The 126,075-nt window shown below is 42.5% G+C and overlaps 4 protein-coding genes across 4 annotated transcripts in view; 3 read left to right on the top strand and 1 right to left on the bottom strand.

Moving 5' to 3' along the window:
• Positions 1-277: 277 nt before the first annotated feature.
• LOC132782141 (serine--tRNA ligase, mitochondrial) lies at positions 278-26,919 on the bottom strand. The gene is made up of 16 exons (XM_067462142.1): positions 26,635-26,919; positions 23,175-23,270; positions 22,831-22,860; positions 20,767-20,907; positions 18,888-18,942; positions 16,268-16,331; positions 12,675-12,780; positions 11,085-11,132; positions 7,803-7,911; positions 6,899-6,944; positions 5,161-5,248; positions 4,146-4,258; positions 3,859-3,952; positions 2,424-2,516; positions 2,257-2,322; positions 278-716 (listed from the first exon to the last, which is right to left on the bottom strand). Exons 1-16 carry the CDS (start codon positions 26,899-26,901, stop codon positions 600-602), a joined length of 1,533 nt encoding a protein of 510 aa, XP_067318243.1. The 5' UTR covers positions 26,902-26,919; the 3' UTR covers positions 278-599.
• Positions 26,920-47,284: 20,365 nt separating this feature from the next.
• Positions 47,285-66,239, top strand: LOC137095384 (gastric inhibitory polypeptide receptor-like; the record flags this gene model as incomplete). Its single annotated transcript, XM_067461990.1, has 13 exons — positions 47,285-47,386; positions 47,874-47,973; positions 49,402-49,509; positions 50,109-50,230; positions 50,472-50,575; positions 55,888-56,044; positions 57,044-57,203; positions 59,630-59,690; positions 60,800-60,869; positions 60,973-61,061; positions 64,393-64,531; positions 64,705-64,746; positions 65,902-66,239. Coding segments are annotated over 13 exons (1,560 nt in total), but the record flags the coding sequence as incomplete, so codon positions are not given.
• Positions 66,240-88,550: 22,311 nt separating this feature from the next.
• Positions 88,551-107,619, top strand: LOC137094737 (F-box only protein 46-like). The gene is given in 4 exon segments (XM_067462143.1): positions 88,551-88,845; positions 104,917-106,116; positions 106,178-106,232; positions 106,235-107,619. Coding segments are annotated over 3 exon segments (1,959 nt in total). The 5' UTR covers positions 88,551-88,845; positions 104,917-105,012; the 3' UTR covers positions 107,035-107,619.
• Positions 107,620-121,178: 13,559 nt separating this feature from the next.
• The window catches only part of LOC132780553 (glutaminyl-peptide cyclotransferase-like protein), a 14,391-nt gene continuing 9,494 nt past the window's right edge, over positions 121,179-126,075 (top strand). The window contains exons 1-3 of the mRNA XM_067462078.1: positions 121,179-121,417; positions 121,571-121,720; positions 126,003-126,075. The exon at positions 126,003-126,075 is cut by the window's right edge and continues 215 nt beyond it. Coding sequence (XP_067318179.1) covers positions 121,211-121,417; positions 121,571-121,720; positions 126,003-126,075 — 430 coding nt within the window. The 5' untranslated portion in view covers positions 121,179-121,210. The remainder of the gene's footprint in view (positions 121,418-121,570; positions 121,721-126,002) is intronic.

The raw sequence follows: 126,075 nt of genomic DNA on the forward strand, positions 1-126,075 counted from the left end.
AGAAAATACTGTGTTTCCTGATGGTGACCCTTCTGATACCCCTTCGCGACCCCTCCAGGGGTCCTGACCCCCAGGTTGAGAAAGGTGCTGTAGTTGAAAGTATGTTTTATGTTTCCTTTGGAGAAGATTAAAGGGAAAGAAGCAGTACAGGTTCAGTGACTGGACCCAGAAATCGACTGAAGCACATTTTAAGGCACACTGCTTTGAATTTTGATTGTCTAACCTTATCTCTCCATTCAGCCAGAGAAGAAGAGTGCCTAAATCAATAAAATGAATGTGATTTTCCACCTGCGGTCTTTATTATGTCAACAACCTGCTTTCCCCACTTCATTAAGGGTCGGTTTATGGGCAGAGGTCAATCGGTGAAAGGTGAATAGGTCAAAGTGTGACCAGAGGTCAACAATGGATGGACAGGAGGCAGAACCCAACTGATAGGGGATCACGAGAGATCTCACATTTAGTCCCATCTCAGATTTGATCCCATCCTCCCCACCGTGTTGTATTTCCACACAAAACAATATGACACAGCCCTTTCGAAACCCTCCTGGAATTGACTTGAGAAACGCCTCACTTTCTAGAGCGATCCTACAGCTTGTGGGTCAATGTTTTTTAGGCTGGTTTGGGCCAATGTATTTCAACGGAGCGTAACTGGGCTTGCTGATCACCTCCATGCCCATCAGCGGCTGTAGGGCCTTTGGCACTCGAACACTTCCATCCTGGGATGGGGAGGAGAGAAAAACAGAGCAGGGTCAGGATATTATGGAGGCTCAGTATCTGTTTATCTGTGTGCATAATAAAAGGCAAAATATCTATCTATTTATGTTTACATGTATTTTTTAAGACGGCTCCCAGATACAGAGAGCCCTGTGAACTGACAATGGATCAGTTGGCACACAAACCCATGATGACCAACTTTAATGAATGGCAGAGTTTGGGGAACACTGACAGAGGATGATGGGAACTGTAGTTCACCCATATCAAGAGAGCCCTGTGAGCTCCACTGAAAATGGATCAGGACCACACTCAGCACACAAACCCATCATGGCCAACTTTAATGAATGGAAGGGTTTCGGGGACACTGACAGAGGATGATGGGAATTGTAGTTCACCCACATCAAGAGAGTCTTGTAACTTCCACTGACAATGGATCAGGACCACACTCAGCACACAAACCCATCATGGCCAACTTTAATAAATCGCAGGATTTCAGGGACAATGACAGAGGATGATGGGAGTTGTAGTTCACCCACATCATGAGAGCCGTGTCAGCTCCACTGACAATGGATCAAGACCATACTCAGCACAGAAACCCATCATGGCCAATTTTAATAAATGGCAGGGTGTCAGGGACAATGACAGAGGATGATGGGAGTTGTAGTTCACCCACATCATGAGAGCCGTGTCAGCTCCACTGACAATGGATCAAGACCACACTCAGCACAGAAACCCATCATGGCCAACTTTAATAAATGGCAGGGTTTCAGGGACAATGACAGAGGATGATGAGAGTTGTAGTTCACCCACATCAAGAGAGCCTTGTGACCTCCACTGACAATGGATCAGGACCACATTCAGCACACGAACCCATCATGGCCAACTTTAATGAATGGCAGGGTTTCGGGGACACTGACAGAGGATGATGAGAGTTGTAGTTCACCCGCATCATGAGAGCCGTGTCAGCTCCACTGACAATGGATCAGGACCACATTCAGCACACGAACCCATCATGGCCAACTTTAATGAATGGCAGGGTTTCAGGGACACTGACAGGGGATGATGGGAGTTGTAGTTCACCCACGTTGAGAGAATACTGAGAACCTCACCGGTGATGGATCAGGACCAGACTTGGCACACAGACCCATCTTGACCAGCTTTAAATACCGACAAGAATTCAGGGGGTATTGACTCAGGATAGTGGGAGTTGTAGTCCATCCATGACCGAAGGCTCATGTGTATCTTACATCCAGACAACCATATTGCATTTTCTAATGGGATCAATAGTGGGAGTTGTAGTCCACCCATGGCCGAAAGCCCATGTGTATCTTACATCCAGACAATCATATTGCATTTTGTAATGGGATCATTAATTAAGCCCTAAACCAAACAATGACTGTTTGAAATAAATAGCATTACAAGATATCTAACTCTGGCATCGCTGGGTACCTAAGTTTGTGCAATAAAACACATAATCAATAACATCTCTCTTGTCTGAATTCCACAATATCATGTTAGCCAAAATGAAATACCGACACAAACCTGGCATTGGTTGGACTCTATGATGGCAATGAGCATCCTGGGAATGGCACAGGCTGTGCCATTGACCTGCCGAGGAAGAAAAGGTAGTGGGAGAGGTCAGAGATGGCCAAGACACTCACGCACCCCTGTCCAACCTTCCCCTTCCCCCTATTTCTGGCTGAGCTTACCGTATGCGCATAGCTCATCCGCCCTTCCTGGTTGTAGTACATGATGTTCAAGCGACGGCTCTGGTAGTCTGTGCAGTTGGAAGTGCTGGAGATCTGGCAAAGTTTGGGATAGAGGAAATAAGAATAAAAGAAAATCTCTGAATGCTGACCAAACCCACGAGCATTGCTCTGCCCAGGGTCTTCCAATTCTGTCTTCTGGCCTTTGTCCCAAAGTGTCCTCCTTTCCCATGTCTGACGGAGAGCGGAAGAGCCAGGCCCAGCTCCATCATGCCTCAGGAGGGAAGAGAAGGCAAATTCGCAGGACTTCATGCACTCCCACTGCGAGTCCTCTTTCCTTATGTTTTGCTCCTTATTTGGACGGTGAGCGCAAGGGCAGGGAACTGTGAACTAGAAGGAGAGGTAAAAAGGAAGGAAGGAAGGAAGGAAGGAAAAAGGGAGGGAGAGAGGGAAGGAAAGAAGGAAAGAGAAGGAAATAGGGAGGGAGGGAGGGAGGGAGGGAGGGAGGGAGGGAGGGAGGGAGGGAGGGAGGGAGGAAGAAAGAAAGAAAGAAAAGAAAGAAGGAAAGAGGAAGGAGAGTGAAAGAAAGAGAGGGAAGGACGGAGGGAGGGAAGGAAAGAAGGAAAAGGGGATGAAGAAGAAAGAAAGAAAGAAAGAAAGAAAGACAGAAAGAAGGCAGGAGGGAGGGAGGGAGGGAGGGAGGGAGGGAGGGAGGGAGGGAGGGAGGGAATGAAGGAAGGAAGGAAGGAAGGAAGGAAGGAAGGAAGGAAGGAAAAAGAGATGAAGGGAAAGAAAGAAAGAAAGACAGACAGACAGACAGACAGCCAACCAGCAGGAAGGAAGGAAGAAAAGAAAGAAAAAGAAAAAGGGATGAAGGGAAAGAAAGAAAGAAAGAAAGAAAGAAAGAAAGAAAGAAAGAAAGAAATACAGCAGGCAGGCAGGCAGGCAGGCAGGCAGGCAGGCAGGCAGGCAGGCAGGCAGGCAGGCAGGCAGGCAGGAAGGAAGGAAGGAAGGAAGGAAGGAAGGAAGGAAGAGGGAGGGAGGGAAGGAAGGAAGGAAGGAAGGAAGGAAGGAAGGAAGGAAGGAAGGAAGGAAGGAAAGGAGAGAAAAAGAGAGGGAGGGAGGGAGGGAGGGAAGGAAGGAAGGAAAGAAAAAGGGATGACGGGAAAGAAAGAAAGACAGCAGGAAGGAAGGAAGGAAGGAAGGAAGGAAGGAAGGAAGGAAGGAAGGAAAGAAAGAAAGAAAGCAGGCAGGCAGGCAGGCAGGCAAGAGAGAAAGAAAGAAAGAAAGAGAGAATGAAAGAAGGGGGAGGGAAGGAAGGAAGGAAAGAAAGAAGGAAGGAGAGAGAAAGAAAAGAGAGGGAGGGAGAGATGGAAGGAAAGAACTTCCACAAGGAAATGCATGTTCTGCTCTAAGCCTGGTAGACTGGCCCCCTCACCTCTCCATACTTTCCCCGTCCAGGCATCCAGGCCTCAATGTCGAATTTCCTGTAGGCAGGAAGGCCCAGTTCCTGGGTGGGCATGTCAAGGACCCTGGCAATAAAGAGAACACGGATCAGGCATGGGTGGGGTGGCCATGTTGGCTTGGGATTCTGGGAGTTGGGCATTCCATGTGTTTTGGAATTTCTAACCCATGCCTTAGGGTCACCATAAGTTGGGGAAAAAAATTGAAAAATGGCCAGCATGGATCCTATAAGTAACACTGGGAAAAAGCATGGAGCCTCACTTGAAGTGTAGCCCCAGTTCAGAGAAGATCTCTTTCTGCAGTGTAAGGAATTCCTCCAGCAAGGCTGCGCTCTCCAAGCCTGTCTCGTTGGCCGTTACCCCGAACATTTCCACCTGGATGGCAAGAGAGAAAGGGGTCCATTAGTCACAATGATAGGGGTGCATGCACCTGTGGAGCAAAAGCCTTAATCCCTCTTCAATGCACAAAATCACAGGTCCAATACGCCAAATTTGAATACTGGTGGGATTGGAGGGAGGATTGATTTTGTCATTTGGGAGTTGTAGTTGCTGGGATTTATAGTTCACCTACAATCTAAGAGCATTCTGAACTCCACCAACGATGGGATTGAACCCAGCTTAGAACACAAAACTCCCACAACCAAGAGAAAATATTGGAAGGGTTTGGTGGGCATTGACCTTGAATTTTGGAGTTGTAGTTCACCTACATCCAGAGAGCACTGTGGACTCAAACAATGATGGATCTGGAGCAAACTTGGCACAAATATTCCATATGCCCAAATGTGAACACTGGTGGACTATGGGGAAGATAGTCTTGACATTTGGGTGTTGTTGTTGCTGGGATTTATAGATAGAATTGGCCCAATCTTCCCACACAGAACCCCAATGACCAACAGAAAATACTGTGTTTTCTGATTATTTTTGGCGACCCCTTTGACACCCCCTCGTGACCTCCCCCAGGGGTCCCGATCCTCAGGTTGAGAAGCACTGCATTAAGTGAAGCCCCTACAGAACTATGGAAAAACCATTTAGGAGAATTATAATTGAGATTGCACCAAACACGGCTTGCAAACTAAACATTCATTTGGAAGTGAGGGGAGGAAGCTTCATACCATAATAATAATAATAATAATAATAATAATAATAATAATAATAATATCCTTGTGCTGTGCTTTCAGCCATAGGATCTAAATGTCCTTTTCTTCCTCTCCATCTTGAAATGCATCCATATTCCCTTCCCTCACACCCACAACTCCTTCCATTTCACGGTGCTTTACCTTTGCAAACTGATGAACTCTGTACAGACCCCATGGATCCTTGCCTGTGTCTGTTTCGGCTCTGTAACATGTGCTGGAACACACTGTTCTGTCCAAGGGAAAAGGAGGTGTTTGTTAGCTGACAGTCAAGAGAGAGAAGGACTCTATAATTCCCATATAGGGCTTTCTTAGGGTCTTTCCACACAGCCCTATATCCCAGGATATTAAGACAGAAAATCCCACATTATCTGAGTGTGGACTCAGATTTTCTGCCTTGATATTCTGAGATACAGGGCTGTGTGGAAGAGCCCTGAGTGTGGACTCAGATAACCCAGTTCAATTCAAATATTGTGGGATTTTCTGCCTATTCTGGGATATAGGGTTGTGTGGAAGGGCCCTTGAACAAGAAGTGGTTTTGACAGTTTCTTCCTCTAAAATATAGCTAACAGCACCTAGTATTCATTGGCAATTTCCCATCAAAAGGCTAGTATAATAACACACAGCTCACCAAAATATAATAACGTGGCGAGAGTAGTAAGATTTTTAATTAACATTATTTACGGGGAAATAAATATATAAAATAAATCCCAAACGCTCGCTGCTCAGCCAAAATTATAACGCCATCAAAAGGAAGAGGGAGTATGGTTGCTGAATCAACCGTATATTTAAAAGTTAGGAACTGGGAACCCCTTGAACTGAGAGACTTAAAATGATTCTTCAAACGAATTCTGCTGCCACCATTTCCAATATTAATCAGGCTGAGGTAATAATGAGAGTTGTGTTCTGTAACACACACTGTGCCACTGTAGAGGCTACTGTGAAGCTGACTTTAATAATTCTTTGACCACAAAGGTATTCACACTGAGGCTGGTATAAGTTGATTAAAATAACAAGAATGTTTATTGAACAGGCTTGAATAATTCAGGTACAAATGCTTAATGGTTTCAGTAAAATACTGGCATAAAAAGCTTGTGGTTGTGTTAGAGTCAAAATATTAAAATCCTTAGGAATCGAACAGTCCACTAATGGGGTGCTGCTCCACAAAACAGTATTCTAACTATCTACTCAATAGCTATTCTGAATACTACACAAAAGACTGACCCAAACTTCTTCAAACCCAAACTCGCTCTGACTAACACCCACACTTCTTCTCTCTAACAGTTCCAAACTCCAACTGATTAAAACTGGGACTTCAAGCCCCAGTTTAAAAGACACTTTCCCCCCCTCTAGACCACTTAGGCTCCACCCCCATCTTTCTAACCAATCCTAGCCTTCTTATTTTCCCTCCAAGACTTGAAAACGCGCCCCGTCAAGGTAAACCTACATAAGATGGCTTCTCCCTGTCTCCCTTTTCTAAAATGGATGCTGTGGCATCACCAGGTCCACTCCCTTAGGCCTCAGGCAGCCAGCTAAGGTAAGGGATTCATTACAGCTAGCCAGGAGTGATCCTGTACTCTTTCAAAAATAGTATTTTTTCCTCTCCAAAAAAATATCGATTAGTACAACCTAAAGACTTTAAGAACTATCTTCCTCCCCATTGCCTTTCCTTTTTCATGTCTCATTTTAGGTTGGAAGCCTGTCATGATTTGACAGTCATACTCTTCCCTGGGCTTTGGGCTGGAGAGCAAGGCACTCTTCTTCTAATCTAAATAGATAAATAAGAACTATATCCCAATGAGGAGTGGTCATGAGCCGCTACAATGAGGAAGTGTGGACTAGCTCGTGATTCTATTGTTCTATCCACAAAGAGAATTCTTACCTGACTGGCATGTCTTTGAGATCCACCGCATGATCCATGAAGTACCCTGATGGGAACGAAAAAGGAGAAAGGAATTTGGCTAAGGAATAAGGGTTTATCTTTGACTGGATCCTCTCTGTTTCCATACAGACACTCAAACCACCCTTCCTCACCCTGCTACCCTTCCAATATGCTGGATTGCAACACTTATCATGTATTTTTGCCTAGAACAAGCATGGCAAAACCTCAGCCATCCAGATGTTTTGGATTTCAACTCCCACAATTCCTAGCAGCTGGTAGGAACACCTGGAGGACCGAAGTTTGCCCATGCTTGCTCTAGAACAATGTTTCTCATCCCTGGGGTTGGGACCCCTGGGATGGGGTCGCAAGGGGGTATTGGTAGGGTTGACAAAGACCATCAGAAAACACAGTATTTTTGTTGGTCATGGGGGTTCTGTGTGGGAACTTTGGCCCAATTCTATCATTGGTGGGGTTCAGAATGCTCTTTGATTGTAGGTGAACTATAAATTCCATCAACTACAACTCTCAAATGTCATGGTCTATTTTCCCCGAAACTCCATCGGTGTTCACATTTGGGCATATTGAGTATTTGTGCCGAGTTTGGTCCAGATTGATCACTGCTTGAGTCCACAGTGCACTCTGGATGTAAGTGAACTACAACTCCCAAACTCAAGGTCAATTCCCAGCAAAATAATGTTAATGGTATCCGCCCTGAGTCCCTTCGGGGAGATAGAGAGGAATATAAATAAAGTTTTATATTATTATTATTATTATTATTATTGGGGGTCATCACAACATGAGGAACTGTATTAAGGGCTCACGGCATTAGGAAGGTTGAGAAACCCTGACCTAGAGGTTCTCTTCCATGCACAAGCTACGACTTTCCCGTGAGGTAGGGCTGTACCTGCAATGCCAACCTCGGATGTCCCAGCCAGGCTCAGGTCTTCAAAACGGGATGGGTCTATGTTGTACAGCTGAGAGGAGCTGGCATCAGGAAGCATGCCACAGCCTTCCTGGTAAGAAGAGAAAGGACTTCATCCCTTGCAGTAAAACCAGCATTTTTACACATTTAAGAAATGGCAACACAATGTGCCCTTCACACGACACAAGCTTTAACTATGTGGTTGACATATTTTGCTGTTTCTAAAGTGTCAGATTCCCCAACAATTCCTAAGACAGCAGGAAATTGACTTAGAATCATAGAATCATAGAGTCAAAGAGTTGGAAGAGACCTTATGGGCCATCCAGTCCAATCCACTGCCAAGAAGCAGGAATATTGTATTCAAATCACTCCTGACTTATTTTTAAATTCTCTGTGTGGTGATGGGTAAAATGTTTATCTTAAATTTATTTATTTATTTATTTACCACACTTTTATCAGGAATATTTTATCAGGAATATGCCCTTTTCATCCCGAAGGCGACTCAGGGCGGCATACAGACTGGCAACAATTAGATGCTGAACACACATAAATACAGTGTTTAAAACAGGTTAAATCACAGGTTAAAATAAAATTCATATAAAAACAATTTAAAGCTATTAAAATCAATGACTTCTGGGTTCAAATCCATGTCCATTTGCATCGTTAAGCCGTTCCATATTTGTTCACAATACTGAGTTTATCTGGTTACAATGAGGTTCCAAAAGCTTGCTTGTAGAGACTCTTTTCCTAAAGGTCAGGGGGGAGAGGGCCAATCTAATATCCCCAGGAAGGGAGTTCCACAGCCGAGGGGCCACAACTGAGAAGGCCCTGTCCCTCGTCCCTGCCAAGCGCACCTGTGAGGCAGGCGGGATCGAGAGCAGGACTTCCCCAGATGATCTTAAATTCCTGGAAGGTTTGTAAAGGGAGACATGTTCGGATAGGTAAGTTGGGCCAGGTATTTTTGGGGCCAGGTTTGTAAGGGGAGACACGTTCGGATAGGTAAGTTTAGGGCAGTGATTCTCAACCTGGGGTCCCCAGATGTTTTAGTAAACTAGCTGGGATTTCTGAGAGTTGTAGGCCAAAAACATCTGGGGACCCCAGGTTGAGAACCACTGGTATAGGGCTTTATAGGCTAAAGCCAGCACTTTGAATTATTGGGTTGTTGTAGGTTTTTTCGGGCTCTATGGCCATCAGAAGAGCTGCAAGAGGCATTCTCTCCTGACGTTTCACCTGCATCTATGGCAAGCATCCTCAGAGGTAGTGAGGTCTGTTGGAATTAGGAAAAAGGGTTTATATATCTGTGGAATGACCAGGGTGGAACAAAGGACTCTTGTCTGCTGGAGCTAGGTGTGAATGGTTCAACTGACCAGCTTGATTAGCATATGATGGCCTGACATTGACTAGAGCAAACTTTTGTTGAGAGGTGATTAGATGTCCTTGTTTGTTTCCCCTCTGTTGTTTTGCTGTTGTGATTTTTAGAGTTTTTTAATACTGGTAGCCAGATTTTGTTCATTTTCATGGTCTCTTCCTTTCTTTTGAAATTGTCCACATGCTTGTGTATTTCAATGGCTTCTCTGTGTAGCCTGACATGGTGGTTGTGAGAATGGTCCAACATTTCTGTGTTCTCAAATAATATGCTGTGTCCAGGTTGGTTCATCAGGTGCTCTGCTATGGCTGATTTCTCTGGTTGGAGTAGTCTGCAGTACCTTTCATGTTCCTTGATTTGTGTCTGGGCAATGCTGCTGCGTTTGGTGGTCCCTATGTAGACTTGTCCACAGCTGCATGTTATATGGTAGACTCCTGCAGAGGTGAGAGGATCCCTCTTGTCCTTTGCTGAACGTAGCATTTGTTGGATTTTCTTTGTGGGTCTATAGATAATTTGTATGTTATGTTTCCTCATCAGCTTCCCTATGCGGTCAGTGGTTCCCTTGATGTATGGCACCATTAAAGCACCATTAAAGCCTTGGCAGACTGTGCAAAAAGAATCTGTGAACCCCACCTCCTCCAAGATGAACTGAACCACCTCAACTGGGCTCTCCAGGCCAATGGATACTCCACCTCAGACATCAGAAGAGCTGCAAGATTTCATGCCCTATAGAGAAGTTGGCTTTACACCAAGAAAGACTTTTGCTACAGTTGTATAATCACTGTGTAAACCAAGTTTGTAATTCATTATATACTGCTGTATGCCACACTATATAAAATTGTAAATTTGTTATTTGTTCAATATTGTATTATATTAGCTAAAAGAATATATTTACCTTTGTGTTTTGTGTACCACAACTTGTAGTGGATTTGTGCTTTTTAAGACTGAGAAAAAGCCACGAGAGTCAAGACAAAGACCCACCCAGAGGAAAAGTGTTCTTGCCATACATCAAAGGAACCACTGACCGCAGAGGGAAGCTCTTAGCAATATGTCCTCAAAATGCACTTTAATATTGATTTAGGATTGCCTGCGTGCCCTCATCTTTCTTTGAAAACCCTATCTTAGTTATATCCTACCTTGTTCATGCCCAGCATTATTTTTTAAATTTTAAATTATTACATTTGGCCCGGACATAGGTTTTTAAATACTTGTATGTTATTGTTTATTTCTTGTTTATGAGATTTATTTTAATTGTTTTGTATTGATTATTTTGTTACCCAATTTCCTCATGCGATGTTAATCCCTGTTGCCCGCTTGTAAACAAAAACTATGGCGCCGTGCGTGGGAGGAACCAAAATGCCAATTTCTCCAACGAGAGGCTTGGGGAAAGACCTGGGTTAATATTACACCACTTCCTGGAATGCCTTTTTAAAAAAAAGATAAATAATTAAAATTCTGAGGGGACAATGGGAGGAAACAAATCTCTGCAGGATGTCCCACAAAAACAAAGTTTTATAAATAATAATATTTTATAAATAATAAACCTTTTCAGTGTGTTTGATGATAGAATTAGAAAATGACACTGATAACCCAGGAACAAAAATTGTGTTACATAGTGTGTAATCAGTCCATAGGCTTTGTAAATGCCAAGAAAGTGCTAAGACGTAAGGCCACATAGCTCATGTCTTTCCCATTTGGGCTGCAAGGTTCATAGTTAGCAGGGATGCCCAAAAAGCTTGTACTTGTGCCTCTTGGGAAGTTTCTATCCACTGTCTATTGTGTGCACACTTTTGTGTGCACACAATAGACAGTGGATAGAAACTTCCCAAGAGGCACCCGTGTTATGCCCCAGAAGACTCCAGATTGCAAAGAGGGAGAAAAAGTGAAAGAGTACTCACAAACACAGCTCCTTTAAGCAGGTCTGGAACAGCCATTGGGATGAAGCCCTATAGGAAGAGTTTGACATCAGTACATTTATTTATTACTTATTTATGACATTTATATGCCGCCTTTTTCGCCACGAAGGGGACTCAGAGCGGCTTACAAGATATTATATATATATACACACACACACACACATACACACACACAAAATATATATTATGTTATTAGCATAATACAATATCAGTATTATATATTACTAGCCGTCCCTGCCATGCGCTGCTGTGGCCCACATGGGGGTTCTGTGTGAGAGGTTTGGCCCAATTCTATCGTTGGTGGGATTCAGAATGCTCTGTGATTGTAGGTGAACTATAAATCCCAGCAACTACAACTCCCGAATGTCAAGATTCTATTTTCCCCAAACTCTACCAGTGTTCACATTTAGGCATATTGAGTATTTGTACAACGTTTCGTCCAGATCCATAATTGTTTGACTCCATAGTGCTCTCTGAATGTAGGTGAACTACAATTCCAAAACTCAAGGTCAATACCCACCAAACCCTCCCAGTATTTTCTGTTGGTCGTGGGAGTTTCGTGTGCCAAGTTTGGTTCAATTCCATCGTTGGTGGAGTTCAGAATGCTCTTTGATTGTAGGTGAACTATAAATCCCAGCAACTACAACTCCCAAATGTCAAGATTCTATTTTCCCAAAACTCTACCAATGTTCACATTTGGGTATATTGAGTATTCGTGTAGAGTTTGGTCCAGATCCATCATTGTTTTAGTCCACAGTGATCTCTGGACGTAAGTGAACTACAACTACCAAACTCAAGGTCAATACCCACCAAACCCTTCCAGTATTTTCTGTTGGTCATGGGAGAACTGTGTGCCAAGTTTAGTTCAATTCCATCGTTGGTGGGGTTCAGAATGCTCTTTGATTGTAGGTGAACTATAATCCCAGCAACTACAACTCCCAAATGACAAAATCAAATTTTTTGAGTAAAGGACATACATGGGGTTACTAGGTGTCTTGTGTCCAAATTTGGTGTCAATTCCCCCAGTGGTTTTTGAGTTCTGTTAATCCCACAAACGAACATTACATTTTTATTTATATAGATTAGGAGCTGTTGATTATTGGGAAATGTAGCTCCAAATGCCCCTTGGACAGTCCTATCTTTTCATTTTAGACATGGTATTGTGCAAGATTTGTGTGCTCAGTATTACTAGGAGCCTTCAGTTAAACTGCTGAGCTGCTAAACTTGCTAACCTAAAGGTTGCAGGTTCGAATCCGGGGGTGGCATGAGCTCCCATTGTTAGCCCCAGCTTCTGCCAACCTAGCAGTTCGAAGACATGCAAATGTGAGCAGATCAATAGGTACCACTCTGGCGGGGAGGTAACAGCGCTCCATGCAGTCATGCTGGCCAAATGACCTTGGAGGTGTCTACGGACAACGCTGGCTCTTTGGCTTAGAAATGGAGTTGAGCACACAACTGGAAAACCTTTACATTTACAGTACTACTAAATCTAAAGGAACTGCCCCTTAATACGTAAGAGATTTCTAGTAGGAAAAGATGCTTTGTATAGTTGTTGTGCATCGTTGTCTGTACCTTTTTCATCAGCTTGTTGAGTGCAAATTGTACCAGGGCCTGTTGGAGAACGGCTCCGGCTCCACGGAGGTAGTACGACCGGTGACCTGAGACGTGTGACAAACGCCTGGAGAAGCAGAAGAAGGGGAGATATTCAGATGTTCTTGTGAGGTCTTCTGGAAGAGAACCTCAAGGGCAGGCTTGGGCAAACTTGGGCCCTCCAAGTGTTTTGGATTTCAACTCCCGCCATTCCGAACAGCCTCAGGCCCCTTCCTTTTCCTCCTCAGCCGCTTAAGCTGAGCCGCTATGTGTTTTGTGTGTGTTTATATTTGTGTATGTGTGTGTTTTTGCTTTTTAAGTTTTTTCCACTGTGTTTTTCAGTGTTTTTATGAGTGACTGTAGCCAAACCTTCCCTCCCTCTTTCTTTTCTTTCTTTCTCTTCTTCCTTCCCTCCCTCTTTCCTTCCTTCCCTCTTTTTCTTTTCCTTCCTCTTTCCCTTTTTCTTTCTTCCTTCTCTACCTGTTTCTTTCCTCCCTTCCTTTGCTCTTTGGTTCCATCCTTCCTTCTCTCTTTCCTTCCTTCCCTCCCTCCCTCTTTCTCTTTTTTGTTCCTTCTCTCCTTCCTTCCTTCTCTTTCCTTCCTTCTTTCACTTTTTTAAATTTCTTTCTCTTCTTCCTTCCTTCCTTCCTTCCCTCCCTCTCTCTTTCTCTCTTTTGTTCCTTCTCTCCTTCCTTCCCTCTCTTTCCTTCCTTTTTTCACTTTATTTCTTTCTCTCCTTCCTTCCCTCCCTCCCTCTTTTGTTCCTTCTCTCCTTCCTTCCCTCTCTTTCCTTCTTTCTTTCACTTTTTATTTTTCTCTCCTTCCTTCCCTCTTTCTCTCTTTTGTTCCTTCTCTCCTTCCTTCTTTCACTTTTTTATTTCTTTCTCTCCTTCCTTCCCTCCCTCTCTTTTTCCTTCCTTTTTTCACTTTTTTTATTTCTTTACTTCCTTCCTTCCCTCTTTCTCTTTTGTTCCTTCCCTCCCTCCTTCCTTCCCTCTCTTTCTTTCCTTTTTTCACTTTTTATTTCTTTCTCTCCTTCCTTCCTTCCCTCCCTCTTTATCTCTTTTGTTTCTTCTCTCCTTCCTTCCCTCTCTCTTTCCTTCCTTTTTACACTTTTTTATTTCTTTTTCTCCTTCCATCCTTCCTTCCTTCCCTTTCTCTCTTTTGTTCCTTCTCTCCTTCCTTTTCTCTCTTTCCTTCATTTTTTCACTTTTTTATTTCTTTTTCTCCTCCCTTTCCCCCTCCCTCTTTCTCTCTTTTGTTCCTTCCCTCCTTCCTTCCCTCTCTTTCCTTCCTTTTTTCACTTTTTATTTTTTTCTCCCCTTCCTTCCTTCCTTCCTTCCTTCCTTCCTTCCCTCCTTCCCTCCCTCTCTCTTTTGTTTCTTCTCTCCTTCCTTTCCTCTCTTTCCTTCCTTCTTTCACTTTTTTATTTCTTTCTCTCCTCCCTTCCTTCCCTCCCTCTTTCTCTCTTTTGTTCCTTCTCTCCTTCTCTCCATCTCTCTTTCCTTCCTTCTTTCATTTTTATTTCTTTCTCTCCTTCCTTCCTTCCTTCCCTCCCTCTTTCTTTCTTTTGTTCCTTCTCTCCTTCCTTCCCTCTCTTTCTTTCCTTCTTTCATTTTTTATTTCTTTCTCTCCTTCCTTCCTTCACTACATTTCTTTCCTTCTTTCCCTCTTTCTATCCCTCCTTCTCTCCTTCCTTCCTTCCTTCCTTCCTTCCTTCCTTCCTTCCTTCCCCCTCTCTGTGTATATGTGTTTTCTGTGTGTTTATATTTGTGTATGTGTGTTTGTGTACATATGTGGTTTTGCGCATGCATTGTAATGGGTTTTTATTTGCTTTTTTGGCTTTTTAAGTCCCTTCTGCTGTGTTTTTCAATGTTTTTATGAGTGACGGTCCCTCGTTCGCCTGATTGGTGTCTTGTGTCCACATTTGGTGTCAATTCGTTCAGTGGTTTTTGCGTTACGTTAATCCCACAAATGGACATTACATTTTTATTTATATAGATTTGCCAAATGCGAAAGAGTTGAATTGTTCTGGGAAACATCCAATGCCCAGGGCAAGAGGAAACTTTTTCTATGAGCGGTGACTCCTGTGTGCTTTGTCCTAGGCATTTTGTGAAATTAGGGAAGGAGGATAAAAAAGCTTTCGCAATGGGAAATGCCCAGGGGGTAAATTAATCATTTCAAAAACAAAATATAAAATATTTATTCCTGCTCTGGAAGGGAAAGAGACTCACAATCAGCTAATGGGTACGTGCAGAATCTGGAATTACCAGGCAGTGATATCGGTGGATTGTTTTGCCAATGTACACTTTCACTTATGATGGAGTATGGTGGAGGCTCTTTCTTTGGAAGCTTTCAAAGAGCCTGGATGGCCATCTGTCAGGGGTGCTTTGAATGCAATTTTCCTGCTTCTTGGCAGGGGATTGGACTGGATGGCCCATGAGGTCTCTTCCAACTCTATGATTCGATGACCCAATGTAGTTACTAATTTATGATGATCACAGGATTTTCTTGGCAAGTGAATATTCAAATATATTTTTATGCCAGTAGATGGTGCTCCTGCTTCGTATTTTCTCTCTCTGCAATGTATCATGGGCCCTACAGTTCCTTTTCAGAATACTGGACAAAATACTAGAGTGGGATAAGAGACGTAAAGAGCTTTGTTTTTGGGTTGCTGCAAGTTTTTCAGGCTGTATAGCCATGTTCCGGAAGCATTCTCTCCTGACGTTTCACCCACATCTATGGCAGGCATCCTCAGAGATTGTGAGGTTTCTTGGAGACAAGGAAAATGGGGTGTATATATTTATTTATTTCGTGTATTTCTACCCCGCCCTTCTCAACCCCCAAGGGGGGACTCAGGGCGGCTTACAAGGCACAATTCGATGCCAGCATAAACATAACAATGGATAAAACATGTAAACAGCAATTATAACAATTAAGACAGTCAGTATATCAGGGTGCGAGAAAGAACTCTTGTCTGTTGGAGGTAGGTGTGAATGTTTCAATTGGCCACCTTGATTAGCATGTAATGGTGTGACTTTCAAGGTGTGACTTCGTATTGCCTGTGGGCATCCCGTGTTGAGAAGTGATTAGCTGTTCTTCACTGTTTCTTGTCTGGAGCTCCCCTGTCTTTATTTACTGTTATGATTTTAGATTTTTTAATACTGGTAGCCTAATTTTGTTCATTGTCATGGTTTCTTCCTTTCTGTTGAAAGGAATTTGTCCAGTAAGAAGTCACACCTTGAAAACTGCTGGACCATTAAATGCTAATCAAGGTGACCAATTAAAACATTCACACCCACCGCCAACAGACAAGAGTTCTTTTTCCCACCCTGGACAATCATTCCACAGATATATAAACCTCACTTGGCTAGTTTCCAACAGACCTCACAACCTCTGAAGATGCCTGTTATAGATGCAGGTGAAATGTCAGGAGAGAATGCTTCTGGAATATGGCCATATAGCTAAAAAAAACTTACAGTAACCCAGAGATTCCAACCATGAAAGCCTTCAACAACAGTTTTGTTTTTCATTAGCAATCCTCCATTATCATGACAATAGCCTCTACTACCAACCTTTGCCTTATGATTCCCAGCTCTTCTCCAAGTTCCAGGTGGCCTTTCACCTCAAAGTCAAATACTGTTTTAAAAAACAGAATAGAGATACGAGAAACAATGAAACGAAGAAAGAAGAAAAGAAAACCTATCCACTGGGTTGTTGTAGGTTTTTCCGGGCTATATGGCCATGTTCTAGAAGCATTCTCTCCTGACGTTTCACCTGCATCTATGGCAAGCATCCTCAGAGGTAGTGAGGTCTGTTGGAACTAGGAAAATGGGTTTATATATCTATGGAAAGACCAGGGTGGGACAAAGGACTCTTGTCTGCTGGAGCTAGGTGTGAATGTTTCAAGAGTCTGTTAGAACAGACCTCACTACCTCTGAGGATGCTTGCCATAGATGCAGGCGAAACACCACGAGAAAATGCCTCTAGAACATGGCCATATAGCCCGGAAAAACCTACAACAACCCAATGATTCCAGCCATGAAAGCCTTCAACAATACATAAAACCTATCCAGCTGTTAAAGGAGAGGTAAGTGGATCTAGCAGACCAAAATATTCTGTTTCCTGTGCAAGGAGGCTTCATGTGAGCCTGGGGGCTGCAAAATGTAGCATCAGGTGTCAGACTCTGAATGATCTTGGAGTTTCAATCAAGCTCACAACAATAAAACGCTGGAGACAATTGTTTTCGTACTTCTTTCCACAATCCTACAAAGACAGTTCTAAAGTTTCCTTGCTCAAACTTCCTGTATATATCAGTCCCAACTCCCATCCGCCCCCTAGTGGTCAAACTCTGTGCCCACAGTCCGTAAACTTCCATTTCAATTTCCCTCACAAAATTATTATTATTATTATTATTATTATTATTATTAAACTTTATTTATACCCCACCACCATCTCCCCAAGCGGACTCAGGGCAGTTTACAAAAGGCCACGCCCATCACTACAGAACACATTATTAAACAAAATCACAACAGTGGGTTGTTGTAGGTTTTTCCGGGCTATATGGCCATGTTCCAGAGGCATTTTCTCCTGACGTTTCGCCTGCATCTATGGCAAGCATCCTCAGAGGTAGTGAGGTCTGTTGGAAGTAGGAAAATGGGTTTATATATCTGTGGAATGACCAGGTTGGGACAAAGGACTCTTGTCTGCTGGAGCTAGGTGTGAATGTTTCAGCTGCGTTTGGTGGTCCCTATGTAGACTTGTCCACCTCTGCAGGAGTCTACCGTATACCATGCAGCTGTGGACAAGTCTACATAGGGACCATCAAACGCAGCATTGCCCAAACATGAACCAAGGAAGATGAAAGGCACTGCAGACTAACTCAACCAGAGAAATCAGCCATAGCAGAGCACCTGATGAACCAGCCTGGACACAGCATATTATCTGAGAACACAGAAATGCTGGACCACTCTCACAACCACCATGTCAGACTACACAGAGAAGCCAGTGAAATCCACAAGCGTGTGGACAATTTCAACAGAAAGGAGGAGACCATGAAAATGAACAAAATCTGGCTACCAGTATTAAAAAAACTCTAAAATCACAACAACAAAACAACAGAGAGTAAACAATCAGGCACATCTAATCACCTCAACAAAAGATTCCCACAGGCACTGCCAAGCCATCAAATGCTAATTAAGGTGGTCAGTTCAAACATTCACACCTAGCTCCAGCAGACAAGAGTCCTTTGTCGCACCCTGGTCATTCCACAGATATATAAACCCATTTTCCTAGTTCCAACAGACCTCACTACCTCTGAGGATGCTTGCCATAGATTCAGGCGAAACGTCAGGAGAAAATGCCTCTAGAATATGGCCATATAGCCCGGAAAAACCTACAACAACCCAGTGATTCCAGCCATGAAAGCCTTCGACAATACACAAAAACACAACAAAATTAAAAATACAATAACATAAACTACAGAACCAATATAAATAAACGGTGCAACAATATAAACTCAGAACATTAAACACTAAAATGATCTCAATGGGCAGGGCCAGTTTCAAAGATTAAAAATTTAAAACCACTGGGTGATAGGCCAATGTAATATATCTGGACAGGGGATCCGGGGATAAGGCAAAATTTAATTACACATACCAGAAAATAACGTGCTTCTGAGGGCATTTTATGCAGTGTTTGGTCAGGAGTTAACATACATTCAGTCACTGAAGGCACATTGGAACAGCCAAGTTTTTAGGCTCCTCCTAAAGACTGCCAGGGTGGGGGCTTTCCTACGATATCTGGGGAGCGAATTCCAGAGTTGAGGGGCCACTACAGAGAAGGCCCTCTCCCTCGTGTCCACAAGTTGTGCTTGCGATGGGGGTGGGAGCGAGAGAAGGGCCTCTCCAGAAGATCGAAGAGGTTGTGTGGGTTCATGGACGGAAATGCGGTTGCGCAGACAAAATACTACCTTCCCCAACTGTACCCAGTCTCCCTCACTCCCCTTCTTTATGGCAGAGAACCAAAGCAGCCAGTCCCAGGCTGATACAACGATCCTGACATCAAGCCTGCTTGCAATCCACAGGCTCCCCACTGCATTAAAATCAAGGCAAACTCCACAGCAACCAGGGAAGAAAGTCTGGCAGCCTTGTCCTCACCCTCTGCAAAGCCAGCATCCTCTTTTGTATTTCTCACCTGGTTTTGATCCAACTGTCTCCACCACCTTTGCTTGGGACTCATCTCCAATTGGCTGCAGGTAAAGAACACAAAAAGAGGGCAAATTATTCCTATTAATAATAATACTATTAATAATAATATATTATTTTATATTATATGTAATATTACTAATAATATTGCAATATAAGGGTATAGTACAATATAGTAATTTATAATACTGATGTTATGCTATGCTAATAATATAATATATTGTATATACATATGATATATTGTATATACATATGATATTTATAATATTAAAATGTAATACGATATAATAATATGATATTATAATTATATATTTTATGTTACATGTAATATTACTAATAATATTACAATACAATGGTATAGTACAATATAGTAATATATAATACTGATATTGTGCTATACTAATAATATAATATATTGTATGCATATATATCTTGTAAGCTGCTCTGAGTCCCCTTCAGGGTGAGAAGGGCGGCATATAAATGTCATAAATAAATAAATAGGTTGGAAGAAGCTGGGGCTGACTGTGGGAGCTCATTCCACTCCTCGGATTCGAACCTGCGATCTTTCGGTCAACAAGTTCAGCAGCTCAGCGCTTTAACTCACTGGGCCACTGGTTGCTAATAATACTATATTATCTCTTAACATATTATAATGTATTATTGTTTAATATATTATTATTAATATTTGAACCTGCGACCTTTCAGTTGCTAATACTATATTATCTCATATTATAATATATTATTGTTTAATATATTATTGTTAATATTTGAACCTGCGACCTTTCAGTTGCTAATAATACTGTATTATCTCGTAATATATTGTAGTATATTATTGTTTAATATATTATTATTAATATTTGAACCTGCAACCTTTCGGTTGCTAATAATACTATATTATCTCATATATTATTAATAATATACTACTTTATGAGAAGGAAGGCATATAAATGTTGTAAATAAATAAATTCTGGGTTTGGAAAGTACAACTCACAGATTTATTTTACAACTGTAAGACACACATAAAATTACACAAGCCAACAAGTATTTCTCATCAGATATAATTTTAGGTCATTCTTATAGTTTTTTTGTGCTGAATTCAGATATGTGTTTATTTTTTTCTCTATCACGTGTAATTTTTGCAATGAGGCTAATCAAATAATTAATGCATTTACACACTGATATCAACAGAATCTAATTGATATCAGTGCATAAATGTAGTAATTATTCAATTAGCCTCATTGCAAAAACTACATATGATAGAGAAAAAATAAACACATCTGAATTCAATGCAAAAAAACTCTATAAGAATGACCTAAAATTATACCGGATGAAAAATATTTTTTAGCTTGTGTTGCACTATGATGTGAAATGTGCAGATTTTATAGTAGTCAGCTGTAATGTACCATTCATCATATTTTAAAAAGTTGACATGATGGAAAAAAAATAAAGACATATTTAAAATAAGCATAAAATTTGATTTAAACTGTGCTACAAAAAATGATTTTGTTGATTTGTGTTATTTTTCTATGAAATTTCTTCAACTATTAAAAAAATAAATCCAAACTAATGTTATAATTAAAAGACAGGCCTAGGACTCAATGCATCTGAAGAAGTAGACTTAAGTCTATGAAAGCTTATGTACCAACTTCTTTTTCCTCAATTAGTCTTGAAGTGCCTGCAAGATCCCTTTGCATACTTAGCCAGACTAATATGGTTATGGCTTTTAATTCAATGGAGGAAGTATTCTCAAGTAAAGGCGTGCTTCAAGATTTTCCGGGCCATATCCCTAAGGTTTTAGGATGCCTCCCCCATTCTGAGCCCTCCAATCTTCCAAGTTCGATGCTGCATCTCTGTATGAGTGTCTTTACCACATCAGGATGGGTCCTGTTGGGCAGCCGGAGGGCAAGCAGGTAATATTTTTCATCCAGTTCAATCTCCTCCTGACGCAAGGCATTGAGACGAAGGCGGAGATCCCGCCCTTGCTTTCGCAAGGCATTGTAAAGAGGGAGCTGGGTAGAAAGAGAGGAGAAATACCATCAGAATCTTGCCTGCTTGGATTGAAGAAGAGAGCTCTGGTTCAAAGTGTTTAACAACAGCCTAAAAAAGGAAAGTAACTCTTGAGGGAAAGAGTTTACAAAGAACAGCAACAAAAAAGCCCACTCTACAGTTCAGATATGTGGATGACACTTTCACCATTTGGAACCATGGAGAAGAAGAACTCAACAGGTTCCTGGACCATCTGAACAGCATCCACCCAAACATCCAGTTCACCATGGAAAAAGAAAATGAAGGAAGACTGCCTTTTCTAGATGTCCTACTTAGCCGCAAACCAGATCAACAATTGGGTCACACCGTTTACAGAAAACCCACACACACACAGATAGATATCTACATAAAAACTCCAACCTTTATCCAAGTCAAAAAAGAAGCACCATTAAAGCCTTGGCAGACCGTGCAAAAAGAATCTGTGAACCCCACCTTCTCCAAGATGAACTGAACCACCTCAACTGGGCTCTACAGGCCAATGGACACTCCACCTCGGACATCAGAAGAGCTGCAAAACCGAGAACAAGCCACGAGAGTCAAGACGAAGATCCACCCAGAGGAAAAGTGTTCTTGCCATACATCAAGGGAACCATGACCGCAGAGGGAAGCTGATGAAGAAACACAACATACAAACTATCTACAAACCCACCAAGAAAATCCAACAAATGCTACGTTCAGCAAAGGACAAGAGGGATCCTCTCACCTCTGCAGGAGTCTGCCGTATACCATGCAGCTGTGGACAAGTCTACGTAGGGGCCACCAAACGCAGCAGCATTGCCCAGACACGAATCAAGGAACATGGAAGGCACTGTAGACTACTTCAACCAGAGAAGTCAGCCATAGCAGAGCACCTGATGAACCAGCCTGGACACGGGATATTATTCGAGAACACAGTAATGCTGGACCACTCTCACAACCACCATGTCAGACTACACAGACAAGCCATTGAAATCCACAAGCATGTGGACAATTTCAACAGAAAGGAGGAAACTATGAAAATGAACAAAATCTGGCTACCAGTATTAAAAAGCTCTAAAATTACAACAGCAAAACAACAGTGAGGAAACAATCAGGGACATCTAATCACCTCTCAACAAAAGATTACCCCAGGCACCAACAAGCCACACCAAACAACTGCCAGGCCATTAAATGCTAATCAAGGTGGTCAGTTGAAACATTCACACCTAGCTCCAGCAGACAAGAGTTCTTTGTCCCACCCTGGTCATTCCACAGATATATAAACCCATTTTCCTAGTTCCAACAGACTTCGCTACCTCTGAGGATGCTTGCCATAGATGCAGGTGAAATGTCAGGAGAGAATGCCTCTAGAACATGGCCATATAGCCCGGAAAAACCTACAACAACCCAGTGATTCTGGCCATTGCCTTCGACAATAAACCACTTTCCTCATTGTATATCTAAGTACTAGTTGATTTGGAAAGAGAGCAAGAGGGTTTTTAGTCCTTTTTCTGGGCTTCCCAAAGACAGTTGATTGGACACCATGGGAAATAAGATGCTGGACTGAATAGGTTTTTGGTAAAGCTGGGAAAACATGCTTTTTGTTTATTTGGGATCAGAACTACTAGAATCTCCAAGAAGCATAGCCACTGAAGTCCCAAAAGAGAGCACTGATCTTTGCCCTGATCGAATAAGGCTGCTTCTTGGATTCTTATATACACAAAGAAATAGCATAACTCATCCCCATCTATCTCTGCCATAACAAATTACATTTATTTTCAGCTTTAAGTCTATAAATCAGGATAGCAATCATGCAGCCTGTCAGTTGTTGCTAAACTACAACTTCCTGGAGCCATTGAAACAAAAGAATGCCAGAAGCTGCAATGCAATATATGTAGAACCATAGGAAAGAAAGGATATGTCCTTACTGATTGCAAAGTTTTGCTCTCTTGACTTTTCTGGAAGAAAGGAAGAAGACAAAGCAGTAAGTTACAAAGAAGACAAAAAAGTAAGTTACAATTTATTTATTTCAAATCTAAAATAATGTAACAATTGCTATTACGGTAATCATGTAGCACACAATTCCAAACACAACATAAATTCAGGTGGGCAATTCTCATGTTTGAAACAAAATCTAAACTATGCAGTCTCAAGAAAGGGAGGTTCATTCAGTATATATATATATATATATATATATATAGTTACAGCTTTTTGCCAACAGTGACAATCTCTCACGGATTGCTCCATGACAGTCGCTGTCTCGTGAGCTTACCACAAGATTCCGCACATTTTCAGCAACTCTGTTTTTTTCAGCTTCAACTGTTACAATCTCCTCTTGCACTTCAACCAGTTTCTGCCAAACAGCGAGCTGGTAAGCAACAGAATGAAAGGAATTACAAAATGACATCCCAACTCTAGATTTGTAAGATTAGAAAAAGCAAATAGCAGCATGTGTCCTCTTACATGAAACTAGGCAAAGGTAAAGGTTTTCCCTTGACATTAAGTCTAGTCGTGTCCAACTCTCGGGTGTGGTGCGCATCTCCATTTCTAAGCTGAAGAGCCGGCATTGTCCATAGACACCTCCAAGGTCATGTGGCCAGCATGACTGCATGGAGCGCCGTTACCTTCCTGCTGGAGCAGTACCTATTGATCTACTCACATTTGCATGTTTTCGAACTGCTAGGTTGGCAGAAGCTGGGGCTGACAGCGGAAGCTCACACCGCTTCCCAGATTTGAACCTGCAACCTTTCGGTCAACAGGTTCAGCAGCTCAGCGCTTTAACCCACTGCGGGCTCCTTAAAAACATTACATCTCTATAAATAAACATGTAATGTTTTGTTTGTGGGATTAACAAAACTCACTGCACCACCAGGGGCTCCCACACATGAAACTAGTACACCTAAATAAGTAAGTCACACCAGAAGCAACTTGCAGTTTCTCAAGTTGCTCCTGACACAGAATAAATAAATAAATAAATAAAGCAATAGAAGAGGAATCAGTTTCATGTGCTTGGATCATTTTCTAAAAGGCTTCAGACATTGGGAACTGGGAGTTGTACTTTTACAAGCCACCAAATAGGAGGGACAGCTAATACTTCAGAGGACAGGATCCAAATTAAAAACAACCTTAACAGATTAGCGAGCTGCATGGCCAAAACTAACAAAGTAAATTTCAACAAGGAGAAATGTAGGACACTTCACTTAGGCAGAAAAAATGAAATGCAAATGTACTGAATGGGTGACGCCTGGCTTGGCAACAGTACATCTGAAAAAGATCTTGGAGTCAGGCCTGTAGCCCGGAGGGGGGGGGGGGTTAGGGGTTCAAGCCCCCCCCCCCCAAATTTTTCAGGTTAAAAAAAACTGGTTTACTCATGAATTTTAACTGGTTAACCAAATCCCCATGCTATGTCTATGAGAAGCAAAAAATTAAGAGTCCCTCCAGAACTGCAAGCACTATCTCAAGCAAATATTGACAATTTATTCACACTGTCATTACTTGCAGCAATAGCCGATGTAGCGAAGCAACCAAGTTGGGTGTGTGTGTGTTGAATGCTCTCATTAAGGAGGCCAGACTTGGTGGAGGTGGTTGACAGGGGCGGAGCTGCAGGCTATTGAAGGCTGCTCTGCTCCTGCTGTGCTCTTTGCTTCAGCATGAGCTAGGAAACAGGTTTCAACCCCCCCCCCCCGCAAAATTTTCAACCCCCCCATTTTCAACCCCTCCTGAAAAAATTTTTTCACTCTTACATTACTTCACTGTTATCCTGTCCCACCTAGAATCATAAAATCATAGAGTTGGAAGAGACCTCATAGGCCATCCAGTCCAACCCCATTCTGCCAAGAAGCAGAAAAATTGCATTCAAAGCACCCCTGACAGATGGCCATCCAGCCTCTGTTTAAAAGCCTCCAAAGAAGGAGCCTCCACCACACTCCAGGGCAGAGAGTTCCACTGCTGAACGGTTCTCACAGTCAGGAAGTTCTTCCTAATGTTCAGATGGAATCTCCTTTCTTGTAGTTTGAAGCCAGCTGTGGGCAGCTCTTGCTCACTTATTTGAAAAGTCAGTTCATTTTAGATTTCTCTGTGGCTCACAGATTAGGATAGCATGTACTGTCTTGTAAGACAATCCCCTATTTTAAGACAATTCCCGTCCTAGTCTCCAGGGAAGCAGAAAACAAGCTTGCTCCCTCCTCCCCGTGGCTTCCTCTCACGTATTTATACATGGCTATCATATCTCCTCTCAGCCTTCTCTCCTTCAGGCTAAACATGCCCAGATCCTGAACAGGACCGGGCCCAGGACGGAACCCTGCTGGTGGCACTTTGCTCATCCCTTCTTTCCAGGATGAAGAGGAAGCATTGGGGAGAATCACCCTCTGGGTTTGTCCATTTAACCTATTAGAGATCCACCTAACCATAGTTTTACCTAGCCCACATTGGACTAGTTTGTTTGCCAGAAGGTCATGGGGAGTCATGCGGGACCTGGTCGAAGGCCTTACTGAAGTCCAGGTACATTACATTACTTCACTCAATGTGCTATTGAGCCCCCGGTGGCGCAGTGGGTTAAACCCCTGTGCCGGCAGGTTGCAGGTTCGAATCCGGGGAGAGGCAGATGAGCTTCCTCTATCAGCTCCAGCTCCTCATGCGGGGACATGAGAGAAGCCTCCCACAAGGATGATAAAAACATCAAATCATCCAGGCGTCCCCTGGGCAACGTCCTTGCAAACAGCCAATTCTCTCACACTAGGAGTCACTCCTGACACGACAAAAAAAAAAACCTCAATGCGCTGCCTCACACATGTGTTCCCTTTTCTAATTCAGAGCTGCATTGCGCAACCAACGTAGCGCTACCAGCACTGGGTCCCAGCTATCATACTTTTGCCTGGAACTCATTGCCTCCGAGTCTGTGGCATCTCCTTCCTTGGAGCCATTTAAACAGAGGCTGGATGATCATCTGCCGAGGGTGCTTTGATTGTGCTCTTCCTGCATGGCATGAGCTTATTACTATTATTATTATTATTATGTGTTCCTTTTTCTAACTCAGAGCTGCATTGCGCAACCAACATAGCGCTACCAGCACTAGGTCCCAGCTATCATACTTTTCCCTGGAACTCATTGCCTCAGAGTCTGGTGGCACCTCCTTCCTTGGAGCCTTTTAAACAGAGGCTGGATGATCATCTGCCGAGGGTGCTTTGATTGTGCTCTTCCTGCATGGCAGAAGGGGGTTGGAGCTTGAGCCTTCTTATGATAGCCATGTATAAATATGTGAGAGGAAGCCACAGGGAGGAGGGAGCAAGCTTGTTTTCTACTTCCTTGGAGACTAGGATGCGGAACAATGGCTTCACACTACAAGAGAGGAGATTCCATCTGAACATGAGGAAGAACTTCCTGACTGTGAGAGCCGTTCAGCAGTGGAACTCTCTGCCCCGGAATGTGGTGGAGGCTCCTTCTTTGGAAGCTTTTAAACAGAAGCTGGATGGCCATCTGTCAGGGGTGATTTGAATGCAATATTCCTGCTTCTTGGCAGGGGGTTGGACTGGATGGCCCATGAGGTCTCTTCCAACTCTTTGATTCTATGATTCTCTGCCAAAGAGGGCTGGTGCCTCGGCAAACTACAACTCTCAGTGAAGGGGACAGATCCCAAAGTATTGAGCCATGCCAAAGTGGTATCAAACCGCATTAATCCTACAATGTGGAACCCCCGCCCCCCCCCCCCCCGAGCAAAGGCCAGAGCAGTTTACAATCTGGCGGAGGTGCTGTGCCCGGAGGGGCCCTTTGCGGCTCTCCAGCTCCCTCTCAGCCGCCTCCAGCCGCACTTTGAGCGCCTCCACGTCGATCTGCGGCCTCGCCGTCCACCCGTCCTTCGCGTGGTCGTAGAGGCGGCTCTTCGCTCCAGCCGAGGCGGCGCGGCTCCATTTGGGGGCCCTCCGGAGCCACGAGCAACGCCCCCAACACAGCGCTAGGCCGCGGCTCCCCAGGCCCCGGTAGAGCCCCACGGGCGCCGCCATTTTGGCCTCTCACGTGACTCGGCTGAGCCCGACCAATGGCAAAGCGTTCTAACGCCAAGCTTCGTCCGCCTCAGCTCCGTTTGGTTGCCATGGAGACCACAGGCTCTGGTCTAGAGATGGTGGGACAGGCCTCATAGGACTGTTTGGAATATTCAATTACAAATTTAATAATAATAATAATAATAATAATAATAATAATAATAATAATTGTTATGACTCACAATGGAACCCTGAAGAAGGAGACAGAAGACGGCCTGATTCTTGCAGCGCAGGACCAAGCCATCCAAACCAATGCCATTAAGGCCAGGATCGAAAAATCAGCGGTTGACCCAAAATGCAGACTGTGCAAGGAAGCAGATGAAACCATGGACCATCTCCTCCGCTGTTGCAAGAAAATCACACAGACGGACTACAAACAGAGGCACAACTCTGTGGCCCAGATGATTCACTGGAACTTATGTCACAAGGACCACCTGCCAGCAGTAAAGAATTGGTGGGATCATAAACCCACAAAGGTTGTGGAAAATGAACGTGCAAAAATCCTGTGGGACTTTCAAATCCAGACTGACAAAGCTTTGGAACACAATACACCAGACATCACGATTGTGGAAAAGAAAAAAGTCTGGATTATTGATGTCACCATTCCAGGTGACAGTCGCATTGAGGAAAAACAACAGGAAAAACTCAGCCGCTATCAAGACCTCAAAATGGAACTGCAAAAACTCTGGCAAAAACAATGTCCACGTGCTCCCAGTGGTCATTGGTGCACTGGGTGCCGTGCCAAAAGATTCCAGGCGTCATTTGGAAACAATACACATTGACAAAATCACGATCTGTCAACTGCAAAAGGCCACCTGACTTGGATCTGCGTGCATCATTTGAAAATACATCACACAGTCCTAGACGCTTGGGAAGTGTTCGACTTGTGATTTTGTGATATGAAATCCAGCATAGAGATCTCGTTTGCTGTGACATACTGTGCTTTTGTGTCAATAATAATTGAATAATAATAATAGAATAAAAATTGAGAGCCAAATTGACAAGGAAAAAACATGGCTGTGGCTCACAAATGGAACTCTGAAAAGGGAGACAAAGGAGGGCCTGATTCTGGCAGCCCAAGAACAAGCCATTCGAACCAATGCCATCAAAGCCAGAATTGCAAAGTCGACAAAAGATCCCAAGTGCAGACTCTGCAAGGATGCAGATGAAACAATAGATCCCATCCTCAGCTCCTGCAAGAAGATCGCGCAGACAGACTACAAGCAGAGGCACAACACCATTGCTCAGATGATGCATTGGAACTTGTGCCATAAACATCATCTGCCTGCGACAAAGAACTGGTGGAATCACAAGTTGGAAAAAGTTACAGAGAATGAACACGCCAAACTCCTCTGGGACTTCCGGATTCAGACAGACAAAGTTTTGGAGCATAATACTCCTGACCTCACAATCGTGTTTAAAAAAAAGAGTATGTATTGTTGATGTCACAATCCCAGGTGACAGCAGGATTGCAGAGAAACAACTGGAAAAGCTGACACGATATGAGGATTTAAACATCGAACTGCAAAGACTCTGGCACAAACCAGTAAGGTAGTCCCAGTGGTGATCGGCGCACTGGGTGCAGTGCCTAAAGACCTTGGTCTGGACTTAAACACAATCGGCGCTGACAAAATTACCATCTGCCAGCTGCAAAAGGCCACCTTACTGGGATCTGCATGTATTATTTGCTGATACATCACACAGTCCTAGACACTTGGGAAGTGTCCGACGTGTGATAAAATGTAACAACAAGCAGAGTGTCTGCTGTGGAATCATCTTTTGTGTTTCAAATAATAATAATAATAATACAGACTTTTTTCTTTTGCACAATCGTGATGTCTGGTGTATTGTGTTCCAAAACGTTGTCACTCTGGATTCAAAAGTCCCACAGTATTTTTGCGTGTTCATTTTCCACTCCCTTTGCAGGTTTATGATCCCACCCATTCTTTGCTGCTGGCAGGTGGTCCTTGTGACATAAGTTCCAGTGAATCATTTGGGCCAGAGAGTTGTGTCTTTGTAGTCTGTGCAATTTTCTTGCAACATCAGAGGAGATGGTCCATGGTTTTGTCAGCTTCCTTGCACAGTCTGCATTTTGGGTCATCCGTTGATTTTTCAATCTTGGCCTTAATGGCATTGGTTCTGATGGCTTGCTCCTGGGCTGCAAGAATCAGGCCTTCTGTGTCCTTCTTCAGGGTTCCATTCATGAGCCATCACCAGGTCTTCTCCTTATCAACTTTCCCCTCAATTTTGTCAAGGAACTGCCCATGTAATGCTTTGTTGTGCCAGCTGTCAGCTCTGGTTTGGAGTGCAGTTTTCTTGTACTGGTTCTTTGTCTGCTGTGCTTTGAGAAGTTTCCGATTATTGACTTCAATTAAAGCAGGTTCTTGGTTTTCCTTGACATATTCTGGCAGGGCATTGTGTTTTTCTTCTTCGACTGCTTGTTTTACTTGTAAATGTCCTGGGTCTGCATTTTGTTGAATGGACATTCAAACATTTCACAATATAGACAATAGCTTGATGGCCCGTTTTCTTAAGCCTCGGAGAATCAGGCCACTTAAGAATTGGATAACCTTTTGGACACTTTAGTCAGTCAACACAAAAGATATTTCCCAAACAATGACATTCCTCTTCCCCAGTAAAGCTGGATGAAGAGATCCTCATCAAGATATCAATATAGACTACTGCAATGCTCTCTACATTGGGTTGCCTTTGAAGACTGTTCGGAAGCTTCAAGACCCGAAGTCAGAAATGTCCTGGATAGCAAAATGCCACAGATAATACCACCAATGGAGCCAGCTTAGCGTAATGGCGTGGTGTTGCCCTATACGTACATCTACACTGCAGAATTAATGCAGTTTGACACCACTTTAACAGCCATGGCTCCTGGAAGTTGTAGTTTTCCATTTTTTAGGCTTTACGTTCAAAGAAGGCTGGTGCCTCGCCAAACCACATATCTCATGATTCTATAGCATTGAGCTATGGCAGTTAAAGTGGTGTCGAACTGCATTAATTCTACAGTGTAGATGCACCCTTATAGCAATGCATAAAATTTGGCGAATGAAGGAAACTTTTAATGTATCCGGAAAGGCAAAATTCAGTATTTACACTTCTGAGTGGCACCTATTACACCTAACACTTTACCCATTTTTATTAGAAACGTTGATAAAAGTCTTATTTTTAGATATATGTTTATTTAGACTATTTTATTGTCTCTTTCTAGAGTAATCTGCTGTTTACTAAGTGACTCGGAAGCTTTTTCCATAATGGCTAGAAAACAACTTCCCTGGAGATGCTCTTTATGACGATCTTTGCAATCTGTGATCCTAAAATCGGCTTTCTTATTTCATGTATTCTTTAGTTGTGTTACGTATTTAGTTTTACATAAGTCTCTGCTGGATTGTTCTTATGCACAAACCCATTTTTAAAATATATGATGTATTTTATTGTATTTTTATGAGCGGCTCCAAGAACTATTTGTGCACATTAACTAAAATTACTTCTGCCATATTTATTAATGTTTCCTTTTTTGGCTTTGTTTATTTTTAGGTAAACAGGAAGCTCTTTGAGAAGAAAGAGATGCTCCCTGAGAGAAGAAAACAAAAAGTAAATAATAATAATACTAATAATGTAATAATAATAATCAGGGTGCATCAAGGGAAAAAAGTATTATAATCCTAATAATAGTAGTAGTAATAGTACAGTACTACTACTACTAATAATAATGAAATACTACTAAGACTACTAATAACAACAATACAATAATACTAATACTAATAATGGAATATTACTACTACTAATAATAATAAAATACTAATAATAACAATGAAATAATATAATATAATATATATTGTATATTCATATAATATTTATTATATTATAATGTAATACAATATAATAATAATAATACTAGTAATAATAATATATTATAATTTTATATTACATGTAATATTATTAATAATATTACAATATAATGGTATAGTACTGTGACGGCGCGAGTGGCACCACCTATGTATAGAACTGTTAGTTGCAAGATTTAATCTGTTGTATCATGCTTAATCCTGCCTTTTTACCCTGCTTATGTATAGTTGTATGGATTGGTTACTTATAGCTGTCAATCAGTACTGTTTGGGTCCACCTCTTCCTGCAGGAGGGGAGTGCTTCCTCTCTTTTCATTTTGCCATCAGAGTTTCTACCAGATGGATGTGAGTAAGAGACTTGACTCTAAAAGACCCTGATTTAAGTTACCTCTCAGCACCAGTTCTGAGGTTTTTTACCCTTGAGACTTGTGCTTCATGTTCAGACCAACCTGAACGACGTTGGAAGTCTCAAGCGCCTTCAAACCGGTTCTTTTGGCATCAGAGGAAGATCCTGAGTCTTCAAAATAGGCCATCTGAACTGGGGTTGTGGTTTGCTCCGGCATTCACAGCCATTGAGGAAAGAGGAAACTTGGTGAGGCTTCTCAGCTTCAAGCACCTTGGACCCAAAACTAACTGAGACTGTAACATATATTTTCCTTCACCCCTCTGAAGTTTCCAGCTCATTGCTTTAAAGAAATAACTCTTTGTGATCAATAAAACTTATTTTGAGTTATTTACAGTGTTTTGGGTTTTTGAGAGTTCCAGTTTCCTATAGAAGGGCAAGAAGCAATCCCCTGGGGAAAGATGCCACGTCCATGCCTCCTTCATTAAGAATTATAGCCCCCAGGCGCGACGGCACAAGTACAATATAGTAATATATAATACTGATATTGTACTATGCTCTGTATGTGTGTGTGTGTATAAAATAAGCTGCTCTGAGTCCCCTTCAGGGTGAGAAAGGCGGCATATAAATGTCGTAAATAAATTAACAAAATAACAAGAACAACACTTTCTTACCCACATTTCCCTATGTATTGAGCAGGGAACAACAACAGTTTCAAGCTGTCCTTAAGGTCATATACAGTTTAAGCATTTTGGAGTGGAATAAATTAATGTTGAACTTCATTAAAGACACTTTTGATTATAATGTTTCTGTTCTTAGCCCCAATTTTGGGCCTCTCTGATTCCTGGGAGTTTTTCCTTCCCTTCTTTCCATCATTGACAAGGACTAATATGTTCCTACAAAGAGACTAAAAGAATGTAAACTATATTTGAGTGAATCTTTAATTTTATTTATTCATACTAAACAGAAGCAGCCAATAGCACATGGAGAAAGTCACCAAAATGTTCCCGTTATTGAACTACAGATTGCAATATGGTCTAGCCACTTAATTTCTTGGAAGAATACAAAGTGTTCAGCTTGGGATGGGAAAACATGCTCTTGGGATCCGTGATGGACTTTCACCTCTAGTAAAACAAAAACTCATAAGGAAAAGCCCTGTTTCTAGGAATTGGTTGGTTGGAAGAAAAATAAAGACAATATTTCTGATTTGAACATGCAGCATAAAAAGGTGGAAGAGAAGGCAAAAAAGAAAGAATGTGGCAGCACCTTTAATACTAAACGTGTGTTTTTCAAAATTTTAACACTAGCTTAAGTACCCAGTGATGCTGCGACTGTGGCGCAGCTGGCTGGGAGTCAGTTGCATTAAGATCACTACTGATCACTACTGACCAAAAGGTCATGAGTTCAAAGCCAGCCCGGGTTGGAGAGAGCTTCCAACCAATTTGTGTAGCTTGCTGTCAACCTTTGCAGCCCGAAAGATAGTTAGAATCATAGAATCATAGAGTTGGAAGAGACCTCATGGGCCCAACCCCCTGCCAAGAAGCAGGAATATTGCATTCAAAGCACCCCTGACAGATGTCCATCCAGCCTCAAACACTATGAGTATGTAAAGTTGGTCATGATAAGGTCAAATTTGGACTAGTACCACGGATACAGAGGGTTCGTGCCTGGCGTGTGTTCACACTAAGCCAGGAGTTTCCGATTTAAAAGCTTCCAAAGAAGGAGCTTCCACCACACTCCGGGGCAGAGATTTCCAATGCAGAATGGCTCTAACAGTCAGGAAGTTCTTCCTCATGTTCAGGGGCAGAGAGTTCTAATGCTGAACGGCTCTCAAAGTCAGGAAGTTCTTCCTAATGGTCAGATGGAATCTCCTTTCTTGTAGTTTGAAGCCATTGTTCCGTGTCCTAATCTCCAGGGAAGCAGAAAAAAAGCTTGCTCCCTCCTCCCTGTGATTTCCTCTCACATATTTATACATGGCTATCATATCTCCTCTCAGCCTTCTCTTCTTCAGGCTAAACATGCTCAGCTCTTTAAGCCGCTCTTCATAGGGCTTGTTCTCCAGACCCTTGATCATTTTAGTCACCCTCCTCAGTTGCATCAGTCAAGTCAGAAATTTAGGTACCGCCTATGTGGGGAGGCTAATTTAGAATGCCATAAAAATCTCCAGCAAGCATGCAAAGAATGAGGAAGTACTTCATCAGTGTCACAAATGGACGATGAAGCGACAACTCCCCTGGTGGCCAGAATACCCTCATGAAAAAGGTGGAATGTTAAATAGCCTCTTGTGTCTGTCTATATATGTTTTATGTCTATGGCATTGAATGTTTGCCATGTATATGTACATTTTAATCTGCCCTGAGTCACCCGCAGAGTGAGAAGGACAGAATATAAATACTATAAATAAATAAAATATAAAATATAACTCCCATCATCCTCTGTCATTGCCCTCAAACACTACAAGTATGTAATGTTGGTCATGATAAGGTCAAATTTAGACTAGTACCGCGGATACAGAGGGTTCGTGCCCGGCGAGTGTTCACACTAAGCCAGAAGGATGCAAGGATGGCTGGTTCCAAAGTGTACAGGGTATACATGAAATACAGAGACTGAGGTTTTATACATTTGACTGCTGGCGCTATCAGATCAGAATCGGAAACTGCCAGCTGATCTACACAATGGCTCAATTGTCACCTTTGTGCAGCGGGATCGCTCAGCCCAGATGTTCAGAAAATTCCACAGCGGAGTCAGCAAAGAGGCAAAGACCCCTGCAGCTTGCTTGGGCAGAAATCATACATTTAGTATATGTTTTGATACATATAACAGTAGAGCAGAGAGTAAAGGATACAAGATAGGCAAAAAAGTTACAAGAAAAGATACAATTTTATTAAAGCGTTGAGAAACGATAAGGTCTTTGGATGAGATTCACTGCTGCAGATCCTGTCCGCATGTGCACTGGTATGTATCAGCGCATATTTGCGGATCTTACATAAAAATAAAATAGAGCATCCAAAGAACTTGTCTTATACTATAATAATAATAATAATAATAATAATAATAATAATAATAATAATAACTAGGCATCCCCTGCCACGCGTTGCTGTGGCCCAGTCTGGTGATCTGGAAAATAAAGTAATGGTTTCTAATATATGTAATTCCTTTATGCTTGTGGGTAAACAGTATTCCTTGTTGTTGATGTGGAGATTGTCTGGTTTGCCTACTCTGGAACATGCAACATATAATTGTCCTTCTTTAGGGGTCCCTTTCAAATCTATGGTGCTAAATCTGTGTGTGTGTGTGTGTGAATCATATCTATCTATCTATCTATCTATCTATCTATCTATCTATCTATCTATATCTATGGTTGGATGGCTCTTTGTCAGGAGGATTTTGATTACGTTTTCTTGCCCTGATGAAGGGAGTTGGATTGGATGGCCTTAAGTATTTTCTGTTGGTCATGAGGGTTCTGTGTGGAAAGTTTGCCCCGATTCTGTCATTTGTGGGATTCAGAATGCTCCTTGATTGTAGGTGAACTGTGAATCCCAGTGACTACAACTCCCAAATGTCAAGGTCTATTTCCCCCAAACTCCATCTGTGTTCATATTTGGGCGTATTGAGTGCTTGTGCCAAATTTGGTCCAGATCCATCATTGTTTGAGTCTACAGTGCTCTCTGGATGTAGGTGAACTACAACTCCCAAACTCAAGGTCAATGCCCACCAAACCCTTCTAGTGTTGTCTGTTGGTCATGGGAGTCCTGTGTGCCAAGTCTGGTTCAATTCCCTCGTTGATGGAGTTCAAAATGCTCTTTGATTGTAGGTGAACTATAAATCCCAGCAACTACAACTCCCAAATGACAAAATCACAATTTTTTGAGTAATGGTCACTTCTTGTGTTGTGAGACGTTTGTTGCCAAATTTGGTGTGATTTCGTTCATTGGATCTTTTGTTGTTAAGGTACTCATTACACACAGAGCATTTATATATATATATATATATATATATATATATATATATATAACGGCGCTCCATGCAGTCATGCCGGCCACATGACCTTGGAGGTGTCTACGGACAACGCTGGCTCTTCGGCTTAGAAATGGAGATGAGCACCACACCCCAGAGTCAGACATGACTGGACTTAATGTCAGGGGACTACCTTTACCTACCTATATATATATATAAGTTGAAACATTCACACCTAGCTCCAGCGGACAAGAGTCCTTTGTCCCACCCTGGTCTTTCCACAGATATATAAACCCATTTTCCTAGTTCCAACAGACCTCACTACCTCTGAGGCTGCTTGCCATAGATGCAGGCAAAATGTCAGGAGAGAATGCCTCTAGAACATGGCCATATAGCCCGAAAAAACCTACAACAACCCTATATTATTACTATTATCTGTTCCCTGTTTCTGCTAATTCAACCCTGTCTTTGGAACAGGGTGGCAGCAAAATACACTAGTTCTTCAGATCCAGTATAGAGCATCTGAAGAACTTGTCTTATACAATAATAATAATAATAATAATAATAATAATAATAATAATTTATTTTCAACCTCTCCTTGCGGCTCAGTTAGTCTTAAAGATGCGGCTATATTCCTTCTTTGTTCTTTTCCCCCTCCCTTCTTCTTTTTTATATCCTAAACTTTAGGATTTCAAATCTGTACCCAAGTTGCTTCAGATTTTTCATGATGAGACATCGTGCTAAAGGGCATTGTGTATTCATGCGGAATCCATTTCCCCTCCTCTTGGGATCCTCTTTGTGACTTCACAACAAGCTGACATTTCCAAACCCGCGTCCGTAAATAGATAGATGCAAAAGCATTGGCAATTTTGTCATTTTCTTTAAAAACCAGCCATTGTATTAATGTGTTTATGAGTACTTTTTCTCATTCTCTCTCCCCAGGAAGTTACTTACCATGGCGTGACATCTGCTCCTAGCATGGAGTTTATCTTTTGACTCCTAAATGAGAGACCACTAACCCCACAATAAATTGGGAGAGTGTTATCATGATTAGGCTCGACTCATTGATCGTGAAGAAACCACTAATCATTTCAATAGGGTTGTTGTAGGCTTTTCGGGCTATATTGTCATGTTCTAGAAGCATTCTCTCCTGATGTTTCACCTGCATCTATGGCAGGCATCCTCAGAGGTGACCTCACAACTTCTGAGGATGCCTGCCATAGATGCAGGCGAAACATCAGGAGAGAATGCTTCTAGAACATGGCCATATAGTCCGAAAAACCTACAACAACCCAGTGATTCCAGCCATGAAAGCCTTCGACAATACATTGAATCATTTCAATAATTTTGTTCTATGAAGACAGGCTGACAAGTGGGGCACATGTGGCAAAGCAACGTCAGAACTTGGTCAATATAGTAAAGGATAATAATACTAATAATAATAATAATAATAGGACTGAAGTCAAACATGACCCCTCCCCCCCATAAAAGATAATAACTTATAGTTTTGCTAGGGACAAGGACACCAGACTGGATAATAAGGGTTAAACCTTGGTCAATTTGCCAAGACACTAACAACAACAAGGACCCTTCCCAAGTTAGATAGTGTGTACATTTAATCAAGGTTTTATGCCCTATGTTTCATATATAAGAGCCGTCGCAAACTCTGTTCCTGCGGGAGCAAACCTTGCTAGCATGTCCCTGACGTCATGAGACTCCGCCTCTCGCCCCGCCCCTTTCTCCGCCCCTTTCTCCTTGCGAGAGTGGTTTTTCCTTTGCTAGGGCAGCATTGCCAGCATACTCTCTCAGTTGGCAGAATTCAACTGAGAGAAAATGCGGGCAATGCTGCCCTAGCAAAGGAAAAAACACGCTGGCAAAGAGAAAGGGGCGGAGAAAGGGGCGGGGAGAGAGGCGCAGGCTCATGACGTCAGGGACGTGCTAGCAAGGTTTTCTCCCGCAGGAACAGAGTTTGCGACGGGTCTAACAGAAGGTAGCACATTCATTTTTGAGAAACCCCTTCCCTTTACACTTATGTACTCTCTTGAACTTCTATGGGACTCTGGTGGGAGGGATAAGTGGGCATGTTTTCTGTATCATGATTTCTATATTTCCCCCTGTGTATCTGACCTTTTCCTGACCCTTTTGCCCAATTCTCCTTTATTGAAAAATGTATAAAAATACAAGGAGCCCCCTCCGTGACCCTGGAAAGGAGGAAATCCTCAGTTGAAAAGACCCTTATCAAAAGGCACTTTTTGCATAAGCAATAACAAAGGATTGTGACCTTTGGGCCTCGGAGTTGGCCGCCTAAGGGAAGCGGCCGCTTGGCATTAATGGTCATATCTCAATAGGACAAAGGAAGCCTTCGGAAAGCCACCCTTTGTCCTGATCTGTTACTCATTCAACTCATTTCTACCAAAACTACAGCCAAAATTCATTGTTCCTGTATCTCAGCATTGGAAAAATCCGGATTATGGCAGGCTTGCAGCCACTCAAAGATAATAGCAAAGGCTGGTTTGCACCCCCCCCCCCCCCGGACTTGCTGGTCGCTTGGATATTTCCTACTTCCATAATCCTCTCAAGAATCCATTGTTTCCCCTTATCCCACCTCCCTCTCTCCTGATTCGTCAGGACGCTGAGGCGGCAGAAGCCCAGCGATTGGCCTAGGCACGCAGGAGGCGGCCAAGCCTCCTCCCAGCTGTAGAGGCGATCTACAGCCAATCACCATCAAGCCGGCCAGCCAATCACCATCAAGCCGGTCGAGGGGCGGGGAGTAGGAGATTCAAATCTGGCAACTCAGTTTCTGTATTAAAAAGGCTTTTATTTGTGTACATGTTATGCTTAGCTTGGTGAAATATTGCTGCTTTGCATCCTTTTCAGCTGAATCGCAATAAAATCATCTCGGTGGCGCTTCCTTCAACTATGGTGAACTTAGGGAAATCTTTTAAATTGCGGCTTCTCTTGCTCACCATTGTAGCGAGCCCTTTTTGGTGGGTCCGCAGGGTCTCTCCTTCAGGGCTAGACCCTTTTAAATTTCTCCGCGATTTCAGGACCCCCTGGTGGCTCAATGGGTTAAACCCTTGTGCTGGCAGGACTGAAGATGGACAGGTTGGAGGTTCGAATCTGAAGAGAGCATGGATGAGCTCCCTCTGTCAGCTCCAGCTCCCCATGCAGGGACATGAGAGAAGCCTCTCGCAAGGATGGTAAAACATCAAAACATCAGGGCGTCCCCTGGGCAACGTCCTTGGAGACGGTCAGTTTCTCACACCAGAAGTGACCGTCAGTTTCTCAAGCCCTGACAGGAAAATAATAATAATAGTAATAATAGTAATAATAATAATAATAATAATAATAAAGAATGGGCAAGCTTGGAAGAGCTGCCGCAATTTGCTTTTGCCTGAGTCTACAGGGAAAAGTCAGCCTGTATCTACATTGCCATATAATTCATATTATCAAATCAGATAATCAAAATTATGTTTTGAACTGGATTATTTGAGTCTACACTGCCAGATAATCCAGTTCAAAGCAGATAATCAGGATTTGATATGGCAGTGTAGAAGATGCCGGAGCCACACAGTGCTCCTAAACACATTGAATACATGGTTCCTATTGAAGATACAAGCAGGATGTCCATATTAGTAGCAAAGAATAATTGCAGCATATGGAAGGTTAGGAGTTCCTGGAAAACGGGATTTTATTTTCTTGCAATTTCTAATGGCACCGTTAGAGTAGCCTGGTTACTAGGGAGGATAATCTAAGCTCTGATTAAAAAGATAAAATTAATGTTAGCAAGCGGGGCTTACTTTGATCCAAGGATCAGTCCCTTTCCCCTGTTTTGGAAAGCTAAAGCTGCCGCTTTCCAGATCAGGTTGCTACCTCATCGGAGCAGTCTGAAATGGAAGAAATGAGCAAAGCGTTATGATCCGCTTCAAAGAGTGACCTTCAGATTTCTAAAAATATTTGTTCTGCTTCAATCTATTTTTTTCTAATAAGTTGGCAGCCAAGATAACAATGTTGTAAAAGAGGAGCCCATTTTTTTTCTGGTAAGTTGGCAACCTAATTATTAAAATTTTTGTTGTTATTGTGCTGTACCTTTAATCTGTTCTTAAGGCGATCCTATTGCGGAGTTTTCTCTGCAAGATTTATTCCAAAAAGGTTTGCTTCTGCCTTCCACTGAGGCTGAGAGAGTGTGACCTAGGCCCCTTCTACACTGCCATATATAACCCAGATTATCAAATCAAATCATCCACATTATCTGCTTTGAACTGGATTATCTGATTCTACACTGCCATATAATCCAGTTCAAAGCAGATAATTTGGATTTTATATGGCAGTGTAGGAGACATAGTGCCGTTACACCACGCTGGCTCCCAACCTACTTTGAGGAAACCACTTTCAAAGTTATGCATGGCTTATAGTTTGCATTTTTTGTGTGTGTTTTAAAGTGTATTTCAAAATCTTTCAGTGTTTTAATATCTGGATTTAATTGTGTTTCTATCATATCTTGTCATAGATTGCCTTGAGAGAAAAACGTCAGGATTTGAATCCAAAACAACTTTTGAAAAGTGTGTTTTAAATCTTACATGCCCCCTCTTCCTTCCTTCCTTCCTTCCTTCCTTCCTTCCTTCCTTCCTTCCTTCCTTTTGTTTCCTTCTTCTTTCTTGCTTTCTTTTTTCTTTCTTTTCCTTCCTTCCTTCCTCCTTCCCTCCCTCTTTCTTTCTTTCTTTCTTTCTTTCTTTCTTTCTTTCCCTTCCTCTCTTCTTTTCTTCCTCCCTTCTTCCTTCCTTCCTTCTTCTTCCTTCCTTCATTCCTTCCTTTTCTTTCCCTTCCTTGCTTCCTTCCTCTTTCTTCCCTCCCTCCCTCCCTCTCTTTCTTTCTTTCTTTCTTTCCCTTCCTCTCTCCCTTCCTTCTTTTTTCTTTCTTTCTTTTTTCCTTCCTTCCTTGTTCTTCCTTCCTTTTCTTTCCCTTCCTCCCTCCTTTCCTTCCTCACTCCCTCCCTCCCTCCCTCCCTCCCTCCCTTCCTTCCTTTCATTTCCTTCCTTCCTTCATCTTTCTTTTCCTTCCTTCCTTCCTTTTTCTTCCTTCCTTTTCTTTCCCTTCCTTCCTTCCTTCCTTTCTTCCTTCCTTCATTCCTTCCTTTTCTTTCCCTTCCTCCCTCCCTTCCTCCCTCTTTCTTTCCCTTCCTCTTTTCCTCTTTTCCTTTCTTTCTTTCTTTCTTTCTTTGTTTTCCTTCCTTCCTTCCTTCCTCTTTCTTTCCCATCCCTTTTCTTTCTTTCTTTTTCTACCTTCCTTCCTTCCTTTTTCTTCATTTTCTTTCTTCTTCTCCCTCCCTCCCTTCCTCTTTCTTTCTTTCTTTCTTTCTTTCTTTCTCTTCCTTCCTTCCTTCCTTCCATCCATCCATCCTTCCTCCCTCCCTTCCCTTTTCTTTTTCTCTCTTCCTTGTCTTCAAAGAGCCCACTCCACACCCACAGAGTGCAACTCCTGCCATGGTAGAACGATCACTTTTGGGGGTATCATTTCCTTCCACTTGTCCAATTTTTTCTTACAGCCTTCCCTTTGGCCTTTGAAAAGTAAACACCCGCAGCCTGCCTTTCCACTAATGGCAAATAAATCCTCCCTCCGTCCTTGTGTGGGCCAGGCCAGATGAGATCTCCAGCTGCCAAAGAGCATCTTGGAGGATGCCGAGCTGCAAGGCCCCAGAGGGACATCCTCCCGGCACGCGCCCCAGACCCAGTGGGAGAAGAAGTCAGGAGCATCCCTCTTCCTCTCATCCTCATTATCCCACTCACTCCCCTCCTCTGAAATCTCCCTCCCTCCTCCTTCCAAGTTGGGGGTGAGACTGCTTTTAAACTCCAGCAAGACCAAGGAAGGATGGCAGAGGGAGAAGAGAGCAAGGATCGAGCACATTCATCTTCACCTTTGCAGGTAAGAGAGCCAGGTGGCTTTTCATCCTAGCAAACAGAGTTGGACTTTGGGGTGGTTTTGTTTCTCCATGTGTTCACCTTTTGAGATACCATCCTGTTATCCAATTGCAATTTGAGCACAATCTGTTGTTGAAAGCTTTCATGGCCAGAATTATTGGGTTGCTGGGAGTTTTTCGGGCTGTATGACTATGTTCGAGAAGCATTCTCTCCTGACGTTTCACCCACATCCATGGCAGACATCCTCAGAAGTTATGAGGTTTGTCGGAAACTAGGTAAGTGAGGTTTATATATCTGTGGAATGTCCAGGGTGGGAGAAAAAACTCTTGTCTGCTTGAGGCGAGTGTGAATGTTGCAACTGGCCAGCTTGATTAGCATTGAATGGTCTTGTAGCTTCAAAGCCTGGCTGCTTCCTACCTGGGGCTCCTTTGTTGGGAGGGGTTAGCTGGCTACTAGTATTTTAAAAAAACAGTATTACGAAACTATAAAATCTGGACAGTATTAAAAAAAAACAGTATTACAAAACTATAAAATCCTTCCTTCTTTCCTTCCTTCCTCTTTCTTGCTTCTTTCTTTCTTTCTTTCTTTCTTTTGCTTCCTTCCTTCCTTCCTCTTTCTTTCCCTCCCTCCCTCCCTTCTTTCCTTCCTTCCTTCCTTCCTTCCTTCCGGACAGTAAATAAAGAGCAACACTCTTTACTCAAAAACAGGGGAATTCCAGACAAGAATCAATCAGGGCCAGCTAACACCTCCCAACAAAGGATCCCCCAGGGAGCAGGGAGCAGGACAGCTTTCCTCTAGTTAATTCTGCATTTCTCAACCTGGGGGTTGGGACCCCTGGGTGTGTGTGAGAGGGATTGTCTGAGGGGTTGCCAAAGACCATCAGAAAACAGTATTTTCTGTTGGTCATAGGGGCTCTGGAACCGCCAGTGGAGCAGTGGGTTAAACCCCTGTGCTGGCAGGACTGAAGACCGACAGGTCGCAGGTTCGAATCTGGGGAGAGTGCGGATGAGCTCCCTCTATCAGCTCCAGCTCCTTATGCGGGGACATGAGAGAAGCCTCCCACAAGGATGATAAAACATCAAATCATCCAGGCGTCCCCTGGGCAACGTCCTTGCAGATGGCCAATTCTCTCACACCAGAAGCGGCTTGCAATTTCTCAAGTCGCTCCTGACACGACAAAAATAAAAAAATAAAAAATGTGGGCTCTGTGTGCTAAGTTTGGTTCAATTCCATTGTTGGTGGAGTTCAGAATGCTCTTTGATTGTAGGTGAACTATAAATCCCAGCAACTACAACTCCCAAATGCCAAGCCCTATTTTCCCCAAACTCCACCAGTGTTCACATTTGGGTATATTGAGTATTTATGCAATGTTTAATCCAGATCCATAATTGTTTGAGTCCACAGTGCTGTTTGGATGTAGGTGAACTACAACTCCTAAACTGAAGGTCAATACCCACCAAACCTTTCCAGTATTTTTTGTAGCTCATGGGAGTTCTGTGTTCCATTGTTGATGGAGTTCAGAATGCTCTTTGATTGTGGGTGAACTATAAATCCCAGCAACTACAACTCCCAAATGACAAAATCAATCCCCACCAACCTCACCAGTATTCAAATTTGGGTGAATTGGGTATTTGTCCCAAATTTTGTCCAGTGAATGAAACTACATCCTGCATATCAGGTATTTACATTACGATTCATAACAGTAGCAAAATGACAATTATGAAGTATCAATGAAAATAATGTTATGGTTGGGAGTCACCACAACATGAGGAACTGTACTAAGGGGTCGCAGCATTAGGAAGGTTGAGAACCACTGCCTTATAATGGGATTTCCTAGGACTGAGAGAGTGTGACCTGCCCAAAGGCATCCAGAGGGTGTCAAGGGTGTTTATTGATGTTTTGTTTGCTGTACTTTGGGCTTGGCCTCATGTAAGCCGCACCGAGTCCCTTGGGGAAATGGTAGCGGGATTCAAATAAAGTTATTATTATTATTATTATTATTATTATTATTATTATGGGCTGATTTCATAACCGAACCCTGGTCTCCAAAGCCATAGTCCAATGCACAAACTATTACACCATGCTGGCTCTCATCTCAAATGATAAAACTTGGCTGTGAGTAAAGGACTGTGGCATAATAGGGCAGGATGTGTCTCTGTTATTAGCTTGGTTTTGCAACTGATTAAAGAATACAAACAACCCAGAACTGCTTCTGAGACTGATACAAAGGCCTTCCCAACGATCGTGGCTCTTTTAATCCAATCAAGAGGTTTTTATTTAGTTTAGACATGAGAAGCAGACAGAATTTGTCTGTCTGCCTCACCAGCCAGAGACGGAGGAGAGCAGATGATAGAAGATCTGGAAAGAGTCGAGGAAGTGAGCCAGTTGCAGAAGGGTCCTGGTGTTAGATACGAACAGAAATACAGTAGAGTCTCGCTTATCCAACCTTCGCTCATCCAACGTTCTGTATTGTCCAACACAGTCTGACTCCCTCCCAGATCCACAGCTGTTTCAATACATTGCGATGTTTTGGTGCTAAATTAGTAAATACAGTAATTACTATATAACGTTACTGTGTATTGAACTGCTTTTTCTGTCGATTTGTTGTAAAACATGATGTTTTGGGGCTTAATTTGTAAAATCATAACATAATTTGACGTTTAATAGGTTTTTCCTTAATCCCTCCTTATTATCGAAAATTTTTGCTTATCCAGGCTTGTTTGATCCAAAAAAAAAAAAATTGGTTCGAAACTTGTTTCTGATGTAGATGGTGCTGGTGGTTCGATTCTAAAGTCAATTCCAATTTTCACAAAAAAAAAAAAATGTTCCAAACTTTCCCAACCTTCTGTTTGGCCATAGTCAGGGGCACTTTGAATGCAATTTTCCTGCTTCTTGGCAGGAGGTGGGACTGGATGGCCCATGAGGACTCTTCCAACTCTAGAATTCTATGATTGCAGGAAAAGTGGTTCCGCATAAACGTTAGGAACAATGTCCTGACGGTTACGCTGCTTTGGAGTTCAGTGGCATCTCCTTCTTCAGAGGTTTTAAAGCAAAGGCTATGTGGCCATCTGTCAGGAGGGCTTGGATTGTGTCATCTTAAGTGGCAGACGGGGGTTGGACCAAATGACCCTTGGGTCTCTTTCAATTCCATGATTCTAAGAAGAGCGTTTGGAGAGGATCCAGCGGGTCACTTTCTTTAGAGGTTTTAAAGCAAAGGCTTGGTGACCATCCGTCAGGAGGGCTTGGATTGTGTCTTCTTATGTGGCAGACTGCAGTTGGACCGGATGGCCCTTGGGGCTTCTTTCAATTCCATTATTCTAAGAAGAGCATACATGTTTGGAGAGGATTCAGCAGTGTCACCGGTCTTCAGAGGTTTTAAAGCAAAGACTGGAAGGCCATCTATCAGGAGGGCTTGGATTGTGTCTTCTTCTGTGGCAGACGGGGGTTGGACCAGATGGCCTTTGGGGCGTCTTTCAGTTCCATGGTTATAAGAAGAGCATACACGTTTGGAGAGGATTCAGCAGTGTCACCTTCTTCAGAGGTTTTAAAGCAAAGGCTGGGTGGCCATCAGTCAGGAGGGCTTGGATTGTGTCTTCTTATGTGGCAGACGGGGGTTGGACCCAATGGCCCTTGGGACCTCTTTCAATTCCATGATTCTAAGAAGACCATACATGTTTGGAGAGGATTCAGTGGTGTCACCTTCTTTAGAGGTTTAAAAGCAAAGGCTGGGTGGCCATCTATCAGGAGGGCTTAAATTGTGTCTTATGTGGCAGACGGAGATTGGACTGGATGGCCCTTGGGGCGTCTTCCAACTCTATGATTCTAAGGAGAGCACACATGTTTGGAGAGGATTCAGCAGTTTGCTTTTGCCTGAGTCAACTGGGAACGGACAGATTCTCCTCCTCTGAATTAACTGAACGCAAGTTACCTTTGCAGTTTGAACTCTGTTTGCTGCAACCAAAGGAAGACAAAGGGGGAAAGTGGGAGGAGGAGAAAGAAGCTGGGACATTTTAACAGCAGCTGAAAAAAATGGGATGATAGAGGACTAATCAGGATCACCTCTGCCAAATTGGAAAAGAGGATATGTTTTTCTGGTAGCTTCACTCTAATAAACATAATCTATCCAACTCTGCACTTAAATCATTTCAGATGTTCCCAACAGAGCTCTTTGTTTCTATCAACATCAAGTAAGAAATTTGATGTATGGGGAACATTTCCTCTTGTGCCTTCCATCCCTGGCAGTTTCCCTTGCTATCGGGCCCAACGGATGTGTAACACGCCCTCGGTTGTTTGTGTGCAGTAGTGCTGAGATATTAACCATCATTTTTCAATTTTTACTTTCTCCTGACAGCTTTTAGCAAAGTCAATATCGGTTTTTGCGGAAGAAAGGTGCTAATGGGTTGTGCATGGCATTGTGTTTTTAGAGTCAGCGGCAGTGCCCAAGGAAGCAGGGGCTAAACAGAGAACAGGGACATCTCTTGCAAAGTATTGTCAAAGGCTTTCATGGCCAGAATCACTGGGTTGTTGTAAGTTTTTTCAGGCCACATAGCCATGTTCTGGAGGCATTCTCTCCTGTCGATTCGCCTGCATCTATGGCAAGCATCCTCACTACCTCTGAGAGAGGTAGTGAGGATGCCTCTAGAACATGGTCATATAGCCCGAAAAAACTTACAACAACCCATCTATTGCAAAGGTCCGGAGTGGGAAGAAAGCATCCAAGTTGGACAGCTACCCTTTCCATAGCATCTCCCAGTATCCTATGGGTTTTAGTCCAAAGGGTGGTTTTCTAATGCTATAGGACAGTGTTTCTCAACCTGGGGGTCGGGACCCCTGGGGGGGTCATGAGGGGGTATCAGAGGGGTCCCCAAAGACCGTCAGAATATACAATATTTTCTGTTGGTCATGGGGGTTTTGTGTGGGAAGTTTGGCCCAATTCTATCATTGGTGGGGTTCAGAATGCTCTTTGATTTTAGGTGAACTATAAATCCCAGCAACTACAACTCCCAAATGTCAAGGTCTATTTTTCTCAAACTCCGCCAGAGTTCACATTTGCACATATTGAGTGTTGGTGCCAAGTTTGGTCCAGATCCATCATTGTTTGAGTCCACAGTGCTCTCTGGATTTAGGTGAACTACAACTCCAAAACTCAAGGTCAATGCCCACCAAGCCGTTCTAGCATTTTCTGTTGGTCATGGGAGTTCTGTGTGGCCAGGTCTGATTCAATTCCTTCCTTGGTGTTCAGAATGCACTTTGATTGTATGCAAACTATAAATCCTAGCAACTACAACTCCCAAATGATAACATCAATCTCCCCCAACCCCACCAGTATTCAAATTTGGGCGTATCGGGTATTTGTGCCAAATTTGGTCCGGTGAATGAAAATCCATCATGCATATCAGATATTTACATTCTGATTCATAACAGTAGCAAAATTACAATTATGAAGTAGCAACAAAAATAATGTTATGGTTGAGGGTCACCACAACATAAGAAACTGTATTAAGGAGTCGTGGCATTAGGAAGGTTGAGAACCACTGCTTTAGGAGAAGAAAGAATTTAACTCAGAGCTCATCAATTTAACAACAACAACAACAACAACAACACAATTGTGTTAAAAAACCAAGTATGGATTGCCGATGTTGCAATCCCAGGTGATAGCAGGATTGAAGAGAAACAACTGGAAAAGCTGAACGATATGCCAGTAAAGTGGTCCCAGTGGTAATCGGCATACTGGGTGCAGTGCCTAAAGACCTTGGCCTGCACTTAATAACAATCGACACTGACAAAATTACCATCTGCCAGCTGCAGAAGACCACCTTACTGGCACGCATTATTTGCTGATACATCACACAGTCCTAGACATTTCGGAAGTGTCCAACGTGTGAGCCAATACAACAGCCAGCAGAGTGATCTTGTCTGCTGTGTACTACTCTTCTTATGGAACAAATAATAATAATAATGATAATGATTATGATGATGATGATTCTATTCCTTCTCATGAATAACTTTTGCCATTGTGACCACACTCTGATGTTGCTTTGTTCCTTCTGTGAAATGTTAGAAGGGGTGGTTGATGGCTTGGGGTCTACCAGAGATAGGGAAAGTCCATTATGTCGTCTGCATTGAAATTATAAAACAACCAAGCAAGACTAAGGACTGCTGAGCTGAGAGGTTCCTTTGATGTTATTTTATCTCCCCAGAAAGCTTCCTTCTAACTTGAAATGGGTGTGAATGGAGAGTCCCAAAGCCTGCTAGAGACGGAGCCCTGAGATGGATGCCTCTCCCTGTCCTCATGCCTCTCTTGGACCAAAAGCATGCCGAAATCCCTGGGACTCCTTCTGCTGTGTGTCTTGCTCCAGAAGAAAGCAGAGGTAAGAAAATGAGGAGCAAGGAGGTTTCATTCTATTCCTTTCTTTAATTGCTCAGGAATTCCATCCTGCATTCTGCTTTTCCATAATTCCAGTTGAAGTGAAAACATTCCTACAGTAATTGCAGTGAACCCTTAGTATCCACTGGGTTTTGGTTTCTGGAGCCTCCGTGGATACCAAGATCCATCTTACAATGGTCTAGTAATGATATTGTTGCACTCTTAGGCTGGGAATCACCTTTATACTTAGTACACAGTTTTTCAAACCCTGCTGGTAGGCTGTTAGGAATTGTGAGAGTTGAAGTCCAAAACACCTGGAGGGCCCAAGTTTGCCCATGCCTATTCTAACCTGCCTGTGTCTGGTTTGGCCTTCAGGAAAGCTAGACATGCCAGGCTTCCGAACCCACGATCCTTGCAGTCACTGAAATCACTCAACAGTAAAATGGTGTTCCTTATATCAAATTGTAATTTTTTCCCCTTCTCTGTTTCAGGCTAACTCCCCTGGAAACTCAGCTAAAGATATGTTTGAAGTGTGGCAGCAGTATCAGACGAACTGCATCCGCAAGATGTCTGAGGATCCGCAGCCCACCGGTGAGAGAATGTCTTTCTGTCGCTAGTTTCCAAACTTCCAACAACATTTGCTCAATGTTGCCCCATTTTGCAATTTTCCCACTGCTAAAACAACCAGAAGAAACATTTTCTTGAAGGATTTCCTTTCTCCCTTTCCAAAATAACTTGCCTAGCTTTGGGCTCCTCCAAATGTAATTTATGTATGTATGTATGTATTTATTTATTTATTACTAGCCGTCCCCTGCCACACGTTGCTGTGGCCCAGTCTGGTGATCTGGAAAATAAAGTAATGGTTTCTAATCTATGCAATTTCTTTCTGCTTGTGGGTAAACAGTATTTCTTGTTGATGTCAGTGTTGATGTGGGGAGTGTCTGCTTTGCCTACTCTGGAACATGCAACATATAATTGTCCTTCTTTAGGGGCCCCTTTCAAATCTATGATATTATACCTCTCTGTGTGTGTGAATCATATCTATCTCTATCTATCTATCTATCTATCTATCTATCTATGGCTGGATGGCTCTTTGTCAGGAGGGCTTTGATTAGATTTTCTTGCCCTGGTGAAGAGAGTTGGACTGGATGGCCTTAAGTATTTTCTGTTGGTCATGGGGGTTCTGTGTGGGAAATTTGCCCCAATTCTGTTGTTTGTGGGGTTCAGAATGCTCTTTTGATTGGAGGTGAACTATAAATCCCAGTAACTACAACTCTCAAATGTCGAGGTCTATTTCCCCCAAACTTCATCTGTGTTCATATTTGGGCATATGGAATATTTGTACCAAGTTTGGTCCAGATCCATCATTGTTTGCTTCCACAGTGCTCTCTGGGTGTAGGTGAACTCCAACTCCCAAACTCAAGGTCAATGCCCACCAAACCCTTCTAGTGTTTTCTGTTGGTCATGGGAATCCTGTGTGTCACCTTTGGTTCAATTCCATCATTGGTAGAGTTCAGAATGCTCTTTGATTGTAGGTGAACTATAAATCCCAAGAACTACAACTCCCAAATGACAAAATTTTTGAGTGAAGGACATACATTGGGTTGTTTGGTGTCTTGTGTCCAAATTTGGTGTCAATTCGCCCACTGGTTTTTGAGTTCTCTTAATCCCACAAACGAACATTACATTTTTATTTATATAGATTATTATTATGTTGTAGTAGTAGTAGGATGTTGGAGAATTAATCTGGATTGTCCCTGCCAAATTGAGACAATTAGGGAATATGCAGGCCGTCGTATAGTGAGATCCCATACTTTTTAAAGCCTATATATAAACACTTGGAATACTTTCCACCTTGGTGGGAAAGGAGAGTGAATTTTCCCCTCTGCCTCAGGTAGCAACAGTCTTGGGGTCTCTCTGATGGCCATTGAAAACAACCCCCATCTCCTGTTCAAGCCGTCGGCTCCGCTGGACGTCAGTTTGCAAATAATCCCTTTGTTTCTTTTGATATGTTTCCAGGCCTGGTGTGCAACCGTACCTTCGACATGTATGCCTGCTGGGATGATGCCCTCCCCAACAGCACGGCCAAGGTTCCCTGTCCTTGGTATCTTCCTTGGTATCCGCAAGGTGAGTCTGGCTTGACAACCCATATTTTATTTATCGTGTCAGGGGCAACCAGACTATTATACTACATTTCTAACAGAACAAAACAAACAGACAAAACACAAAGTTTGCAAGCTTGGTATTCTATTAAATGTCCTTTGACCAGTATCTGGCCACTTGGAGTGCCTCTGGTGTTACTGTAAGAAGGTCCTCCATTGTGCATCATGTGGCAGGGCTCAGGTTGCATTGCAGCAGGTGGTCAGTGGTTTGTTCTTCTCCATACTCGCATGTCGTGGATTCCACTTTGTGGCCCCATTTCTGAAGGTTGGCTCTGCATCTCGTGGTGCCAGAGCGCAGTCTGTTTAGCGCCTTCCAAGTTGCCCCGTCTTCTGTGTGCCCAGGGGGGAGTCTCTCATTTGGTATCAGCCATTTATTGAGGTTCTGGGTGTGAGCCTGCCACTTTTGGACTCTCGCTTGCTGTGGTGTTCCAGTAAGTGTCTCTGTAGATCTTAGAAAACTATTTCTTGATTTAAGTCGTTGACATGCTGGCTGATACCCAAACAAGGGATGAGCTAGAGATGCCACTGCTTTGGTCCTTTCGCTATTGGCTGCTTTCTTTGCAGTGCAAGATGGCTTCGTGTTCCAGAAATGTGGGGCAGACGGGCAGTGGGTGCAAGACGAGACAGGCCATCCTTGGCGCGATCACTCCCAATGTGAGGACCTCCCCGAAGACCTTCCCTTCCAGGTACATGCATTGGGTTAGAGCAAGGTTGACAATTATGTAACCCTCCAAACGTTGCAGGATTACAACTCCCAGCATCTTTCAACATTGATTATGCCGGTTAGGGGATGCCAGGACTTGTAGAAGTGTAGGCAAAACATTGGTGAGTGTAAATTCTTAGTCTTGGGTCCCATCTCCAAGATATCTCATTAGGTGCTTATATGCAAAATACAGATACCATATAACACTTCTGATTTTCTTCCAGAAGCGCTTGTGGATTCTAGAGCAGTTCCGGCTGATGTACACCATGGGCTACTCCGTTTCTCTGATGGCTTTGCTGGTGGCCTTGGCCCTGCTGTCCACCTTCAGGTACATGGAGAGGACCCAAATAAATAAAAATATTTGCCACGTCTGAGACTTCAACTGAGGCTGTACATTTAAACCAGGGCATTCCCAGAATCAGAGCTAATTCAAACAATATGTCCTAGACCTGGCATGGGCAAACTTTGGCCCTCCGGGTGTTTTGGACTTCAACTCCCACAATTCCTAACATATATAGACTGATATATTTGAATGTTGTTAATTTGTTCTGGTTTTAATATTCAATTAAGAGTCTTGAGTCCCAATATGGGAGGAAAGGCCTTATCTAAATTAATAATAATAATAATAATAATAATAATAATAATAATAATAAGGTGATGATGATGATGATTATGGTGATGATGATATAGCAATAGCTCTCCTGCTATTGAGTCCCAGTATACGAGGAAAGGTCATATAGAAAAGAATAATGTTGATAACAGTGTTGATGATGATGATATAGCATTAGCTCTCCTTCTATAGAATGAAAGGCCATATATAAGTGATGATGATGATACGGCAATAGTTCTGCCATTGAGTTCCAGTATAGGAAGAAGGGGGTCGTGGTGGTGCAAGCGGGTTACACCGCTGAGCTGCTGAACTTGTTGACTGGAAAGTCGGCAGTTTGAATCTGCAAGATGCTATGAGCTCCTGTTGATAGCCCCAGCTTCTGCCAACCTAGCAGTTCAAAAACATGCAAATATGAGTAGATAAATAGGTACTCATAGTAGATAAATAGGTACTCAGGCAGGAAGGTAATAGTGCTCCATGCAATCATGCCAGCCACATGATCTAGGAGGTGTCTATGGACAACACAGGTTCTTCGGCTTTGAAATTGAGATGAGCACTAACTCTTAGAGTCGGACACAAATAGACTTAATGTCAGGGGAAACTATTTATTTATTTATTTATTTATTTACTATACATGTATACCGCCTTTCTCAGCATTATCGGCGACTCAAGGCAGTTTACAAGTCAGTACGCATAACAATAAAATACAAATTAAACATTAAAACAGTATAAAACTACAATAGAAGCAATAAAAACCAATATCATTATCATCAGCGTTTCCTAGTTAAATAACGTTGTCCAAGTTCCATTGTCGAGTGATTCCATTTCCTATGTCAGTTACTTTGCATTTGTAAACACTTGTTCATATAACCATGTTTTACCTTGTCTCTGAAACGTTAAGAGTGAGGCAGCCGATCTAATCTCCTTAGGGAGGGCGTTCCTTAGCCGAGGGGCCACCACAGAGAAGGCCCTGTCTCTCATCCCCACCAAACGTACTTGTGATGAGGGTGCTATCAAGAGCAGGGCCTCCCCGGATGAGATGGTTCATAAGGAGAGATGCGTTCGGAAAAGTAAATTGGGCCAGAACGTTTTAGGGCTTTATCGCACTCCAGGACCAGAAGAAGCCCTCTGACTTAGAACACACCACATGAATCAAATCTTCTTTTATTAAAGCTTGGTAAATAGCCAGCAGAAATAAATGCTTATAAGAAAATCAGCAGGTTCCAAAAAATATTAGTCCATAAACAATAGTAACCCAAAGCAATGTCCACACAAGAAATACGGGCAATCCAAGATAGCATTAATCCAGACAGGAATTAAGCAGGATGCAAAGACAATTCAAAAGGCTAAAAAACTCCACAGAAACAACATCCCTTGAACAAGACTTCCATGGCACAAAAACTTGGTTTCCAAATGATGCCTGATCTGACAAGATTTTCTACAGGCAAACCTTTAATCCCAAAAACTGGTTTCGTTTTCCCCCAGTCTTTGCCTTTAATTGACAAATTCTTTTGGATATATGTAAACATTGGGCCTCTTGTCGATTCTGGCTAATCTCCAGCCGCTGACTTTGCTTGTCTGACTCCTCATTAACTCTAGCAGGTGTCAGACAGTTTTCCAAACTAGAATCTGGAGAACTCACAGACGGAGGGAGTAAACCTTTATCCCAAGGCCTGACAGAAACATTCTCATGAGAATCTGCCTTTTGCACCGAAACCTCTCTGCCATTGTCTGCATGAAACTCCTTGCCCAAAGTGTCTCCATCTTGCACCTCAGAGTCAGTCCCAGCATCCCCCACATCAGAAGCAACAGGGGATTGAATTCCCTCCTCATTACCCACATCACACAGAAACATCAGGAGACCGAAACACTCAAGCACAGGCTCAGGTTCAATCACAGGCTGAGTCCCAACATTTATGGGCTAAAGCCAGCACTTTGAATTGTGCCCGGTAGCAAACTGGCAGAGAGTAAAGCTGGCACAGCAGAGGAGTTGTATGCTCCCTGAGTGCTTCTCCAACTCCAAGAAAGCCCCTCAGGTGCTGGACGAGTGCCTGGCTGATGTGGCTGTCTGGATGAGGACGAACAAGCTGAAGATTAATCCCGACAAGACAGAGGTCCTCTTGGTCGATCGTAAACCGGATCGGGGTATAGGGTTGCAACCTGTGTTGGACGGGGTTGCTCTCCCCCTGAAGTCGCAGGTCCGCAGTTTGGGTGTCCTCCTGGACTCATCACTTACGCTTGAAGCTCAGGCATCGGTGGTGGCCGGGAGGGCCTTTACACAACTAAGACTTGTGTGCCAACTGCGACCGTACCTCGTGAAGGCGGATCTGGCCAGGGTGGCCCATGCTTTAGTCACCTCCAGATTGGACTACTGTAATACACTCTACTTGGGGCTACCCTTGAAAATGGCCCAGAAATTTCAACTGGTCCAACGGGAGGTGGCCAGGTTGTTAACTGGTGCTCCTTACAGGGAGAGGTCAACCCTCCTGTTTAAGGGGCTCCATTGGCTGCCGTTCATTTTCCGGTCCCAATTCAAGGTGCAGGTGCTTACCTACAAAGCCCTAAACAGTTTGGGACCCGCCTACTGCGTGACCGCATCTCTGTGTACGAACCCACATGATCTCTTCATTCATCTGGAGAGGCCCTACTTACGATCCCACCTTCATCGCGAGCGCGATTGGTGGGGACGAGGGACAGGGCCTTCTCGGTGGTGGCCCCTCGACTCTGGAACTCGCTCCCCAAGGACATTCGGTATGACCCAACTCTGGCAGTCTTTAAGAGGAGCCTGAAAACATGGTTCCCAGAATAAGGAAACCCTAAGCAACATGTCCCTAATCGCACTTTACTAATGATCTAGGATCATTGCTCCATCTCTCTCCAAATACCTATCCTAGTTATATGTCACCTTGTCATGCCCAGCATTTTTTAAAATTTTAATTATTACATTTGGCCCTGCCATAGGTTTTTAATGCGTCGTGGTGTTATTGTTACTCTTTATTGCTTTGTTTATGTATTGTCTGTATTGCTGTTGTTGCTGTTTTTACTGATGTATTTGGGCTTGGCCTCTTGTAAGCCGCACTGAGTCCTTCGGGAGATGGTAGTGGGGTATAAATAAAGGATTATTATTATTATTATTATTATTATTATTATTCTCCTGTTAACAATCTGGCTGCCATCCGTTGGACCATTTGAAGCTTCCGAACAGTCTTCAAAGGCAATCCCACGTAGAGCGCATTGCAGTAGTCTATACGGGATATAACCAGACCACGGACTACCTTTACTATAGGAGGAAAAGCTGTATAGAATAAAATAAGATGATCATGACAGTGATGGTGCTAATATAACAAGAATTCTCATACTGACAGCTAAAGAATTATCCTTTCGAGACTGATTAATAGAACTTGCTGCTGTCCAGCCAGCACTAGTACTGATATGCCCATATTTTCACAATTTCGCCATGTATTTTTTGTGCTGTTTTGACCACTGCTGCTTCTTGTTTCGCTCATTGGGTTTTAGTTCTCAGTTGACTTAGTGCCATCTAGTGTTTAGTCTTGATGTGTTGTCGAAGGCTTTCATGGCCGGAATGGCTGGGTTACTGTAAGTTTTTCGAGCTATATGGCCATGTTCCAGAAGCATTCTCTCCTGACGTTTCGCCTGCATCTATGGCAGGCATCCTCAGAGGTTGTGAGGTTTAGTCTTGATTCACAAGCTTAAAAAAAGAAATCTGGGTTTCACCTTTCCACTGATTACATTTTCTATTTATTTATCATGTCAGGGGCAAGCCAAAGAGTTGTATTGCATTTTTAACAAACAAACAAACAAACAAACAAACAAACAAACAAACAAACAAACAGGCAAAACACAAAGTTTGCAAGCTTGGTAGTTGATTAAATGTCCTTTGACCAGTATCTGGCCACTTGGAGTGCCTCTGGTGTTGCTGCAAGAAGGCCCTCCATTGTGCATGTGCCAGGGCTCAGGTTGCATTGCAGCAGGTGGTCAGTGGTTTGCTCTTCTCCACACTCGCATGTCGTGGATTCAACTTTGTGGCCCCATTTCTGAAAGTTGGCTCTGCATCTCGTGGTGCCCGAGCGCAGTCTGTTCGGCGCCTTCCAAGTCGCCCAGTCTTCTTTGTGCCCAGGGGAGAGTCTCTCATTTGGTATCAGGTTTTGGGTTTGAGCCTGCCACTTTTGGACTCTCGCTTGCTGAGGTGTTCCAGCGAGTGTCTCTGTAGATCTTAGAAAACTATTTCTTGATTTAAGTCGTTGACGTGCTGGCTGATACCCAAACAAGGGATGAGCTGGAGATGTCTCTGCCTTGGTCCTTTCACTATCGGCTGCAACTTCCCGGCAGATGTCAGGTGGTGCAATACCAGCTGTGTAATTTCTCCAGTGGTGTGGGGCGCAGACACCCTGTGATAATGTGGCATGTCTCATTAAGAGCTACATCCACTGTTGTAGCGTGGTGAGATGTGTTCCACACTGGGCATGCATACTCAGCAGCAGAATAGCATAGCGCAAGGGCAGTTGTCTTCACTGTGTCTGATTGTGATCCCCAGGTTGTGCCAGTCAGCTTTCGTATGATATTGTTTTTAGCGCCCACTTTTTGCTTGATATTCAGGCAGTGCTTCTTGTAGGTCGGAGCACCATCCATGGTAACTCCCAGATATTTGGGTGCGCTGCTATGCTCCAGTGGGATTCCTTCCCAGGTGATCCTCAGAGCTCGGGATGCTTGTCTGTTCTTAAGGTGAAAGGCACATGTCTATGTTTTAGATGGATTAGGGATCAGCTGGTTTTCCCTGTAATAGGCAGTAAGGGCACCTAGAGCTTCGGAGAACTTCTGTTCAGCCATCTCAAAGCTCCCTGCTTGAGCTGTGATGGCGCAATCATCAGCATAGATGAAACTCTCTGTCCCTTTTCTGATAGTGCTCCAGTTAGAAAAGTCTGGGTTTTCTCTACAAATATCAAGAGAAACCCCGGGCTGTATTGACACAGATTTTGTCATAGCTTGTCTTCTCAATTCTTCCTCCCCAGGAAACTTCGGTGCATCCGCAATTACATCCACATGAACCTTTTCCTGTCCTACGTGCTGCGCGCCATCTCCATCCTCGCCCGGGATGCACTTTTACGGCTCCGTTTTCCTGAAGACTTCCAGAAGGAAGGAGATTTCTCTACCTTTCCTATGGCACAGGTACCAGATCCACATTTGGTGGTGATATTGCATCCCAGTTTGAACCTAGTTGGAGAGCAGTCAGATGGCTCAGCCCTCTTGTTATGCTACAAGTCCCATCATCCCTGGCCTGCCTAATGAAGGAGTAAGGGTGCTGGGAAATGCGGTCTGGAAAGCAAGTTGATCAGTTAGGAGGAGAGCTGCTCATTTGGTTGTTGGTGGAAATCGCACAGCTCTCAGATGGACTCCAACTCCCATAATCCTCTATCAAACCCCTGTCAGAGTATTGATGCTCGCCAGCGGAAGGATTGCTAGATCAGCAGACACTGTGTTCAGAAATCAGGACTCTGCAGACTTCCAGTTACAACAGAACACTAAGTTTACTAAGTACATCTACACACGTCTATTCACAGCAAGCTACAGACAGGAACTTCTAGGCAAAAACAACAGTCTCTGAACATCTGCTTATCTGACTTCTGACTGAGATCAGTTCCTCCCTTTTCTTCCCAGCCAGTAAACACGTTATCTCATTTCTGTCAAGGTTACAGTTTCACAACCTCAGTATTTCTAATACGCAATTGAACTGAATAGAATCCATCTTGAATTACATAGAAGCACATTGAAAAACACGCATATATAACTAAATAATCCTGACAACCCCCACCCATTTGGTCCATCCTGGGTGGGAATCATGCAGCTCTCTGGATGTGGATTCAGACTACAATTCTCACCATTCTCTATCAGCCCCACCCAAACAAATCCCATCCATATTTTTTGTTATATAATGAAGGGTATGCGTACTCCAGAGCCATCAAGCCATGTAGCAGCCTTTGTGATTCAAACAAACATATATAACTACATACATATTTTCACTTATATATAGTTTGTAAAACAGTTTTTGCCCCCCTTGCAATGTCTCCTTTGTGGGGAGGTAATGCAACTCCTTAGCTTTCCACGTAATGACAGATAGAGTGCTGATTTCAAGATCTGTCCTCTCTTCTCTCCATCTGCCATGTCCAGGCTGGGGCCAGCTGTCGCCTGGCACAGGTCCTCACCCAATACTGCGTCTGTGCAAACTACTACTGGCTCCTGGTGGAAGGACTCTATCTCCACAACTTGCTGGGACCCCTGGCCTTCTCTGAAGAGAGCTATTTCCTAGGCTATTTGCTACTTGGATGGGGTGAGTCTGGCGGCTGGTGCCATGTCCCAATGGGATAATGATTAATAATAATAATAATAATGATAATAATAATAATAATAATAATAAGGAAACAATAAACATTGACAAAATCACAATCTTTCAACTGCAAATTGTGATTTTGTCAATGTTTATTGTGCTGGTACGTCTGTACCATGAGCTCCAACTTTTATTTTCTTTCTTTTAAATGTTTGCATGCATTCCAAAGTTTCAGGGATTCTGCAAAAAGGTGGCTTCCTTTGGTTTGCAGTCATAGGGCAAGCCACCTGTCTATCATTGTTAAGTTTGGATCCGCCCCTTCTCCCAGGGAGATGGGAAGGGAAGTTGTTGTTGTTCATTCATTCAGTCGTCTCCGACTCTTCGTGACCTCATGGACCAGCCCACGCCAGAGCTCCCTGTCGGCCGTAACCACCCCCAGCTCCTTCAAGGTCAGTCCAGTCACTTCAAGGATGCCATCCATCCATCTTGCCCTTGGTCGGCCCCTCTTCCTTTTTCCTTCTACTTTCCCCAGCATAATTGTCTTCTCCAGGCTTTGCTGTCTCCTCATGATGTGGCCAAAGGACTTCAACTTTGTCTCTAGTCTCCTTCCCTCCAATGAGCAGCCGGGCTTTATTTCCTGGAGGATGGACTGGTTGGATCTTCTCGCTGTCCAAGGCACTTTCAGAACTTTCCTCCAACACCACAGCTCAAAAGCATCGATCTTCCTTCGCTCAGCCTTCCCTAAGGTCCAGCTCTCACATCCGTAGGTGACTACAGGGAAGACCATGGCTTTGACTTTCTATTTCTAGGCGCAAAGATGACTGCAGATGCAGACTGTGGCCAGGAAATCAGAAGACGCTTCCTTCTTGGGAGGAGAGCAATGTCCAATCTCGATAAAATAGTAAAGAGTAGAGACATCACGCTGGCAACAAAGATCCGGGAAGGGAAGAGGGGGCCATTTTTAGTTAGTCTTAGTGAGGAAAGCTAAGTTAGAGGACGTGGACAAGCTTCGCCTGCAGAAAAGCTTCATTTCTCAAGACATTCAGGGGGGAAATTCCCAAAGCTCTGCAGGCTCTCAGCCTTACAGCATCTGAGGGAAACAGCCCTAAGGTCTTAAAGAAATTCCAGAGGGAAAACAGCTTTACAGACCCAAAGAACTCCAGCTGGAGAATCTACAAGCTTTGTCTGGTAGGTTTACTCAGTACCAAGACGCAGCTTGGAATCGGTAGTAGATCCCACACCAACAAAGCTTAGATAACAGACAGCCTGGGAGAGGTTAAAAAAGGGTTTTCCTCTCAAAGTATAAGAACAATTAACGAAGACAGTTGCCTGTCCCTTGTGGACAAGATTAAGGAAGCCACCAGTTGATTTAAAGCCTTGAAGCATTTGTTTGACTCACTGAAGATTTGAGAAATATCTGTTTAATTTGTTCAATAATAAAGGACTTTGTTAAACCTTTCAAGCCATCTAAAGACCATTTCTTCCGGAAAATCCTTGAGGGACTCTTCCGTGGCACCCTGGCTTCCCGCTGGGCACAAGGTGCACATCCTATTTGGAAAGACAATTATTACAGGCCCAGTGTTGTAAAATAATAATAATAATAATAATAATAATAATAACAACAACAACAACAACAACAACTTTCCAAGCCTGGTGTAGATTCTGAGAACCTTGCTTCACCACTGTGGCAGCTATTGAAATCCCCTAATCATCTTTAAATTCAGCTCCATGCAGAGCTGAATATGCCACATACATGCATGTATACACAATCTAAGAAAATAACAGTGAATTAGATGTGAGCGGTGTCACTTTTGCTTCCCAAAAGCACTGCAAAGAAGCAATCTATGCCATGGGAAAATGAAAAGGAAGGAGGTGAAGCTTTGTTGTGCATCAGGCGTTAATTGCACCCATTATGTAGACTTAGAAATAGTTTTATAAAATCTACAGAGACAGTCGCTGGAACACCTCAGCAAGCAAGAGTCCAAAAGTGGCAGGCTCAAACCCAGAACCTCAATCAATGGCTGATACCAAATGAGAGACTCACCCGGGCGACTTGGAAGGCGCTGAACAGACTGCGCTCTGGCACCACGAGATGCAGAGCTAACCTCAAGAAATGGGGCCACAAAGTGGAATCCACGACATTCGAGTGTGGAGAAGAGCAAACCACTGACCACCTGCTGCAATGCAACCTGAGCCCTGCCACATGCACAAAGGAGGGCCTCCTTGCGGCAACACCAGAAGCTCTCCAAGTGGCCAGATACTGGTCAAAGGACATTTAATCAACTACCAAGCTTGCAAACTTTGTGTTTTGTTTGTTTGTTTGTTAAAAATGGCAATACAACTGTTTGGTTTGCTCCTGACATGATAAATAAATAAACGTAGACTTAACGTGAGGCCAATGATTGATGTTAGTCTATCTTTCTGTTCAGGGTCTCCAATCCTTTTCGTCCTGCCTTGGGTGATTGTGAGGTATCTCTACGAAAACCACGAGTAAGTCTGTACGATACAAAGCTGCTTATATTTTGAGATCTACTGATGCCATGTTCGCACAACCAGGAAGTTTGGATCTCATTTTTAGTAGCAAGAGAGTGTTTACATGCATGGAACAGATGTCAGAATGCCTTGCCAAACTAGAGCTCCTATGTATTGTAGGACCTCACAACCTCTGAGGATGCTTGACACAGATGCAGGCGAAACGTCAGGAGAGAATGCTTCTAGAACATGGCCATATAACCCAAAAAAACTACAACAAGCCAGCTATAACTCCTATGATACCATAGGATTGAGCCACAGCAGTTAAAGTGATATCGAACTGCATTGAATCTGCAATGTAGATGACCCTAACAGATGTACTGTCCAAGGCTTTCATGGCTGGAATCACTGGGTTGTTGTAGGTTTTTTTGGGCCATATGGCCATGTTCTAGAGGCATTCTCTCCTGACGTTTCGCCTGCATCTATGGCAAGCATTCTCAGAGGTTGTGAGGTCCTCTAGAAGCATTCTCTCCTGACATTTCACCTGCATCTATGGCAAGCATCCTCAGAGGTTGTGAGGTTCTCTAGAAGCATTCTCTCCTGACGTTTCACCTGCATCTATGGCAAGCATCCTCAGAGGTTGTGAGGTCCTCTAGAAGCATTCCCTCCTGATCTTTCGCCTGCATCTATGGCAAGCATCCTCAGAGGTTGTGAGGTCCTCTAGAAGCATTCTCTCCTGACATTTCGCCTGCATCTATGGCAAGCATCCTCAGAAGTTGTGTGGTCCTCTAGAAGCATTCTCTCCTGATGTTTCGCCTGCATCTATGGCAAGCATCCTCATAGGTTGTGAGGTCACAACCTCTGGGGATGCTTACCATAGATGCAGGCGAAACATCAGGAGAGAATGCCTCTAGAACATGGCCATATAGCCCGAAAAAAACCTACAACAACCCAGACCCTAACGGATTGTCAGAATGCCTCGCCAAACTACAATTCCTATGATTCCATAGCATTGAGCCACATCAGTTAAAGTGATATTGATCTGCAATGTAGATGACCCTAAGTGATGTCTCAAAGGTGACTTTAATCACCTTTTCTCTCTGATATCTTTTCACTATTTTTTTCAGATGCTGGGAGAGAAATGATAACATGGGCTACTGGTGGATCATTCGCTGTCCTATCCTACTAGCCATCTTCGTAAGTGGAGAAGCTGCCCTAAAGCAAATGGGAGGATTGGTTCTTCTCGTTCCCAAAACCAGTTTTTGACAAATTGGATTCTTTGTTTTTCCCCATTTCCCAGGTCAACTTCGTGATCTTCATCCGCGTTATCAAGATCTTGGTTTCCAAGCTCCAGGCACAACAGATGCGCTATGCGGATTACAAAATGCGGTACGGAACAAACTTTGGGTTGTGGGGTATTCTTATCAAGCATTGTATTTTGGGAAGGGAAAGTAATATAATTTTTCATTATTTGCAATGGCTTTATGCTAAAGCAGTGTTTCTCAACCTGGGGGTAGGGACCCGGGGGGGGGGGGGTCGCAAGGGGGTGTCAGAGGGGTCGCCAAAGATCATCAGAAAACACAGTATTTTCTGTGGGTTATGGGGGATCTGTGTGGGAAGTCTGGCCCAATTCTATTGTTGGTGGGCTTCAGAATGTTCTTTGATTGTAGGTGAACTATAAATCCCAGCTACTACAACTCTCAAATGTCAAGCTCTATTTTCCCCAAATTCTACCTGTGTTCACATTTGGGCATGTTGAGTATTCGTGCCACGTTTTGTCCAGATCTATCATTGTTTGAGTCCACAGTGCTCTCTGGATGTAGGTGAACTACAACTCTTAAACTCAAGGACAGTGCCCACCAAACCCTTCCAATATTTTCCCTTAGTCATGGGAGTTCAGAATGCTCTTTGATTGTAGGTGAACTATAAATCCCAGCAACTACAACTCTCAAATGTCAAGGTCTATTCCTTCCAAACTCCATCTGTGTTCATATTTGGGCATGTGGAATATTCATGTGAAGTGTGGTCCAGATCCATCATTGTCTGGCTGTAGGTGAACTACAACTCCCACACTCAAGGTCAATGCCCACCAAACCCAATCTGTTCAATTGCCCAGTCTTCAGTGTGTCCAAGAGGGAGTTTCTCATTTGGTACCAGCCACTGATTGAGGTTCTGGGTTTGAGCCTGCCACTTTTGGACTCTCACTTGCTGAGGTGTTCCTGCAAGTATCAGAATAGCTGCTATAGCCGCTGGAATCCATCTGTTGTGGCTCAGTTTGATTCTGAGTCTGACACTGAACCCTGTGAGCCTTGTGAGCCAGAAGAGGATGATGGGATTCAGATTTCTGGGCCTGTTCTTGTGCCTCTTTCTGTGCCTCTCTCAGACAGTGCAGCAGAGGAGACAAGTCAGTTCTCAAGGGAAAGGAATGCCAGTGAGTTAGATAACGGCCAGGTGGAGTTGTCTTCGCCTGCTCAGCCTTCCCACAGTGATTTGGACCAAACTGATAAAGAAGATAGTGAATTAATGAGCAGGCAAGAACGCTTAGATTGGAGGGTCAGGAGGAGTTCTCGCTTAGCTAGCAAGAAAGAAGCCAAGTCGGCGAAAGGTCATCGTAATGCTTTCATGATGGCAAAGGTGTTGCAACCCAGAGCAGGGAACTGGACCCTCAGACAACAATCCACCGCACTTGACTTCAGGATAATAATCCTTTTTTATTGATGAAAGATGAATACAAAATCGAGGAAATATGCAAAGGTAAAGAGTCACAGTAAAAATCAGCAACAAGAAATGTCCATAAACAAGATCATAAAACCCACAGCAAAACTGCCGAATCCTGGAACCTCTAGCAATCCACTAACCGTACTTGGAACAACTAGAAAACCTCCAAGGAATAAGGCCACTTGAATCAGGAGACCTGCAAAAGCTTGCACATGAATCTGGAACGATGCCTGGTCTGAAGCTGCATTCATGCCAGGCATACTTAAGGCCGAGAAATCTATTGCAAGACACGCCTGAAGTTTTTGTTTGCATTTCTCTCAATCTAGCTGACCTACGTAAACTTTGTGCTTCTCCCCGGCTCTGCCAAATCTGCCCCCGCCTATCCTCATTAGGCAGACCAAGTGTCAGATTCTTTGGAGAACTAAGACTGGGAGGAAAAGAGAGTGAAATGTCTCCGCTCAGCTCGGAATGCATGTTCTTATGGGAATTTTGACTTTCACTTTCCAAGGCTGTAGGATTTTCACTACTCAAACCATCATAATCTAAATTGGCCTCAGAATTCACATTGACATCTACATTGACATCAGGAAATACAATCAGAGAATCAGGTTCAGGTTCACACACAGGCTGAACCCCAACAAAAGGGTATTTAGGCTTCTGGCTGACAAAGAGAAATTGTCAGTTCAATGTGGCTCTTTCCATGAAAGCTTCTATGGATTAATCTTGGCTTTAAGCAGCATACTTTGGGCTTCCTTTTGGGTTTTAAGCAGCACACTTTGGGGTTTTTTGGGTCTTGTGTTTCACTATTTTACCATGGACTCTTGTTTGATCATTGCTTCATGTTTTTACCTATGGATCTTTGGAATTGTGCTTTTGCATTTAACCTTTGTCTTTGGAACTTTGCATTGCTTACTCTATGTTTTGACTCTGTTTTTCTTCAATAAACTACAAAATCTACAGCTCTTGTGTGGTGGTGTTTGGGAGCAAGGTGAAGCCTACTTTGAGTTGCAACACCATCCAACACTGATTTGACAGAATAAATTGCAGTCTCCCCGATGTCACTGTATCACAACTCCCATCAGCTCTATTCCTGATGTCTAATGAGAAGGAGTATAGGAGTTGTGGTCCAGCATTTGGAGGGAACTGTTGCAACCAAGATCAGGAAATGAGACCATAAGATTAAATCCACCACACTTGACTGTGGGAAAAAAACAATCCTTTTTTATTGATGAAAAATGGTTACAAAATAGAGGAAAATGCAAAGTCAAAAAGCCACAGTAAAACTCAGCAGTCAGGAATATATCTGAACTAGATCAAAATTCCAAAAGCAACACTATAAAAACCTGGAACTTGTTAGCATCTCACTAACCGTACTTGGAAACTAGAAGCCTCTGGGAATGTAGGCCATGGAAAATGGGAACTCTGCCAAGGTAATGCCTCAGTCTAAACGATGCTTGATCTAACGAGACAGCCCGGGGGGGGGGGGAGACACTTAAAACTAAAGAAACTGTTTCAGGACATGCCTCCAGGCTTGGAAGCCACCTTTTCCTTTAATCTACTTGACCTTCGCAGGCTCTGTGATTCACTCCTGTTTTTCCAAATCTGTACTCTTCTATCCTCATTAAAAAAGGCAGGCGTTAGCTCCTCTGGAGAGTTATCACCGTTTGATTCTGAAACATTCTCATCAGGATGTGTAGTTTCACTTTCCCAGCAACTGCCCTCAGAATCAACAGTTTCCAAACCATCAGGGGAAAATACATGTTCAGTAGCCTGTTCAGTTGCATCAGGAAATACAATCAAAGAATCAGGTTCAGGTTCACACGGAAGCTGAGGGCCAGGTTCACACGGAGGCTGAACCCCAACAGGAACATAAAATGACACGGAGGGCCAGATTCAGCCTGCAGGCCTTGAGTATGAGACATGTGGACTAACAACCTTGAAACCTGACTAGGTGATGGTGATTACAGCTTTTGATGTTCTTCCTCCTCTTCCCCATCTTTAGGCTGGCCAAGTCAACGCTGACCCTCATCCCCTTGTTGGGCATCCACGAAGTGGTGTTTGCTCTGGTCACCGAGGAGCAGGCTCAAGGCACCTTGCGATACGTCAAATTCTTCTTTGAGCTCTTCCTCAACTCCCTCCAGGTATGGGGCACACCTTGAATGCTTCCCCACATATAGGAGCCATTGGTCTATCTAACTCAGGGTTTGTTTGACTGACAGATATGTTTCATATAGTTATGCTGGTTGGAAGCCAGTACAAGCTTGAAGCGTAGATCCATTAAATCTTATCATCCTTTCTTTTCAATCACCTGCAGGGCCTTCTGGTGAGCATACTCTACTGCTTTGTCAATAAAGAGGTGAGTGGCTAAGTTCCTTAAAGCACAGGGTTGTCGGGTTGCCGTTTCCATTATCCCCAGCCTTCATAGCGGGTAATCAAAAGTAATGGGAGCCTCCTTCTTTGGAGGCTTTTAAACAGAAGCTGGATGGCCATTATAATAACTCCTTTATGATATTTGGGCAGGGGGTAAAGTAATCCCACCGCTGACCCACCAATTAATAAGGAATTCACACCACTTTGGCACTTAGATAACACTTGAGGGGATGTCTCTTTATTTAAACTCTTCGCTGCCACCATAAATCAAATGAACAAGAACCCTCTAGCTATTTAAAGATACTAGAAAGGCTTTTCTAGGACCACCAAACACTGTGTCTTTAGGAGGGCTTCTTTGAAGGGAAACAGGTTGAGGTTGAATTAAAAAGAAAAGGGACTAAATCCACAAATGGCACGTGACTCAGGCTTAAGTTTTAAAAATAACAAGAAAGGTTTATTGAATAGAAGTTACAGAATAAAGCGAATGCAGTTGAATAGGCTTGGCTGTTACAATTAAGGTGTTCTTGTTCTTAAAAGCGTATCGGTTGCATGAGAGAATGGTTCTATCTTTGTTACTATTTCAAAACCCAGCTATTTCTTCACTAAATAGCTGTAACCAGTTTGCCACAGCCTACTTCACTGTGCAAACTTCAGGCAAACTGCCTATTCTAATCAGGAACTCCTACAAGCTTCTCTAATCCTGCCCTAACTCTAACATCAACCAGAACTGAACTGAACTGACTAAAAGCAGCTTTTTACTTTCCCTCCAACAGTCTAACTCCGCCCCCCTTTAACAAACCAATCCTGGCTGTTTCAGGGCTGGCCCAGGCCTAGGCCACTCCCCCTCTCTGAACTGGAGCTTTTCCCTAAACCAAAATGGCTCCTGCCGCTCCCTGCCAGGCTTTCTAAGCTGAAACTACCTAGCCTGTCTCTCCTAGGCCCTGCCACCCCGGCTGGCAAGGTAAGGGATCTTCACAGCCATCTGTCAGGAGTGCTTTGATTGTGCTGTTTCTGCATTGCAGGGGGTTGGACTAGATGCCCTTTGGAGTCTCTCCTAACTCTATAATTCTATGTAATAAAATGTCCCCAAGTGGAAAAAGTTCTAAAAGGCCTGCACTATATTTTCTTCATCTTTGCTCAGGTCCAATCTGAAATCCAACGGAAGTGGCAGCGGTGCCAATTGGGAGCCGGGCTGCTCGAGAAGCCAGGGCACAGCCTCAGCCGATGGGCTTCCTGGCGCAGCCGAAGCAGCCACGGCAAAAAGGCCGGCTTTGTGCAACCCTGTGGTCACCCAAGACCACCAAATCTCCCAAAGGGCTTCGAGGCGAACCTTGCTGCTATCAAACCATACTGCTACGTCCCAGTTAAGTCCGAGGAAAAAGCAGAAAACGTATTCAGTCCGAAAGAGACTCTTCCCTGCACCGTCGGCCTGGAAAATGCATGCTGATCCTCATTATTATTTTTTGCTAGAACTTCATATCCTCCAACATTTCACAGACGTGTGGCAGAGCAACATCACAGGACAAAAGATATTAAGGAGGATGGACACACAAAACTAGGAGAGGCTGCAGCACTTTGCTTTTGCCTGAGCTTCCTGGGAAGGTCCAACATTGCATTACTTGCAATTTATTTATTTTTTTGCAATTTGAACTCCATTGGCAGGAATTGAACTAAACTGAAGGACAAGTGGAGAAAAGGGACATTTCAAAAGCAGCTGGAAAAAATTTCATTGGGGCTGCCCTGCCGGATCAGAACAATGGACCGAAAACCCAACCGGCTTTTTTTAATTTTCGTGTCAGGAGTGACCTGAGAAACTGCAAGTCATTTCTGGTGTGAGAGAATGGGCCGTCTGCAAGGACATTGCCCAGGGAATGCCTGGATGTTTTTGATGTTTTATCATCCTTGTGGGAGGCTTCTCTCATATCTCCGCATGGGGAGCTGGAGCTGACAGAGGGAGCTCATCCGCGCTCTCCCCGGATTCGAACCTGTGTCCTGTCGGCTGCAAGAAAATAACATGGTTTTGAAATTTTGGGGTGAAGGGCCTCACCATGTCTAGATAAAGACACTTTGTCTTCACTTTGGAGGCCACTGAAGCTTCAAATCTTGGCTACAAACTTGCAAGATATATATATATGAATATATATATATAGGGCCTGATAATGGATTAAAATGTGAAATAACTGGGTTTTTTTCTTCCCAAAACACGGCTCAAATAAAAAAAAATGGAAGTTTCTTGGATCTTTCACAGTTTTGACCAATAGCACTATGATCCCAATTTAACTGGGATCTGTAGTTTGAATCCTGGGATATGTAGTTTGTTGGGGTTGTAATGCTCTCTGGCTGCAAAGTCCACATATGTATTGTCGTATGCTTTCATGGCTGGAATCACTGGGTTGTTGTAGGTTTTTCAGGCTATACGGCCATGTTCTAGAAGCATTCTCTCCTGACGTTTCGCCTGCATCTATGGCAAGCATCCTCAGAGGTCCCCTACAAGCATTCTCTCCTGACCTTTCGCCTGCATCTATGGCAAGCATCCTCAGAGGTTGTGAGGTCCTCTAGAAGCATTCTCTCCTGACGTTTCGCCTGCATCTATGGCAAGCATCCTCAGAGGTCCTCTAGAAGCATTCTCTCCTGACGTTTCGCCTGCACCTATGACAAGCATCCTCAGAGGTTGTGAGGTCCTCTAGAAGCATTCTCTCCTGACGTTCCACCTGCATCTATGGCAAGCATCCTCAGAGGTTGTGAGGTCCTCTAGAAGCATTCTCTCCTGACATTTCGCCTGCATCTATGGCAAGCATCCTCAGAGGTTGTGAGGTCCTCTAGAAGCATTCTCTCCTGACATTTCACCTGCATCTATGGCAAGCATCCTCAGAGGTTGTGAGGTCCTCTAGAAGCATTCTCTCCTGACCTTTCGCCTGCATCTGTGGCAAGCATCCTCAGAGGTTGTGAGGTCCTCTAGAAGCATTCTCTCCTGACGTTTCGCCTGCATCTATGGCAAGCATCCTCAGAGGTTGTGAGGTCCTCTAGAAGCATTCTCTCCTGACGTTTCGCCTGCATCTATGGCAAGCATCCTCAGAGGTTGTGAGGTCACAACCTCTGAGGATGCTTGCCATAGATGAAGGTGAAACATCAGGAGAGAATGCTTCTAGGACATGGCCATATTGCCCAAAAAACCTACAACAAAGTCTAAAAAACCTACCCAAAGTCTACATAGCTTTCCATAACTCCAACAAAAGCTTTGGAGATCAAGGTTTGAATCCCCACTTGGCCAAGGAAACCTATTTATTGGGTGACCTTGGGTAAATCACACACTCTCAGCCTCAGATGAACCAATAAAAAATACTCTGCGAAAGGTTTGCCATATAAGGTCACCATAGGTTGGACACGCTTTGAAGACACCCGAGAGCAGACTCCAAATCCCAGGTTGCCGCATTATATAGTTAGTGTAGTTGGGGCCTAAAAGGTATCTCATTGAACATTAAATATCCTTTATCTGAAGTTCCAAAATTACCGAAAATACCCCAAAATTGTCCACATGGGTTCCTGAAATCCTGAAATCCTGATAACTTTGTTTTCTTGTGGTTCAATTAATACAACCTTTGTTTCATACACAAAATGATTCAAAATAGTGTCTCGAATGACTTTTCAGTGTCTAGAATGATGTCCCAGCTATACATCTTCTGTTCCCAAGCATTTTCAATAAGAGATACTTGACTTGCATCTTGTGTCCGACTCTTTTTTTCTACTCTGTGTGTGTATATGGGAGATATAAGGTCGTTTAGGGTTTAAAATATGTAAAATAACCTAAAATATGCCTGTCCCCATGCCTCCCAAAATGCTTCAAAATAACCTTTAAAAAAATTATGTGAAAGGTAACAATTACAGGTATGATATGCGACTTGTTACATCTGGCAAATAAGTCTTCGTACGCATCTACACTGCCAAATTAATGCAGTTTGACACCACTTTAACTGCCATACCTAAATTCTACGGAATCGTGGGACTTGCCGTTTTTTGGGGGGAGGCACTACAACTCCCAGAACCTTATAGTAATGATCCATTTTAATTTATTTATATGTTTGTTTGTTTATATCCCACTTTATATCTCCATACAGAGACTCAAAAGTGGCTCACAATTCAAAACATGACAACTTAAAATATACAAATATTTAAAAATATTATAGCATTATATATTATCAGTATTATTATCTTTAATATATTAGTATTATTATATTGCAATATTATTGTATGTTATTATATTGTATTATTTTGTATTACATAGTATTAATATTATATGCATATATAATATATTATTAGCCTAGCACAATATTACTATTATATATTATTATATTGCATTATTAGTATTATTTTATATTATATAATATTAATATTATGTGCATATATATTATTAGCCTAGCACAATATTAGTATTATATATTATTATATTGCATTATTAGTGTTATTTTGTATTACATGAGATTAATATTATATGCATATATAATATATTATTAGCATAGCACAACATTAGTATTATATATTATTATATTGAATTATTACTGCTATTTTATATTATTATAATGTACTATTAGTATTAGTTTGTATTACATAGTATTAATATTATATACATATATAATATATTAGCAAGCACAATATTAGTAATATATTAGTATTATATTTTATTATATTGTACTATTAGTATTATTTTGTATTACATAATATTAATATTATATACATAGCACAATATTAATATTATATATTATTATATTGTACTATTAGTATTATTTTGTATTACATAATATTATATGCATATATAATATAATATTAGCATAGTACAATATTAGTAATATATTATTGTACTGTATTATTAGTATTATTTTGTATTACATAACATCAATATTATATGCATATATAATATATTATTTGCATAGCACAATATTAGCATTATATATTCTTATATTTTATTATTAATATTATTTTGTATTACATAATATTAATATATGCATATATAAAATATCATTAGCATAGAAAAATATTAGTATTATATATTATTATATTGTGGTATTATTTACTTACTTACTTAGGCGATCCCTCGTTGGACGAGTAAGATGGTCTTCCATTATGGATTTCCTTGTGGGTCCGTATGTGGCTGTGGAGCCCTATTCTTGACCCACATCTTCTCCCACAGTGAAGGCATTGGTTTCCAGGTGGAAGGTGGTCCTGGTCGGGGTTGGCTTGACGCGCCTTCCTCCTGGCACATTTCTCTCTTTCACCCTCCACTCGTGCCTCCTCAAATTCTGCAGCACTGCTGGTCACAGCTGTCCTCCAGCTGGAGCGCTCAAGGGCCAGAGCTTCCCAGTTCTCAGTGTCTATGCCAGGGCTTTTAAGGTTGGCTTTGAGCCCATCTTTAGATCTCTTTTCCTGTCCACCAACATTCCGTTTTCCGTTCTTGAGTTCAGAGTAGAGCAACTGCTTTGGGAGACGGTGGTCAGGCATCCGGACAACGTGGCCGGCCCAGCGGAGTTGATGTTGGAGGACCATCGCTTCAATGCTGGTGGTCTTTGCTTCTTCCAGCACACTGACGTTTGTCCGCTTGTCTTCCCAGGAGATTTGCAGGATTTTCCGGAGGCAGCGCTGATGGAAACGTTCCAGGAGCTGCATGTGACGTCTGTAGACAGTCCACGTCTCACAGGCATAGAGCAGGGTTGGGAGGACAATAACTTTATAAACAAGCATCTTGGTATCCCTACGGATGTCCCGGTCCTCAAACACTCTCTGCTTCATTCTGGAAAATGCTGCACTTGCAGAGCTCAGGCGGTGTTGTATTTCGGCGTCGATGTTGACTTTGGTGGAGAGGTGGCTGCCAAGGTAGCGGAAATGGTCCACATTTTCTAATGTGACACCATTAAGCTGTATTACTGGCATTGGAGAGGGATGGGCTGGTGACTGCTGGTACAGCACCTTGGTTTTCCCAATGTTCAGTGACAGGCCAAGCTTCTCATATGCTTCTGCAAAGGTGTTTAGAGTGGCTTGTAGATCTTCTTCTGAATGCGCACAGACGACATTGTCATCAGCATACTGGAGTTCTATAACAGCTGTTGTTGTAACCTTGGTTTTGGCTTTCAGTCTGCTGAGGTTGAATAGCTTGCCATCTGTCCGATAGATTATTTCCACTCCGGTGGGAAGCTTCCCATCAACAAGGTGAGGTATCATAGCGATGAAGATGGAGAATAGAGTTGGGGCAATAACACATCCCTGTTTGACACCGGATTCCACCTTAAATGGGTCATTTTGGGAGCCATTGCTGACCAAGACTGTTGCCATCATGTCATCATGGAGGAGCCGCAGGATGTTCACAAATTTGCTTGGGCACCCGATTTTGTGGAGGATGGTCCAGAGAGCGCTGCGATTCACTGTGTCGAATGCCTTTGCAAGGTCGATGAATGCCATGTACAGAGGTTGGTTTTGTTCTCTGCATTTTTCTTGGAGTTGTCGTGCAGTGAAGATCATGTCCACGGTTCCTCTGGAGGGGCGGAAGCCGTTCTGGGATTCTGGGAGGGTGTCTTCTGAGAGGGGCAGAAGGCGGTTTGCAAGGATTCTTGCGAGGATTTTCCCAGCGGAGGTTAGAAGGGAGATATCTCGATAGTTTCCGCAGTCTGTTCTTTCCCCTTTTTTGAAGAGGGTGATGATGGTATTATGGATTGTGGTATTAGTGTTATTTTGTATTACATGATATTAATATTATATGCATATATATTATTAGCATAGCACAATCTTAGTTTTAACATATAATACTAAGATTGCGCTATGGTAATAATATATATGTATATAATATTAATATTATGTAATAGTAATGGCTACTTTTTTCAATTACTGTTATTTTGTATTACATAATGTTGATATTATATGCATATATATTAGCATAGCACAATATTATTATTATTTATACTATATTATTAGTATTATTTTGTATTACATAATATTAATGTTACATGCATATATAATATTAGTATAGCACAATCTTATTATATTGTACTATATCACTATAATGCAATATAATAAAAATAAAGCAAGCAAATAAATAAATAAATAATAAATAAATATTATTAGCAATATTTCATGTAATATAAAATATACATTTATATTATGATATATATTATTATATTGTACTATCTTAGTATACCATAATTTATAATAATATATTATGATATATATTATTATGTTGTACTATGTTATTATACCACAATATGTATAATACACTGCCAGTATATTATATTATTAGTATTATATAATATATTGTTTGCCATGGCAGTTAAAGCGGTACCAAACTGCATTAATTCCGCAGTGCAGATGCACCCAAAGGCTATCTTGATTGAACTAGAACTCCTTGACAATGCAACCCATCTTAACCCCCAAACTATATCTTCCTGGATTCCTTTGAATGAGAGAGAGTTAAAGCGGGATCAAAGTGCAATAAGTGTGCAATGTGGCTGCTGACTTTAATGCAGTTTTGACACCACTTTAGCTCAATGATGTGAGTTCAAACTGCATTCATTCGACAGAACAGAGCAATGTTTTCCAAACTCTGGCCTTCCAGGGTGTTTTGGACTCAATTTCCCAGAATCCTTACTCATTGGTCAAGGCAGCAGAGGCTTCTGGGAGTTGAAGTCTTGAGAGAGAAGGAGGGAGGGAACCAGCTGGGTGGGTGGTGCGTGGTGGATGTGCGCATGCGCGCTGGCTATACCCGGAAGTCCAAGGAGTTGCTTGGGCAGACTGGCAGGGAAGCAGGACTTTCCTCATCAGTCCAGGTGTGGGGCAGGTAAGAGAGGGGAGGGGGCCTTTGGGGGGCACAATTAGCCCACCTGATTGAGAGGGGGAGGGCTTGAGGTGGTAATGGCAAGGGTTTGAGGCTTGGCCCCTTTCTTTTATTGGTATGTATTTATTTATTTATGTTTATATATATATTTATTTATGTGCTATTCTAATAATATAATATATTGTATATACATCTAATATTTATAATATTGTAATGTAATCTAATATAATACTACTAATAATAAGATATTACAATTAAGTATTTTATATTACTAACAATATTACAATATATTTATTTGTGTGCTGTACTAATAATATAATATATTGTATATACATCTAATATTTATGATATTATAATGTAATATAATACTACTAATAATAAGATATTACAATTAAGTATTTTATATTACTAATAATATTACAATATAATGGTATAGTATGATTATAATTAAGTATTTTATATTACTAATAATATTACAATATAATGGTATAGTACAATATTTTTATTTATGTGCTGTGCTAATAATATAATATAATATATTGTATATATATATATAATATTTATAATATTATAATGTAATCTAATATAATATTACTATATAATGGTATAGTACAATATATTTAGGTGCTGTGCAAATAATATAATATATTGTATATACATATAATATTTATAATATTGTAATGTAATATAATATAATACTAATAATAAGATATTATAAGTATTTTATATTACTAATAATATTACAATATAATGGTACAGTGCAATATATTTAGGTGCTATGCAAATAATATAATATATTGTATATACATATAATATTTATAATATTGTAGTGTAATATAATATAATACTAAAAATAATATGATATTATAATTAAGTATTTTATATTACTAATAATATTACAATATAATGGTATAGTGCAATATATTTATTTATGTGCTGTGCTAATATAATATATTGTATATACATATAATATTTATAATATTATAATCTAATATAATATAATACTACTACTAATAATAAGATATTATAATTAAGTATTTTATATTACTAATAATATTACAATACAATGGTATAGTGCAATATATTTATTTATGTGCTGTACTAATATAATATATTGTATATACATATAATATTTATAATATTATAATGTAATATGATATAATACTAAAAATAATATGATATTATAATTAATTATTTTATATTACTAATAATATTACAATATAATGGTATAGTACAATATGGTAGTATAGAATACTGATATTGTACTATGCTAATAATATAATATACCAGCTGTCCCCTGCCACGTGTTGCTGTGGCCCACATGGGGGTTCTGTGTGGGAGGTTTGGCCCAATTCTATCATTGGTGAGGTTCAGAATGCTCTGTGATTGTAGGTGAACTATAAATCCCAGCAACCACAACTCCCAAATGTCAAGATTCTATTTCCCCCAAACTCCACCAGTGTTCACATTTGGGCATATTGAGTATTTGTGTAGAGTTTGGTCCAGATCAATCATTGATGGAGTCCACAGTGATCTCTGGATGTAGGTGAACTACAACTCCAAAACCAAAGGACACTGCTCACCAAACCCTTCTAGTATTTTCTGTTGGTCATGGGAGAACTGTGTACCAAGTTCGGTTCAATTCCATCATTGGTAGCGTTCTGAATGTTCTTGGGTTGTAGGTGAATTATAAATCCAAGCAACTACAACTCCCAAATGACAAAATCAATTCTATTCATTTCACTGTGCCAGGGACAGAGGAAAGGACAAAAGGGGGCGGGGGGGGGGGGATCCACCTTCTATCAGGTACTTTTTCTGGCAGGGACTTTGTCCTTTCGCCTTAGTCACCATTGGTTCCAGGTCTGCATTGGCCGCCATAAATCAGAATTATGGCTATATTGCAGAGGGAGGGGAAGCTGGTGCAATGGAAAGAAAAGCAGCCATCTGTTTGCACAAAGGGCTTGTGCAAATAAGGTTATTCTTTAGTGATCGAGGGGTGTGTGCTTGTCTCTTTAGGGCAGTGGTTCTCAACCTTCCTAATGCCGCGACCCCTTAATACAGTTCCACATGTTGTGGTGACCCCCAACCATAACATTCATTTCATTGCGACTTCATAATTTTGCTTATTTGTCGTGTCAGGGCAACCAGTCAGTTGTATTACATTTCTAACAGAACAAAACAAACAAACAGACAAAATACAGTTTCCGAGTTTGGTATTTGGTTAAATGTCCTTTGACCAGTATCTGGCCACTTGGAGTGCCTCTGGTGTTGCCGCAAGGAGGTCCTCCATGGTGCATGTGGCAGGGCTCAGGGTGCATTGCAGCAGGTGGTCAGTGGTTTGCTCTTCTCCACACTCGCATGTTGTGGATTCCACTTTGTGGCTCCATTTCTTAAGGTTGACTCTGCATCTCGTGGTGCCAGAGCGCAGTCTGTTCAGCGCCTTCCAAGTCTGTGTGCCCAGGAGGGTCTCTCATTGGATATCAGCCATTGGCTAAGGTTCTGGGTTTTAGCCTGCCACTTTTGGACTCTTGCTTGCTGAGGTGTTCCAGCAAGTGTCTCTGTAGATCTTAGAAAACTATTTCTAGGTTTAAGTCGTTGACGTGCTGGCTGATAACCAAACAGGGGATGAGCTGGAGATGTCTCTGCCTTGGTCCTGTCACAATTGGCTGCTACTTCCTGGCGGATGTCAGGTGGTGCAATACTGACTAAACAGTGTAATTTCTCCAGTGGTGTAGGGCGCAGACACCCCGTGATAATGCGGCATGTTTTATTAAGAGCCACATCCACTGTTTTAGTGTGGTGAGATGTGTTCCACACTGAGCATGCGTACTCAGCAGCACAGTAGCACAGCGCAAGGGCAGATGTCTTCACTGTGTCTGGTTGTGATCCCCAGGTTGTGCCAATCATAATATAATATATAATAATATATATAATATAATATATAATTTTGCTTCATAATATTCATAATTTTGCTTCATAATATTCATAATATTCATAATTTTGCTTCATAATATTATTGTCATATGCATATATATTATTAGCGTAGCACAATATTAGTATTACATATTATTCTATTGTATTATTAATGTTATTTTGTATTACATAATCATAGAGTTGGAAGGGAGGTCATGGACCATCCAGTCCAACCCCATTCTGCCAAGAAGCAGAAAAACTGCATTCAAAGCACCCTCAACAGATGGCCATCCAGCCTTTTTCCTAGTTCCAACAGACCTCACTACCTCTGCGGATGCTTGCCATAGATGGAGGCGAAATATCAGGAGAGAATGCCTCTAGAACATGGCCATATAGCCCAAAAAAACTTACAACAGTCCAGTGATTTCAGCAATGAAAGCCTTCAACAATACATAATAATAATAATAATAATAATAATAATAATACCTCACAACCTCTGAGGATGCTTCCCATAGATGGAGGCGAAATGTCAGGAGAGAATGCCTCTAGAACACGGCCATATAGCCCGAAAAAAGCTACAACAACCCAGTGATTTCAGCCATGAAAGCCTTCAACAATACATAATAATAATAATAATAATAATAATACCTCACAACCTCTGAGGATGCTTGCCATAGATGGAGGCGAAACGTCAGGAGAGAATGCCTCTAGAACATGGCCATATAACCCAAAAAACCCTACAACAACCCAGTGATTTCAGCCATGAAAGCCTTCAACAATACATAATAATAATAATAATAATAATAATAATAATAATAATAATACCTCACAACCTCTGAGGATGCTTGCCATAGATGCAGGCGAAACGTCAGGAGAGAATGCCTTGAACATGGCCATATAGCCCAAAAAAAAAAACCTACAACAACCCTGTGATTCCGGCCATGAAAGCCTTCGACAATACATCATCCAGCCTCTGTTTAAAAGCTTCCAAAGAAGGAGCCTCTACCACACTCCGGGGCAGAGAGTTCCACTGCTGAACGGTTCTCACAGTCAGGAAGTTCTTCCTAATGTTCAGATGTAATCTCCTTTCTTGTAGTTTGAAGCCATTGTTCCGCGTCCTAGTCTCCAGGGCAGCAGAAAACAAGCTTGCTCCCTATGACTTCCTCTCACATATTTATAATAATAATAATAATAATAATAATAATAATAATCTTTATTTATACCTCGCCACCATCTCCCCGATGGGGACTCGGAGCGGCTTACATAACAACATATTATATCAAAATAAAACCAAAACATAAACAACAAGCAACATCATCAAAATTACATAGGAAAAAAAATACAATAACAAAATAATGTTATGATAAACGAAAACACAGTCGCAGTAAATAGTGGGCGGGTCACATGTACAGAATAAAATGTTTAAAACTCTAATGAGATAGAAATAGGAGCAAGTTATTTGCAGGGAGCTCATAAAGATACACAGGGTTATACATGGCTCTCATCATGTCTCCTCTCAGCCTTTCTTCTTCGGGCTAAACATGCCCAGATCTTTAAACCGCTCCTCATAGGGCTTGTTTTCCAGACCCTTGATTATTTGAGTCGCCCTCCTCTGGACACATTCCAGCTTGTCAATATCTCTCTTCAATTGTGGTGCCCAGAATTGGACACAATATTCCAGGTGTGGCCTAACCAAGGCGGAATAGAGCATGGGGAGCATGACTTCCCTGGATCTAGACCAGTAGTTCTCAACCTGGGGTCCCCAGATGTTTTTACCCTTCAGCTCCCAGAAATCCTAACATCTGGTAAACTGGCTGGGATTTCAAGACCTTTGGAAGGCGTCAAGTTAGAGGGTGCCGTTTTCTTCAAATTTTATTTCTGCATAAATCTCCCCAGGTTGAGGACCACTGATCTAGGCACTTACATTACGCACATCTCCTCCTCTTTGGGCTTCAAACCATTTCCAAAACGTACTGCGTTAACCTTTAGAGCCCATCTCAACCTCTGAACGTGTCATCCCAGCCATGCAATGCAATCTGCTGCTATTTGTTTTCTTGTTGTTTTCGTCACCTGAATGGCTTGGAATGAGCCACCGAGTCATCTGACAAGATAACACACCTCCTGCCCTATTGTGAAAAGCAAAAAAAAGGCCAAACCAGATGAACGCCCCAAATGAATCTTGAAAAGAGTGAAGGCTGGCTCGATGACTCAGCTCACCTGCCGGTGCCCCGGAGCGTTTACTTCCAGTGGCATCGCACCCTTTGCGCAATCCCGAGAAAGCACTTTTGTGGCCTTCCAGCTCTCCCTGCTTCCTCCAACCCATGTTCTGCGTTGGTGTGTTACACGGGTTTAATTACACTTCTGTGGGCGGATTGTAATTTCCAGCCTTGGGCTCGGCAAGGAGTCGCATCCAGCCGCCGAGCAGGTGACAACGCACCTTTGATATTCCCATAATGATATTTTTTTTCCTGGTGCAGTGTGTTGTGAAAATTGAGAGCAGGGTTCAAATCCCCATTCGACGACTACTAAGTTATTTTTATTTATTTGTCGTGTCAGGGCAACCAGTCAATTATATTACATTTCTAACAGAACAAAGCAAACAAACAGACAAAATGCAAAATTTGTGAGTTTGGTAGTTGATTAAATGTCCTTTGACCAGTATCTGGCCACTTGGAGTGCCTCTGGTGTTGCTGCGAGATGGTCCTCCATGGTGCATGTGGCAGGGCTCAGGTTGCATTGCAGCAAGTGGTCAGTGGTTTGCTCTTCTCCACACTCGCATGTCGAGGATTCCACTTTGTGGCCCCATTTCTTGAGGTTGGCTCTGCATCTCGTGGTGCCAGAGCGCAGTCTGTTCAGCGCCTTCCAAGTCGCCCAGTCTTCTGTGTGCCCAGGAGGGAGTCTCTCATTTGGTATCAGCCATTGATTGAGGTTCTGGGTTTGAGCCTGCCACTTTTGGACTCTCGCTTGCTGAGGTGTTCCAGCAAGTGTCTCTGTAGATCTTAGAAAACTATTTCTAGATTTAAGTCGTTGATGTGCTGGCTGATACCCATCAAGGGATGAGCTGGAGATGTCACTGCCTTGGTCCTTTCACTATTGGCTGCTACTTCCCGGCGGATGTCAGGTGGTGCAATACCGGCTAAACAGTGTAATTTCTCCAGTGGTAGGGCACAGACACCCCGTGATAATGTGGCATGTCTCATTAAGAGCCACATCCACTGTTTTAATGTGCTGAGATGTGTTCCACACTGGGCATGCATACTCAGCAGCAGAGTAGCACAGCACAAGGGCAGATGTCTTCATTGTGTCTGGTTGTGATCCCCAGGTTGTGCCAGTCAGCTTTCGTATGATATTGTTTCTAGCGCCCACTTTTTGCTTGATATTCAGGCAGTGCTTCTTGTAGGTCAGAGCACGGTCCAGAGTGACTCCCAGGTATTTGGGTGCGCTGCAATGCTCCAGTGGGATTCCTTCCCAGGTGATCCTCAGAGCTCGGGATGCTTCTCTGTTCTTGAGATGAAAGGCACATGTCTGTGTTTTAGATGGGTTGGGGATCAGCTGGTTTTCCCTGTAATAGGCAGTAAGAGCACCTAGAGCTTCAGAAAGCTTCTGTTCTACCATCTCAAAGCTCCCTGCTTGAGTGGTGATGGCACGATCATCAGCATAGATGAAACTCTCTGTCCCTTCTGGCAGTGGCTGGTCATTTGTGTAGATGTTGAACATGGATGGAGCAAGCACGCTCCCCTGAGGCAGGCCGTTCTTCTGTTTCCGCCATCTGCTTCTCTGGCCCTGGGACTCAACAAAAAAGCTCCTGTTTTGTAGCAGGTTTCCTATGAGGCGGGTGAGGTGGGTGAGGCTACTAAGTAATCTTGGACAAGTCACACACTCTCAGCCTTAGAGGAAGGCAAACCTCCTCTTTTCAAGGTTGTGTCCCTTTGCTCATTCTGTCCTTCCACCTTTAATAAGAGTCCCTATCTTTCAAGGCTGTTGCAAAGTTAATGGTGAGGCTTATATATGCAAATTGTTAAACGTTTCTACCTTATGGCAATAAAAAAGAGATGCATAGATACAGGATGGGGAACACCTGGCTTGGAAATCAGTGCAAAAGGGATCTAGGAGTCTTAGGCCCTAGCTACACTGCCAAGATTATCTGCTTTATAAACTGGATTATATGGCAGTGTAAATTAATCTAACCCAGTTCAAAGCAGATAATGTGGATTTTATATGGTTGGGTAGATGGGGCCTATTGACGCGAGTCAACAATGTGATGCTGCAGTGAAAAAGGCCAATGCGATTTGAAGCTTCATCAATACAAGCAGAAGTCCTCAGGCTCTTGGAGTTCTGGACTATAGGTTGTTGTTGGTGGTCTGGACTTTAAGTTGTTGTTGTTGTTGTTGTTGTGTGCTTTCAAGCCATTTCAGACTTGGGCCGTCCCAAAGGCAACACTATCGCAGAGTTTTCTGGTCAAGATTTCTGGTCAAAAGGGATTTGCCTTTGTGTCTTTCTGAGGCTGAGAGAGTGTGACTTGGCTAAAGTCACCCAAAGGGTTCAGAGTCCAAAGTGCAAAACATTAGGCCACGATTCCTAAATTCTTTCCCTTTTGTTCCTATCTACCTTTTTTCAACTTTCCTCTCTTTTTTCCTATCCCCTTTCTTTCCTTTCTTTTCCTTCCTTCCTTCCTTCCTTCCTTCATCCTGCAGTCCTTCCTTCTTTCCTTCTCTCCTTCTTGCTTTCCTTCCTTCCTTCCTTCCTTCCTTCCTTCCTTCCTTCCTTCCTCTCTCCCTTCTTTCCTTCCCTCTTTCTTTCCTCCCTCCCCCCTTCCTTCCTCCCTCCCTCCCTCCATTCCCTCCTTCCTTCCATCCTCCCTCCTGTCTTTCTTTCTTTCTTTCTTTCTTTCTTTCTTTCTTTCTTTCTTTCTTCCCGCTCTCTCTCCCTTCCTCCCTTCTTGCCTTTCTTCCTCCCTCCCTCTTTCCTTCTTTTTTTCTTTCCTCCCTCCCTCCTTGCCTTCCTTCCTCTCTCCCTCCCTTCTTGCCTTTCTTCCTCTATCCCTCCTTCCTTCCTTCTTTCTTTCCTTCCTTCCTTCCTTCCTTCCTTCCTTCCTTCCTTCCTTCTTGCCTTGCTTCCTTCTTCCCTCCCTCCCTTCTTGTCTTCCTTCCTCCTCTCCCTCTCCCTTCCTTCTTGCCTTGCTTCCTCCCTCCCTCCCTCCCTCCCGTCCTTCTTGCCTGTCTGCCTGCCTGCCTTCCTTCCTTCCTTCCTTCCTTCCTTCCTTCCTTCCTTCCTTCCCTCCCTCCCTCCCTCCCTCCCTTCCTTCCTTCCTTCCTTCTTGCCTGCTTGCCTCCCTCCCTCCTTTCCTCCCTTCCTCCTTGCCTCCCTTCCTCCCTCCCTCCCTCCCTTCTTGCCTCCCTCCCTCTCTTCCTCCCTTCTTGCCTCCCTCCCTCTTTTCCTTCCTTCCTTCCTTCTTGCCTGCCTTCCTTCCTTCCTTCCTTCCTTCCTTCCTTCCTTCCTTCCTCCCTCCCTCCCTCCCTCCCTCCCTCCCTTCCTTCGTTTCTTCTTTCCTTCCTCCCTCCCTCCCTTCCTTCGTTCCTTCGTTCGTTCCTTCCTCCCTCCTTTCCTTCCTTCCTTCTTGCCTGCCTGCCTTCCTTCCTCCCTTCTTTCCTTCCTCCCTTCTTACCTTCCTTCCTTCCTTCCTTCCTTCCTTCCTTCCTTCCTTCCTTCCTTTTTTCCTTCCTCTCTTCTTACCTTCCTTCCTCCCTTCTTGTCTTTCTTCCTTGCCTCTTGCCTCCCTCCCTCCCTCTCTCTCTTCCTTCTTCCCTCCCTCCCTCCCTTCTTGCCTCCCTCCCTCTCTTCCTCCCTTCTTGCCTCCCTCCCTCTTTTCCTTCCTTCCTTCCTTCTTGCCTGCCTTCCTTCCTTCCTCCCTCCCTCCCTCCCTCCCTCCCTCCCTCCCTCCCTCCCTTCCTTCGTTTCTTCTTTCCTTCCTCCCTCCCTCCCTTCCTTCGTTCCTTCGTTCGTTCCTTCCTCCCTCCTTTCCTTTCTTCCTTCTTGCCTGCCTGCCTTCCTTCCTCCCTTCTTTCCTTCCTCCCTTCTTACCTTCCTTCCTTCCTTCCTTCCTTCCTTCCTTCCTTCCTTTTTTCCTTCCTCTCTTCTTACCTTCCTTCCTCCCTTCTTGTCTTTCTTCCTTGCCTCTTGCCTCCCTCCCTCCCTCCCTCCCTTCTTTCCTTTTTTCCTTCTTTCCTTCCTGTGAGGGAAGAAGGAATGGGAAAAATTGGATTGGTATTAAGTAGCAGATATCAGAGCCAGTATAGAATTGCAAAGGATAGGAGAACAGGAGCCATCGCAATATAATGAGTATATTTGGGGAAAAATATATTTTGGTCAAGGTGACTGTGACATTGTTATATGTTACTTATATAACGAGATAATCTACATAAGTAAAAATGTAATATTTGTGTGTGGGATTAACATAAATCAAAAATCACTGGACGATTTGACACCAAATTTGGACACAGGACACCTATCAGGCCAACAAGTGACTATCACTCATAAAAACACTGAAAAACACAGTGGAAGAGACTTAAAAAGCCAAACAATAAAAATACATTACAACACACGCGCAAAATCATCTATATACACATATATATACACACAAAACACATATACACAGATTGGGCCACAGCAATGCGTGGCAGAGGACAACTAGTAATCTTTATAAATAAAAATGTTATGTTCGTTTGTGGGATTAACAGAACTCAAAAACCACTGGATGAAATGACACCAAATTAGGACACAAGACACCTGTCAGGCCAACGAGTGACCATCTCTCATAAGAACACTGAAAAACACAACAGAAGGGATTTAAAAAGCAAACCCCCCAAAATACATTACAATGCACGCGCAAAACCACATATATATACACAAATACACACATCTATGCATATACACACACAAAACACATACACAGAAAGGGGGAAGGAAGGATGGATGGAAGGAAAGAGAGAAGGAGGGAGAGAAGGAGGCAAAGAAGGAGGGAAGGAGAGAAAGAAGGACAGAAAGAAGGGTAGAGAAGGAAGGAGGGAGAGAAAGAGAGAAAGAACGAGAGAAAGAAGGAGAGAAAGAAGGAGAGAAAGAAGGGTAGAGAAGGAAGGAAAGAAAGGAAGAGGGAAAGAAGGAGTAAAGGAGAGAAAGAAGGAAAGAAAGAAGGGTAGAGAAGGAAGGAAAGAAAGGGAGAAAGAGGGAAAGAAGGAGTAAAGGAGAGAAAGAAGGAAAGAAAGAAGGGTAGAGAAGGAAGGAAAGAAAGGGAGAAAGAGGGAAAGAAGGAGTAAAGGAGAGAAAGAAGGAAAGAAAGAAGGGTAGAGAAGGAAGGAAAGAAAGGGAGAAAGAGGGAAAGAAGGAGGGAAGGAGAGAAAGAAGGAAAGAAAGAAGGGTAGAGAAGAAAGGAAAGAAAGGGAGAAAGAGGGAAAGAAGGAGGGAAGGAGAGAAAGAAGGAAAGAAAGAAGGGTAGAGAAGGAAGGAAGTAGAGAAGGAGGGAGAGAAAGAAAGAGGGAAAGAAGGAGGGAAGGAGAGAAAGAAGGAAAGAAAGAAGGGTAGAGAAGGAAGTAGAGACGGAGGGAGAGAAAGAAAGAAAGAAATAAAGAGGGAAAGAAAGAGGGGAAAAAGGAGGGAAGGAGAGAAAGAAGGGTAGAGAAGGAAGGAAGGAGAGAAGAAGGGAGAGAAAGAAAGAAAGAAAGAGGGAAAGAAGAAGTGAAAGAAGGAGAGAAGGAGAGAAAGAAGGAAAGAAAGAAAGAAAGGCAGAGAAGGAAGGAAGGAGAAAAGGAGTGAGAGAGAGAGAGAAAGAGGGAAAGAAGAAGGGTAGGAGTGAAGGAAGCAAAGAAAGAAGGGTAGAGAAGGAAGGAGAGAAAGAGAGAAAGAAAGAGGGGGAAAAGAAGGAGGGAAAGAGAGAAAGAGGGAAAGAAATAAGGGTAGAGAAGGAAGGAAGTAGAGAGGGAGGGAGAGAAAAGGAAAGAAGAAGGGAAGGAGAGAAGGAAAGAAAGAAATAAAGGTGGAGAAGAAAATAAAAAAATGAAAGAGAGAAGGAAGAAGGAACGAAAAAGAGAAAGAGGGAGGGTAGGAAAGAAGGAAAGAGACAAGGCAGGATGAAACCAAAGAGCAAAGGAAGCGACAAACAGGTAGAGAAGGAAGAAAGAAGAAGAGGGAGGGAAGGAAGGAGAGAAAGAAAGAAGGAGAGAAAGAGGAAGGTTGGCCATAGCAACGTGTGGCAGGTACATCTAGTAATAATATAAATTATCTTGACGGGCCGGATGCAGCCCGCGGGCCGTAGTTTCTCCTGGATCTGGAAACATGGCTCCTTGTGGTCCCCACAATCCAAGAAGGAGGGCTTGGGACGCGTTCCCATATCCCAGCATGGGCTCTCCTCTGGAGGCTTGGCATGTGCCAGCTTTCGTGTGCCAGCTCGCAGAAGCCGCGGCCACCCACCGTCTTAAGGCCAGCTGGCCTGAATGTGCCCGTTGACCCATTAAGAAGTGGCCCTTTGACAAAACTTGTTTTTAAGGCACTCCTGCGGAGAGCAACGCAAGCAGTAAAGAGGGCTTTTTGGAGATAGCTTATCGGCTTCAGAATTCCCTTGTAAGCCAGGGAGAGGCTTCACGGGGCGCATTTGGGATTAATATTTCATTGTGTTGTTTTTTCTGCGATTTCTTGGCATGGCAATGAGATCCCTGGAAAGCCACGTCTTTAGACGATAATTGCCAGGTTCTTCTGCTGCAACGCTGCAAAAAGTCACTTTTATCCCGCTCCTTATACAATATTCAATTAATAATAATATAATAATTATTATAATAATTATTATATTATATATAATTATTATAATATTATATATAATTATTATTACATTATATTATTACATTATTATTATTAATTGAATAATTAATAATAATAATAAAAACTTTTCTCCCGCTCCTTATACAATATTCAATTAATAATAATATAATAGTTATTATATTGTATATAATTATTATTATAATAATATTATATATAATTATTATTACATTATATTATTACATTATTATTATTATTAATTGAATATTGTATAAGGAGCAGGATAAAAGTGACTTTTTGCAGCAATATTCAATTAATAATAATATTATTATTATATTATATATAATTATTATTACATTATAATATTACATTATTATTATTAATTGAATAATTAATAATAATAATAATAACTTTTCTCCTGCTCCTTATACAATATTCAATTAATAATAATATAATATTTATTATATTATATATAGTAATTATTACATTATATTATTACATTATTATTATTAATTGAATATTGTATAAGGAGCAGGATAAAAGTGACTTTTTGCAGCAATATTCAATAAATAATAATAATATTATAATATTATATATAATAATTATTACATTATATTATTACATTATTATTATTAGTTGAATAATTAATAATAATAATAATAATAACTTTTCTCCCGCTCCTTATACAATATTCAATTAATAATAATATAATAATAATTATTATATTATATATAATTATTATTACATTATATTATTACATTATTATTATTAATTGAATATTGTATAAGGAGCGGGATAAAAGTGACTTTTTGCAGCAATATTCAATTAATAATAATAATAATAATAATATTATATTATATATAATTATTATTATATTATATTATTATATTGTTATTATTAATTGAATATTGTATAAGGAGCGGGATAAAACTACAAACTGTATTTGTACCCCTTTTAATGTTGTATGTGTTGTAGATTTTACATTGTGATTTTTTTAAAAGACAGGAAAGCCGGATGGAAATACATTAGTAATTATTAATGGCATAGAACAAAGATTAAAATGCAGCACACTCTTCCTTAACCAGAACATTATTATTGTCGAAGGCTTTTATGGTTGGAATCACTGGGTTGCTGTAAGTTTCTGTCCGTGTTCCAGAAGCATTCTCTCCTGACATTTCGCCTGCATCTACGGCAGGCATCCTCGGAGGTTGTGAGTTCTCCTTGACACAGATATATGAACCACCCAGACAATTAAGATCTTCTGGTGGGGCCCTGTTATCAGTCCTGCCACTTTCGCAATCGCGCCTGGCGGGAACGAGAGACAGGGCCTTCTCTGTGGTGGCCCCTCGACTATGGAACTCTCTCCCGATTGAGATCAGGTCTGCCCCCTCCCTCCTGTCCTTCAGGAGGCTGGTGAAATCCTGGCTATGGAAGGAAGCATTCCCAGAGTAATGGTTGAGACCGGCTACAGAACAAAGTTATCGACCAGACATACGGACTGAGTTGGATATGATCTTATCTTGCCAATTTGGCTTATTTGTAATTGTAATCAATATGTATTTTAACTCGTTATTATTTCGTTTTTTACTCTTTACTCTTTTTTTACTTTACTCTTATATATTTTTGTTGTTTTATATATATATATATATATATATATATATATGATATTTTGTTGTTATAATTTTGGTGTTATATATATATTTCTTTTTTACTCTTTACTCTTTTTTACTTTTCTCTTGTATATTTTTGTTGTTATATATATATATTAATTTTGTTGTTATTGTATATATAATTATATATATAATTTTGTTTAATTTTGTTATTATATGTTTATAATTATATATATATAATTTTGTTGTTTAATTTTGTTGTTATTATATATATATATATATATATATATATATATATATATATATAAATGCTCTGTGCATCATGAGGACCTTAAAAACAAACGAACCAATGAATGAAATCACACAAAATTTGGCAACAAAATGTCTCGCAACACAAGGAGTGACCATCACTCAAAAATTATGATTTTGTCATTTGGGAGTTGTAGTTGCTGGGATTTATAGTTCACCTACAATCAAAGAGCATTCTGAACCCCACCAACAATGGAATTGAACCAATCTTGGCACACAGTTCTCCCATGACCAACAGAAAATACTGGAAGGGTTTGGTGGGCAGTGTCCTTTGGTTTTGGAGTTGTAGTTCACCTACATGCAGAGAGCACAGCATTATGGATCTGGATCAAACTTGGCACGAATACTCAATATGTCCAAATGTGAACACTGGTGGAGTTTGGGGAAAATAGAATCTTGACATTTGGGAGTTGTCGTTGCTGGGATTTATAGTTCACCTACAATCAAAGAGCATTCTGAATCCCATCAACGATAGAATTGATAGAATTGGGCCAAACTTCCCACACAGAACCCCCATGTGGGCCACAACAACGTGTGGCAGGGGACGGCTAGTGTGTGTGTGTGTGTGTGTGTGTGTATGTGTGTGTGTGTATATATATATATATATATATATATATATATAACACACCAACCAAAATATACAAGAGTAAAGCAAGTCAGACCAGAGTTTATGATCTAAGAATGGGATATAGCATTAGTTAGGCTTATTTGTAGAAACTCTCAAACAAGCAGAAACTGCATCTTATCTATTTGCATGGGTGCCGGTTAACTGAGAGTCTACCTGAACTCAAATTTAAACTCCCATCTGGTTTTATGCAATCATTAATTCTCTGGCATTGATTTTAAATAAAAGTATATCAAGTCAAAACAGAGTTTAGGATCTAAGAATGGGATATAGAATTAGTTAGCCTTATTTGTAGAAACTCTCAAACAAGCAGAAACTGCTTCTTATGTATTTGCATGGGTGCCAGTTAACTGAGAGTCTACCTGAATTCAAATTGGCAGTATTTCCATATTAATATCAAGTCAAAACAGAGTTTAGGATCTAATCATGGGATATAGCATTAGTTAGGCTTATTTGTAGTAACTCTCAAACAAGCAGAAACTGCATCTTATCTATTTGCATGGGTGCCGGTTAACTGAGAGTCTACCTGAATTCAAATTGGCAGTATTTCCATATTAATATCAAGTCAAAACAGAGTTTAGGATCTAAGAATGGGATATAGAATTAGTTAAGCTTATTTGTAGTAACTCTCAAACAAGCAGAAACTGCATCTTATCTATTTGCATGGGTGCCGGTTAACTGAGAGTCTACCTGAATTCAAATTGGCAGTATTTCCATATTAATATCAAGTCAAAACAGAGTTTATGATCTAATGATGGGATATAGCATTAGTTAAGCTTATTTGTAGTAACTCTCAAACAAGCAGAAACTACATCTTATCTATTTGCATGGGTGCCGGTTAACTGAGAGTCTACCTGAACTCAAATTTAACATCCATCTGGTTTTATGCAATCATTAACTCTCTGGCATTGATTTTAAATAAAAGTATATCAAGTCAAAACAGAGTTTAGGATCTAAGAAAGGGTGCCGGTTAACTGAGAGTCTACCTGAATTCAAATTGGCAGTATTTCCATATTAATATCAAGTCAAAACAGAGTTTAGTTAGGCTTATTTGTAGAAACTCTCAAACAAGCAGAAAATGCATCTTATCTTAAACTCTCAAACAAGCAGAAAATGCATCTTATCTATTTGCATGGGTGCCGGTTAACTGAGAGTCTACCTGAACTCAAATTTAGGATCTAAGAATGGGATATAGAATTAGTTATGCTTATTTGTAGAAACTCTCAAACAAGCAGAAACTACATCTTATCTATTTGCATAGGTGCCGGTTAACTGAGAGTCTACCTGAATTCAAATTTTAAAATCTTATGGTTTTATGCAATCTTTAATTCTCTGGCATTGATTTCAAATAAAAGTAAACAACAGATACAAAAAGCTTATTTCTATGAGCATGACATAAACAACAGATATTTCTATGAGCATGACATCAGGATTGTTAGGGATCTGTTTGAGATTTGTTTCCTTTTCGGCTGTGTTTGAATTGTGAATTGCACCACGGTCCCTAACTGCGGATTAGGGGGAAAAAGAAGGACACCAAGTGAGTGTGTGTGCGAGCGGAGTCTCTGCCGCCGTCCATATATGGGCATGCCCCAAACTCCGCTTTCTGATTGGCTGCGGCGCTGCATGCATATGTCTGTCAACAAATGGGGGCGCCTTGCAGATGGTGAGTGTACGGGGCAGGGAGAGAGTGGCAGCCTTAAAGGGCCCGCTCGCTGGCGGCGCCAAAGCAAAGGGAGGGGATTTAAAAGGGACGCTGGCCCTTTAAGGGATCAGGTAGCTGGCGCATGCACACTTTCACACTCACACTAAAAGGAAAATGCACCCCCTCCAATGATCCCTCTGCAAAAAAAGGGGGAAAAATCCCTGTTTGGCAACCTGTGGATTTCCTCCCATTTGCATTGCAGTCATTTAAAGGCCTCCCAAGCCCAGGATGATGGGTTTTGCAAGAGGCCTCCTCTAGAGCAGAGCTCCCAACACACCCATCATCCACCTATGGCTTTTGGGTAACAGGTAAGAGGGGTTTTGGAGGTGGGAGGCCTTGCAAAGAGCAATGCAAATGAGAACAACAACAATAATAATCCAAATTGTCCATTGCAGTGTTGTTGCCTTTGTGCAAAAGCTGGCACTTTGGGGGTGTGTGTAATGTATGTGTATCATTGGGGGAGAAATCAGAATATAGATACTGTATAATAATAATAATAATTGTTGTTATTATATTAAATATTTATATTATTATACTATATATATGATATTATTATCTTATATGAATTATATTATCATATTATTATATAATATATTATTGTTATTATATTAAATATTTTATAGTATTATATATGATATTATTATCTTATATGAATTATTATATTATATTATAATATTAAATATTTTATAGTATTATATATGATATTATTATCTTATCTTTTATTATTATTGTTATTATATTAAATATGTTATATTATACTATATACGATATTATATTATCTCATATGAATTATCTTATACATTATATCATATATTATTATTGTTGTTATTATATTAAATATTTTATATTATTATACTATATATGATATTATATTATCTTATATGAATTACCTTATATTATTATATCATATATATATTATTGTTATTATTATATTAACTATTTTATAGTATCATATAGTATCATACTATATTATTATTATTGTATTAAATATTTTATAGTATTATACTATATATTTTTATATTATTATATAATATATATTATATTATATTATATATTATTATATATTATTATTGTTATTATATTAAATATTTTATGTTATTATACTATATATGATATCATTATATTATCTCATATGAATTATCTTATTATATTATTATATCATATTATTATTGTTGCTATTATATTAAATATTTTATAATATCATACTATATTGTTATTATAGTAAATATTTATAGTATTATACTATATATATTACATTATTATAGAATATAAATTATTTTATATTATATTGTATATTATTATTGTTATTATATTAAATATTTTATATTATTATACTATATATATCATATTATCTCATATGAATTATTATATTATTATATCATATATTATTATTATTATTGTTATTATATTAAATATTTTATAGTATACTATATTGTTATTATTATATTAAATATTTTATATTATTATACTATATATGATATCATTATATTATATTAATTTTCTTATATTATTATATCATATTATTGTTATTATTATATTAAATATTTTATAGCATCATACTATATATATTATATTATTATATAATATAAATTATTTTATATTATATATTGTTATTGTTATTATATTAAATATTATATATTATTATACTATATATATATAAAATCTTATAATATTATATGTTATTATTGTTATTATAATATTATATATATTATCTATTATAAATTATCCTTAAAGACACATTTCACCCATGTGTTGTTGTCGCCGCTGTAATGCTCACACACCCACCTTTGAAACCCTGGCATGGAAAGGCATCTGTTGTCTCTTTGATAGCATAGATAGAGGCATGGGCAAACTTTGGCCCTCCAGGTGTTTTGGACTTCAACTCCCACAATTCCTAACAGCCTGTAGGCTGTTAGGAATTGTGGGAGTTGAAGTCCAAAACACCCGGAGGGCCAAAGTTTCCCCGAGGCTGAAAGATAGCAGCCCCGAGATCATCTCATCCCTTCTGAATCCTAGAGTTGGAAGGGATCCCCAAAGGCCCGTCCAACTCTATCCTGCAAAGCAGGGAGACACCATCAAATCCCTCCTGACAGATGGCCGTCCAGTCTCTTGAATCATAAAATCATACAGGTGGAAGGGACCCCCCAAAAGTCATCCAGTCCAACTCCATTCTCTCAGTTAGGGAGATACCATCAAAAGGCCATCCAGTCCAAACTCCCTTCTGTCGGGCTGGGATATACCATCAAAGCCCTCCTGACAGATGGCCAGTTTCTGTTGAATCATATGACTGGAAGGGACCCCAAAGGCCATCTAGTCCAGATGGTCGCCCATTGAATCAGAATTTTAGATTAGGAAGGGAACTTCAAAGGCCATCCAGTCCAAACCCATTCTGCCAGGCAGGAGGGCACAACCAAAGCCTTCCCGACAGATGGCCATCCAGCCACTGTTTTGATATTATTATTTATCCCCATCATTGTTATTACTCTACTTTGATATTATTATTATTCTACTTTGATATCATAAACTATGATTATTATGCTGTTATATTATTCCACTTTATTATTATTATTATTGGTACACCTTTATATTATTATTATTATTATTATTATTATTATTATTATTATTATTATTATCTGTCCCCTGCCACATGTTGCTTTTGTCCAGTCTGTGCAGATGTGTTTTCTGTGTGTATATTTGTGTATATGTGTATATATATATGTGTTTGTGTATATATATGTGGTTTTGCACATGTGTTGTAATGTATTTTTGGCTTTTTTTGGCTTTTTTATGTCTCTTCTGTGTTTTTCAGTGTTTTTATGAGTGATGGTCACTCGTTGGTCTGATCGGTGTATTGTATCCAAATTTGGTGTCAATTCTCCCAGTGGTTGTTGAGTTATGTTAATCCCACAAAGGAACATTACATTTTTATTTATATAGGTTTAACATAAAATATTATAATATATTATATTATTTATTTACGACTCAGGGCAGCTTATAAGGTGTGTATGTGTGTGTATATTATTATTATTATTATTATTATTATTATTATTATTAGCATAGTACAATATCAGTTTTAAATATTTTCTATATTGTACTATACCAATTATATTGTAATATTATTAGTAATATTACATGTAATATAAATATATAATTATAATATCATATTATTCTACATTATTATTATTCTTCCTTATAACCACATAAGCTTTCCAGTACAATTCCATTCTTCCAGGTTGGGAGACACCATCAGAGCCCTCTTTACAGGTGTCAGTAAAATAATAATAATAACAACAACAACAAGTGTCCGATGTGTGATCCATTACAACAGCCAGCAGAGTGTCTGCTGTGGACTCATCTTGTGGTGTTTCAAATAATAATAATAATAATAATAGTGTCAGTATAATAATAATAATAATAACAACAACAAGTGTTCGATGTGTAATCCACTACAACAGCCAGCAGAGTGTTTGCTGTGGGCTCATCTTGTGGTATTTCAAATACTAATAATAATAATAATAATAATAGTGTCATTAAAATAATAACAACAACAACAAGTGTCCAACGTGTGATCCAATACAATAGCCAGCAGAGTGTTTGCTGTGGACTCATCTTGTTGTGTTTCTTATAATAATAATAATAATAACAATAATAATAATAATAATAATAATTGTGTCAGTAAAATAACAACAACAACAAGTGTCCGACGTGTGATCCACTACAACAGCCAGCAGAGTGGCTGCTGTGGACTCATCTTGTGGTGTTTCAAATAATAATAATAATAATAATAATAATAATAATAATTGTGTCAGTAAAATAATAACAACAACAATAACAAGTGTACAACGTGTGATCCATTTCAACAGCCAGCACAGTGTCTGCTATGGACTCACCTTGTGGTGTTTCAAATAATAATAATAATAATAATAACAATAACAATAACACAGTCCTAGACACTTGGGAAGTGTTCGACTTGTGATTTTGTGATACGAAATCCAGCATAGAGATCTCGTTTGCTGTGACATACTGTGCCTTTGTGTCAATAATAATAATAATAATAATAATTATTATTATTATTATTATTATTATTATATAGTTTTCAAGCCAGGTGTCATCCATCCCATATCTGTGCCTTTTATTGTTTTTGCCTACCTGTCGTACCTAATACATTTCTCCCTGTTGGAATTCATTTTGTTGTTTTGAGTCCAGCTAATTTTGTTGTTTTGGGTCCACCTAATCTGTGAAGGTCATTTGAGATTCTGGGCCTGGATTGGCCAATTTGGCAATATTTATTTATTTATTTATTTACATTATTTATATCCCACCCTTATCAGCCCGGAGGCGACTGATATGGGCGGGATATAAATAATAGCCCCTTCCTCTAATTATTATTATTGTGTAGAGATGGATGACCGAAAAGGGGGTGTGTATTAGGTGGGCTTCATCCCATAAAACATTCTAAGGATTGTCTTTCTGATGTGTACATTCATTTTGTTTACTTTCTTTTAATATGTCTCCTTGTGGAGAGAAGAAAATGGGGTATCAACATAATAATAATAATAATAATAATAATAATAGTAATAATAATATGTATTTTTCAGAATTATTTAGGTGGGTTGGATATTATTATCATAGTACAATATTAATATTATAATAATACTGTAATATTATTAGTAATATTACATTTAATATAAAAAATATTATTATAATATCATTATTAGTAGTAGTATTATATTGTATTACGTTATAATATTGTCAGTATTATATGTATATACAATATATTATATTACATTACATTATATTATATTTTTCTTCTTCCTCATCTGGAGGGACATAGGTGCAAGCTTTCCAAGAAACCGGTTTTGCATAAACATAGGAGCGAAATGAGTTGTTAATGGGGCTGCGTGAAAATCCGTACCAATAATGCACCAATTGGTATTGTTTATGCCATTTCATGTGATCTGTCTTGCATTGTCTAACGTGCATCTACACCAGGCATGGGCAAACTTTGGCCCTCCAGGTGTTTTGGACTTCAACTCCCACAATTCCTAACGCCCAGCAAGACGTCAGGAGCAGGAGAGGGCGCCTCTGAGCATGAGCAGAGGGCTTTGGGGGAAATAGATTGGAATTGGGGGCTCCAGAGCAGGCCTGGGCCAACCTGGACCGTCAAAGTGTTTTGGACTTCAACTCCCACAATTCCTAATGCCCAGCAAGACGTCAGCACTGCGAGAGGTACCTCTGAGCATGAGCAGAGGGCTTTGGGGAAAATAGATTGGAATGGGGGCTCCAGAGCAGGCCTGGGCCAACCTGGGACCTCCAGGTGTTTTGGACTTCAACTCCCACAATTCCTAATGCCCAGCAAGAGATCAGCAAGAGATGAGAGGGCGCCTCTGAGCATGAGCAGAGGGTTTTGGGGGAAATAGATTGGAATGGGGGCTGCAAAGCAGGCCTGGGCCAACCTGGACCCTCCAGTGTTTTGGACTTCAACTCCCACAATTCCTAACCCCCAGCAAGAAGTCAGGAGCAGGAGAGGGCGCCTCTGAGCATGAGCAGAGGGCTTTGAGGGAAAATAGATTGGAATGGGGGCTGCAAAGCAAGCCTGGGTCAACCTGGGCCATCCAGGTGTTTTGGACTCCAACTCCCACTGTTAGGAATTGTGGGAGTTGAAGTCCTAAACACCTGGCGTGCCACAGTTTGCCCATGACTGCTATAGACCCTTATTTCAGAGGAAGAGACTAGCAAGGGATCTGAGTATCCCTTGCTTAAGAATAATAATAATAATAATAATAATAATAATGGCGACCCCATGAATAATAATAATAATATTAGTAATATTAATAATATATTAATATTACTAATATTATTACTAATATTACTACTAATATTAATATTATTAATATTAATATTACTACTAATATTAATATTAGTAATATTAATAATAATAATAATATATTATTATTATTATTAATAATAATAATAATAATAATAATCAACAAGCAACTGGAAGGGACAAATTTCACGTCTCTGCGTTCCAGAGGATGTTGCCACGGCGATTATAGTGGAATCATATAGTTATATTAATTGTGTAACGCAAAAGATCTCTCGGTCAGTCAGGGGAGGCCACACAAGAGGTATAAATAGTTTCCGGCGCATGATCTGGTGTGTTGCTGATAAACACAAGATAGATGTGTTCCAAGCGGTGGCAAACATTTCCGGGGAGTCACAGGACCCTATTTAAGGCCCCTATTTACAAGAAGTGGCTTTGTTTGTGTCTCTGCTGGACCTTCTCCATCTCCAGGTAGGGTTTCATGCAATGGAAACGTTCCCATGTTGGGGTTCATCCGGGGCGGAAGGACATTTTCTCCGAAATGTTGGTTGGGAAAGGCTGGGCTGTTGAATATTCCTCCTTGACTTTGTTGTTGCGTACCTTCATTCCGTTTCTGACTCATGTCAGTCTTTACTGGGGCTGAGAGGGTGTGACTCGCTGAAGGTCATCCAGTATATAACAATATTTGAAAACCGTTCTGTTCCTGGTTGGAAAGTATTTCCTGCTTGATTGTGTAGTACACACTTTGAAAGTTATTATTCTCTGTCTTGGCCGGAATCACTGGGTTGTTGTAGGTTTTTCCGGGCTATATGGCCATGTTCTGAAAGCAGTTTTTCTCCTGACGTTTCACCTGCATCTATGGCAAGCATCCTCAGAGGTAGTGAGGTCTGTTGGAACTAGGAAAAAGGGTTTATATATCTGTGGAATGACCAGGGTGGGACAAAGGACTCTTGTCTGCTGGAGCTAGGTGTGAATGTTTCAACTGATCACCTTGATTAGCATTCAATGGCTTGGAAGTGCCTGGGGGGAATCTTTTGTTGAGAGTGATTTGATGTGCCTGATTGTTTCCTCTCTGTTGTTTTGCTGTTGTGATTTTTGAGTCCTTTAATACTGGTAGCCAGATTTTGTTCATTTTCATGGTTTCCTCCTTTCTGTTGAAATTGTCCACATGCTTTTGGATTTCAGTGGCTTCTCTGTGTAGTCTGACATGGTGGTTGTGAGAGTGGTCCAGCATTTCTGTGTTCTCAAATAATATGCTGTGACCAGGTTGGTTCATCAGGTGCTCTGCTATGGCTGACTTCTCTGGTTGACATAGTCTGCAGTGCCTTTCATGTTCCTTGATTCGTGGTTGGGCAATGCCACGTTTGGTGGTCCCTATGTAGACTTGTCCACAGTTGCACGGTATATGGTCGACTCATGCAGAAGTGAGAGGATCCCTCTTGTCCTTGCTCTCTGGATGTGGGTGAACTATAATTCCCAAACTCAAGGTCAATGTCCACCAAACCCTTCCAGTTTTTTCTGTTGGATTCGTTGGATTTGCTTGGTGGGTCTGTAGATAGTTTGTATGTTGTGTTTCCTCATCAGCTTCCCTCTGTGGTCAGTGGTTCCCTTGATGTATGGCAAGAACCCTTTTCCTCTGGGTGGATCTTGTCTTGACTCTCGTGGCTTCTTCTCGGTGGTCTTCCAGCTCTTCTGATGTCTGAGGTGGAGTCTCCATTGGCCTGGAGAGCCCAGATGAGGTGGTTCAGTTCATCTTGGAGGAAGTGGGCTTCACAGATTCTTTTTGCACGGTCTGCCAAGGCTTTAATGGTGCTTGGGTGATGGTTGGAGTTTTTGTGTAGATATCTATCTGTGTGTGTGGGTTTTCTGTAAACGGTATGACCCAATTGTTGATCTGTTGTATGTATTGTCGAAGGCTTTCATGGCTGGAATCACTAGGTTCTTGTGGGTTTTTTTGTGCTATATGGCCATGTTCTAGAGCAGTGTTTCTCAACCTTCCTAATGCCGCTACCCCTTAGTACATTTCCTCATGTTGTGGTGACCCCCAAGCATAACATTATTTTCATTGCTACTTCATAACTGTAATTTTGCTACTGTTATGAATTGTCATGTAAATATCAGATATGCAGGATGGGTTTTCATTCACTGGACCAAATATGGCCCAAATACCCAATACGCCCAAATTTGAATACTGGTGGGGTTGGGGGGAATGATTTTGTCATTTGGAAGTTGTAGTTGCTGGGATGTATAGTTCACCTACAATCAAAGAGTATTCTGAAGTTCACCAACGATGGAATTGAACCAAACTTCGCACACAGAACTCCCATGACCAAGAGGAAATACTGGAAGGGTCTGGTGGACATTGACCTTGAATTTTTGGAGTAGTAGTTCACCTACATCCAGAGAGTACTGTGGACTAAAACAATGATGGATCTGGACTAAACTTGGCACAAATACTCAATATCCCCAAATGTGAACGCTAGTGGAGTTTGGGGAAAATAGACCTCAGCACTTGGGAGTTGTAGTTGCTGGGATTTATAGTTCACCCACAATGAAATAGCATTCTGAACCTCACCAATGATAGAATTGGACCAAAATTCCCACAGAGAACCCCCATGACCAACAAAGAAATACTGTGTTTTCTGGTGGTCTTTGGTGACCCCTCTGATACCCTCTCACGACCCCCACAGGGGTCCCGACCCCCAGGTTGAGAAACACTGTTCTAGAGGCATTTTCTCCTGACGTTTCGCCTGCATCTATGGAAAGCATCCTCAGAGATAGTTGATCTGTTATTTGAAACCAGGATTTTTAGAGTTCTAAGCCAAAACACCAGCCACTGGCTATCTAGTTTTATCCAGAGCTGGTAGGAGCCCCCGGTGGCGCAGTGGGTTAAACCCCTGTGCCGGCAGGACTGAAGACCGACAGGTCGCAGGTTCGAATCCGGGGAAGGGCAGATGAGCTCCCTCTATCAGCTCCAACTCCTCATGCGGGGACATGGAAAAAGCCTCCCACAAGGGTGATAAAAACATCAAATCATCCGGGCATCCCCTGGGCAACGTCCTTGCAGACGGCCAATTCTCTCACACCAGAAGCCACTTGCAGTTTCTCAAGACCAAAAAAATAAAAAATCCAGAGCTGGTTTTCTTTGGTGTCAAAGGATTTCCAGTAAGTTTCCGGCGATGATGAAGGATTCGAACTCTGCTCCGCAAGTCCTAAGGCGCCCTTTATTGCCCTGCTTGATCTTTTGCTTCCCTGCGGTTCAGGAACCGGATCAAAGCTTGACTTTGTTTAGGTAGACACATCAGGCTATGAACACGTACCGTATCTGATCAAACCTTGTGTGCCTTTCCCTGTAATTACGCGTTCCTCCGCTTTCTGGCTGCGTGGGCCAGGCAGAGATTGGGAGGTTTAATGCCTTCGCCCCGGGAGCACAGATACCTTTAATCCTGTTTCATGCCACGAATTGTTCCTGCGCCAGGAGGCCTTGCGATTTATCCCCTTAGAGGTCCAGAGAGAATTCGGAAACCGAATGCAAAAGGACTACTTTTGGGCCTCTTAATTGTTCTTTTCTTCTTCCTCATCTGGAGGGACACAATGGTGAGCTTTCCAAGAAACCGGTTTTGCATAAACATTGGAGCGAAATGAGTTGTTAATGGGGCTGCGTGAAAATCCGTACCAATAATGCACCAATTGGCATTTCTTGTGCCATTCCATGTGGTCTGTCTTGCAATGTCTAATGTGCATCTACACCATAGGTAAACTTTGACCCTCCAGGTGTTTTGGACTTCAACTCCCACAATTCCTAACGCCCAGCAAGAGGTCGGCAGCAGGAGAGGGCGCCTCTGAGCATGAGGAGAGGGCGCCTCTGAGCATGAGCAGAGGGCTTTGGGGAAAATAGATTAGAAGGGGGGCTGCAGAACAGGCCTAGGCCAACCTGGGCCGTCCAGGTGTTTTGGACTTCAACTCCCACAATTCCCAAAGCACAGCAAGAGGTCGGCAGCAGGAGAGGGCGCCCCTGAGCATGAGCAGACTGCTTTGGGCGAAATAGATTGGAATGGGGATTGCAAAGCAGGCCTGTACCAACCTGGGCCCTCCAGGTGTTTTGGACTTCAACTCCCACAATTCCTAACGCCCAGCAAGAGATCAGCACCGGGAAAAGGAGCCTCTGAGCATGAGCAGAGGGCTTTGGGGAAAATAGATTGGAATGGGGGCTCCAGAGCAGGCCTGGGCCAACCTGGACCCTCCAGGTGTTTTGGATTTCAATCCCCACAATTCCTAACAGCTTATGCTTTATACTAATTTCTGCAATGTTTTTGATACGAAATAAAGTATAAAACTGATAAAAATAGAAGGAGCGCAGCTGGCTAAATATCTTTTGACCAAAAACAGGCGACAGTGATGGCATTGTCTGTAACCTCCAACAATTCTTCCTCTGTACATGAGGCAGGGCATAGTGGACAAGCATACAGATGTGGAGTTGTCTGTTCTGCTCCACAGTCACACAAGGTGTGGAATTCCAAAAGCATTGATGATAATGGTGACGATAACAACAACAACAACAATAAATTCATTACCCAACTCTCCCTGCGGCTCGAGATATACAACATGATTAAAAGGAGATAAAACACCATTAAAAGACATTCCAAACATACACAGTTAACTATTATAGGAATTTTAGGATAGCAATTGGTGCCTAGTTTGTCCATGTATCTTTGTTTTTCTCTTTTATGATTGACTAGCCGTCCCCTGCCAGGCATTGCTGTGGGCCAGTCTGGTGATCTGGAAAATAATATAATGAGAAAGTATTGGTTTTTAATATATGTAATTTCTTTCTGCTTGTGGGTAAACAGTATTTCTTGTTGTTTCTTTGTCAGTGCTGATGTGGAGATTGTCTGGTTTGCCCACTCTGGAACAGGCAACATGTCATTGTCCTTCTTTGGGGGTCCCTTTCAAATCTATGAGACTATATCTGTGAGTGTGTGAATCATATCTATCTATCTATCTATCTATATCTATGGCTGGATGGCTCTTTGTCAGGAGGGCTCTGATTACATTTTCTTGCCTGGTGAAGGGAGTTGGACTGGATGGCCTTAAGTATTTTCTGTTGGTCATGGGGGTTCTGTGTGGGAAGTTTGCCCTGATTCTGTCTTTGGTGGGGTTCAGAATGCTCTTTGATTGTAGGTAAACTATAAATCCCAGTAACTACAACTCCCAAATGTCAAGATTCTATTTTCCCCAAACTCCATCTGTGTTCATAATTGGGCATATGGAATATTCGTGCCAAGTTTGGTCCGGATCCATCATCGTTTGAGTCCACAGTGCTCTCTGGATGTAGGTGAACTACAACTCCCAAACTGAAGGTCAATGCCCACCAAACCCTTCTATTGTTTTCTGTTGGTCATGGGAGTTTTGTGTGCCAAGTTTGCTTCAATTCCATCATTGGTGGAGTTCAGAATACACTTTGATGGTAGGTGAACTATAAATCCCAGCAGCTACAACTCCCAAATGTCAAGGTCTATTTCCCCCAAACTCCAGCTGTGTCCATAATTGGGCATATGGAATATTTGTACCAAGTTTGGTCCGGATGCATCATAGTTTGAGTCCACAGTTCTTTCTGGATGCAGGTGAACTACAACTCCCAAACTCAAGGTCAGTGCCCACCAACCTCTTCTAGTGTTGGTCATGGGAATCCTGTGTGCCATATTTGATTCAATTCCATCATTGGTGGAGTTCAGAATGCTCTTTGATTGTAGGTGAACTATAAATCCCAGCAACTACAACTCCCAAATGACAAAATCAATTTTTTTGAGTGAAGGACATACATTGGGTTGTCAGGTGTCTTGTTTCCAAATTTGGTGTCAATTCATCCAGTGGTTTTTGAGTTCTGTTAATCCCACAAACGAATATTACATTTTTATTTATATAGATCAGTGGTTCTCAGCCTTGCTAATGCCGTGACCCCTTAATGCAGTTCCTTATGTTGTGGTGACCCCCAACCGTAATATTGTTTTGGATGCTACTTGACACCTGTCCTTTTAATACTGTTATAAATCGAAATGTAAATATCTGATATGCAGGATATATTTTTATTCACTGGACTAAATTGAGCACCAATGCCCAATATGCCCAAATGTGAATCCTAGTGGGGTTGGGGAGAGGATTGATTTTGTAATTTGGGAGTTGTAGTTGCTGGGATTTATAGTTCACCTATAATCAAAAAGCATTCTGAACTCCACCAGCGATGGATTTAAACCAAACTTGCCACACAGAACTCCCATGACCAACAGAAAACACTGGAAAGGTTTTGTGGGCATTGATCTTGAGTTTGGGAGTTGTAGTTCACCTATATCCAGAGGAGCGCTGTGGATTCATGCAATGATGGATTTGGACCAAACTTGGCACGAATACTCCGTGAACACTGGTAGAGTCTGGGGAAAATAGACCTTGACATTTGGGGGTTGTAGTTGTTGGGATTTATAGCTCACCTACAATCAAAGAGCATTCTGTACTCGACCAAGAATAGAATTGGGTCAAACTTCCCACACAGAATCCCAATAACCACCAGAAAATACTATGTTTTCTGATGGTCTTTGGCGACCCCTTTGACACCCCCTCACGACCCCCTCAGGGGTCCCGACCCCCAGGTTGAGAAACACTGATATAGATAGATGGTCAGTGGACTAATCAATACGCAGATCTATCTATCCAATACATAGATCGCTAGAATCTATTTTATTTTGGAGCTGGGGTCAGTTCATTTTTGCCAACTCCCTTCCTATGCACATACATAAATTATATATATGTATATACATAAATGATAAATATTATATGTATATACATAAATTATAAATTATATATGTATATACATAAATTATATATAGGTAATTTTGATGATGTTGCTTGTTGTTTATGTTTTGGTTTTATTTTGATGTAATATGTTGTCCAGGCTTGGCCCCATGTAACTGGTCAACTGGTCACTCCGAGTCCCCATTGAGGAGATGGTGGCGTGGTGTAAATAAAGATTATTATTATTATTATTATTATTATTATTATTATTATTGGAGCCCCCAGTGGCGCAGTGGGTTAAACCCTTGTGCTGGCAGGACCGAAGACCGACAGGTCACAGGTTCGAATCCGGGGAGAGGCGGATGAGCTCCCTCTATCAGCTCCAGCTCCTCATGCGGGGACATGAGAGAAGCCTCCCACAAGGATGATAAAACATCAAATCATCCAGGCGTCCCCTGGGCAACGTCCTTGCAGATGGCCAATTCTCTCACACCAGAAGCGACTTGCAGTTTCACAAGTCACTCCTGACATGACAGTTATTATTATTATTATTATTATTATTGTTATTATTGTTATTATTATTATTATTATTTCCTGGCGAAGGGATTATGGAACATGGCCCGGCATCCTCACCAAAGCGTCCCAAGCGTTTGTGACTCCCTGCCCTTCCCAAGGCATCGCTTTGCCCCCATGGCTGCTGTCCGGACAGCTGTCCCTTTAAACCGCCACCCACTCGGTCCATCTGTTGCCCCTTTCCACAGCTGCCCGGTAGCCACCCTTCCGTAGCCTGGGATGTAACTGGATCCAGAGCCGTGCCCGGCTTCTCCTTCCTTTGAATTATGCAGCAGGCGGCAGAGCTCAACCCGAGCTGGCGGCCGGAGAGAGCGGAAAAGGAGGCACAACTGCCCACAGCTGCCGGACTCTGGGGCAAGGAAAAGGTCAAGGAAGGCAGGGAAGATGCCACGAATTCGGAGGGAGGGCTACCATCCGGGCAACTGCTATGGGCATAGGTCTAGGATGCAGAAGAAGGGGCTATTATGGGATATGTAGGCTTCTATCCAGATTGTCCCTCTCTGTGGTTGCATCTCGATACTTTAGACCAGGCATGGGCAAACCTCGGCCCTCCAGGTGTTTTGGACTTCAACTGGTCATCTGTTAGGAATTGTGGAAGCCCAAAACACCTGGAGGGCTGAAGTTTGACCATGCCGGCTTTAGATGTATCAATGAGGACTAGGAACTTGATTAATTCAAAACCTATACTAAGTGGAAAAAGGGGAATGGGCACAGGGCAAAACAAGGCAGGGATTTTTCTTTCTGAAACTTGGCAGTGAACAGTGGGAGGGATGCAGAACCATCAGATGGAGGAGGACTACAACTCCCATCACCCCTAGCCAGGGTGGGCAATAATGGGTAATGCTGTGCTAAAGAAAAATCAGCAGTAATAATAATAATAATAAACTTTATTTATACCCATATATTTTTTATAATGCAGTAATGTATTTTTGTTGTTGTTGTGGTTGCTGTAATTATTATTATGTGATACATAGCAAACAAGATCACTCTGCTGGCTGTTGTATTGGATCACACGTCGGACACTTCCCAAGTGTCTAGGACTATGTGTGTATCAGCAAATAATGTGTGCAGATCCGAGTAGGGTGGCCTTTTGCAGCTGACAGATGGTGATATTGTCCACGCCAATTGTTTTTAAGTGCAGGCCAAGGTCTTTAGGCATTGCACCCAATGTGCTGATCACCATTGGGACCACCTTGACTGGTTTGTGCCAGGCTCTTTGCAGTTCGATTTTTAAATCCTCATATTGTGTCAGCTTTTCCAGTTGTTTCTCTGCAATCCTGCTGCTACCTGGGATTGCGACACTGATGATCCATGCTTATTATTATTATTATTATTATTATTCTAGTTCAGGCCAAGGTCTTTAGACACTGCACCCAGTGTACCGATCACCACTGGGACCACCTTTATTGGCTTGTGCCAGAGTCTCTGCAGTTCAATCTCTAAACCCTTTAAATTATTATTATTATTATTATTATTATTATTATTATTATTATTAGAAACACAACAAGATGAGTCCACAGCAGACACTCTGCTGGCTGTTGTATTGGATCACACATCGGACACTTCCCAAGTGTCTAGGACTATGTGGTGTATAGGGGAATAATGCGTGCAGATCCGAGTAGGGTGGCCTTTTGCAGTTGACAGATGGTGATATTGTCCGCGCCGATTGTTTTTAAGTGCAGGCCAAGGTCTTTAGGCATTGCACCCAATGTGCTGATCACCATTGGGACCACCTTGACTGGTTTGTGCCAGGCTCTTTGCAGTTCGATTTTTAAATCCTCATATTGTGTCAGCTTTTCCAGTTATTTCTCTGCAATCCTGCTGTCACCTGGGATTGTGACATTGATGATCCATGCTTTGTATTATTATTATTATTATTATTATTATAAACACAATAAGATGAGTCCACAGGCAGACACTCTGCTGGTTGTTGAATTGGATCACATGTCGGACACCTCCCAAATGTCTAGAATTATTATTATTATTATTATTATTATTATTATTATTTGAAACACCACAAGATGAGTCCACAGCAGACACTCTGCTGGCTGTTGTATTGGATCACACATCGGGCACTTCCCAAGTGTCTAGGACTATGTGTGTATCGGCAAATAATGCGTGCAGATCCGAGTAGGGTGGCCTTTTGCATCTGACAGATGGTGATTTTGTCCACGCCAATTGTTTTTAAGTACAGGCCAAGGTCTTTAGGCACTGCACTCAGTGTGCCGATCACCACTGGGACATAACATTTTTATTTATTGAGATATAATATATATACATATAATATTATAATGTAATACAATATAATACTAATAATAATATGATATTATAATTATATATATATAACATGTAATATTACTAATAATATTAATAATAATGGTATAGTACAATATAGTAACATTTAATACTGATATTGTACTATTCTAATAATATAATATATTGTGTGTGTGTGTGTGTGTATAAAAAATGTAATGTTCATTTGTGGGATTAACAGAACTCAAAAACCACTGGACGAATTGACACCAAATTTGGACACAAGACACCTAACAACCCAATGTATGTCCTTCACTCAAAAATAATTGATTTTGTCTTTTGGGAGTTGTAGTTCCTGGGATTTATAGTTCACCTCCAATCAAAGAGCATTCTGAACTCCACCAGGGATGGAATTGAACCAAACTTGGCACACAATTCTCCCATGGCCAACAGAAAATACTGGAAGGGTTTGGTGGGCAGTGTCCTTTGGTTCTGGAGTTGTAGTTCACCTGCATCCAGAGAGCACTGTGGACTCAAACAATGATGGATCTGGACCAAACTCTACACGGATACTCAATATGCCCAAATGTGAACACTGGTAGAGTTTGGGGAAAATAGACATTGACATTTGGGAGTTGTAGTTACTGGGATTTATAGTTCACCTACAATCACAGAGCATTCTGAACCCCACCAACGATAGAATTGGGCCAAACCTCCCACACAGAACCCTCATGTCGGCCACAGCAAGGTGTGGCAGGGGACGGCTTGTGTGTGTGTGTGTGTGTGTGTATAGTAAGCTGCTCTGAGTCCCCTTCAGGTTGAGAAGGGCAGCATATAAATGTTGTAAATAAATACATTTATAGCCCAGGCACAAAAATTGTGTTACATCATGTTGTTAATGTTTGTGCACCTTGTGATGCCCGTCTTTCCCTTTTTCCTGCAGGTTTCTCCAAGGCCCTGGGAGGCTCCTGGAGGCCGGCCGGCCATGAGCTAGGGGAGGAGGCCTGCCTTCCCCCTGCCTTTCTGCCATGAGAGCGTGATGGATCAGAACACCTTCTCCTCCCGCATCCAGCTATGGTGCCCCCGCCCCTTTGGCACCTACTCCCAGAACAAGCAGTGCACTGGAGGCCAGGTGAAGAAGACCTTCGGAGACTTTGCCTGCAAAGCCAAGGAAGAGGAGGTGGCGGGCGGTGAGGCTTCTTCGGAGAACACCCCTCCTGCTCCGCCGCCGCCTCCTCCACCGCCGCCCGCCGCCTCCCCGAGCCCCAGCCAAGTGGAGGAAGGACGGGTGCTCTTGGACACGTGGTACGTCATCAAGCCGGGCAACACCAAGGAGAAGATCGCCTTTTTCGTGGCCCACCAGTGCAGCAGCGGCAGCCGAGCGAGCGCCATGAAGGTCAAAGGGAACTGGGGGAGCGACAGCTCCAAAGCCAAGCGCCGGCGGCGGTCTCACGACCCCAGCAAAAGCAAACCTTGCCCGGTGAAATTGAAGGACGGCGTCGGCGGGGGCGTCAACAAGGAAGCGGAAGATGTGTGCCTTTGTCCGGAGTCCCACGCCGACCCCGCCGGCGCAGATACCACCGACTTGCTTTCGGTTGCCGAGATGGTGGCTTTGGTGGAGCAGCGGACGGCCCTGGCCCTGCAGAACTATGCCAGGCCCAGCCCTCCTGCCGCCCCGCCGTCCCCCATGGTTTTCGTGTCGACGGAGCAAGAGGAAAGCGGGGAGAAGAAAGTGGGCGCGTTGGGGGGCGGCTCGGACTGCAGCCGGGTGGCTGAGGCGGTGGCTCACATCGAGTCACGGGAGCGGAACGTCTTGCGCCAGAACGGCCTCTGCCGGGAGTCGCCCGAATGCGTGGCCAACTCCCAGCACAGCCCCGGCGAGGTCCGCATCGCCTTCCGCATCTCCAGCAGCCGGGACCCCCGCTCGCCCACCGAGGGCGGCTCCAGCGCCCGCCCCAACTGTATGTTCATGAGCTGCGGGGGGTCGCCGACGGGGAGCGCCGCCCGTGCCAAAGACAAGATCACGTGTGACCTCTACCAGCTCATCAGCCCTTCCCGGGACACCCTGCCCAACAACGTGGACTTCCTTCTGGCAAGTGCCTCCCCAAAAGGGGCCGACGGGTCGGGCAACGAGCCCTCGGACGTGGAGATGACGTGCGGGGAGAGCCAGGGTGGCTCCGGCAAAATGGAGACTATCTCCGAAGGGTGCCGATCTGGCGCCGAAAAGATGGGGGGACCGTCCGCCGCTGCCACCGTCACCCGGGATTGTGTCTCCGGCTTCCACGTTGACGTGGTCGTCACGGGGGTGGTGGACCAGTGTGTCTTTTTCGGCAAGGACAGCACCAAGAACATGAAGGAGGAGACCGTCTGCTTGACCGTCAGCTCGCCGACCCAAGAGGTGTTGTGCTCGTCGTGCGACGACCCTCCTCCGGGGCAGCTCTTTTTCCTCCACACGCAAGGGCCTCGGCCGGAGGACAGCCGGGACGTGGACGGCGCCTTCCTGGACCCTATGAACGGTGGCGAGGGTGGGCTGGACAGGGCCGACGGGTCAGGGTTGGAACCCGCCGGCTCGGACACCTCCCTCTGCCGCTTGTACCGCCACGTCTCGCACGACTTCCTGGAGATCCGCTTCAAGATCCAGCGGTTGCTGGAGCCCCGCCAGTACATGCTGCTGCTCCCGGACCATATCATGGTGAAGATCTTCAGCTACTTACCCACGCAGTCGCTGGCCGCCTTAAAGTGCTCCTGCCACTACTTCAAGTACATCATCGAGACGTTCGGCGTCCAAGCCACGGACTCCAAGTGGAACCGGGACCCTTTGTACCGGGACGACCCTTGCAAGCAGTGCAAGAAGCACTACGAGAAGGGCGACGTCTCCCTCTGCCGCTGGCACCCCAAGCCCTACCATCACGACCTGCCTTACGGACGCTCCTACTGGATGTGCTGCCGGCGGACGGACAAGGACACGCCGGGCTGCCGGGTGGGACTTCACGACAACAACTGGGTCCAGCCCTGCGACATGTTGCGGGAAAGGGCGGCCCGGCGGGAGGACGGGAGGTGAGGGGTTGGACGGCGGAGTTTGCGGCGGAGACGCCCCCTCTTCCCTCTTTCCTCCTTTTCCCCTTTTTCACGCACTCTCTTCTCTCCTTTCGGCTCTCCCTTGTGTGTGCGAGAGGGTGCGGCGTGAGTGTGTTTTACAAAATTTCCGTTGTGTTGATTTTTTTTTAAAAAAAGAGAGAATTGCTTGGTTGCGTTTGCCGGTTTGGATTTGGTTTCTCTCCAACGTCCCGATTCCTAATTTCGTCCTCTTTGGCCAGATTCTCAAAGGCAAAACAATTACATATGGGGAAAAGAAGAAGATTATTTTGTTTTATGTTTCTGCCTTGATTGTCTATTTGTTTTTGGGCACCGAGTGTTTGCCATGTTTGTGATATTTTTGTGAGTCCCTTTCGGGGAGAGAGGGCGGGGTTATAAATAAAGTATTATTATTATTATTATTATTATTATTATTGGGTTGTTGTAGGTTTTTTTCGGGCTATATGGCCATGTTCTAGAGCAGTGGTTCTCAACCTGGGGTCCCCAGATGTTTTTGGCCTACAATTCCCAGAAATCCCAGCCAGTGTACCAGCTGTTAGGATTTCTGGGAGTTGAAGGCCAAAAACATCTGGGGACCCCAGGTTGAGAACCACTGTTTTAGAGGCATTTTCTCCTGATGTTTCGCTTGCATCTATGGCAAGCATCCTCAGAGGTAGTGAGGTGAGGATGCTTGCTATAGATGCAGGCGAAACGTCAGGAGAGAATGCCTCTAGAACATGGCCATATAGCCCGGAAAACCTACAACAACCCAGTGATTCCGGCCATGAAACCCTTCGACAAAACATTATTATTATTATTATTATTATTATTATTATAATTGTATTGTCGAAGGCTTTCGTGGGTTGTTATAGGTTTTTCAAGCTGTATGGTCATTTTCTAGAAGCATTCTCTCCTGACGTTTCGCCTGCATCTGTGGCAAGCGTCCCCACAACGTCTGAGGATACTTGCCACAGATGCAGGAAAAACGTCAGGAGAGAATACTTCTAGAACATGGCCAGACAGCCCAAAAAACCTACAACAACTTTATTTATATTCCGCCATATCTCTCCGAGGGGACTCAAAGTAGAAAAATATATTAAACAAAAGTTAAAAAAGCGGGGAAGAAACTGTCTCGATCGGCTCGACATCAGGTGTATGATAATTGAGCAAAACAATAAGGAATTAGTGGTTTTTTGGCAACTAGGCCCCAATTAGGCACTTTCTGTTGCCAGCTCCACTTTCTGGCTTCTCTTCCTGAATATCTTATTTCAGATAATCTGATGGCGAACACATTTTGGTGCTCCGTTTTCTCCCCGCAAACCGGTTTTGGTCCCACCTCGCACCCACCAAAATAACCCCCAAAAATGAAGGATGGTGGAACTACCAATTTGCCTGTTCCCACATCACATCTACGTTCTGATCCCTCCTTGGAGTGATAGAAGTTGTAGTCCAACCATGATGGTGAAATTGGGTTGTTGTGAGTTTTCTGAGCTGTCTAGCCATGATCCAGAAGCATTCTCTCCTGACGTTTTGCCTGCATCTATGGCAGGCATGGTTGTGAGGTGAAACGTCAGGAGAGAATGCTTCTGGAACATGGCCATATGGCCCAGAAAACTCACAACAACTCAATTATAATGATGATGATGATGATGATGATGATGATGATGATGATGATGGGTTGCTGTGAGTTTTCCAGGCCGTATGGCCATGTTCAAGAAGCATTCTCTCCTGACATTTCACCTACATCTGTGGCAGGCATCCTCAGAGGTTGCGAGGCGAAACGTCAGGAGAGAATGCTTCTGGAACATGACCATACGGCCTGGAAAACTCACAACAACTCAATAATAATAATAATAGTAATAATAATGGGTTGCTGTGAGTTTTCCAGTCTGTCTGGCCATGTTCCAAAAGCATTCTCTCCTGACGTTTCGCCCGCATCTATGGCAGACATCCTCAGAAGTTGTGAGGTCTGTTGGAAACTAGGAAAATGAGGTTTATATATCTGTGTCCAACAGACCTCACAACCTCTGAGGATGCTTCCCATAGATGCAGGCGAAACGTCAGGAGAGAATGCTTCTGGATCCAGAAAACTCACAGCAACCCAATAATTCCAGCCATGAAAGCCTTTGACAATACAGAGTGAAATTTGTTTTGCATTGTTGTCTTAATTATTATGGTCCAGAAAAGTAAATAAGGATGCTATGAACGTCCCGAAACTGGTTGGACTGCAGCTCCCATCACTCCCAAGTTAGGGGTTCATCAGAGTTGAGAATCCAAAAATAACATATATCTATGACAGATTCCTCGGACCTGCTTTAAGGCGTGGGGAGGCAGCCTTTTGGGCACTATCCCCTTCCTAGCTGCTGACCACAAGTCCTTTCTCGATCCAGTTCTTCCCTCCTACAGTTTGCGTCCTAACTGGAAGCTTGATTTCCTCCCTTTGGTGAAAAATACAGGCCTCTTAAATGTTCTTCCATTTGGGTGTCTTTCTCACCCCCCTCCCCCAAAACCCCACAACCAGATCCTTCCCAGACTATAATCAAATAATAATAATTAATTAAACTTTATTTATACTCCACCTTCTCTCCCCAAGGGGACTACATCTTCCAGAATCTCTGGTCAATACCGTAAGCAGCCACAATTACTTTAATTATGATGTCCCATCATTTCAAAACGTAGCTTCCAAAGGCCTTTGATTGCTCTTTCCAACCTGCTTTTTTCTTACTGTTGAGCTGCATCAGGCATGGGCAAAGTTCGGCCCTCCTCCAGGTGTTTTGGACTTCAACTCCCACAATTCCTAACAGCCGGTAGGCTGTTAGGAATTGTGGGAGTTGAAGTCCAAAACACCTGGAGGGAGGGCCGAACTCTGCCCATGCCTGAGCTAAATACAGCCCAAATCTCTATTTCTGGACCCCAAAATCCATCTCTTTTCCCTTCCAAACATATACCTTTTGCTTCCAGACTCCTTTCTTTATCTCTTCTGCTTCTCCCCAAATGGATTCCCACTTTAGTACCATGCTAAATGCTTTTTGAGGTCCCCCATGTCTATCACAACAGCCTCAGTGTCCTTAGGTGAGTGTCACAAACCCATAGGGTCATTTTTGGCACATGGGAAGATGTGGAGGAGGGTCGAAGTTTGCCCATTCCTGAGCTAAATGCACCCCAAAATCTATCTCTCCCTTCCAAACACATCTTTTGCTTCCAGACTCCTTTCTTTAGCTGTTTTGCCTCTTTCCCCAAATGGATTCCCACTTGCAAGATACCTTTTGGAGTCCTGCATCTCTATCACAATGGTCTCAATGTCCTTAGCTGAGTGTCAACAAACCCATAAGGTCATTTTTGGCACATGGGAGGATGTGGAGGAGGGCTGAAGTTTGCCCATGGCTAAGCTACATGCCGCCCATCTGATTCTGGGCCCCAAAATCCATCTCTTTCCCCTTCCAAACATATATCTTTTGCTTCCAGACTCCTTTCTTTAGCTCTCCTGTCTCTCCCCAAATGGATTCCCACTTTGGTACCATGCGAAATACTTTTTGAGGTAATGCATCTCTATCACAGTGCTGCAGTGCCCTTAGCTGAGTGTCACAAACCCTTAGGGTCATTTTTGGCACATGAGAAAATGTGGAGGAGGGCCAAAGTTTCTCCATTCCTGAGCTAAATGCACCCCAAAATTCATTTCTTCCCTTCCAAACACATCTTTTGCTTCCAGACTCCTTTATGCCCCTCTCCAAATGAATTCTCACTTGCAAAATACCTTTTAGGGTCCTGCATCTCTATCACAACAGCCTCAGTGTCCTTAGGTGAGTGTCACAGACACATAGGGTCATTTTTGGCACATGGGAGGATGTGGAGGAGGGCCGAAGTTTGCCCATGCCTGAGCTACATGCAGGCCAGATCTCTGGTTCTGGACCCCAAAATCCATCTTTCTCTCCTTTTGCTTCCAGACTCCTTTCTTTAGCCCTTCTGCCTCTTTCCCCAAATGGATTCCCACTTGCAAAATACCTTTTGGGGTCCTGCACGTCTATCACAACAGCCTCAGAGTCCTTAGCTGAGTGTCATAAATCCATAGGGTCATTTTTGGCACATGGGAGGATGTGGAGGAGGGCCGAAGTTTGCCCATGCCTGAGCTACATGCAGCCCGAATCTCTAATTCTGGACCTCAAAATCCATCTTTCTCCCCTTTTGCTTCAAGACTCCTTTCTTTAGCCCTTTTTCCTCTTTCCCCAAATGAATTCCCACTTGCAAAATACCTTTTGGGGTCCTACATATCTTATCACAACAGCCTCAGTGCCCTTAGCAAAGTGTCACAGACACATAAGGTCAATTTTAGCACATAGGTGGATGTGGAGGGCCGAAGTTTGCCCATCCCTGAGCTAAATGCAGCCCAAAACTCTGGTTCTGTATCCCAACATCTATCTCTCCCCTTCCAAACACATCTTTTGCTTCCAGACTCCTTTCTTTAGCCCTTCTGCCTCATCCCCAAATAGATTCCCACTTGCAAAATACCTTTTGGGGTCCTGCATATCTTATCACAAAGGCCTCAGTGCCCTTAGCTGAGTGTCACAAAGACATAGGGTCATTTTTGGCACATTGGTTTAGAATGAAAGAACTGTAATAAACTTTATTTATATCCCCCCCCCCCGCCCCCCACAAGGACTCGGAGCAGCTCACAACAGAATCAAGTCACAATACATACAGAAGCAGAAACCAAAAAGTCAAGGCATCTTATACTACTAATAATCATAAAGAAAAAAAATAAAAATCATATCACAATAAATAAATAAATACACAGGTTAAACCCTTGGCCGTCTTTTGCACTACACAGTTATACTGCCATGATTCCACATTAATGGCTAAGGCATATGGAGAGCTGGGATTTGCAGGCTAACACGGGACACTTACGGTTCCTAGTGAGAGAGTTGTAACGCTGGCTCAAACTACAAATCCCATCCTTCCACCATCGTGACATAACCGGGTAGTGTGAAAAAGGCCTTGGGATTCGTAGGCGAATGAGGGACACTTAATGATTCCCAGCTAGAGAGCTCTAGCGCCGACCCAAACTACAAATCCCATCCTTCCGCCACGGTGGCATAACCATGTAGTGCGAAAAAGGCCCTGGGATTTGCAGGCGAATGAGGAACACTTAATGATTCCCAGCTGGAGAGCTCTAGCACCGGCCCAAACTACAAATCCCAGCCTTCTGCTATCGTGGCATAACCGTGTAGTGCGAAAAAGGCCCTGGGATTTGCAGGCGAATGAGGAACACTTAATGATTCCCAGCTGGAGAGCTCTAGCACCGGCCCAAACTACAAATCCCAGCCTTCTGCTATCGTGGCATAACCGTGTAGTGCGAAAAAGGCCCTGGGATTTGCAGGCGAATGAGGAACACTTAATGATTCCCAGCTGGAGAGCTCTAGCACCGGCCCAAACTACAAATCCCAGCCTTCTGCTATCGTGGCATAACCGTGTAGTGCGAAAAAGGCCCTGGGATTTGCAGGTGAATGAGGGACACTTAATGATTCCCAGCTGGAGAGCTCTAGCGCTGGCCCAAACTACAAATCCCAGCCTTCCGCCACGGTGGCATAACCATGTAGTGTGAAAAAGGCCCTGGGATTTGCAGGTGAATGAGGGACGGCGAGAGACCTGTAGCACTGACCCAAACTACAAATCCCATCCTTCCACCGCTGTGGCATAACCGTGTCGTGCAAAAAGGGCCCTGGTCCATACTTTGAACTCTCTTTTCCCTTTCCCCAAAACAAGAAAGTATGTATGTGTATATATGTGTGAGTCGGCTTGGCGACGCTCGCTTCTGTAAAAAGATAACTGGAATTTACCCAAACGCACGAACGCCTGGCACTAAAACATATCGGGTTCGATAACGGTGGCCAAACCATATCGCATGGGCTACGTTTTGCAGATGACCGGCATTGCTCTTGGGAGCGGTCTGGCCTAATGGTTATAGGATAAGGATGCAAAGGGCCACCCCCGCTGCTAGAAATGGCTGCATCTCCCAGATTGTGAGGTCTTCCTGTTCCCGTTCGACGTCTCACCCCTGCGGCCTCCTTACCTCGCTGCCTTGGATGCTTAGCATCATCTTAGGGCTACGGACTATTCGGTTCTCTCAAGGGCTTTACACATCAGGTTTGCGGTGGGACTTTTTGGGGTTGCGGGGTCGCAAAAGCCACCTTTGCTGGGAAATGATATCAAGGGCTTGCGCTCCGGACTCGGATCTTTTCTTAATGCTCATTTCCATCATCGGAGAGTCAGGGAAAGCAAGCAGGACTTGTTCTCACGTGGGTTCGTGGGATTTTTAGGGTCGTTGTGGTCTTCCCTGCTGTGTTTACGAATCTGTAAAGCAATGCCATCCGTCCCTTTTGCGATATCAGACAGATCTTTGTGGCATTATCCTGGGTTAACATCTCATCTGCGTCACCTTGGCATCGCTTATGCTCTGGTCCAAAAAGTAAACAATAGTTTGGCCCCAGTGTCCAAAAAGACCTCTCCGATGCCCTCTAATGGGACATTTTCCACTATGGATTCCCCATATTGGACCCAGGAAGGGTCTAAAGCAAGTATGAGTAAACTTTGGGCCCTCCAGGTGTTTTGGACTCCAACTCCCACCATTCCTAACAGCCTCAAGCCCCGTTACCTTTCTTCCTCACCTTGGCAGCAATGAAAATTCAAGGGAAAGTCAGCGGACCTGATGGGATCCCTGCTTACGTGGCCGAGGGGGAAAAGGAAAGGGCCTGAAGCTGTTAGGAATTGTGTGAGTTGGAGTCCAAAACACTTAGAGGGCCAAAGTTTGCCCATGCCTGGTCTAAAGGAATGAGTACAAGCCTGATTCCCAAACTCTGCTCCTCTCAAGTGTTTTGGGCTTCAAATTCCCGCAACCTAATAATAAAATATTCTGGGATCCGGAGACCAAAATACTCAAAAGTCAAGAATTTCTGAGACCTTGGAAAAGTTGCTTTTGAGGACTCCAACAACCAGAACTCTTCCCTCCCTCCTTCCAAGTGTTTTGGACTTTGAATTCCATCAACCTAATAATAAAATATTCTGGGATCCAGAGTCCAAAATACTCAAAAGTCTAGAATTTCTGAGACCTTGGAAAAGTTAGTTTTGAGGACTACAACACCCAGAACTCTTCCCTCTCCTTCCAAGTGTTTTGGACTTTGAATTCCAGCAGCCTAATAATAAAATATCCTGGGATCCAGTGTCCAAAAATACTCAAAGGTTTGGAATCGGTGAGTTTGGAAAAGTTGCTTTTGAGGACTGCAACACCCAGAACTCTTCCCTCCCTTCTTCCAGGTCTTTTGAACTTTGAATTCCAGCAACCTAATAATAAAATATTCTAGGATTCGGTTGAAAATAGACAAAAGTCTAGAATTTTGGACCCAGGGAGAGTTTGGAAAAGTTGCTTTTGAGGACTGCAACACCCAGAACTCTTCCCTCCCTCCTTTCAATTGTTTTGGACTTCGAATTCCAGCAACCTAATAATAAAATATTCTGGGATCCAGAGTCCAAAAATACTCAAAAGTCTAGAATTTTGGAACCAGTGGGAGTTTGGAAAAGTTGCTTTTGAGGACTGCAACACCCAGAACTCTTCCCTCCTTCCAAGTATTTTGGAATTTGAATTTTAGCAACCTAATAATAAAATATTCTGGGATCCGGAGACCAAAATACTCAAAAATATTGAATTTCTGAGAGCTTGGAAAAGTTCTTAAAAGTCTTAAAAAATACTTAAAAGTCTATAATTTTGGACCCAGGGAGAGTTTGGAAAAGTTGCTTTTGAGGACTGCAACACCTCTTCCCTCCCTCTTTCCAAGTGTTTCGGACTTTGAATTCCAGCAGCCTAATAATAAAATATTCTGGGATCCAGAGTCTAAAAATACTCAAAAGTCTAGAATTTTGGAATTGGTGAGAGTTTGGAAAAGTTGCTTTTGAGGACTGCAACAACCAGAACTCTTCTCTCCCCATTAGGTCACTTTCCCAAGCCTTCGAAACGGAATATCCTCTTAACATTTCAATGCCGCTGGTGTATAAAACAACGCCACCTTTTCAAGATAGAGAATCTGAGCATGGTTCACCTCACTTGACCCTTCCTCGCCTTCGTAATTTGGGGTCCTTTCTGTCCCTCGCCTTCGGAAGCATCGTTTCCCTACATTGTGGTCCTCTGCTTAAGTATAGAGTAGTGATTCCCAAACTCTGGCTTTCCAAGTGTTGTGGACTTCCAACTCCTAGTAGCCTAATGATCAGGGATTCTGGGAGTCGGAGTCCCAAATATATGGCAGGAATCACCGAGAGCTTGGGAATGTTTCTCTCGAGGACTACAACACCCAGAACTCCTCCCTCTGCGCTCCTCGCTGCCTGCGTAGCCGTCACTTCTTCGTCCTCCCCCAAAATCACAGGGTCCTTCCCCCAAAGTTGGGCCAGATCCTGTTCACAGTCTTCCTGATCCCCGACCGCCACCGACTTCACGTTTTTTAAATTGACGTTTACGGCATCCCTGCCTTGCAAAAGCGGAACGCCTCCCTCCCTCCGCTCCTGTCCACACTGATATTTATATGCCTGTTTGTGTCTGTACCTGCGTGACATTATTATTATTATTATTTTTTAAATGACTGTCGAGTGGAGAAAAAAATAAAATAAAACAGCAGGAAAAATAATAATAATGCAATTTGATTTCTGACAATAGTTTCTGCCTCGTTTTTTTACTGACTTAACAAAGGTTTGATGTTATGTTGCTTCAGATTTCTCTTGCTGGATGGTCATCTGTTGGGAGGGTTTTGATTTTGTCTTTCTGCATTGCATAATACGGTTAGACTGTATGGTCCTTGGGGGTCTCTTCTAAATAGGCGTCTATGATTCAGTAGAGGATGGATGGTTATCTGTCGGGAGGGCTTTGATTATGTCTTTCTGCATTGCAGAATAGGGTTTTACTACATGGTCCTTGGGGTCTCACAATAGAGGCTGGATGGACATCTGTCAGGAGGGCTTCGGTTGTGTCTTTCTGCATTGCAGAATACAGATGGACTACATGGTCCTTGGGGTCTCTTCCACCTCTAGGATTCTATAATTCAATAGAGGCTTGATGGCCATCTGTTGGGAGGGCTTTGATTGTGTCTTTCTGCATTACAGAATACGGTTGGACTACATGGTCCTTGGGGTTTCTTCCAACTCTAAGATTCTATGATTCAGTAGAGGCTGGATGGCCATCTGTTGGGAGGGCTTTGATTGTGTCTTTCTGCATTACAGAAAAGGGTTGGACATGGTCCTTGGGGTCTCTTCCAACTCTAGGATTCTATGATTCAATAGAGGCTGGATGGCCATCTCTCGGGAGGGCTTTGATTGTGTCTATGCAGTGCATGGTATTTGGGGTCTCTTCCAATTCTAGGATTCTATAGTTCAATAGAGGCTGGATGGCCATCTGTCAAGAGGGCTTTGATTGTGTATGTCTTCGTTGCAGAATAGGGTTTTACTACATGGTCCTTGGGGTATCTTCCAACTCTAGGATTCTATGATTCAATAGAGGCTGGATGGCCATCTCTCAGGAGGGCTTTGATTGTGTCTTTCCTGCATAGGGTTGGACTTGGTTTTGTTGGGTGGGGGGGGGGGTCTTCTGATTCCAACTTTGATTGCATTGCGTTTCATGGGACTGAGAGCGCATCTACACTAGTAAAATTAACTCAGTTTGATCCCACTTGAACTGCAATGACTCCATGCTGTGGAACTCTCAGATTTGTTGTCTGGAGAAGGCTTAAATTGGTAAAGCTACAACTCTCATGATTGCATAGCATTGAGCCATGACAGTTCAAGTGACGTCGAACTGGATTAATTCTACAGTGTGGATCAGGCATGGGAAAAATTGGGCTCTCTCTCCAGGTGTTTTGGACTCCAACTCCCATCATTCCTAACAGCCTCAGGCCCCTTCCTTTCCCCCCTCAGCCGCTTAAGCGGCTGAGGGGGGAAAGGAAAGGGCCTGAGGCTGTTAGGAATGATGGGAGTTGGAGTCCAAAACACCTGGAGGGCCCAAATTTGTCCCTACCTGGTGTAGATGCACCCAAAGCGATGTATGATGTTCAGGATGCTACAAATGTGAGACTGAAGGATATGCAGTAACCGCAACCCTGGGATATAATGCGTCCCTTGCTCCTGAGCCAAACTCCAAATCCCATTATAATGCTGCACTTTTACATAACCACATTTATGCTTTATGCTTATCTCTTTAGCGGTGGCAAACGGCCCAGCGGATGCATCAAAAGAGCCCGCCGTTTGGCCTTTGGAACAGAACGTATCTCGGGAAGCTATAAATACTTTCCTCCGTGGACTACTGCCCGGTCGAAATTCGCATTTGGACGCGATCCAGAGAGAAAACAAGACCTTTGCGCTCTGGAAACAATGCATTTATTTATTAGGGAGAGGCTTGAGATGCTCCGGTTGATTTATGGATGACATCTATACAGCTCAAGGCACCTATATGCTCCTAACAACCCTGCAAAGTGGGCATCCACACTGGGGAATTAATGCAATTGGACAACCATGGGGGTCAGTGCTATGGTATTATGGGAGTTGTAGTTCGACAAGGTCTTTAGCCTTCTCTGCCAAACTACCATGCAGTACAATGAGCAATACAAATAGTGTACTATGAAACAAAACTTTCCAGATAATGCTATCTATCTATCTATCTATCTATCTATCTATCTATCTATTGCATTATCTTGTGTATATGCATGCAGCAGTGTGTCCTTCTGCTTTCTGATTGGCTGCAACTTTCACAGGCCACTGCGACCCACACCAATGACGGACCTGGACCAAACTTGGCACACATGACCTCCATGATCCACTTTGTGTCCTGGTACAGTTTGCAGAGGATGGACCATGGATGATGGGATTTGCAGTACTTTCAATAACTTCAGATCTCATGGACCACTGCGACCTACACCAATGACAGACCTGGACCAAACTTAGCACACATAACCCCCATATATTTCCCACTTTTATGTCCTGGTAGAGTATGGGGGAGGATGGACCATGGATGATGGGATTTGCAGTACTTTCAATAACTTCAGATCGCACAGATGACTGCAACCCACACCAATGACGGACCTGGACCAAACTTAGCACACATAACCCCCATGTATTTCCCACTTTTATGCCCTGGTAGAGTATGGGGGAGGATGGACCATGGATGATGGGATTTGCAGTACTTTCAATAACTTCAGATCCCACGGACCACTGCGACCCACACCAATGATGGACCTGGACCAAACTTAGCACACATAACCCCCATTATTTCCCACTTTTATGTCCTGGTAGAGTATGGGGGAGGATGGACCATGGATGATGGGGTTTGCAGTACTTTCAATAACTTCAGATCCCACAGACCACTGCAACCCACACCAATGACGGACCTGGACCAAACTTAGCACACATAACCCCCATGTATTTCCCACTTTTATGTCCTGGTAGAGCATGGGGGAGGATGGACCACGGATGATGGGATTTGCAGTACTTTCAATAACTTCAGATCCCACGGACCACTGCGACCCACACCAATGACAGACCTTGACCAAACTTAGCACACATAACCCCCATTATTTTCCACTTTTATATCCTGGTAGAGTATGGGGGAAGATGGACCATGGATGATGGGATTTGCAGTACTTTCAATAACTTCATTTCTCATGGATGACTGCCGCCCACACCAATGATGGACCTGGACCAAATTTGGCACACATACATGCAGGAATATGGAGGGTAATTGCTCTGGGAAACTGGGAGTTGTAGTTCACCCTTATTCAGAGAGCACTAAACCCAGCCGATGACAGATCTGGACCAAACTTGGGTGATATTACCTAACAACCCAAAACAAACAATGCCTTCTTCTAATAACGTGGGCACTGCCTAGTCCCCAAGCTAATACACACACACACATATATATATGCATTTTATGTGTGTGTGTGTCAAGCTAGTATATATACACATAATAATGCATTATATATATATAATGGAATGTCAAGGGGCATTTTAAGGACACCCTGGGTTTCCTTAATATGCCCTGCCAAGGTGTCCTTAAAATGCCCCTTGAAACTCCTCAGGCCACCTTAAGCCGCGCCACCTTAAGACAGAGGAAAGGGGCTGTCTTGCGAAGGCTCCTCCCCTGATTCGGATTGGCTCGTGAGGAATGTGGGCGTGGCTGGCTGAAAAAAATGTTGGGACGCAGCAGAGAAGGGAGAGGCGGGGCTTGTTAAGTGGCCACGCCCCCTTCGCGTCTGCATTCGGAAAGGCGGAGAAGAGAAGAGGCGGGGCCTCTTCATGGCCACGCCTCCCATCGCCAGAGAAGTGAAGACCAGGGAGAAGGCCGGGCTTCGTCGTGGCCACGCCTCCCTCCCTATCTGAAGAGAGAAAACCAGGGAGGAGGCGGGGCTTATTTGAGGCCACGCCTACCTTCTGATCTCTGTCGGGGCTTGTTGGATTGACCGCCAAAAGGGACAACGGGGAGGCGGGGCTTATTTGTAACCACGCCCCCACCGCATCTGCTTTGGGGAGAAGAAAGAGAAGGCGGGGCTTCTTAGTGGCCACACCCCCCTCTGCATCTGATTGGGGAGAGAGGAGAAGGCGGGGCTTCTTCGTGGCCACACCCCCTCTGCATTTTATGGGGAGAGAGGATAAGGGGAAGGCGGGGCTTCTTCGTGGCCACACCCCCTCTGCATTTGATTGGGGAGAGGATAAGGGGAAGGCGGGGCTTCGTCTTGGTCACGCCCCCACATCTCATTGGGGTAGAGAGGCCAATGAAAGCCACGCACCCTACGCCTGTAATCATAGGGAACCTAAGGGGAAGGCGGAGCTTCTCAGTGACCACGCCCCCTCAGTATCTTGGGTAAAGAAGATAACTAAAAGCCACGCCCCCTCTGCCGGTAAGCGAGGAAGGCAGACCAGAAAGTAGGGGCTTCGTCTTGGCCACGCCCCCACATCTCATTGGGGAGTGGAGACTAAGGAAAGCTACGCCCCTTTGCTTGTGATGATAGGAACATAAGGGAAGGTGGAGCTTTTCAGTAGTCACGCCCCCTCAATTCCTCATTGGCGGAGAGAAGACTAGGGAAAACCTAGTCGGCTTGTGATGGGAGGTATCACAAGGGAAGGCGGGGCTTCTCACAGGCCACGCCTCCTCTGTACCTGATTGGAGGAGAGAAGAGTAGGAAAAGCCACGTCCCTTAGGCCTGTGATGGGAGTGAACATAATGGAGGCGGGGCTTCTTAGTAGCCACGCCTCCTCAATACCTGATTGGCAGAGAGAGAATACTAAGGAAAGCCTAGTCGGCTTCTGATGGGAGTGAAGATAAGGGAAGGCGGGGCTTCTCAGTAGCCACGCCCCCTCAATACCTGATTGGAGGAGAGAAGACCAGGGAAAGCCACGTCTCTTAGGCCTGTGATGGGAGTGAATATAAGGGAGGCGGGGCTTCTCAGTAGCCACGCCCATTCAGCACCTGATTGGCGGAGAGACTACTAAGGAAAGCCTAAGTCGGCTTGTGATGGGAGGGAGCAGGAGGGAAGGCGGGGCTTCTTAGTAGCCACGCCCCCTCAATACCTGATTGGCAGAGAGAGAATACTAAGGCAAGCCTAAGTCGGCTTGTGATGGGAGTGAAGATAAGGAAAGGCGGGGATTCTCAGCAGCCACGCCCCCTCGGTACCTGATTGGAGGAGAGAAGACCAGGGAAGCCACGTCTCTTTATAAGGGAGGCGGGGCTTCTCAGTAGCCACGCCCCCTCAATACCTGATTGGCGGAGAGAAGACTAGGAAAAGCCACGCCCCTTATGCTTCTAATAGGAGTGTACAGAAGTGAAGGCGGGGCTTTTCGGCGGCCACGCCCCCTCAGTACCTGATTGGAGGAGAGTGAATACAAGGGAGACGGGGCTTCTCATAGGCCACGCCCCCTCAGTACCTGATTGGAGGAAAGAAGACCAGGGAAGCCACGCCCCTTATGCCTGTGATAGGAATGTACAGCAGTGAAGGCGGGGCTTCTCGACGGTCACGCCCCTCAATACCTGATTGGCGGAGAGAAGGCTAGGGAAGCCACGCCCACTGTGGCTGTGATGATAGGCCCCTAGGGGAAGGCGGGGCTTCTCTGTAGCCACGCCCCTCGACCCGTGCTTTTTGGGGGCCATGCGGAAAGGGCCCCGCCGCAGCAGAGCGGGGATGGGCTCCTCCCGGGAAGGCTTGGCGTCGAAGAGCTTCCTAATCGGAGCCTCCAAGAGGGGGAGGATCCCCAAACTGTTCCTGCTGCTGCTGCTACTCCTGGCGGGAGGGTCCTTCCTGGGCCTTTACCTGTTGCTTTGGGCCTGGGAGGCAGAGCCAGAAGGAGAAGGCCAGGTGAGAGCCAGGGATGAGCTCCAGCAGCCCTCCAGGGGGTTTGGACTACAACTCCCACAATTCCTAACAGCGAATTGTGGGAGTTGTAGTCCAAACCCCTGGAGGGCCCAAGTTGTCTCAGATCCATTCCTAACTCTGTAATTCTCTTTTTAGGATGTGGATCACAAACCCAGGAGTCTGTCCAGCTCCGAGCTGAAAGGCCTGGCTTCCCAGGTGGATCTGCAAAGGCTTTGGGGCACTTACCTGCAGCCTTTCCTGGTGGAGAGGGTCCCCGGTAGCCCCGGAAACAAGAAGGTCCGGCAGGTGAGGCATTATCTATCCATATATATTTATATATATATTATAATAATAATAATAATAATTATTATTATTATTATTATCTACATATATATATTATATTGGGACGGCCCAGTAGCGGAGTGGGTTAAACCGCTGAGTTGTTGAACTTGCTGGTTCAAAACCGGGGAGCGAGGTGAGCTCCTGCCGTTAGCCCCAGCTTCTGCCAACCTAGCAGTACGAGAGACTTCTGGGAGAAGAAGCCCCCTGCAAGCAGCATGGCCAGCAGGAGGGCGCCCACTTTCGCAACGGCCCTTGCCAGTAAGTCAGGCAAGGCATTTCATATATATATATATATATATGTATATTTATCGTGATATATATATATTTATATATTATTATTATTATATATTATTATTATATTTTTTTATTTATTGTGACATCAGCAACCAGACATTTGTATTACATAAAAATATTATATATATATATATATATATATATTAAAAATAAATGAAATTAATATATATATATATATATATATACACACATTAATATATATATTGGAATCCCCGGTGCTGGCAGGACTGAAGACTGACAGGTCGCAGCTTCAAATCCGGGGAGAGGCGGGTGAGCTCCCTCTATCAGCTCCAGCTCCTCATGCGGGGACATGAGAGAAGCCTCCCGCAAGGATGATAAAAACATCAAATCATCCGGGTGTCCCCTGGGCAACATCCTTGCAGACGGCCAATTTCCTCTCACACCAGTAGCGACTTGCAGTTTCTCAAGTCGCTCCTGACACGACAAAAAATAAATATATTATATATATGTATGTGTACATATATATAATATTAAATGTAATGTAATATATATAATTTATATATATATTAATGTAATTTATTTTTAATATATATATATAATTTATATATAATTTATATTTATAAATTTCCTTTATATATATATATATAATATTTTTATTAAACATTTTTATTTAAATAAAATATATTATATAAATTAATATATATTATATTAAATGTAATGTAATATATATATTAATTTATATGTATAATTTCTATATATATTAATTTAATTTAATTTTTAATTTATGTATATATAATTTATATTTATAAATATTTATATTTATAAATATATATATGAAATATTTTTATTATATATTTTTATTTAAATAAAATATATTACAATAAATTTTATAATAAAAATAAAATTATATATATATATAATTTATATATAGTAATATATATAAATATTATAATATATTTATATATTATAGTGTCCCTATATATTAATTTATATAAATAATTTATATATATTAATTTAATTTATTTTTAATTTATATTTATAAATTTAAGTTATTTATATATATTTATATATAATATTTTATTATGTTTTTATATATATTTATATATAAATATTTATATGTATTGTCGAAGGCGTCAATGGCTGGAATCATGTATTGTTGGGTTGTTGTAGGGTTTTTTCGGGCTATATGGCCATGTTCTAGAGGCATTTTCTCCTGACGTTTCACCTGCATCTATGGCAAGCATCCTCAGAGGTTTTATTTTATTTATTTATCATCCACAACCAGAACATTGTATTACATTTCCAACAGAACAAAACAAACAAACAGATAAAAAAACCCCACAAAGTTTGCCAACTTGGTAGTTGATTAAATGTCCTTTGACCAGTATCTGGCCCCTTGGAGTGCCTCTGGTGTTGCCGCAAGAAGGCCCTCCATTGTGCATGTGGCAGGGCTCAGGTTGCATTGCAGCAGGTGGTCAGTGGTTTGCTCTTCTCCGCACTCGCATGCCGAGGATTCCACTTTGTAACCCCATTTCTGAAGGTTGGCTCTGCATCTCGTGGTGCCTGAGCGCAGTCTGTTCAGCGCCTTTCAAGTCACCCAGTTTTCTGTGTGCCCAGAGGGGAGTCTCTCATTTAATATCAGCCATTGATTGAGGTGCTGGGTTTGAGCCTGCCACTTTTGGACTCTCGCTTGCTGAGGTGTTCCAGCGAGTGTCTCTGTAGATCTTAGAAAACTATTTCTAGATTTAAGTCGTTGATGTGCTGGCTGATACCCAAACAAGGGATGAGCTGGAGATGTCTCTCCCTTGGTCCTTTCAATATTGGCTGCTACTTCCCAGCAGATGTCAGGTGGTGCAATACTGGCTAGACAGTGCAATTTCTCCAGTGGTGTAGGACGCAGACACTCCGTGATAATGCGGCATGTCTCATTAAGAGCCACATCCACTGTTTTAGCGTGGTGAGATGTGTTCCACACTGGGCATGCATACTCAGCAGCAGAGTAGCATAGCGCAAGGGCAGATGTCTTCACTGTGTCTGGTTGTGATACCCAGGTTGTGCCAGTCAGCTTTCGTATGATGTTGTTTCTAGCGTCCACTTTTTGCTTGATATTCAGGTAGTGCTTCTTGTAAGTCAGAGCACAGTCCAGAGTGACTCCCAGGTATTTGGGTGTGTTGCAATGCTCCAGTGGGATTCCTTCCCAGGTGATCCTCAGAACTCGGGATGCTTGTCTGTTCTTAAGGTGAAAAGCACATGTCTGTGTTTTAGATGGATTAGGGATCAGCTGGTTTTCCCTGTAATAGGCAGTAAGAGCACCTAGAGCTTCGGAGAGCTTCTGTTCAACCATCTCAAAGCTCCCAGCTTGGGCGGTGATGGCACGATCATCCACATAGATGAAGCTCTCTGTCCCTTCTGGCAGTGGCTGGTCATTTGTGTAAATGTTGAACATGGATGGAGCAAGCACGCTCCCCTGAGGCAGGCTGTTCTTCTGTTTCCGCCATCTGCTTCTCTGGCCCTGGCACTCAACAAAAAAGCTCCTGTTTTGTAGCAGGTTTCCTATGAGGTGGGTGAGGTGGTATCACAAAGGACTACCATCCTCAGAGGTAGTGAAGGTTTATATATTACATTTATATATTATAGTGTCCCGACATTATGGTTTTTCACTTATCGCGGGCGGTCCTGGAACATAACCCCCGCGATAAGTGAGGGAACACTGTAATTAATTAATATTATTGTTGTTGTTTACTATTTATTATTTACTATTGTCACCTTTCTTACAAACCAACCCTGCAAGGTAGAACAGCATTAGTTAATTTCTCCTGAATGTGGGCTGGTTGCATTGGATTTTCACTTCCCCGGAAGAATAGTTTGATGCTATTGATGCCGTTCAGCAGTGGAACTCTCTGCCCCGGAGTGTGGTGGAGGCTCCTTCTTTGGAAGCTTTTAAGCAGGGGCTGGATGGCCATCTGTCAGGGGTGATTTGAATGCAATATTCCTGCTTCTTGGCAGAATGGGGTTGGACTGGATGGCCCATGAGGACTCTTCCAACCTTTTGATTCTATGATTCTAAGAAGGAGAGCAGCTGCAGAAACCTTTCTATCTAACCCTATTAGAAATGAGATTTTTCATTCCATAAATGCACAGCTGGCGAGAGGCAGTTCTTTGCGCCGTTGTTTTGTTTTGTCGTTGTATGTGTTGTTGTATATTTGTTTTAATATAATTTATTACTAATAAGGATATATAAATATTATTTTATATATTATATTATTATAAATAATAAATAAATTTCAGGTATAGATGTTATGATGCAATAAATACATCTTTATTTTAATATAATTTATTATTAATAAGGATATATAAATACTATTTTATATATTATATTTGTTATTATAAAATTAATAAATAAATACATTTTATGTATAGATGTTATGCAATAAATATTTTTTATTTTTTTAAATTAATAACAAGAATATATAAATATTATTTTATATATTATATTTATAATTCTAAAATTAATTAATGAATAAATTTAAGTATAGAATATTTTAATATAATTGATTATTAATAACAAGGATATATACTCTAAATATTATTTTATTTTATCTATTATATGTATTACAAATAATTAATAGTAAATAAAAATATGTATAAATGTGATATTATATACAATGTTTATTTTAATTATATTTCATCTTTATTAATATATTATAGTATAAATATTATATATTTACAACATATATAATATATTTCATAATATTCATAATAATAAAATTTTATATATACATATTATATATTTACAACAAATATAATATATTACATAATATTCATAATAATAATATTTTTGACCAAATTTCCAAAATCCAAACAAAGGAATGTGTATTCTGAATATTTGCGTCTTCTGTAGTAGAGTAAGTTGCTGTAGGAACTCATTGAGGACTAGAACCCTGCGTCGCCTCTTGGATCCTAATTCTTCCCATTCTTCTTTTGCTCCTAGTTCATCACGGAAAGGCTGCAAGGGCTCTCGGCTTCCTGGCATGTAGAGCTGGACTCTTTCCAGCAGCGGACGC

Source organism: Anolis sagrei, chromosome Y (genome assembly GCF_037176765.1).
Source record: "Anolis sagrei isolate rAnoSag1 chromosome Y, rAnoSag1.mat, whole genome shotgun sequence".
Lineage (NCBI taxonomy): Eukaryota > Metazoa > Chordata > Lepidosauria > Squamata > Dactyloidae > Anolis > Anolis sagrei.

Excerpts from the sequence above, each read along its gene's own strand:
- LOC132782141 (XM_067462142.1), bottom strand. The coding sequence starts at position 26,901 with ATGGCGGCGCCCGTGGGGCTCTACCGGGGCCTGGGGAGCCGCGGCCTA. Across the intron at positions 20,908-22,830 it reads AGAGCAAAACTTTGCAATCA|CTCCCTCTTTACAATGCCTT; the intron begins GTAAGGACATAT and ends CTTTCTACCCAG. Across the intron at positions 717-2,256 it reads TAGAGTCCAACCAATGCCAG|GATGGAAGTGTTCGAGTGCC; the intron begins GTTTGTGTCGGT and ends TCCCCATCCCAG.